The sequence below is a fragment of the Diadema antillarum genome, unplaced genomic scaffold, assembly GCF_040938485.1.
Source record: "Diadema antillarum isolate AM-2024a unplaced genomic scaffold, OU_Dant_1.0 seq00000973_RagTag, whole genome shotgun sequence".
Taxonomy (NCBI): Eukaryota; Metazoa; Echinodermata; class Echinoidea; order Diadematoida; family Diadematidae; genus Diadema; species Diadema antillarum.
The window spans coordinates 710685-835000 of NW_027271815.1; the positions used below are offsets into that span (position 1 = coordinate 710685).

Consider the following 124316-nt stretch of genomic DNA (forward strand, 5'->3'; position numbering starts at 1 on the left):
TGTTCGTAACCGCTTTCCAGTAGAATTGTATGTTATGTATTTTTTTCATCATTATTGTTTCATTCATTTTCATGTACATGTGTGTGTAATGAATTTTGTACTTCTTAACTCACTTTTCCTACTGCGCCTTGAGCACATTAGTCATGTGGAATTGGTGCATTATAAGTACCCTGTATTATTTTTTCTTTTATCATTGTTATGAAATAAAAATCCTAGCGATGATTTTTTTTTAAAGATCAAAACAAAAGCAGTACAAAATAGTTTGTGAACATGTGCATAAAGTGTGATGTGTAATGTGTAAATTAATTGTATGTCAACTTTATTTTAATATCTATTTGGGAAAGTATATAAAATGGAAAAAATATGATGACATATCTCAATATTTTGCTATGAATTACATTATGGATGCAAATACCAAGGTAATCAATACATGCTATGTTTTACTTACTCTGACACTGTTTATTTAAAAAAAATGCATAGCTTCCTCATTTCGTATTTTGCATTGTATCTTGATATACTTGTTCGGTTTGTAGTGTTGACTAACCAAACATTAATGTACTTGTTCATTCTTGATTTGTAGACTTAAGTTAAGCTACCCCAAATCAAATGTCATAACAAATTTTATGAAGATAGTGCAATGCATCATTAAGAAAAGTGATTTTTTTTTGTAATACCAAGATGATGTTTGTTCTCATTTTCATGTCTCACTTTCTGACAAATTTACATAATTATGGAAAATATAAAGTACAGTAGTACAATCATGAAATAATAATTAAGAAGCAGATAACAGGTGCAGAAAATAATAACACCACAAATCATTTGATAAAACAGAATTACCATTGTACTTTTATGGTGTACATATCATGCAAGCTTCACTTTAAGACTCTGAGCTGTAAAAAGCTGTGGTGATTCATTATGACAAGAAGAATGCTTGATTTACAGATTGAGTTATTCATTCACACTGTAGGATGACCAAAGAACAAAGAACAACTACAACTCTGCCAAACTCAAGGATTCAAAAGTGATTCTCCTGCTTCTAGTGTGAACTATATCACCAACTACATCGCCAAAGAAGAAACAATAACTTTAAAGCACCTTTTAGCTGCTGCACTGTGATGATGAATGGATGATGATGATGATAATGAAGACATGGATTTTGATGATTTAAAGAGGAAATCCAGTCCAAAAATAAGTTAGTCTGATAAAAAAGAGTAAAATCTTACCGAGTTCAACAGTAAAATTAGACTGTATTGGATGAAAAATAAGGCAGTTATGAAATTTTGCTAATTTCTGCAAAACAGTTCTTGTACAGTGGATCTGAATATGCAAATGTGTGAGCTGACCATGTCATAACCTCAAAATTTTCCATTGATCGTGTTCAAAAAATGATGAAAATTCAATGTGTCTGTCATTGAAGTCTGAAACATGATGTTTATATTCCTTGTTGAATAACTTCGGAATAGTAATCAGTTAGGGATATCAGGATTTGAGCCTCGGGCATAATTGCGTTTGAATGAAAAATGGGAAATTTCAAAATTTTATGTAGAAACCCTATGGCAAGTTGTGAGGGGATGACATGCTCACTTTGCCATTTGCATATTCATGTTGACCATTCAAGAACTGTTTCCTGAAAAATTAGCAAAAATTCAAAATGTCATAACTTCCTTATTTTTCACCAGATTTTGATCAAAATCTTTCCATTGATATATTTGTAATATTGTAATATTTTACTCTTTCTCATCAGACTAACTTATGTTTGGACTGGATTTCCCCTTTAAGGACTGTGTGATGGTTTTTGATGATTAATGATTAAGACCCTACTGCAGGGTGAATGTTATGAGTGGACAGCAGAAAGAGATTATTTTCAGACCAACAGAGAATACAATAGAATATCAAGTAACGAAGCAGTATAGAGATTGATAGTTAATCAATTTATTAATTATAGCTTCTGGATATTTGATATTAATTTTGCCCTCTTCTGGTGAATTTCCGTCCATCTTATGATAATTGTTGAGAGTGTTGATATGAATGGTACAATAGTAATATTATGATAATTATTTTGTGCAAAGGGCAGAAGGTAATGACCATTTCCAAGAACATCGATGCTACTGATCTGGATCTGGATCAGTACGCTGCCGGACCGGGTAGTAGTGCGGCGGCGTCGTCGTCGTCGTCGTCGTCGTCGTCGTCATTGTTGTTGGTGGTGGTGTTGTTGTTGAGGGGGGTTTTTTGGCGCTTTTCAGTCAAACTTCACTATTTACGCCACTCTGTACGGTTTTTTGTTGTGCTTGTACAGTGGCCTGATCGGCACCGCCTGGTCTTTCGTTGTTAATTAGTTTTTGCACTGACTGGGCTGAGTGTTGGCTTGTCGAGTCTGGTACCATGGTTCGTGTGTGTCACGTCGTCACTGTGCTGGTTGATGTCGTTTGATGGCGCTCTTTAGTCGGTGTCCTCGCGCAGCAGCTCCCGGCGAATATTTTTCTACATAAATAACTTTAGTTTTTGTGGTTGGTTAAAACAATTTGGTGTCAACCTATAACAAATTTTGCTTTTGAAGAATACACACCGGGCACTACTCTAATCTACATTACACTGTTATCTTACTTATAACTCTCATTTAATTTACATGAAATTCAAAATAAGAAAACCTGCAAACAACAAAAGATATATAAATGAAGAGTTTGTTCGCCTTTTATCATTAATAGTCAATAAACAACTAATACTAAGCTATCAATACAAACTATGATATCCAATATTTACCAGTGCATCTAACAAAACAAATAATATACTTTTGTTGAGGATGATTCAATATATTACTTATACTATATAAGATTAGTTACTCCAAGATGATTTTGTAACTGATTTCTGTATTCTTTATAACCCGGACATAATAATAAGAGGAAATGCTGCACCGTTTCTGATATACCACACTGAGAACATTTTACAATCAATATGTTTGCCTATTAAGCAACGTTTCATTCAGTAAACAACTTCCTACTCTTAATCTGTGAAGTATTCTCATCACAGATTGCTTTTACATGTATGCTTTATATTTGGTTGTATACTGTGAAATAAAAATCGACTTCTTTCAGAGTTTTCCCATTGTAGTTGCCACTGTTTCATATAATGGTTAAATATAGATTTAGATTTAACACCCGTGGTGTTAAATCTAACACCGATGTTTTTACAGTGTAATATTACAGCTAATTGTTCAGCTCGGAATATTGAAATTGATGAAATTTTATGAGCGATTTTCACTTCATGCTTTGGTACGTATCCTGCTGCGCTGGTGTTCAGATATTGGTCTTTTGATCCATCTGTATAGATGTGGGTGTATTTGTTCCATTTTTCGTGAATAATGTTAAGCGCTAGATTCGTTATGGCTGCGATTGGGGTGTGTTTCTTTTCTATTTCGTCGTGGAGTTCGGTGGGTACTAATGGGGGAGGCATGAGCCAAGGTGGTACATTTGCATGGGTTGACATGCGGCTTTCAGTTTCCCGAGTGAGATGAAGGACTCTTTTGTTAAAAGGAGATTCGTCTTTATAATCTAAAAGTTCGTATTGCCAGCAAGGTGATATGGGTTCCTTGATTGGGTAATTTACTCGTGGGTAACTTTGCTAGATAATTTGAACTCAACATTTTCCTTCTTAAATCCAATGGCATCTCACCACACTCTGTTTGGAGTGCTGGAAGAGAGGTGAAAAACGTTGTTCCACTACAAACTTTTAATGCTATATATTGTACAGTGTCTAATGTCTTGGTTGCAGTGGGTTTCGCCGAGTCATATACTTCACAACCGTAATCTAAAACGGGCCTTATAAGGGCGCGATAAAGTAGAAGCATAGAAGCGGTATCGGAGCCCAGTCTGTGCAAATTAGACACTTGAGAACATTTACTCTTTTCATACATCTTATTTTGATATTGTCTATGTGTGGCTTCCATGAGAGGCGCGAGTCAAAAATCATTCCCCAAAACGTGAAATCTGATACTACTTCAATATCCGAATTTTCGATTTTTATTGAGGGGCGCTGAACCGTCGATGCGAGAAAACCATACATTTTTTTTGTGTTGTTTGAAGGTTTGCATGGTGAAGTAAATGAGGAAGAAAGATTTGCGGTGACACCATGTGTATGTAGTCCTTAATCGGATCGCTGTTTGGCAGAAGAGCCTAGAAAGAGGAGAAACGAAGAGGGAAGCGACATATGGGGGTTGTGAGGAGGGCAGAAAGTGAAGAGTGGGAGACAGTAATGGGCTAGAGGTTGAAGTTGCACTAGTGGAGACGGTAGAGAAAGGAACACAGAGAGTGGTAAGGAAGAATAGTGTGAGAATCAAGTAGGATGTTCGGACATCGTTAGAAGGGGAAAGATGAAATAGAAGGGAAGAGGAAGAGGAAGGAGTTGAATGTTGGAGAATCATGGAGATAGGAGAGAGCAGTAAAGATTCATGAAACCAAGAGAAGAAAAACGAAGTCGGCGAACAGTGTGGCTATGGAATGCGGAATCAATGGAGAAAGGACGAATAATCCCTCGAAGGAAGGGTAAGTAGAGGAGAGATGAGAATATGTTGATAGAAGGGAGATAGAGAGAGAGAGAGAGAGAGAGGCGGGGGGGGGGGGACAAAGAAAAGAAGTAGAAAAGAACAAATTGAAATTCAATACGTAAATCAGAGGGAGCTAGTATGGATCCTAGAATGAAATGCTGCTGAGAGGGAGAAAAAAAAAATTGGAAAGGAAAATTGATGACAGTTAAGTCCTGAAAAGGTTCCTGTGGGAGAAAAGCAAAAAATAAGAAATCAAAATGAGGTTAAAGTGTAGACCTGAGGAGAGAAGACAAGAGAAATAACCTGTGGAGAAATGTGTAAATTAAGTAGTGGTCCTGAAAAGGACCGTTGGGTTGTATGGAAGGAAGAAATAAAACAAAAAGAAGAAATAAGAGAAGAGAACAGAAAAGAAAAGAAAATATAAGTAGTGTAGAAACAGACAAAAGTGTAAGAGAGAGAGAGAGAGAGGAAAGAGAAATGAAACACTGAGTAAAGGTGCTAGTGAAAGTAGCGCAAGAAATCTAGTTATAAGAATAACTAGGAGAACCGAGGAACTTGACGTTTCGGGCAGGTTGACTGTCCTTCGTCAGAAGTGAAGCGTGATCTGAGTTTTCTGAGAAGAGGCGGGCTATATATGGATTTGGTGATTTTTGAAGTTGTTTGGTGACAAAATTTTAGCCTGGTAACCAAATCAAAATTTGGTGATTTTTGATAACTTTTTGGTGATTTTTAGACCCATAAAAAATGATCACACTAATTGAAAACGAAAATGCATTTTGCCCAAAGTTTTCCCCTTATTTCCTGCAGAAACATAACATGTGCCCCCCCCCTTTTTTTTTTTTTTTTTTTGGTCACAGCGACACACACAAACACTCATAGTCATATATCCATACACATCGTACACATTTTGCACTTAGTGTGTGTGACTACGGTGCGCCGAAAATTGCACCGAGACTCGCGCAGTGTTTGATAAAGGTTTATTGATATAATTTTGTCTTGAAATTGAAGCTTTACCTACGCTTTTCCAAATTTGGTGATATTTGATGGCGTTTGGTGATTTTTTTACAAGCCTTTTGGTGATTTTGCTCTGTTGGGACCTGGCAACGCTGTCTCAGATCACGCTTCACTTCTGACGAAGGACAGTCAACCTGCCCGAAACGTCAAGTTCCTCGGTTCTCCTAGTTATTCTTATAACTAGATTTCTTGCGCTACTTTCACTAGCACCTTTACTCAGTGTTTCATTTCTCTTTCCTCTCTCTCTCTCTCTCTTACACTTTTGTCTGTTTCTACACTACTTATATTTTCTTTTCTTTTCTGTTCTCTTCTCTTATTTCTTCTTTTTGTTTTATTTCTTCCTTCCATACAACCCAACGGTCCTTTTCAGGACCACTACTTAATTTACACATTTCTCCACAGGTTATTTCTCTTGTCTTCTCTCCTCAGGTCTACACTTTAACCTCATTTTGATTTCTTATTTTTTTGCTTTTCTCCCACAGGAACCTTTTCAGGACTTAACTGTCATCAATTTCCTTTCCAATTTTTTTTTCTCCCTCTCAGCAGCATTTCATTCTAGGATCCATACTAGCTCCCTCTGATTTACGTATTGAATTTCAATTTGTTCTTTTCTACTTCTTTTCTTTGTCCCCCCCCCCCGCCTCTCTCTCTCTCTCTCTCTCTATCTCCCTTCTATCAACATATTCTCATCTCTCCTCTACTTACCCTTCCTTCGAGGGATTATTCGTCCTTTCTCCATTGATTCCGCATTCCATAGCCACACTGTTCGCCGACTTCGTTTTTCTTCTCTTGGTTTCATGAATCTTTACTGCTCTCTCCTATCTCCATGATTCTCCAACATTCAACTCCTTCCTCTTCCTCTTCCCTTCTATTTCATCTTTCCCCTTCTAACGATGTCCGAACATCCTACTTGATTCTCACACTATTCTTCCTTACCACTCTCTGTGTTCCTTTCTCTACCGTCTCCACTAGTGCAACTTCAACCTCTAGCCCATTACTGTCTCCCACTCTTCACTTTCTGCCCTCCTCACAACCCCCATATGTCGCTTCCCTCTTCGTTTCTCCTCTTTCTAGGCTCTTCTGCCAAACAGCGATCCGATTAAGGACTACATACACATGGTGTCACCGCAAATCTTTCTTCCTCACCATACATTTTGTTTTACTAGGGGGCAGTTTTGCTCCCCATGTCTTACACCAGACATTTATGTTACTGAGGTCTGACTGTATTTGCTGACTTACGAAAGCTATATTTTCTACTTGTATAGTGCAGCGGGGAGAGATCGGTGGTATCATCTCCACATAATGCACTCTTTACATAAATATCTTATCTCTGCACAGCATAAAACAACATGCACAACAGAGACAACGGTAGGAAAAAAAAAAATTATAATGCACTTAACGTAGGTGGGGCTCTTCGTCGTATGACGACTACGCTACTCTCATTTGTTTCGTATGCGATTTGTGTGCTCGCGATTTATGCATGGAAAATAATACAAGCAAGGCAAACAAACAAAAAATACCGGTAGGCCCAGTTAGGCGCTAGGCCTACATAAATCTTCGCGTGCTATTTTTGATAGACAAGGACGGCGCGATAACGAGCGGTATATGGATCACGATGATCATCGACCGGTGAGTTGCTGCTACCATGGACCAGTCGTCGTCAAGAGCTAAGAGTGTGAATCATTGACTTCGTGTGCAGGAGAGGGATATCGTCTCTATTTTACTGAGTAAAGACTCGGTGGCCGAGCTATAGCTACACAAACGAGTTCGAACCCTTTTTGCGTGGCGCTACAGCGCAACGTTGTTGGACACCGTAGTCCGTACCGTGCCGACCGTGAGCGTAGGGTTCAACGTTTACGAGTGGCGTGGCAGCAGGCGTAACATTTACAGACTTCAGCCAGCCAGCACGCAACATACAGAATTAGTTGTGTAAAATTCTGAGATTTTCCGCTCATGTTACCGTGGCAGAGTTGACACTCAGTCAGAGGAGATGGTGCAGACGTATCAATCACCCGTCAGGGTGTACCAGTTTCCCTTCGAATTGGTCATGAAGGTGAGTGATTTCATTAATCAGTGCCGTGTAAAATTTTCTTCTGCTCCGGCCTACTTGGGATGACACACTGTCACTGCATTCGATCGATGTGTTTACACACCCATTCCCATCTCTACCGGCATTTTGATATGGAGTACTAACCATTGGCATTGCTACCAAATAGACCCCTCTGCGTGTAATTTAGACCCTAGGGTGCCTACCCGGTATGTATCAAAGACCCAAAAAAGGCAGAGACCAGAGTAGGTTATCTACAGTGGTAAAGGTAGTATTAGTAACGTTATTATTTTTTTAGGGTCTCGTCTACTGACTGAGCTGAGGAGCACTATTGTGTGCTAGTCTCATATGAGTATCTAGTCCTAGATCTGTTAGAAACTCTACTCCAGCGAGCGCCGAGGTCTGACGTCTGTAGACCCTACCCTTGCATGATGAATTGTAAAGTAAAGACCTTGGCGCTAGTGCAGTTTCGCACCAGGTCAGGGTGTCTGAATACCAGTTTAAGGCATATGAAAAATTCAGTCTGTAGCTTACAAGCTACAAATTAACAATACTGTACAGCAATAATATGCAAAAGCTTTTTCCGTCTCTCTCTCTCTCTCTGGGCTTGTCGTCACTTAAAATCCTCAAAATGATGAATTTTCACGTAAAAAGTCAATGGTACACGTTCTGACGGCAGCACGCAATACAGTCTATTGTTGGACCGGAATGTAGCGACCCCATAGTGATCACAGCGAGTTTCTCTACAGCCCAGTTATCTTTAAAAAGACATAGGATCTACTTGTTTTCCCATTTAATTTTTTTGCAAGACTTTGTGGTATTGGTTGTTTACAAAGTGGTTGATCGAGGTTTGTTGTTCTGTGTTGCATGTGTGTGTGTGTGTGTGTGTGTTTGAATGAAATGAGAATGAAAGATGTGAGTTCGCTTCGATCTCGGAAAATAGTGCATTTTGGAATTTGGTAGATTGGAAATTAAGGAGAGAAAACGAGGGGAGACATGAGAGAGAATTAAGAGATGAAAAAGAGGAGAGAACGGTCTGGGGAAATGGATGCAGAGAAAAGACAGGAAAAGGGAGAAGAGATAATACATGAATACAAAAATATGGCATGGAAAATACAAAAAAGAAAGGAAAAATAACCACATTTGCAGGAGAGAAATAGCCTTAAGATGAAAAGGAAACATAAATTGGAAGGGAAGAAAGAAGAAACAGATGGATTTAAAAAGAAAGGAAGAAAGGAAAAATAAAGATAGATTGAAAGGGAAAGGAAGAGAGAAAGAGAGAGAGATTAAAAACTAAAGACAGGAAAGTCCAAAGATGAATAGAAAAGGAAAAATTGTACTGTACCGGTACTAAAAAGACAGAAAAGAGATACTTATGGATAGAAGGACTAGAGAAGAAAAAATATTGGAGAGGAAAGACACTAAGAGTAAATGTAGATGAAGGGAAAGGTCTACGGAAGTTAGGAAACAGTGTTTAGATAAAAAGAAAATAACAATGAAAAGGAAATAAAAGTTGGGAGGAAAGAGAGAGAAAGATACTGTACATTATTTGAAAAATGAAAGAAGGAAGATAGAGTTAGAAAGGAAGATACGAGAATGCACACGCACACACACACACACACATATGCACACACACTTTTTTGTGATGTTCTGTATTTGAATTTCATTTGATATCAGCACACATGTATGCACAAACATCACATTCAACAACAAACCTCAGGGCACAAGTGCTCTGGAGGCCTATAATCTATTCTTTGTTCCTTAGCTTTATAATTTCATTCAATATGGGTAATTCCATTAAAAAGGGTCCCACTAGTTAAATGCCCCTTCTATTTGCTTCATATTGTCATTGCTTAAAAATTACATACCCTAAATCAATTTTACTTCTGAATACTCTTATTCAGCTACATGTAAGTATCTTCCTTTTCAAAGTAAAATATAGAAATTGCTTCTTCAAAGTTCCACATGAATTTTGACAAAAAGTGCAAAATCACAACATTTTTGGGCAAAATTGTGTGACATTTTACTGTAACACCAGTTAGATTTACAGCTTGTTTGTGGATTAAACTCTATTTTAAGGGGTAAAAAATGATAAAAGACGAGCAAATTTTGAACACTATAAATATAATTCATGCATCAATTGATACACATTTGCGCACGTAAATCCCAAGAAAGACGTTTCACATACTAAGTTTTGGTGTCCCCATAATTGCTTACATGAGAAACCTTAATTTATTAGTGTGGAATCCATATTAAGGACCAGTGTTGAACTGTTTGTTGTTATTTTGGTAGCAATCATATAGTTTAAAAGATTTCAAGAGAAAATTGGGGTAAAATAAATAAATTTGAAAAAAAAAGACCAAATTATGATTTTCACACACATGGCTTTGGTGTCCCCCTAAATATTACGTCTGGGCACAGTGATAGCTAATTTTTTGTGTCTTATCACAACAATAATTGCTCCTCATTGGCATATTTTACAATGTAGCTGTGGTTTCTTTGTTACAGGTATCAAAAAATGACCACTCTATTAATTTGAAGAAAAAAAATGCAAAAATAGTATTTGGTGTCCCCCTTACACGAGAAACACTGAAGAATCTTTTCCCTGGCCAAAAATAGGGGTTGTGTCATTTTTTCAATAGTATAGTTAATTTCTTACTTCAAAATAATCACTTCTATTGAAACAAACATAGAACTAGTTTGAAATATGTGGTAAGATGCCAAAATGGATGGTTCACCATGTAAGGGGGACACCATTGGTGAACCAGTTTTTTGCCATACACTGCAATTTGGTATGCTCACTTCCTTCAATTTCAGTTTAGAATGTTAATTTTCAGTCAGTTTTCAAGGGACTTACTCAATATGAATGTTTTTTAAAGTTATGTTGAACAAAAATCTGATTTTCTGATTTTATCGGCAAAATAGGCATGTCACAAAGTGGGTCCCTATTTTATGGAATTACCCATTATGCTTTTGAGTTGAGAAGTTGGTGCCTGAACTGTAAGTTTTCCACATATGTATGTATCCTATGATATGAATTACACACTACCATACTGTAACTTCCTTCATGTGAATACATCCTACGGATGCAAGTTGTGTATTGCTCTATGTTGCAAAAGGAATATCAATATTTTGACACGTATTCACTTTCTAATCGCAGTTCTGCTGATCTTCACTCATTCTGAATGAGATTCTAAAACACACACACAAACATAAACTGAAAGACCCAGCAAGTCTGATAATGTTACTCAGATTTTCACAGAGCTGTATACACCCATATCCTGTTTCCTTCATGACTGTCCTTGTAGGCAACTTTCTCTTGGAATTGGTGTTTCCATGCATCAGGGAAAAAATATCCAAAAACAAACTGTTTCCTGGTGAATCTTTATTCAGAAGGTGACTATCAGCTTCACAACATTGTTGTATAATGTGTATGGGTTATTGTACTGTTGTACAGTAGTATTAAATGTGCAAAGTGTGTACAAAATCCAGAATTGTATCCTCCAGCCATTATAATTACCACTCCAAAGTACGTTGTACATTTGGTACATCATGTAGCAACATCTAGAAGTGACGATGGTGTTGGGCTGACAAAAGCACTTTATAATTTTCAAACCTATACATACACTAAATTTGTACTTGTACACTGTACACTGTTCAATGTATGTCACAATCAGTAGAGTTACGATTTTCACATTTAAGATTTGAAAGTTAATATCAATAACTATTGGACACAAGATGTCGGAGATAAAGATATCAGTGCCATGCTGGATGGAAGCAGTATTGTACACATAGTATGGTACATTGTACACCATGTACCATGTGCATGTCAACTTGATAATAATTATGAAGCTTTACGGGATGTAGCTCGAGATAATTGGCCTTAATAGGAAACCTGTGCAGAGATGATTCAAGTACAAATGTTGAAAGTGTTTACATTGTCATGATCATTCATTGATTCTCTGTGATCTCCCCCACTACTCTCTCATCTCCCAATATTTATGCTTACCTCATGATGACTATGTTTTGCTATTTTGCAGTTTGCTTGACGTTGATATGGCAATGAAAGATTTGAACTGACTTCATGGACAGGTGTGGGGCTGGGTTTTGGAAGGGACATGAGTGGGATATGAGCTCATTTGGCTGCATTTTTTCTTAGTTGCCGTGGAAACAGCGTGGGATGTTAATTGTCACTTTCTCACATTATATGCCCTAAAAATAGGCCGTCAGGGAGGGAGGAAGTGGGCAAGTTTGTTGGCGAGTAACACCTGTACGTCATCATCATGGGTTGGGGTGGGGGAGTGGGGGTGGGGGTCTGGAGAGGGTGACAGAAACAGCTTGTCAGATGAAATCAACTTCAGAGTACACAAATCTAGGAAATGTTAATTAGTGTGTGTGTGTGTGTGTGTGTGTGTGTTCGTCTGACATAAAAACGCATGGCAATGAAATGATGGCGTGTATATGTATGTAAGAGGTGCCAATAAGTACAGTTTTATAGTATGATGATCCTCTCACAATATTCATAACTTAGACAGACAGAACAAATTCAAGCAAGAAAATACATTTGTAGCCTGTATTGTATACTTGGATAAAACTTTTGTTCCTCATCCCCTTTGGTTGGAGAACACAGTTTGAAATTATAGCTGTATGCGTGCTCAGCAAACTGTGTACAATGTACAGCATGCATATGGATTGAGATTCTCTCTTCCATAGGGAGCTTTCATACAATTGTACGGGTTATGTAACCCCTGCAGATCCAAAGTCCAGATTATCATGTTTTATAGGATTGGAAATATTATGATCTGAGTATTAATAACTGAAGAAGAAATTGTGGTACCTCAGTGAGGTTTTACATGTATGTACTCACTACTGGTATAGAATAAAGCCTAATGAGATGTTTCTCCTACAGCGTAGTTGGCAGAATGAGTACTGAATATTTGGCTGAGAGCCTCACATATATTTTTGATGGGCAGTTACCTATTCATTTTCAAAAATATTGACTCACCAGTGTATTGTAGACAGTCTATACATGTACCTCTGCCAATAAATAATGTGACAACATTGAGTGCAATTGCAGTAACTGTGCAGGCTCAAACTCTGTCTGATTCAGTCCCAGTGTTACTGCATGTGCATGTAAAATAAGCAATGTAGATGCAATGCATAGAGTGTATCAATTACTGTACCATTCTTACAAGTGCACTGTACTGAAGTACAAATCTAGCACAATCCACTGTTGTGGTGTACCGGTACTCATCTTTAAAGCCCTGCTGATGTGTTATGCCATGCTGCATTTTCCACATAAAGAGTCCTACAGATGATGAGTACAACCGTACCATGTCTGTATCTAGAGAAGATGTAGAGAGCGGGAAAAAAAGGGGGAAAAATGTACTGACCACTTTGTTCCTGCATGCCTCCCCCCAAAAAAGTAAAGAAAGAAACCTTACAATGTACAAAATGATTATGATAAAAGGTATTGTACAGAGAGCCAATACAAATAGACAAATTGAATTGTTAAAAAAAAAAACTAACAAAGAAAAAAACAAACAGCACCCTGAAAACGGACAGAGACTAGTTCAGATGGAGACATCCTCAGGCCATTTGGCTCTTCCAGTATGTATTGATTACTGCAGCCGTTATCTGGACTCCCCTCGTGTACCTGCCTTGCTCCGTCACTGTGATGCTTCTGTCTGCACCGCGTCCTGACACAGGACAACAATAGGGAGGCGTTGCCAGACCCTATGTGCTTGGTTTGAATCAGCAGCATGCAGGCTGGGGCGTGTTACAGTATTGATCGTTGGCTATTTTTCCAAAGAAGGGAGAGTCGTTGAACGATGCAAGCACTCATGTTTACAGTACTTAGACTCTATTTACCTATTTAAACGACACCTCAAATCATTGTGCATTATAGCGGAAAATGTTTCTACAGTCAGGAATTTTTCATTGAAAGTCATGCTTTTTACATACTACTCAAGAGCCTGGCTATTTTCTTATTCATGATAACTATTAAAGAACATTGCAGATTTAAGAATTTCCAACTAGAGTACTATTATATGATCAAACTTTCATAGAATTTGACCTGACGAGTTTGTATAACTTTACGGTATAAAGTGTTCAGTGACTTCTAAAATGCTGAAGGTGCAATGTACGATGTAGTTCTTCATATGATGCAACAATGTACAGTATAGTACTTTGATAGTAGAATACTCTCAGATGTCTAGAATACAATGAACACACATTCATTGTACATGTACACTGTATGCACAGCAGTTACATACACATGAACCTGTGTTGTACATCATAACCCTAGATGGCAGCGGTAGTTTATGGCTTGGAGACTCCTTTTGTAAAGGTCACAGTGATGAGAAATTCTGTTTAGAGAGGACTCTCTTTGAATTACATGTCAAAGGAGGTCATTGACCTTGGTGAGGAAGCAGCCGTGGATTATACCAGGGAGGTGGAATGAGGTTTCCACCTCCCTGATTATACACTCTGTACATTATTCGAAAAGCGTCATCATCGTGTCTTGAGGAGGTTCTCAAAAAGAAAGTAAACTAAAAGGCTCTAGTTGGTCATTGTGGTTGCAGAGAATGGTTTGATTATTAACATAACTGGATGAGATTTCATACAATAGTAGTGCAGATTGCTATTGCAACAAAACAAATCCACAAAAAGCCTCACTGCAACGAGGAGTGTGGTTGCAAACATGAGAGAAATGTTTTGTGGTTTGTGCCATACATGTGGCACATACATGTATGCGATGAATTTAGAATCTTTCCTTTTTTTTCCTTATCTTTTAAACAAATTCTTTAGGGTAAAGTGGCATGAACTTTTTCTTTTTCTGGAAAGTTTTCAACAGTACATATGATAGAATAGTGAATTAGATTCCTATAGTACATTTGATTACGTTACACATTGTAGTCACTTTCAATCATCACTTTCAGTCATGTACATTGTGCGGTACCGGAAGAATTACAAGAGTGAACTGTCAAAGCACAGGCTGATCATTCACACTGAAATAGAGAAGTCTGTCTGTAGTCTTAGCCAAAGGATATACACCATGTATGGACAATGTAGGTATTAAAACATCAAGTACAACAGTCACTGTATGCTTCAGCTGCCAAACGGAGAAGAAGGGGCTGCTTGTACGTATTACATGTATTGTACAGGAATGAGTACAATTATGTGATGGTTTTAAAAGTAAACAGTGCTCCATTTGTGTGTGCTATTAAAGTTGAAATTAATGCACAGTTGATTCGATTTACACTGTAATTATTACCTCGCTAGGCTCCTCCAAGAGATATTTAGCAGGTATTTCATGGATTTATTTTTCAAATTTCACAGTCTACAAACAGTCCAGTAGAACAGAAGCAGTCAAATGTGCAACTTTTCTATTTTTCAGAAGGATCCGTGGTTATGGCACTCAGTAATTTGTATGATCATTAAAAGTGAGATATCATGGAAATTTAAATACATTCAAATTCAGCATGAAATGTGTATGAAAGTTCTCCAATTGTACAGTCATGAAAAAAAAAATATTTAATGTTGAATGGTATCTTCCCATTTGTTCCGAAGATGAAGCACAACTTACTGGTTTCTTTCATACAATGTGTCTCATGAACTCATGCAGGCCTATGACCGGAGGTTCCCCACCTGCAAGATGATCCCAATCTTTGTGGGGAGCGAGATCATGTCTGAGTACAAGAGCGACGATGGCGCCATCCATGTCGTCGAGAGGCGCTGCAAGCTCAACCCAGACGCCCCGTATCTGCTCAAGAAGGTTTGTATGATTTCTGAGTTTCTTTTTCTTTCTTTCTTTCTTTCTTTCTTTTTTATTAGTAGGGGTTGCATGTTTTGTACTTGTAAAGAGTATGTGCCATCTGAACAGTACTGTCTTGTGGGTCCAGTGCAACATTACAAGGAATGATCTTTAGGTACTGAAAGTGATGCTCTGTGGAGCCGTCAAACATTTGTCAAGTGGTATATGAACGATTAATGAGTAGGCCTACAGTTTCGCATCAAGAGAAGCTGGATAAATGAATGATAGTGAAAGATACTCTGTTTTTGTTTTATTCCATATTCTTTTTATCCATTGAATTTGTCTGTTTGTTTTGTGTGATTCTTTGAAGTTTGGAATATCTCGTAAATTTTGCAAAAACAAACACACAACTATTAATGAGACTTGGTGGCATGGGAAGACATGAGTGATGCAGTTGAATTGATCTCCATTTGCTGCCCACAGGGGGATATTCGAAAAGTATGATTAGCGCCCACCACCAAATACAGTACAGTACATGTGCTTCAAAGCGTACAATACTCATTGGAAATGGTAGATTCCTCTCGATATTCTTCCGCTGTGTCTGTACTTTCATAGAGATGACTGATAAATTTGTACAAGATTCACTACGGGGATTTTCGAATATATCTGAGCTGGGCAAGCCTTCCTACTCCATGGTATCCCCACTCTCCCAGGTCAGCGCAAAGCATTCAAAGCCCGGCCTCCTCCCAAGAGGAATTTACTCCTTAAAACTATAAAAAAAAAAGAAAGGAAAGAAAAGCAGAGACAAATGGAAGGTAATGCCTCATCTGTCGAATCATTTAAAATTCTTCTTAAAACTCACCTGTTTAATCAGTTGTAATTTTGTTTTTCTCCTGGAGGCGCACACAGTTATCAATTATTGTACCATTGTATCACATGTATTTTTCTTTTCTTTTCTTTTCTTTCTTCTTCTTTTGGACTGTTAATGCTGATTTTGTTAATGTTATTGTGTTTTCTAATCTATTTGTATGAGTAGCAAAGTGTGCTTAGAAACGTCAGTATGAAGCGCCATATAAATGCAATTATTATTATTATTATAAAGAAATAATCTATGAAGGGGAAGATTAAATCTGAATAATCACATACTGTAGGTCCACAAATAAACGCACAGTAAAGATTCACTGTAATAAAGGTAAAAAAAAAAAAAAACACCTTCCCCCCCCCCCCCCCCCCATGAGAAAGACTGCAAGGAGTCAATGTCTGAAGTCTTTCTGCACACACTGTGTTAGTCTTCAAAGGCTTTCACACTGATTTAACTTTAGCTCCTGACCATCGTTTGTAACTTAGATTTATAAGAATGATATCTCAAGCAAGGTGCATCAGCAGAAGGGCCTTTGAGACTATGTATGTGATGATTATTCATGATATAAATGGGAGAAAGCCTGAACCAGTACTCCACATCACTACTCTTGAATTTTTAATTCAATCCCTGTATGATACAGTGTATATAGTCGCTTTGACCTGTGAAATCGCTAGATTTGCCCGTAGGCTATCAGTGCAAAACATGCAAAAAACATGAGCTTCTTTTAAACACAGCTCTGCTGACTGGTACAGTGTATATTGCATTTTGCTGTCAAATGCTAGAAGCAAATTCCATATTAAACTCAAAGGTGTAAAGTTAAAAGAACTTTTGTTGGATCTCCAAAATTCTTCTCATTGCTGTTAGTCACTTTTGATCTGTGAAATTGCTAGATTTCCTCAATTAAAGGCCATTTATGTGCAGACATAAAATTTTCATGAGCATCTTTTAAACACAGTTCTGCTCATCAGTTTTGATCTTTGCTGCCAAGTGCTTGTATTAAGTTGTAATAAACTCCGGTAACTCAAAAAGCGTATGAATTAAAAAAAAATTACCTCTTTTGGCACTGTTGCAGAGAGTCTTCAACAAAGGCTAACACTGTGTAAACGTTGGGCAGTGAATATCAAATGGTCACATGTTTAAAATAATGCATAGTTTGGGGATGCAGCACAAATATGATTGTCAAGTGATTCGATGTCGATGATTTAGTATCCCCTCATAAAAGCATAAAATAAATATTTCACAACTTTCAGATGGTAGTGATGGATGGATTCTACTAGGCCCTGCATATATACATATACTGTATCCAACAACATCGTAGAATGGTTATGATCGCTGGGCATTTTGGCACTACATCATGTATATTCACCTCCTCCCTCACTTCATTTTGATGTTGTCAAGTACGTTGTTCCCTTCATACTGTACGCTGCATGGCAACAGTGATCATGTAAAACACACACAAATAATGGGAGGGCACTAGATTGAATTTGCGGTCCAAATATGGATTCTTTTGAAGGCTGTGCAGAGGTTCTTGAAATGCTGTCTTCCTTTTTCTTTGATGCATGGTTAGAACCCTCCTGGGGGTGTTACAAACACAACCTATAAATTGGCATGTAGATGTTCATCATCGCTGCAAGAATTCATTGAAGAAGAGAGAGATGGAGGGGGAAGTGAGTTAGAGTTCTCTCCTTTTTTAGACACGCTTTTCAACCTTTTCGTGCTCAGGTGAGTGCTTACCGAGGTGAGTGCTTACCGAGCCGAGCGTTACAAATGCAAGAGTCCAGAAAGTGAGAGGAATCGGTGAAATTGTTTGATGCCCTCCAATGAAAGTCATCTTTGATTGGTAGAGTGTGAGACCATAGGTGTGAAGGATGACTGCTTTCCTTTGTAACAATGAAACACAATGTGGTTTACACCCTTGGGAGAAAGCCATCAAGTACATCAGTTTTCAGTGAAGAAGTAAATCAGATTTGCAGTATTCTACGCTAATGCAGGTTCCCACTTTTCCATTTTCGCTCTGCCACACATCAAATATCGCCCACTGGGAAGGGTTTCCTTCTTTTTGCTACATAGCAATGTTCTTTCAATCTTAGAAATTTATTATTATTATTTTTTTTTTTAGTGGTAATGTCAAGAAAAGTCACAGAGCAATATAAAATATGAAGTGTGTGCTTGTGTGTGTGTGTGTGTGTGTGTGTGTGTGTGTGTGTGTGTGTGTGTGTATGTGTGTGTGTTTAAAGCTCTTTCAGACTATAGGAAAATCTCTGTAATCATCTTGATGAATTGTGATTGGAATCTTGATTTGGGTTTATATGAAACTGCCACACACTTGAATGTGTTCAAAAAGGAAAGCTCTTTCAGATGATATTATAATTGCATGAATTCATGAGAAAGGGATTGTATTCTTGATTTGAGTTTTGGAGGTACACTGTACACGCTTCCTGATAGATCTGCCAATCAAATTCACAAAACGTGTGCCAGCTAGTGCAGTGCAGGCAGATTGCATTACATTTCGCAAGGTTCGTGGGTGGAAGTAAGTGTAGGGTCAAACCCAGCTCCCCCTCCTCAATCATGTTTTGAGGTCAAGTCTTTCGGATAAAAAGTGCGCACCACAAATCAAGCAAATCAAGATTTGAACACAACTCTGGACCTCTATCTGCAAATCAATCATTTGCCTTCAGATGATAAAAATATATATATTGAGATTAAATACAGTTTGCAATCATGATTACAACTATACAAGAGAGTTTTTTTACTGCCTGAAAGGTGGGGGAGGGGGAATTCAATAGAGAGATCAATGTGAGAAGATGTTATAGAATTTTAGTACCGCTCCTGTTTTTACTGTATCTTGTACAAATTGTGCAAACTCCATGTCAAAATAATGCCATGCGGCTCGTTAAATTTGGGTTGTGACTTTATCATTGATTTGCTAGTTTCTTGTGATATCACATTCACCAAGGTACCCGTTCACATTTTCACAGAGGTAAACACATCTTGTAATCTTGTCAAAGTTGCTGCACAAGAGATTGATCAATGCTAAAATAGCCTGTGTGATACTGTGTCTTGTGTCATATGATATTGTAGAGGTGTGAAAGCAGTAGGCTATCAATCAGAGTGGGCTGGTATTATATTTAAGCATTCACATTCTTGTCAAAACAGGAAGTAGCCATAAACTCAATGCAAGATCTGACTATTGTACATGGGAGAGTCATGTGTGACGGACTGGCAAAGATATTAAAAGCTTTTGCGTCACCGCCTTTCGTGATCAGCTGTTTAATACTCACAATGCATGTTACGTACATTGTAGGTACAGTGGTGTGCAGTGCAATGATTTCGGCTCAATTCTACTCTCTGTCAAACTTTGGTTTAATATTGAATGCTTCACAGGGTGGACTGGTGTAGGCTGCTACAGTGTACAAGTTTGAGCTGCAATGTACAACACACTGTAGCGCAGGTTTTCCATGATGTCACTTTCCTAGTGTGGTTGGAATTTATTATCGTTATTTCTTTTATTTCTTTATTTCTTTCTCTTTTCTTTTCTTTTTAGGGGGGAGGATGGGATGGTTACATACAACTTGTAAAGGGGCCTGCACGATGTGTACAGAAATCCCAACCCATTTGCTCAGAGGGGCTACTGGTATCATCAATATTGGTATAGCTTCCTTGAGGAAGTTGTAGCATATATTTATGAATTTCAATGTAATACTCTTCATTGATAATTTTTTCTTGATTGAATACAAGGCTCAACTTCCTTAATCAAGCAACGTTAGTTGATATGACATGTGTAACATATAGTACAGGTGTACATAGTTTAAGATCGAAAACCAGTAGCAAGGTTCAAAATGTTCAGTATGTTTGATTTTGTTTTGATGATGCATTGTATGCCATAAACTGTTTCTTGCGATGTTTACACACAACTTGCTGTGCCAGATTGTGCTTGCCTTTTGTGCAAACAGATATCAGGAGTTCCTGATCTACTGTACACATCCCTGCTTTCATTTTATTATTTTTACTGCAATTATATTCAACTAATGAGTCAGCTGTTCTGGGTACATGATATTATTTTGTCATCTTATCAGGGTAAATGTGTCATCGTCCATCAGTGTACCTAAATGTACAATGTACACATACAGTGTATGTATTCTGTAACTGTCATGTACAGTTGTAGCAGGGGCGGATCCAGGAATTCCGTAAAGGGAAGGTGCCTTTACAAAATTAAAGGGGGCGCACACACCCCCTTTTTTCTTTTTACTTCGTTTGTTTTAACAAAAATAAAAGAGGTGGCGCGTGCCCAGTGCACCCCCCTCTGGATCCGCCCCTGTGTAGACTCGTGCATGTACAGTTGTACAGTAAATGCACACATGCATTCATACATAATTTACAACACCTAAAAAAAAATGTTCAACTTGCATTACTTAGCTTGGTCTCATTGAATAGAGCACACTATCTTTCACCTCATGCAAAATCGTGCACCGCTGCACTCGTGAATATTCACTATTTGTATACCAATACCATGCAAGCTGTACAATCAGGGAGGTGGAAGAGAGACGACCTCCTTGGTATAATATACAATGTATCTGCACAATATCACGAAACTTGTTCAATGAAAATGGTATGAAAAGAATCCAGAATTAAGATGGAAGAATCAGAAGAAATCAGAAGAAGTGATGATAGAGAATCAGGAGAAATGTCAGTTTATTGTCTCAAGATTGTGTATCGTGATAACTGTTTGGATCATATACAATGTTCTCATGTAGCGACCCTATTATTCTATATTTAATACAGGTATAATAAAATCAGACTTTTAGTTTTCCTTCATACATTGTATAACATTATAATGTGCAGACTACTCACTAGTATCTTAATTCAAACAGATGGATTAAACCACTCCCCACCCCCCCCCCCCATCATGGAGATTTTCAGTATAGTGGTGTTTATGAAAATACAACAATACAATATATCATCAATAAACAAAGTTAAGTGCTATGTATAGAGTTTTCTAGGATCACTGACATCTCTGGAATGCTCTTAACACACCAATAATCAAGACATTGTCAAAGTCTAATTTGATAAATCGATATATCTTTTGTTCCCATAGGTACAAGGTTTGTGTATGGTGGAGATGATAAGACGCCAATGTAATTGTGAAGAAACATGGAGTTTGACCCTCTCCTTTTTTTTTTTCTTTGTCCATTTTTTCCCCCTTTTTGATAAAAGTTGTCCAGGGTTCAAGCAACTCTGCCCAAAGTTTGTCTGGGTATATGTAAAATTAATTGTTCTGATGACAGCTGACTCACTTGTCCTTAAAGCATGGTACAGCATGTGAGTCACATGCCAAGTCATCAAAATTTCAAACAAAGTACATCCGTGGATAATGTTACAGATATTGAAAGAAAAGTATTAAATGTACATTTAACCATGCTCTTGTATTTTACAATATTTTTAATCTAATGGTGCACATTTTGCTGTAGATCATCTCTCCTTCACTACAGTCAGGTGTCTACATTGTAACTGTACATTAGCATGCAAGAAATACACCAATAAAAGGTGCTGAGAATCCTTTTGTTTATGATCTGTATTTCACTCTCTCATCTGTGTTTCAAGGTCTACACAATACATGTGTACGTCACAATGCAAATCCTCATTTTGATTTATAAAGTGTGTGAACGTTTTTTTTTTTTTCAAGCCAAGTTTCAATCAAGCAGTTGTATTTAAAAAACCAAAGCACAAAATGTAATCTGGTGTGCCATTTGGACCAAATGCAATGAATCAAGATTTTTTTTTGCAGTTTTGTTTTGTTTTGTTTGTTTGTTTGTTTGTCTTTAATAGTGTGTACATGTACATGTATGCACTAGCGATGCTCCAGGGTGTTACAAACCCCCATTTCCTTTTACCATAATGGGCAACTAATACTCACTGTTGGGCAAGTGTAGAAATCAAATCACTTCCGTAGTTAAAGTGCAGGGCTCTACACGAATACAAATTAGCCATTTCAGGCAAGTAGGAAGTAAGTAGAATGCGGCCCTAAGCACTGCACACATTTTACATTGTGTGTATTAAGAAACGATATACATTCAAGCTTGAGGTCAATGTATCAATTGAGGGCATCAAGCTCTACAATTTGTATGGTCTTTTTGTTGTCCTCAGTTGTTATCAGTTGTTTTTGTACACCATTAAAGCTTTGAGTGGAACCCTGAGACTACCCTGACTGTGGTTTAGTAAGTGGGTTGCGTGCAGATTGATAGGGGCAGTACAAACGTATGTACATGACATGTATGTCATGCATGTGTGCACATAAAATAAAGATAATGTCCTTCCTTGTCACATGTATGCCATGTGTTGTCTTTGATTTAACAGATTGCAGTTATCTGGGACTCTGTCTTTAATTTCTTGGTAGCTCAATTTCAGAAATTTCAGAACTTTGCTGAGTGAGCTGTGTGATGACAATTGTTCAAATGCATTTTAAAAGTCATTATCGTACAAAAGTTTTGAACAGAATGCTATATCTACTTGTATCAAGAGATGAATAATTGCCACCATGCTAATAAACCTTTTATTCCATTAAAAAGACTAACCTGTCTGTGAGAAATACTGAGTACATGGTTAATGTGGTTGTACCGTATTCACTGATTTTTCATTTTGACGAATTAAGCATATTTTCAAGAGTACACATATGTACAGTGATGTTTCCATAGCCTCATGTTTACACAACATCAGAGACTCTGATAGTATGGGACTTTGAAGCTCAAATTTTTTCAAATTGGAATTTAATATAAATGTTGTGAATGAATGCCAATGAAGAATAAGATTGATTTTTTTTTTTTTTTGCCCTGTTTCTGTTTTTGCTGCACATCCAGATTGCAGGAGTGGAGTATGTGTATTTCCTCCAGAAGAATGACCTGAACATGAAGGAGAGGACGCTCAAGATCGAGGCCAGGAACGAGAGTTTCTCGTCTCGCATCGGCATCCTGGAGGGCTGCACCTACACGGTGAGTATTTCAGGACCACAAGCCATAACTTTCTCTTCATTGCCTCCGCCAAGGGAGGAGGTTACGTTTTCATCACCATTGGTTAGTTTGTCCGTGTGCAAAATAACTCAAAAAGTTGTGCACAGATTTGGATGAAACTTGCAGGAAAGGTTGAATATTACACAAGGAATAGATGATTAAATTTTGGTTGTGATCTGGAAATCTTTATGGATTTTATGAAGGATTTGTGATATTTTGGCAGGTAGGGTCAATGAACTCAATGAGTTCGAAGACTGCGCATTTTAAAGATTTTCATACGCGCACTAAAGTGCGTGCTCTAGTTTCTGCTAGAGCCCGGGCACGCCGCGCAGCTGAGGGTTCATTATGTAACAAAAGCTTTTTTTAAGATTATTGGGAAACGGGCAATTTTTCAGCATGAATACGTGGGGGTGGAAATCACTGATCTCTGTGCAAGAGCAATAATTATAAGATCATTGGTGGAAAGTAGCTGCTTGGCAGAGGTCTGGGCTCTAATACCCCTTTCAGTAACTCCCCTGGCTAGCGCCAGACCCGAGCTAAGTCGTAAAATTTTGAGTTTATGAATGGGTCGGGCCAAAGTGGCCCGTGCCAGGAGCGGACTATTTTGGCGCTGCTGAAGCTAGCACCAGGCACGGGCCAGGCTCGGCCCTGGTGCCAATCGAATGAAAGCAGCACCAGGCTCGGGCCAAAATTTCTTGCACGGTCAAAGGTCACAATTACCTGGCCATGCCCTCCGCTGGAGCGCGCATTCAGTTGCCATGGTAGTTATCCCTTACGTGGCCGAGTTCGTGAATGGGTCATCGTAAAAGTAGAGCGGCTCTGCTGTAGTTACTGATCGCAATTTTTACTGCTTGGCACGGGCCAAATTAGCTTGGGCCAGGAGCTGGCCAGAAATGCATGAGTTACTGAAAGGGGTATCAGAGAGCTTTTCTAGTTTCTTCTTAGAACTTTCTATCTGCCTCATGAAGACATACAATCAGAGGGCACGCTGTCCCCCAAGAACTCGGCATCGCAATCACTCGTCCTTCATTTCTGTGGGCATCCACCTGTCAGCAGTGGTCAGGGACCAGAGTGAAGGTTATTACCCACAATTCCGCTGTCTTCCTGTGACATTTGATTCAGCAGTTGGTGCGGACAGCAGGCAGCGAGGAAGTGTAATTTTTACCTCAAGGAATTGTGGGTCCCAATTGCGGGGATCATTTGAAATGTCATTTCCATCTCATTTCCATCTTATTAGGAGACGACAACCCCGTAAAAGGTCAAGAGGGCCGGAGTGTCAAACAAATCTTCATCATGAAGAAGTCTATGGGCTATTTAATAAGGGAAAAGAAAAAACTGTAAAAAAAAGAATGTTTATTCAAGGCAAACTTGAAACAACCTCAGTAATGGATGATAATCCCAGATTACTTGAAGAATAATTTGTTCTCTACAGTGATTCTAAACTTAGCAGCTTTGATGTATTAAAATTGTGCTCATGTGATGTCTTTTTATTCAATGACAAGTGTTGAAAATCATGCAGCTCAGTTTAAATCATAAAGGGAGGGAGTTGTAAAGACAATATTTGATTTTTGTATTACCTCATACCAATTTGTGCTGCATGATGTCATGGGAAGATATGCGTATTACAAAATAAGTGACACAAAATGTTGCATAGTCTTAAATACATCCAGCTTGTTTTTCACCTACAATGTACGTACCACATTACACCGTGTATCTATGATATGAAACAACATTGCTGTGTTGTAAAAATAGCATGATATCTTTACATACACACACATAGACACTGACTTTAGAGAAACAAATGCAGAGTCAATTTACAAAAAAAAATGTAGGCAGAAAGACTTGTGAGAGACTACCTCGCCATCTCAATCATTCTGGTGAAAGGTGCGTGTGGATAATGTCTGGAACTGAGACTACACACACAAGATGGTTAACGTGAAAATAAACCTCCAGTTGCACGATTATGTACTGAAGCAAGTGTGTGTATGTGTGAGCAAAGTTCAAAAGCAACACACAAGGATGCAATATTTTGTATGATCTCGCAATGATTCTGATGGGTAAAACCCTCGTTCACCCAAACAATCACAGCTGAAGGGCTCTAGATCAATATTTGGAAAACAGACACAGAGCTGGTAAGGTGTTTACAGTGTATGCTTGTCCAGAATTGTGAGGCCCTTATAGGATGTTTTATCAGAAAATGAAAGATGTCAAATCTTATTCTGTGTGTTAAATCATCAAGGAGAAAAACCACCTCTTTGGTATTAAGAAAAAATATGATCTTCAAAGAAAATTAGGGACTTCTGTACATTATACTTTGCAACCAGTAGACTGTACTAAACAATATGATAATCTGTAATCATACAAATTAAGTATTTACAAGTTCATATGTTATACATGAAATTTAGCATTAAAACAAATTTTATATTACAGTGTTAAACATGCAAAAGTACACAAATGGAATCAGAAGTATGTAATAAAAGATAGAGATATGTCATTGCAATGTACACTTCCAAGGGAAGTCAACATTCTAAATATCATTGGAGAAAAACAAAAGGCAAAAACAAAAACAAACATTGTTGCCTTTGCCTCTGTTCTGATATTATACCTGCTTTGTCAGTCACCTGTAGGTTTGTACATACCATGAAGGCTTCCAAGCATAGGCACTGACTTCCTTGGAAATGGCAGATTGATGACAGTCAATTTGTAGTACTATACAACTTGCAAACAAAAGCACTATTGTGTCTTCTATGCATTGCACCACTTGCTGCTATGGCAGATGAATTCGATAGCATTCTATAAACATAAAATCCCATTTGGAAAAGTGGTGCATTTCAACTTTCTTTTCTCAAGATGAAAATATTCTTTTGCCACAAAATTTTAAGAGTGTGCTGTACATACTTGCTCTAGACTGTTTCAGGATTTTGAAAGCCTCTCTATCATATGACATGTAATGAATCAATCATTCACTTGCTTTTTTTGTGTGTGTGCCAACTTCCATTGCCATTTCAATCTGTTTCATTAAGCAATTGTTCTAAAACCAACCAACCAACCATGTGCATCCAAGACATCCTTGGCATAAAAGCCTTGGGATTGTCATGGATGACCCTTGTGATCTATAATCTAAAAAAGTCTGCATAAAATTTCCTCAACCATGAGGTGGTCTACAATACAGTTGTGCATCACTGTAAAACTACGTTGTATAAACTGCTGGTTGTTGAATACAAGATTTGCAGGCACCTGCAAGACCCAATGAAGATAGCAACGGACAATATAAAATTCGAGAATGAATGATTGTGGCTTCTCATTGGCCCAGGCAATGAATGATCAATCCTGAATCAATTACCCCCAAAAAATGCACACCGTAGGCATAGTGTGATGGCAGCACAAATTGTATTTATAACCAGAGGACTATAAACATACACTTGTACATTTTGTACATGTATACTGTGGAGAGTGGGTACGGAGCTTTCAAAGAACTCTCTATGAGATACCTTTGATATGAAATAGAATCAATCGTGCAACTTCACTGCACCAGTAAATACACAGCAGAAAGGCCGAGAATCTCTGTTTAGCTGTAGAGAAGGAGATATAACTATAAAAGAAGGAAAATAAAGAAAGAAAAATGAATTAGATTCTTTGTAGGGGGTAGCCAAAATCGAATGTACGAATGATGTCTTTGTCACTTCCAAGCATTCTGCCCTAGGTTTGGTGGGGGGCATTCCTTTAAAGAGTTGCACCCGGAACTCCTGGGGACAAAGAGTTTCAGTGATCCCTTGGAGCAGGGAGGTGACACCTCCCTGCTTGGAGGGTGCAATAGAATGGGTTCATACAATGATATCCTTACACATTTTGTATAAAGTAGCCCCCTGTGAGAAGTCAGGTTTTACAAATATATCAAATGAATTGGCATTCAAGCATTTTCACCTGCTTCACATGATTTGATAAGTAGCTCAGCTTTGCACAAATAATTCTAGCACTTGCTGTAATAAGGTTGTGTGTAATTGCTGCAATATGGTTTAATATGGCATATCCAGCCTTGGGGACCAGCAGTGAAGTTCCCATAGAATGCTAAGGCCAAAAAAAAAAAAAAAATTGTTGCATTGGCGTAACATGAGATTTTCAAATAGGGTCGGTCGGGCGTTTTTTTTTTTTTTTTTTTTTTTTTTTGCTACCTGCATTTTACGTGTAAAACTCGTGCTCAGCTCAGTAAACAGTTACAACTGCTGCACCGAATGTGCTGTGTTCATCTATTCTACAAATCATTTATGAGGCCGATATTACTGGAATTATACCCCTTCACAGAATTTAAAGATGTTGAAATCCCTATCCTGAATGTTTTCACTTCATATTTTACTCTTTTGACTTAGATAAGATAGATGCAAATTGACCCATATGTACGAGCTTTTCATCGCACACGGCGATCTCTATTACAGTCCCACATATACAGATTCGTGTAAGTTCTCCACACAAGAACCTACCTGTATGGCAAAACTGTGCACAATACAAGTACATCGCAGTCTGAATGCTACGTATACACTGAATAAATCTTGTTAGAGTACGTGTCCGTGTTGGACACAGATGACGTACTGATCAAGGAAGGCTTATGCGAGGCGCTAGATCTCTCCCTCGTACATCCGATATCCCCAGAGCCGTTTCCACTTCCGGGTTTGTGCGATCGCGATCGCAATCAACAAGATATTTGATATCGATAGCAAAAAAAAATAATTAAAAAACATGGGGTCGGCGGAATTTTTAGGGTCGGGCGGGTTACGCCAATGCAACAATTTTTTTTTTTTGGCCTAATACTGTGATTGGAGTGCAATTGTGTAATGTGTTTTAATGTGCACCAATACTGGGCCCCGTTTTATCAAAAGATATAATCGATTGTAAATTCCCTTACCTTACAGGTTGCCATAGACTTATGACAAAAATCAACTACATAATCAATTATAATTCTTCATGAAACAGGGCCCTGGTGTTGATTACAAACACATTTCCATCACAATGCTTCTGAAAACTCAGAAGAAAACATTGAAGTACAATGTGTTTTCAAATGAACTGTACGTATAATGAATGCATATATCATTGCAGCATTGAAAACACTGGAAATGTGTTGTCAATGTTGCCACAGTACAGTGCGATTGCTGGTGATAGCATAAACCAACACGGATTGGCCATAACTTTCATCGATGTACAGTGATATGATAGCAGTTGATTTTAGTGTTACACTACAGCTACTAGCATTTGATATTGAGCACTAGCGCCTGTCAGAATAAATGTCAAGAACCAATCACACTGTCCATGCAACAGACAGCTTTTCATGTTAGGATTATTCTGCGAGTACCTGAACATTGTATAAACTTTTTTTTTTTGGTCAGACCAGTGCAACTGATGTTGAAACTGATGCCAGTAGTTCATGAAATGAATGAACAACAACAGAGGATGAAAAAAAAAAAAGGTGGGAGGGGGAGCCTTTTAGCTTGGCAGCAAGACTCACTTTATAAATTCAAGTGTGCATGTTTTATCGATACGAGCAATATTATTGATGCTTGAATATAGTACACATTGGCAGATGCGCAGTGCTGTCAAACTTGCTGGTCAGCATGTAGACCAGCAAAAGATGGTGTACAAGTACCTGCTGACAGTTTTCTATACTCAGTAACAGTGTCGACTATCCAAGAGTTTGATATTAATGGCCTGTGGTCTACAGATTGAGTTCAAGTATCATTGGCTGAGAGCCAGAAGGGCATTATTGCAATTTGAGGGAGTATTGAATTATAGGTATCATGCTGAAGAGCTTTATCTCCTCTTTATTATGGTGTCAATTTTTAATTATTTCCATTTTCAGTAAAATGTTCTCAATCAAAACCACAAGGGTGCTATTTTTTTTTCTGATAATTAGAACAATGTAGTTATACAATGTACATTGTAAATCTATCAACTTTTGATTATAATTTTATAAAGTAAGCTTTTTATTTCATGAAAATTTATTGTTTTGTTTTTACTTACGCTCAGATCTTAAAAGGTAATAGCGCCCTTCTTGTTCTCAGCTGATGATATTATAAGTACCATCATGTGATGCCTCAGGATCTACCTGAAGAGAAACAGACCATTAGAAATTATTTAAAGAAAAAACAAAAACAAGTACATATATAGGCGGGTGCAGAAGTACATGAAACAAAATTGATTCTTCTACCCACAGGCTACAACGTACATTGTACATTGTGTGATGTAGCTCATGCAACTCATCGTGGATGCACTATCTTCCCAGATGCATCACCAGTGTTCATAAAAGAAATATTGTTTGTCCAAGGCTGTAGAGGTTGTCCAAGGAATTCATCCTTGCAATAAATTATTCTCTGTTACAGTGTAGTTTGTATGCAATGTACAGTACATGCGTATTCGTAATGCTGTACATTGTACTTCCAAACATACACACATAATACACACATGCATGCATTAGTATACATATCATAATATGAAGAGTATGAATGCAAAAACAGAATGCCATTTTCAAAGTACAGTGTATTTAAAGCATTAAAGGTAATCATCAAATAGAGAAAAATACTATTAAAGTCTTTCCAGTGATGCTGCATGCGTTACATTTGCAAGAAATATTTTGAAGAATATTGAAAGTATCACACATATAAATTTCCATTATTTTGTTTGTTTTTTAGCAGCTTCAACTTTGAATATTTAAAGTTGATAAAATTGATGTTATACTTTAATAGCTGTACACACAGTACATATAAAACTGTAGTGCTGAATGTTTTTAGACTCGGTTTATGTTGTAGGGCTGGTATCAAATGTAGTACAACAACACATAAATTTCAATGAGAATTTCCCCTACAAGTTTGACTTATTCACAGAGCTGCTTCAAACTACCCATGGGGTAGCAGTAACATTGTATGTATTATGAGATAGATTTCCTGTTATTTCTGGTGGACTGGTCATATGCTCTGTACATCAATATTTTCTTCACTTCTGCAAATATTGCACGTGTTTATCTTTGAAGAACCTGCTTCTACAGTGTATTTGTCAATTCATTTGAAATTTTAACTCTCAATTATACAGTAAGTGTCGGTAAGCAATTTTCACCTCGTATTTACAGTTTGAGTTTGTAGCAGGGATTCATTGCTGTGTAGGTAGCACAATTGCACAAGACCAGCACATACATTGTACATGTAGTACAAGTGTAGCTGGTAAAAACCCTGATTCCCACAGATGATGTTGTCATATATCTCTGTGATGGACATGTCCACCGCAGTACAGATGAATATTGCATTTGCGGCACCCTGCTCACTAGCTATAAAAGTAAATTGTGATGACACTTTGATATGAACATCTTCACTACATCACAGATTGCTTTTCATCTTTTTTTTTTTTTTTCTCTCTCTCTCTTTTTTTTGTACGTGAAATAATTTCGGTCATTTGTTGAAGGCTATTTTGGTTGTTTGCTGATCGGCTGCCGGAGATTGCCAACGGCTCTCAGGGTCAGTCTTTTAATAAAAATCCTTTGTGTGCGTTGAGTGCCTATACTGTCACAGAAAACCCTATAGCATTGCACACACTGTCTTTAAAAGTCCCTGGCACGGAAAGGGTTAATTTCAGCTTGCGCTGTCAATCTCTGGCTGTACTGTGTGGTGGTCGACGACGGCAACAGCCAAAAGAAAGAGGGGAAAGAGAGAAAGAAACAAACAAACCTCAAATGCACAAGTGTAAAAATCTTGAAGGTGTACACAGCAACAGGATTTGATTGCGCTCACGAGATCCAAAGAAAACATTCAATGCAGAAGGACACGAGCAAGTAGAGATATAAAGTGTGCAACTAGGTCATTGGAGCATCTTCGTGGAATGTCGGGGAAAATCACCAAGTAGGCTTGGCGATGGAGAATGCATCGCCGACTGAGTGGAAATAATTGGGAGGTGGGGAAATTCCATGAGAAGTCAATATACATCGTTCCTCTATAGATTGTGCCTCAGAGGAAGGATCCTTCCATGATTAAAGTTGCTGGAGATAATAAGAAACTCATTATTTGCAGGGGGGGGGGGTATCACTCTGTTTCTTTAGCTGCAGTAGAAGTAAATATTGTAAAACAACATATATTAAAAATACATTTTAATTTTCACTTCCCTTTCTCCACCACAATTCTCAACAGAGAAAAGGAGAAAGTGTGAAAGAGAAAAGGAAGATCACTACACACATTTTATAGATAAAGAAATGTGCAATAAATCATTAGCATGATTTTCAACAAAAATTGAGATGTTTGACCCTTTTGTTCCATTTTTTTTCATTCCAAATTTGTGAAAACACTAGAAAAATGAAGGCATTTCTTGCAGCATGACATCGGTCTTTTTTGTTATCAAAGATCCAAGAGACATTATGCAAAGCACACCATGAGAATTAGGAATTCCCCGATGTTGTTGGGCATTTATAGAACTATGGTAGATACAATGTACGTCTAGTGCAGATATGAACATCCTGCACAGATTCCATCATATATAGTGAAAAGTAAAGAGGCGAATTTTTTACCCCCTCAAAAATAAATTTTTGTATGCCCTCCGCCCTCCACCTTCATATGATTCGAAATCATGGAATATTATCCAGTTTGAAGATTTTTAAGTATTGAGCCTACTATCGTGTGTGGCACGTATGCTCGCAAGCATACTGTTCGTGCATACAGCTCCTCTCTGCTATCGTCACGTGTATTTCCTTGTGGAAGCGCGGTGACCCGAAAAAAATTTACGATGAGCATTGTCGGATGCATTAGCTGCAATTAGGGACTATATACCGCGAGATCGATGCCTGATTGTCTTCTATCTCATAATCGCGATGCAGGAGCAATAAAAGTGTGTGGAATGATTACTCCAAAGAATGAGATATTAATCACCATCTGCTTTGATCGTCGCCGCTCAGGGAGATTACCTTAAAAAAATCAATTAACCCCATTTCTCTCAGTAAACCCTGATGTCGATGCTTTTGTGGAACATTGTGACCGAATCATGTACAGCATGATGATTTTGCTGACTTGAGTAGACATCTAGACATGTCATATTTTGTTTTAAGTGCATGGGGTCTGGCAATGGTGTATTAACTAAAAAAAGATCATCTCAAGTGGCTGATTGAAGTCTACAGCATGGATCAGTAATGATGCCGTTGGCCATGTTTTCAGAAACATCAAGTATACTAAAGCTACCTACTCAACCCCACTCAAGTCCGTATGTAAATGCATCAATTTGAGATGAGACTACATGGGGATATGTGTAGTATCTTAAAATTAATGCAGGGATTCTATCTGACACTCAGTTGTGCGGCTGCAGCTGCATCTACTGCCAGTCAAACTAACTGTTTACCTTTATACATGAGGGCCATTCTCATTGCAAAAAATCGCAATATGAAAATTCACGATGTTTTACCTTTGTGTCCACATTGGCAGGTAAACATCGCGAAGTTAGCTCCGGTGCCAAAAATCGTGATCTTTCATGACGTACTGAGCATGCCCAGTTTACTCGCTCGATCATTCCCAGCATGCTCTTTGGTTCGCGCGAAACTGAAATGTCGCATACAGTACACATAGAGCTGTATGTAAATGCAGCTCTATGGGGGTAAAGCAGATATGGAAGTCACGTGAGTAATATCGCAATATTTCGCTGCGTGCGATCTCATTGCAAAACTCCTTGTGAAGTTTCGCTCGAAGGTAGAAAAATCGCACTCCGTCTTGCGATTTTTGGGGAGATAGTTTTGCGAGAGTTGCTAGGCAACTTTCACCGTAACTTCGCGATTTTTCTAATATCGCGAGTTTTCACCTGCAATGAGGAATGGTAAACCAAAGACACAGAAACGAAGCAAATAGGATTCAATTAAAAAAATGAAATTGAATTGATATTTCAGGGCTGCACACTAACCCATTTTTTCTACTAGCTGGTCCGACCTTTCTGTCAGACCAGTGAGGTACCCAATTTTTCCATATTTTATTGGTCCATTCCTGAAAAAGTTACTGGTGCGACAATGATTTTACTGGTCAGGGACCGTCGGACCATTGCCAGTGTGCAGCGTTGGAAATAATGAATACAGTAAGTCACACAAATGAAAGAAATACTGTTATGATACCAAGAGGATTGTCGAGTACAGCGTGGACCTGTGGTGAAATATGATTTCTTGATTGGAGTTTCTTGTTTTAAATCTCTTTTAATAGGTACACCCAGACAACCCCAACTGGACATGTTTTGAGCAGACAGCCAGCCTCGAGGTCAAGTCCTTCTTCGGCTTCGAGAATACGGTGGAGAAAATTGCCGCCAAACAGTACGCTGCTAACATCAAGAAGGTAACTACTGTAAAACTAGAAATTTTTGCATGCATGAAACTTTAGCAAATTTTGCGAGGAGCCACTATTCACAGAATTAAGATGTATGCAAAAGTTTTATTTTTTTCTACACAATACATAAAATGCCAGTGGCAATTCACAGAAATTTCATGCTGTGTATAAAATGGCTGTCGGCTCCAATTTGTGAAAGTTTCGTGCCGCGAATGTTTCTGGTTTATATTCTGGCTTTGTCGAAAGAAGAGACATCATCACTCGTATTACTTTCAAGATCCTACTTCTGACGTACAAAATCACACGTAATCTTGCACCCATATATCTTCAAAACCTAGTCTCTCTCCGCTCCTCCTCTTCTGCCAGACCCCTCCGTTCATCTTCCTCTCTCCAATTACTTCATGGCCCACGTACAAAAACCCGTTATGGTGACCGAGCCTTCTCTTCCATTGCTCCCACTCTTTGGAATAAACTCCCTCTTTATGTTCAGAATGCCTCATCTGTCGAATCATTTAAAATTCTTCTTAAAACTCACCTGTTTAATCAGCTGTAATTTTTTTTTTTCTGGAGGCGCACACAGTTATCAATTATTGGACCATTGTATCACATGTATTTTTCTTTTCTTTTCTTTTCTTTCTTCTTCTTTTGTTACTGTTAACGTTAATTTTGTTAATGTTATTGTGTTTTCTAGTCTATTTGTATTTGTATGAGTAGCAAAGTGCGCTTAGAAACGTCAGTATAAAGCGCCATATAAATGCAATTATTATTATTATTATTATCACTCACATAAATGGCTAAACACATCTAACAAACAAGTGTTTGCAATAATTTGTTTTTTGAATAAATGTTGGTAAGGATGTGTGAAGTACAGGGAAAATCTGTAAATCAGTGAAACTTTTGAACAAAACAGACAAAATTGAAAGTGCAAATTCCCTTGTAATGTGATCTTTTCCCTGCAACGAAAATTGCCTATTGCTCTCTTGGAAGTTCTCATCATGGCCAGACTGACTTTTTTCAGGATTATCACTGCTTTCACTTCGTAAACTAGAGCCTTTATAGCGTCAAAGCATTTACATAGGCTTCCTGTTTGACTTGTAACCAGCAACAATACCTCCTGTGCTGCTGGTAGCAGCATCCTTTTTTCAAAGAAAAACGACATACTTTGTACAGATTTACTTGTTGCAATGCAGAAGTGTCCTTGCTTTTCTGATACAACTTTCCTTGCGGTTGACACGTAAGAAACATGTGCAGGTAGTTTATTGTAGGGTATTATGTAATTCTTTCAAAAGGGTAAATGCTGGAGAAACCCAGCCCACCAGTAATTCTCATGTATGGGACTGTGTTCTGATTTTTATTGGGGATTCGCAAGAGATGACATTTGATTGTGGGTGGGGAAATATGACGGGATTTGTAGGTGATTTCTACACGACATGTAACACATCAAGACATTTTTTTTTTTGGGCTGGCATTCTTCAGTGAGGTGTCTGCCATATAAATACAATGTAAATGCTGCATAGAATATCCCTACACTTAATCTGTTAAAGATGTAGGTCCCAGAAACTGCATTTTTGTAATAGTTTATGGTGTATTTTTACCATAATTTTTTTACTTTACATGGTTAGTGTGTCTTTGTAGCAAAGTTGAGAATTGTTTTACATATAATCGATTGCTGGCATAGCAGCATTTCAAAACTCTGTTTATGCTGCTCAATTTGTAGCTCAATCTACAAGATGTAATACTGGCAACACACATTAATAGAAGAACACAGTGAATGCATACTGCATGCCGTGAATTGATGTACTTATTCATATCTGCTTCTTTATTTTCTTTTTTTTTTTCTTATTTTGTGCGGCTTTTATGAGTTTAGTCAGTTCTAATTAGAACTTAATGTTCTTAGTTGTCCAAAATACAAAATTTGCTTCAGTGGGGTTATATTAATGCGCGATCCAAACCTTTAAAGTGCACGCTTCAGCATCCCACCCCCTTGCCAATTTTCTATGTTTGTATTACATACGATCAGAAACTAAAATCATGTATAAAGATGGAGAGATGTACTGTAAACAGATTCTGGATGCATAGTACAGTGCACTAAAGGTGACACATGATCAATATGATGTTGCTGGATGGAGAAAATTCTCCGGTACGATGAAGATTTCATTAAATCTCAAAATGATATGGCCTTCTGAGGCCTAGTTCAGCAAACAAAAAGCTTTTAGCGATTTTTCAAGGGAATACCCCCCCCCCCCCTCCCCATTTGTTTTGTTTGTTTTTTGTGTGTATGTGTGTGTGTGTGTGTGTGTTATCCAAAGTAGCATATTAGATAGCACGCTGTCAGTAATTCTGCTTCAGGTATATGTATTATGCGATATTTTCATATCCAGCTGGGGTTACTGAAAGGTCAGTCCTCATGTAATCATAGATCTTCAGAAATCAGGGTATAAGCCAGACCATGGTTCGGAGGCATACAGTATACCTACACTGTAGATACCCCTTCAGCACATGATGAATCAAGTTAACCCATTGAGGACGGACAGATTTTGCTACAACAAGCATTTCCCATGTTATAGACACCTGCCCGAGTATTCTCGGGACTCGTCTTCAACAGGCTAATTAATCATGAAAATTTATATGTAGGTCTACATTTGAGTATGTCTGCTTGCAAAGCAGAACACTGAGACACATGGTTTGATTCTCAAAATAGAGATCAGTTGTACATGTACACTGTTGTAGATGACACTGCCACAGTGAAAATTAATATCATTTAATGCTAAACCTTTCCCTTTATTTGGACTTTTCTCTACCCAACTTTTACAAAACCTTAAAAAAAAAAAAATATATATATATATATATATTTAACGTATATATATATATGGTCAGTTTTACAGTAAAGGGTGTAACCCTTATACAAATCTGTAAAGCATGCCTCGCAAGCTTGCCGCAAGCTTGCGGATTAGCTTGCCACAAGCTTGCGGGCCAGATCTTGGCAAGCTTGCGGCAAGCTTGCGGCAAGCTTGCGGCAAGCTTGCAGCAAGCTTGCAGGGTTCCAAATATTTAAATGAGCTGCCGAAAATTTGCATACTAGCTTGCTGCAACCTTGCAGGGCTAGCTCACATACCTGCAAGCTTGCACAAAGTTTTTAGCTTGCCGCAAGCTTGCTGGCCAGCTCACTGCAAGCTTGCGGGCCAGCCTGTGGCAAGCTTGCAGCAAGCTTGCAGCAAGCTTGCAGGGTTCCAAATATTTAAATGAGCTGCTGCAAATTTGCATACTAGCTTGCTGCAACCTTGCAGGGCTAGCTCACATACCTGCAAGCTTGCACAAAGTTTTTAGCTTGCCGCAAGCTTGCTGGCTAGCTCGCTGCAAGCTTGCGGGCCAGTCTGTGGCAAGCTTGCGGCAAGCTTGCAGGGTTCCAAATATTCAAATGAGCAGCCGCAACCTAACATGCTAGCTTGCTGTAACCTTCCAGGGCTAGCTGACCTGCAAGCTGGCACAAAGTTTGAAACCTTGCATATTAGCTTGCCGCAACCTTGCAGGGCTACTGGTAGCTGACCTGCAAATTTGCAGCCTTGTGTATTGACTTCTGGCAACCTTGCAGGGCTAGCTGACCTGCAAGCTTGCAGGGAGTTTGCAACCTTGTGTGATATGCCACCAGTTCGCGGAATGCTTGCTGCTAAGCTTGTCGCAAGCCTTTGCAAGCTTAGTTTTTTAAAGAAATTAAGAAATTTGATTACTATAGAGCACTCGCACAGGAGACCCGTTCGAGCACTTGAAGAGTTTGTTCGCAAAAACCGATAAGTCCATTTTTGAAGATTTTGAAGTACGGTTTCTGTTATAAAGTACAAATTATACCCTTAAAATGATATATTGGTCCTTACATATAAAGGTACATTTTTGAAGTTACGGTCAAAAGAAGCAAAAATTTCCTTATTATTCTCTTTATTTTTCTTGACCTTTAATCGCAAATATCTCCATTTGGTAAATATGGACTTATCGGTTTTTGCGAACAACTCTTCACATACATTGTATCCCCTGAACCAATCTCCCATTCCCCATCTGGATTACTTTAGGCCAGAATGTTGTATAATATGGCAACTGTCGCAGGATACAATAAAATCTGACGAGAAATGAGGCTGGTATATAGCACATACAAGGAATATAACATGTCATCCTATAAAAGTTTGAACAATGAGAGCACTGGCAATGAACATTTTTGTTACCTAGAATAACTCCCCATAAACCTCAATAGCAAGTTTGAACAAAATTCAACAAGAAATGTGGCTGATAGAGCATGCACAAGAAATGTGACTGGCATCTAAGTTGGAGCACTGAGGGCACCACCACCACAAGCTGTTGTGTCCTACATGTACATGTACAATGATCATTCGTTTACCGATCCTTAGCAAGTCTGAATAATTAAATCCCATAAGAATTGAGGTTACATGTAGTACCATACAGCACATACAAGAAATATATTATGACATATCCTTAAAAGTTGGAACAATGAGGACGCTGTCAATGAAAACTTTTGTTACCGGTACCTAGAATAACCCCCCACAAAACCTCCATAGCAAGCCTGAATAAAATCTGACAAGAAATGTCGCTTCTAAATAGCTTACGAATAGAGCATATACAAGATATGTGACATGGCCTCCAAGTCGGAACACTGAAGGCGCTGTTACCACAAACTGTTATGTGTCCTTCATGTACAATGTAGATTGACCACCCGCACCTCCTTTAAAATAGCAAGTCTGAGTAAAATCCAGTGAGTAACGATCAAGTCATTGCATGAATATTTAAGCATTTTTGCAAATTTTGACATGGTCAGGGTGACCTTTGAACCTGTAAAAGCTAGAACAGTGAGGGCAGCATTATCAATACACTGTAGGTATAGGTGTATAGATTTGACTATGATACCTTTACATACCAAATTTGAAAAAAATCGGTCGAGAAACAAGGCCAGCATCACACACACAAGCAGACCCTGTTGAATTTACCTTTTCATGTATAAAGACGGAACAAGCGAGGGCACCACCACCAAAAACAATAGGCACCTTGATTTCACTATGATGCACCTTTTTGCCAAATTTGAAGAAAATCTGATAAGAAATGTGGCTGATAGAGCACACACAAGAAATGTGACATGGCATCCAAGTCGGAACACTGAGGGCGCCATCACCACAAACTGTTGTGTCCTTCATGTAGAATGACCACCCATACACCTCCTTAGCAAGTCTGAATAAAATCCGTTGAGTAACAATCAAGTTATTGCATATATAAGCACATTTGCAAATTTTGACATGATCAGGGTGACCTTTGACCCTGTAAAAGGTGGAACAGTGAGGGCAGCATTATCAATAGGTATACACGTAGGTGTATAGATTTGACTATGATACATTAATACATAGGCCTACCAAATTTGAAAAAAAAAATCGGTCAAGAAACAAGGCCAGCGTACGTTGCACACACAAGCAGACCCTGTTAAATTGACCTTATTTTCATGTATAAAGACAGAACAAGCGAGGGCGCCATCACCAGAAACAACAGACATCTTCGTTGTACCATAATACACCTTCATGCCAAATTTGAAGATGATCTACAAAGAACTGCAGCCAGTAGAGCGCTCTCACAAGAAAATCTCTGTGGCGGACGCGGATGCAGCGGACGCAGCGGTGCAACGAGGCCAAATCCATAGTATCCTCCGAACTCTGTTCGGGGGATACAATTAGGAAATTTAATTGAAATTTGCACAAAAGTGAAACATAAAAAAAAAAGGATGAAGTATAAATAATACACTCAAATCTGTTATACATTCATTTATTTTACTATTAAAAAAAAAAGAGGTATGCAGAATGTACCGGTATTGAGTTATATGTAACAATAAAAATACCTGTTAATACACACACAAATTACAATGGGTGGGACTGTATTGCACATTTAGGGGAAGTTACTATGATTACTTTGTTAAAATGTGTAGATTATTGAGGTTTATGGGGAATGAAAATATGGTGAAGTTATTCAGCATGTTAATGCATGCAGTTAGTTATAATAGTATTAATCAATTTCATACCTTTAACAGAATTATTGTCCTTAAATCTAAGCTGCACACAGAAACAGTCAAACCGCCATTTTGAATTTCAGAGTGAACAAAGTAACTTTCTTTTTTGTAACTGAGAGGGCACCAGGCAATTTTCTCTATCAATTAACCTATAAGCTTGCGACAAGCTTGCAAAGATTTTGATTGTGGCCATACAGTTGCAGTAAGCTTGCGGTAAGGTTGCAGAATTTGCTCTAACAATTTACCCACAAGCTTTAGCTTGGGACAAGCTCACGAAGATTTTGACTGCATTTTGCATGCTTGCGAAGTTCTAACCCGCAAGCTTGCAGCAAGCATGCAAAGATTTTGATCACAGTTCACAAGCTTAAGTAAGCTTGAGGAGTTTTCTTTAACAACCTGCAAGCTTGCGACAAGCTCACAGAAATTCTGATAATGGCCTGCAAGCTTGTGGTAAGCTTGCGGAGATTTCTGCATTACTTGCAAGCTTACGGCCAGCTTGCAGAGCTGTTAGTTGTCTCACCGCAAGCTTGTCATAAGCTTGCACAGCTTTCATATGGTCTTGCAAACTTATCTGCAAGCTTGCGACACAATCTACAAGCTTGCGATTATTTTTGCAATCATATCTGCGACCTTGCAATCGTCCACAAGCTAATGGTAAGTTGCTGCAAGCTTACCGCAAGCTTGCCGCAAGCTTACCGCAAGCTTGCAGCAAGCTTACCAGGGGATGCCAAGTTTGTATCATGCTTGCAGTAAGATGGCAATAAGCATGCGCAAGCTTGCACTCTTTAATACAAGCTAATTAAGGTTGCCGCAAGCTTACCGCAAGCTTGCTGCAAGCTTGCCGCAACCTAAGATTTTTATAAGGGAACTTTGATGTGGCAAGGGTCAAAAATTAAAGTTGTGTTTCCATTTTTATCTTTGCCTTTCTTTTATATAGGAATGTCTATATTTTCAATATTTTGTCATTCCAGAGCTTAATTCTTAGGCTAAATATGAAAAATGAAGTGACTATTATGGAATTTTAGATAAATTTAGGTAAAAACAACAAGAATGTTTTGATCACCCACAGCAACCAAATGAAGATAAATGGTGGAGGTAATACAACTTTTCATTTGCTGTGAACATATATTTGAAATATCAAAACACTTTTCCCCCAACAGATATTCGCTCTTGCAATTATTTGGATGTGAACTTCAAATTCCAAGGTAAAAATGGTACCTGACAAATTATCTTTAAGTTAAAAGAATGTTCTAGAAGCAAGAGCCACTCTAAACATAGCCCTAAATTATCTCTTGGTAACAAACATTTATCAACCCAAATCCCAAAGAAATTTGATTATTTTTGACAAAGTTGAAATTTTCAGACTTGTGAGTTTCGGAGGCTTCAGTTAACAAACTAGTGTGTTTCGGAGGCTTCAAAACTGCTAACACAAAGTTCTAGTCCTGTATTCACTCAGAATAAGAAAACTACAGTAAGCAACTATCACTACATGCTAGAATAACAACAAGGCATCAATAAAATGTGAATAACAGTATACAGATGTACATTTTATGGCAGTGCATAATGTTTACCCTTCATACAAAATGTACTTATTATTAGAAGGAAATTGGCTTTCACAAAAGTGAATAACAAACCGTGTACACTTTGAGCAATGCTCAGTTTGAATTTATGACATTACATGAGGCAATATGATTCTAAAGGAAACTGCAACAGTAGCAATAAAAGTACACTGATTAGGAACATCTTTTTTTCTTTTTTTTATTTGCGGCTTAAAGTTAGCAGCAACGCATGTTTCGGAGGCTTCATCATGACTGTTAACATGCAAAAATGGTCCATTTTAAGGTGATATGAAGTACATTAATGCAGTTGATTGTTTCCAAATAACTAACAATGCTGTAACATGTAAAATAGTATTTATTTGTATGCAGAAAAAAGACTTTCCAACATATATGTTAAGAGACAAAGAAAAATATTTTAAATCTTTATGCTCAGTTGTACACTGTATTTGCATATCCATGACTTTGGCAGTGCAGAACATGATCAGGCTACACACATGTACAGCTGTATGCATTTGTCAAACTTTTCATCATAATGCAGTAAGAATTACTTTCAATGAGTTAGAACTGTAGCTATAGACTTAATGCAAAGATTATGTTTGCTTGCTTTATAAGTGCAGTTTGTGTGATGTATATTGACATAAACCACCCATCATAATTGTTTTATATACATGTGAAATCAATTTCAACTGTTGATGAGAAAGGGATAGAAAATAGACTATGTGATGGCATGACAGTTAGATTACAACAATATACAAAATGTGTGGCATTGTAAAATATAGAAAGGGGAAAAAATGTGTATAAACATTCTTTTGCATATGACCATGCCTGATATCCCCTACTATAGCTATCAAATGCAGTGATCATGGTCATAGAACAGCAATCTTAAACACTGATCAGCCATTCCATGTAAGGGTCATCATCAAACTGTCATCATCAAAATGGAGTTGGAATAATCAATATATTGGTGATATTATCATGGAGCTCAATAGAAATTGAAATGGTCAAGATCCCAGTCATCTTTTTGAATCGCCTGTTGAAAAGATAAATGTACATACCCTACCCATGACTGTGTACGAATTTGAATAAAAAAAAAAAAATGTTGACCAAATGTATAGTTCCGTATAATATATGATAGTTAGAATTTTACTTTCTTTTTCGGTGGTATACAAGTCACCCCTGTTTCATATCATTTTCTTTTTCTTTTTTTTTTAATTCTTCAAAGGCTTCTTTTTTTATAGTTATTTTATAAAATTCCAGTTTGTGTGACTCCTGTGACAGCTAGGAGGCCTGTTTTTGAAGGTACGCATTGAGAAATTGCTAACAGAACTTTTACTGTTTCTAAAAATGACAACCTTTTTAGCAAAAAATTAAAAAGCAGCAAATGTGTTTAAATATCTAAGTTTTTTAGAAACCCACAAGTTTGTTTTAAATAGTATATAAACCCACAGACTACAGTTTTAACCTTTTGAATTTCAAAATAGTTAGGGGCTTGTAACTTTTTCCAGAAAAGCCAGGACTAAACAGATTATAAAGATTTCAATCATTTCAATATTGTTCTTCGTGAACATAACTTCTCCAGTCACCCACCCATGGAAACTACATGTACCCCATGGCAACAGGCTATTTATAAGTAGAGGTCTATATGTCATTTATAAACAATCCTATCTCAACCATTACTGTCCATTTACTGCACTGAGAACTACATCCGCAAACATGTCGCAGAGTCTCACACATGTATGCGAAGAGATGTTTCGTAACACAAGTTACATTTTGTTTAATCAAAAATAGTCAAGTGGCAGCATGTGGCAGCACTGCCAGCATGATAAAGTATGGAAAATAGGGTATAGTATCAAGATTGTGTTGCACCTTGCATGCCTCAGATCTGACATACAGATTGATATGAAAACCTGTCTGAATGAAGTAATCAAATGTCATAATTCCAAAACAGTACCCTGTGATCCAAGTCACACCACAGAAATGATAATCTGCAAGATGTTAGCTATTTTCAAATCCAATCACAAATTTATTGATTAATTATTTTCCTCCAAATAAGTATTGGAAATGAAAGCCAAAGAACTTGTTAAGAAATGGAAAGCTGAAAAAGTAAAGATTTTAGTATGGCAAAAACAAATGCCATGTGAGTAACAATGGAATGGATTTGTCAATGGGTTATAAATGGACATGTAAAAGATTGTGTTTCGAAACTATTACACTCAGATGATAGTGAGTCAAAAGTGTAAAAATCCAAAAAGTATTTTCCACCATTTGCTCTGGATCATGCATAAAAGATACAACCTTAAATTCAAAAGTAATATATTTCTTAGTTAAGTGTATGCTTCCCTCTTGAATAACCATATATTAAAGTCCTTGAATCTTCAGGACAGGAATAGTGTTCAGTTCTTTAAAAGAAAAAGTGTATTTAACACTAAATAATCAAGTAATTGTTTGGTCTTCATTATCAAAGTCTAACCAGTCAAAAGAGTGATACAAATATGGTCACAACACTGCAACTTCTCTCAAGAGTAAAAATGAGTTATCCAACTTAAGAACATTGATGTATCCACAACTACTTGCTTTGTTGCACTACTGTTGCATGATGTGGGCATGCACGCAAGCTGGAAGTCACTTTCATTACTCACAATATCTAGCCTGTTCCATTGTTTCAAAAGGAAACCTACAAAATAAATGCTTTTCATACATTTAAACAACTATCTACACCTTGCTTGAGGAATCATTAAGTCTCATTCAGTCCAAACAGTTATTTGATAGACTTAGAATTACAAAATTGTAATCAAAACATTCCATTTACATGCTGTTAACATAAAATGAAGCCTCCGAAACATCTGGAAAATTAATCTGGTATGCCTTATGTTTTTATGAAAATCATGTATGTTATGTAGAAAGTGATGGGTAAATTGTGTCTTTTTTGGTTGATATACACTGTTTAAACATATTTGTGGGGCAACATCCTCATCTGCTAATATTTTATTGCTGAATGAAAAGGTGAGTTATGTGTGACACGTCTGCACTGTTTAAGAGAAATAGGTAAATCGTATAGTAAATCTATATTAGTGAGTAAACAAAGCAGCCAGAAAACTGAATGTGATTAAATATCGTTAGATATGTCATAAGCGATCATTGGGTGGGTGAACAATAAATCTAATTTGATTTTGTCCAGAGAAAATCACAAAAATGCAGTGTTAACATCCTTTTGAAGCCTCCGAAACCACTTTTTCTCTATAAAATGTATTAGCTCAAAAAATTATTGCAGTATCATAATGTTTTTATTATTTTTGTTGTCTGTCCATGTCTGTTGATGATTTCATGGCATAATTTGGGGCAGACACTCAAAGAATTTATCAGAAATGTCAAATTAGATGTTTTTGCTGTTTCGGAGGCTTCATGCGTCTCGGAGGCTTCATGTGTTAACGGAAAATTTGTATTGTCTCCTATTTTCAGAGAGTTTGGCGGATCTTAACTATTTTTGGTCTATTAGGTTAGGGCCCCATATCCTACATTTTGACATATAGATTAGGTCGCTTCTCTTATCTATATTCATATTATTTGACTAAACACTTTGTCTCGGAGGCTTCAAAACTGCTAACGGAAATTTCACTTGATGGAATAAAATTATCACAAAATTTCAAATATTCCTAGAATCAAGTAAACTTTGATGTAAGTCTAAAGTTTAGCTGTACCTTACTATTTTCAGCATAAAAGAAAGTAACCAAAACACATCCACTGATCATTACTGTCCATCAAAGTTTGTAAACAATTGTTAACGGAAAATGAAGCCTCCGAAACCCCAAATTTGAAGTCATAGTATTCTAAAATAAAGGGCCAGATACAAACCAAACTAATTTGGTCATTTCAATTGACCATACAACTATGCTTTTAACGTAAAAAATTAGATCTCTGCAGTTGCTGTAGAAAATTATTAACATTTCAAAAATGTTATATAGATTTCAATGCAACAAAATAGTCATTTTTAGGGTACATATGTGACTGTCAAAACAAAACGCATCAATACCTGGACCTGATTATGCTACCCAAGGTGGCTACTCATAAGGTGACTCACATGGGAAAAAATCTTTGAGATCTGTAAATCTATGTGTTCAGGGTGGGCCAAAAGGCTAAAAATTGAAAGTTACACCCTTTACCGTAAAACTGACCATATATGTCCCCATGCCATCACACAGTATTATTTGTATCTAAAAGCTTTCTCAGTCCTTACCAAAAACAAGCTTTACACGGGAGAAAAAGTAGGCTTCTATTAGGTGTCTAAAGAAGATTTGTGTTTGTCTCCTAGCTTTGGGATTAGAGGTCCATTAGGGATAAATGCACGATGCAGACATTATACAGTCGAAGAGGAGCTTACAAAGAATTAAGCTACCTCAAAAGATTAGAAGAGTCGATCGCAGAATCACCTAAGAAATGTCCTGCAAAGAAGGGTGTCCAGTATCAAAGATTAAAGTTGTATTTGCAGCACTTAGTATTATTTGTATCTCACTCTATGGTTGCAACATTTTGATACAGAGCATATCATATGTACAGCAAGTTGTATGATTACGATACATGTTTGGGGCAAGGTGTACCATGGTACACATTTGGAAGAAAAGTTTCCTTCAATTGGGAAAATACGGATTCCTGTCCAAAGTGTGCATATTGTCTACGGTATCATATTTTTAAAGGGCGTGTTCAAAAGAGCTCTGAGTTTCTATTTATTCTACATTGTATGTGAAACTCTCAATGGGTGATATGGATTGTGTTCATATAATGCCATATTACATAAGATATTTTTAGATGGTACAGATCATACAAACTTGACATGACTATGGCTCTGATGTGTTTTGTTTTTTTGGAATGACTCATTTTATCAATGGTCCTAGCTTCCGGCTTTAATAGTACGTGACATGTACACCACAGTTATCTTTCCAAAGATATGTAGCAAGTGAGACTGCCTTGTCATGAGCCGATGCATGATCGGCCATTCACTACATACAGTGTATGCATCGTTGAGTGCTTAATGGCAAAGGTGTATCATTTGGTTTCTGGAGTCTCTCTTACACCTGGTACTCTATGCACTTTTTTGCTAATGTACACTGTATATAATATGTACATTATGTATTTGCTGCTGTCACTTGGTGGGGACCAGCTAAATGAATTCATGATACAGTGTACAATTTTCCAACATCTACAAGTGTACATGTAGTAGACCTTACAGTATACTGTATACGCCGTTATTTTCGCGTACAGATATTTTCGCGAATGACGAGGTCATAGACATTTTCGCGAGGTGTTGTTTTCGCAAATCGACGCCGACACTTACGTTAATGCTCTATCAACAAAGCGCATGGAGACAATTTCGCGTGTTGTTAAATTCGCGATCCAACTGCAATTCGCGAAATTCTCGAAAATTAAACCCTCGCGAAAATAACGGCGTATACAGTAACAGCATAGATACAGACATATACATTTACAGTAGGACTGCAACAACTCCTTGTAGAAGTACCAGGCAACTGCAGTTTGTCACATTTACATACATTTTGTACCACACCACAATTTTGTCGGTTGAAATCATGGGCTATAGATTGGAAAGGTCCTTTTTTCCCCCTTTTTGTGCTAGTTGTTTGTTCATGTGCACTTGTATGATGATTGTCTTTGTGAAAGTGTATGTAACTGAACACTTGAAGGAAAGTGGAAGCTTTGTATAGCATTCTTCTACGTATGTAGTATGTCCAAACTGTATGTAATGTCTAATTGTACATCTTTGTAGTTACTGTTCTGGACACAAAGAAAAGAAAAGTAAGTGAGAGCACTGCCAAACGAGGGCAGTGTGGCCTTTAAGTGGCTGGGATGATATTGAAATCCAGGCGGTTCCAAACATCCAGGGTTGCAGTGTGTGGTGCCTGCGGTGGTGCACTGTAAGACAGCATCTGCTATGCACGATGGTCTCGGCTGTCGTTGCCTTCAGCAAGGCACTTCATACAGTACGCGGCATAATTTCCCGATGCAAAAACATGTATACGACTGCCTCTCTGTCGGGTTTTTTCAGTTTCCTGCTGTATGTATGCATTTTGCCTCCAGGCAGGATGCAACAAACACTGCCATGATGAAAGATAAATAAATAAATAAAAACAAAACAAACATACGAACAGACAAAACCGAACAAAACAACTGACAGAGATCTCGCTGGTCCCCTGGAAGTGAAACATGGCTACGCTGGGAGAGGATTTTTTTTTTTTTTTTAATGAAAAAACAACAACAACAACAACAACAACAATAACCCAAACAAATAGATAAATTGATTAGAATAGAAATTGGAAAATCAAACTTCTTGGGTTGAATCAATGTCTGGGGCATGTGTAGTTTTTTGCTTGTCATGAAGGACAAGGTCACCTTGATATGTGTGTGGATTTTAAAGTGAATGCAGCAATATCAGTAGAACATATCAGTGGATATTTGAAGAAAATTGGACAGTCTGTTCAAAAGTTATGAATTTTAAAAGTTTTTTTGCTGTTACTGCTGGATGAGAAGACTACGCGGTACTACTGATTTATGCATGGAACAATATAAGGGGAAAAAAAGTGAATTTCACAAAATGTCTTTTTTTTTCTTATAGTACACATTCCCTCGACTTGTTACTTAAGTATTAAAAGGATAATATTATTCCCCTTGCCTTCTGATAGAGGCAAATCAAGTGCTCAAGTTTAGTAGTATACCAGGATTATGCAAGAAAAGTGGAAATATGTTGAATTTCTTTACATGTACCTGTATTTTCTTTGTATCACTCTACGTATGTGACATCACAAGGTGTAGAAGTCTTCTGGAACGCAGTGATGACAGCACTGACTCTTCAGAAATTCCTAACTGTTGAAGAGATTTTCTGATTTTCCTCAAACTTTCACTGATGTGTTCTGTTCATAGTATATTGCTGCATTCTCTCAATCCATTTGTATATTATGGTGAACTTGTCCTTTAATTCCTGTATTTTGCATAGCAATGGGCAGTGGATTGAAATTGGATGTTGGATTCTTCTGTACAAAATACCTTTTGTGTAGCAGTCCCATGTTCATGGTATTAAACTGAAGTGTGAACAGTTCATATTCTCTGGGTTTTTTTTTTGGTAGATTTTGCTTTCCATTCAAATTCATGAAGTAAAATTGCTCCCTGCGATAGAAAATCTGTCTACACTTTTGCAATACTAGTTCTACACATAGATGCATAATACTTTAGTGGTGCTTTAAGGTTGTTCACTGAGCACTGAAATATCATATGAATGTTGATTTAATAGTAGTCATCCACCAAAATGTGGAATTTCTTTTCTGATGGCAGTGCAGGTATTACATAGTTTTGAGTGATATGACTCATGTTTTTGTTTGGATTTTGTTGGTACTGTAGTCATCATGTAAACATTAAATCCAGTGGAGGAAGCTGTCAGTTCCGCGTAGTGTAAGTACACTGTAATACTCTAAATACCGGTAGTTTCCCCGGATAGCAAACTATGATTTCCTTGTTTTGAGTTTCAAGATCAGTTTTCAAGTGTGCAGTGTTCTATTCCTAGGACGATGAATGACGTTGTTGGGGAGAAACTTTTAATATATTCCAGAAAGGCTGTATATGACTATAAAAGCACTACAAAGTCGTGTACATGCATGGAATACACAATTTCTATTTTAATGCTGACTATTTAAAGGATATAGTTTTCCCATTTAAAAATAGCATGTCAAATTGATTGAATTTCAAACATGAAATGTTCAGTATGTAGTGAATTTATTCAAACTTCTCTTTTCAAGTTATTACCTTAACTGACCAGATATTTGTTTATCTTATTAGTATTGCAGTGTGACAGTAGAAAACGATTAATTTGCAAAAACCTCAATGTTCTGTTCACTCTCCTAAAGATGACATATGAGCATACTGTAAAGCAAGAAATATTTGTGGCATCAAATTTTTGCAAATAGGAGCCGACGCACTTGTTTGTGGCACGAAATTTTTGTGAATCGCCACTGGCATCCAACACATTATACTGTAGTGTAGACAAGAACTTTCAAGTGCATTTTACTTTTGCGAATCTTGGCTGTCTTAAATTTGTGAGATTAAAATGCATGTGAACATTACGGTTTACACTATATGAAAATTTAAAAAAGAAGAAGATAAAACAAACAAGAGCATACATTCAAAATAAAACCAATAGTAAAAAGAATAAAAAAAAAACCTAAGAAGACAGATTATTAAGTCAGATTCCTAAAAAGTTGCATTCCAAAAAAGGTTAATATTTAGAGGTGGAAAAAGAGACAATAAACTGAAAAAAAAACCCTGGAGACACAATGTATATGAACTCTCAGCTTCAGTAGGCCCTACAGAATTTGAGAATAAAAAAATAGAAATATAAGGAAATGCTCTGTAAACCCCTCTTTCTCTGCAGAAGTCTTCAAACAGTGTTCTGACTGAAGTTTCCAAGCAATGCTTTTCAAGTGTCCTTCAGGTCATCAGTACCTTCCTCGGGGTCCCAGCTCCCCCCCCCCCCCATTCTCCCTTCACATTTGCAGGTGCATGATTCATTATTGAATGAACCTCCTCTTTTTTTATTCTTTTCAGGCAGTGCTCTCCAAAAACGATATAGAACCCATGCAGGGATGAAATGCATCACATTTCACTCCGCATCATTCCTGTCCTGTGGCTTTTATTGTCTTATGCGGTAAAAAAAAACATGTAACAGGGTAACCTTGCTAGGTATAGTCATGAAATATTTAAGAGTTGCCATCTCATCAGTGGACTCTTCTTTTGACAAACATATTGCATTGAGGTCATCAAGAGTGTGTGGGTGTGTATGTGTGCATGCATCTGTCTGTGTGTATGTGTGCATCCATGAATGCACTACGCCGTGGGATCATGGATGACTGAGCGTATAAGATGAGTTGATTTATTCATCTGTATGCATATTTCATGCAGCCAGGGACGACCTGCGTCACGCTGAGAGAGTGACGTCTGTGACCTGACAGCCGTTTCGTCAGCTGCCGTCCCCTCCCCCCCCCCCCCCCCCCCCCCCCCCCGACAATAGGGCAGGATTGGATGGGTGAAAGAAGAAGGGGGAAATTGCGACAAATGAAGAGGAAAATTGCATAATAAATGCCCGCATCTCCTAATTGGGGAGAACGTTCATGGCGGTCCAAAACACGCAGTGGCTCACGAGAGATCTAGGTGACTGATTGGAAGACAGAGGGACAGACAGACAGGCAGATAGACAGACACAGGCTGTGTTTATCATCTTTCCCATGTTTGGAGCACGTTTCAATACCCATTTCTAACCCCATAATCAAAACAGCTTTGTGTTTATCAAATGCACCCACAGACAAACAGCGATAAACACACTCACAGACAGACAGCTACAGTTGTATAGGATATACATGTAGGGGATGGATGTGGGGATGCTTGCTTGACTAAAAGTGGGATAGGCTGGTAGGAAATTGTTATTAAGATAATAGGCCCCTAATAGAAAAAAAACACCCTTATACACTAATACATGACAATCATGCAGGAGCTAGGAAAATTACATGTAGCAATGACCATGCATTTCACTATGATGTAATTCCTACGTGTGGTAATATTTTTTGTTTAAGATAGAACAAAGCAAAGTCTTACCTTGTGAGTCCCACCACCACGACTCATTTAGCAGCCCACAATGCATGTTTTCAAATTGTCAGTGAGGATCATTGATTGACATCTACAAATTAAAGATCCATGACAATTGCATTTCCTCATTTAAGGATACGTTGTTTTAGAACACCTGAGGAATGATGGAAGTTGAAAGGAAGGGAGAGGAGTATTTTCTTTGTACAATGAGTAACTTAACTCAGTAGAGGTAAAGTTAGTTGTACATGTATCTTCACACAACAGAGGCTAGTGCAGATTATGCCAAATACAGTAGCAGGTTTTGTTTTTATCTTTAAGGGGAGCAGTAAACTGCTACCAATTGATGGCTGTACCCTTGAAATGAATGAAGGTCTGTGTTTGTGCATGTGCATATTAAAAGAGCTATGTTTGGCATTGCCTTTCATATCAACCACTTTTAAAGGCATTATTTACCATTTGCAGATGAATCAAAACCCAGCTTTAGTGCTTCAGAATAGTTCTAAAATGTGAGTTAGCACTGGAAACAATCAATGTCACAAGTTTTCATCAGTATAATCAATGTAAAATATTGTTAAATAAGCAAAATGTGAACAATAGTTGTAATAACATTGTTTCTTGAATAAACCATCTACAGTTATGGTTTGTTGAGAAAAGTAGTGATATCTCCTTATATTTTAGGCTTTATTGCAAAACTTTTATGTTTTGTGATACAACTGACCTACACATATGCATCAAATGTGACAACTCGAACATTTTTTAAATCACTGCTCCCAATGGTAAACTACAGTAACTTCAAATTTCAGGTATTAATGCAAACAAGTAAACAAGGGCTTGGCAAGAAGGTGCACAATATCATTTTTCATGACTCAAAATCTTGCTTTTGTCAGACTTTTCTCTCATTCCAAGAGGTCCTTGATTTATATGTTCATAGGCCTCTGTGAAAATAGGGTTAGAGCAGAAATCGTAATCATCTGATCCATTTTAGTAGGTTGGGATGCAAATCAGGTCAGATATTTGTGTACCTCTTTCCCGTGTTTCAATGATAAAACAAACTGTGCAATCAATCTTTTTTGATGACGGGAAGACTGCATTCACAAGTCAAACATGACGCTTTGCTCGTTTTTACATGCTTCTCTGCACCAGTGCAGCCTTCTCTTGTGAGTTTACTCAGTCTTTTTATTTAATACATACATTGCAAATAGAGAGCAGCAATGTGACAGATGGTCCTGTGTATGAGAAGTGGAGGTCAAGGTTTTTATTATGTGTGTACATATTGTATTTTTTATTTAGGACCATTTGTGACGTGATCTCTGTAAATAATTATGCATTCTCACTGCCAGAGTATATCCCTGGGTGGTTTTAATAGAAGCATACAGTGTACCTTGCTTGCTCTTGCGTGCACCATCTGAGGTACTAGTTAATCCCGGAGATCAAATCCAGTGGAATGATTCTTGGAAGGAACCTCGCATTGGCATATTTCTGTTTGCTTTTTTTTTCTTTTAATCCTACAGATTTCTATTTTTTGCATTCCCGAAATCTATCTTGTCTTTCTTTGTTTCATTTCTCTACTGCTTTTTCATCCCAAGCTGAGTCTATGCAGAATTCCCAATGTATGTGGGATTAAACAGCATTTGCTTGCTTGTTTGTTTGGATTTTTATATCTGAGTCGTGAAGAATGATTTTAAAAAAGAAGAAGAAAAGAAGTAAATAAATGGGCTAGCCCTTAACCCGTTGAGGACGAGTCCTGAGCATACTCGGGCAGGTGTCTATGGGAAATGCACGTTGTAGCAAAATCAGTCCATCCTCAGTGGGTTAAGCTGTGTTCTGAATAAACTGGACATATCAGTCAACATCTTGTGTGTGTTTTGTTCTTTATTCTTTCTTTTTTTAGAGGATTCAAATTTGTCAAGTTCTTGCTCCAGTTATTTAAGATGCAGTGTACATTCAATGGAAGAATGTTCACTGTAGGTTTATTGATAGCTGCTTGCCATTTCCTTGGTTAATTAACATGTCACAAGGAAGCTCAGTGAAAGTATTGGCTGGTACTACCACTCTCTGCTCAGCGGGTATGCCATTACGTTAATCACCCCAGTTTGATTGAACTTGAAGTGGAATCCGCTCACCCAGATAGCGATTGGACATGGCTTTATGTCTCTGGGGCTCACAGACAAGTGGTTTCGAAGAAGAACGAATTTTTGTTTTCGGGCTTACTCTCGACCTGTTCTCAGGATGCCAGAGTGTCTCTTTTTCATGTCTTCTTTTATTGCTAGGTGTGTTATTGACAACATTTTATAATAACCAATATTTATTTTGCACCCTTTTGAAATAGACTCAAAGCGCTTCAATGATTACAACAAAATGAACAATGTATTCACTGAACTATTGAAACAACCGCCTTGTTTATGTGCAATGCCCTTAAGGACAACTTTGTTGAATGCCTTCAGTCAACTGCTGCACGGTCATAGCAAGTTGTGTGGTTTCATCAAATCAAAGTACAGTACTGTATCACATCATGCCCTATACTACTTTTTCAGAATGCATTGTGCCATACATGTAGCTTTCCCGAGGGGTGATCATTGCCTCCGTCATCCCTCAGTGAATTAGTTTTGGTGATGACAATGTAGACTAGTTTTGAAGAAACCCATTTTACAATTGTTGAAAGTGAGTGACAGTGTTGTATATTGAAATGCACAAAGTTCAGGAAACATGATTAACTCCAATCCTTTGCTGAAGGTTGTATTAAAGCTGAAATTATGTTGATGTACTATGGTATAAATGTATGTAATCTAGAAGAATGTATCTGAAACTCTGATTTCCAATGACTGATTTAAGAAAAGTCACAGTTTTATATTAAAGCATGCCTTCATATAGTAGAGCAGATAAGCCGAAGAATTGTGCAAAATTTGACTAAAGCATGAAACTTTCACCATTGTTAGTACATGCTATAAGATTAATTTTAAGATCGGGAGGTAAGTCTGAATTGACCTCTGATGACCTCTAGAGGTCAATGACCTCAAAATCTAAGAAAATTGATATTTTGCGTCATTGGTTAATGATAAACACAGTAATGATGTACTAAAACTTAATTTTTGTCACAGTGAAATTGTCTTTATGTTCCACAGAGCCCTGACAGGTTTCTACCTGTGACCTCTGATGACCTCCAGAGGTCAATGACCTCAAAATGTCAGAAAATTTATATTTTGCATCATTGGTTAATGATAAAACACAGTAATGATGTACTAAAACTTAATTTTTGTCACAGTGAAATTGTCTTTATATTCCACAGAGCCCTGACAGGTTTCTATCTTTGACCTCTGATGACCTCCAGAGGTCAATGACCTCAAAATGTCAGAAAATTGATATTTTAACGCATCACTCATAACTGAAACACGATAATTATGTACTAAAAACTAATTTTTGTAAGAGGAATTGCCTCAATGTTCCACTGAGCCTTTCGAGTCAGATTTCTACCTTTGACCTCTGATGACCTCAGATGACCTATGATGAGGCCAATGACCTCAAAATGTCAGAACATTGATATTTGGTGCAATTGGTTGATGACAAACATGATTTAGATGTTATATTCATTTGTATTACAATTGAATTGTTTTCCTATTCCACAGAGCAAGAGAAATTACTCACGTGTCTCTACCTTTGACCTCTGAGGAAGGTGACAGGTCAATGACCTCAAAATATCAGAATATTGATATTCTATCGATAGTCAATGGTCAACTTTGTAATACCCGATGTACAATCATTTATGCTATAATAGAAGAATCTTGTCATTCCATGGAACATTGGTCATTAGCCTGTGCATTATATCCAACTTTGACCTCTCAGGACAATGAGAGGTCACTAAGGTCACATGTGTAGGCTTACCTGTATTGATGTTTGGCTTCATTGGTGTAATCGTAAATGCTTAATAATGTACAAATCACGCATTGACGTTTTGATCAAAGTATGTATGCATATTCCACAGAGCATTGGTTTATAGTAACAGGTCTCTGAAATGTGAGAGGTCAATTACTTCAGAAATAAAGCTTAAGTTTCTTGAGTGATGGCAGTGACCTCAAATATAACTGTTATGTTTGGGTTAGTTATGAAGACTAGCAAATATAGGCAAATATGGCCATTATCTCGACACTCGAGGAAAACAAGGCCCACGAGACTGATATACAGAGTGTTTAATCTATTCAGTGTAAGTCTCATAGATTTTTTCCCCCATTTGTCGGACTCAATATTGGACTGGTTTGCCTAAGTGTCAAGCTCATGGGCAATATTTGCATAGTTTCCAGCTGGTGGGCCTGTATTGGCCAGTGTAAAGCTGGTGGGTTGTTACAGTATGACTGCGATGAATGACTCATGGTCCTGGAGTATACAGTCCACAGCTGCGACATCATGGACCATCTTGAAAACTTCGACATACTGTGAGGCCCAACATGCATTCCACATGAAGCAATCCTGTGTATTGCAACTAGCTATTGCCATCCGAGACCTACCCAGGGAATAGATAAGCCTTCATGGCAAACCATGGAGAAAGCGGATTGTGCAAAATATTTTGGAGTTCCAATAGGAGGCTCAGCTGGAATCAAATCGCCACAGCAGCTTAAAAAGGTTATACTTCAACCAAAGACTCTCTCCAGACGAAGATACGAGTATCATAAAGTTCAGGTGTTTTGCTACTCCATGCCGCTCAGGACTGTCCTGGAATATGCATGCATCATCTGGGATCCATTCACCCAGGTGAAACATCATGAAGTTTGGAATGATCCAGAGAAGATACGCACTCTTTAGCTGCAATGACCATCATATGCAAAACAAGCACTGTTACAGCCACACTTGAAAAACAAAACAAAACAAAACAAAACAAAACTACAATGGCAATCCCTGTAAGAACGTACAGCACAGGCAAATTCAGCGATGATGTTCTGCATCAAGAACCCCACAATATCCACTCCGCAGGAAGTTGTGGCTCTATTGCTGCATTCTTCAAAAAGGGCAAATGACCAAAAATGTCAGGCATCATTTGCAAGAACACAAAGTAGGCCTACTCCGAAAAAAGGTGGCGGCTACTCTCGGCCACTGTCTCTTGTATCTCTTTGAAACACTTCAGGAGATAGATACTCAATATTCAGCTCTGTTATTAAAGATACATATGTCTCTCTGTTTGTTTTTGCATTTGTTTGTTGTTTTTTGCTTCATATAGCTCTTTGGATACCTTCTTTAACCAATTAAGAAAAGGCTGCATGGCAGAATATCACAAGATTACACAGTATAATGAAGAAGAAGAAGAAGAAGAAGAAGGAGAATAGAAAACGAGATCTGCTGTCAATGATGCAGAGCCAATACCAATCAGTTCCATGGCAGATCTTAGTCGGCACTGCAAAGGTTTGGATGTCTCTCTCTGTTGACAAAGGATATTCTAAAGCTCCAAGTAAGTCCATGGGGTGGTTTACATTGTCTGGGCATATAGGGTTGGGTTGGGTATATGAGGATATGATGCTTTGTTATAACAATTAGGTCTGAGATATTTGTTTTTTATGTTTGTTTTGACCATCCCGCATGGATCTCCAATGAAAAGGAATGATAATGTGTTAGACCCAGCCGCCACCGTGTTTTTTCAATAGATTTTGATATTACAGTGTAGTTGAGAAAATAGTAACCGCTCATTGTCCTAGATGGAAGTCAAAATTGAACTGTGTGTGGAATACTCTGCATACAATTTTGGACACACACACACACACACACACACACACACACACACAAAATGCATTTTTTTAAATATAATTATTATTTCATAAGCAGCTGGCCATTACAAACCAATGAGACCAGACATCAATATTCTTACATTTTGATGCATATCTTTCAATATCCTTCAGAGGTCAGAGGATCATCGCTAATGTTCATGTGAAATGAGTACACGCCTTTTGAATTGCTCACTTTTATTGCTGTAGAAATACACAATATGTGCATCATGTCAATCATTAGATATTGTATCAGTTTCATTTTCAGTCTTGGATTATTTTTTCTATGTACAAATAATATCTTGGCAAAGTAAACAACTTTCACATCAAAATATAAACGAGAATACTAAAAAAGAAATAGATGTAATAACGTGCAAGGCAAATACCAGGCCTACATCATCTTAAGGTATACAGGTGAAGGAAATCACCTTATTGATAAACAATTTACTTGACTGGGATAGCGACCACTGAACAATATTGTTTCTTAAAACTCTCTCTTCTTTTCAACAAGTGGAATAAAACACATGCACATACCGGGGCATCAGTTTGGAGGAGGGGTGGGGTGGTGGCAGGGATAGTTGACCCCCACCCCATTAAATTATGAGATAATGATCTATGTTTTGTTGTTGTTAGTTTTTGTTGTTGTTTTTTGCTTTTTGCTTTTTAGACAGAAAACTGCCCAAGTTTTTCACTTTAAGTGTGCATCGGATTGTTAAAATTTAATTCTGAAATGCAAAATCTCCCTTCTGTGAGAGGGGATATCTCCTTTCGATAGACTCCTTCCCCCTGCTTGGTTCCTTCCACAGGTATAACATACTTTGGGGAATGATAATTTCCCTTATTCTATGAAAAATGTTTTTAAGAGATATTTTTATTTGAATTCCAAAGATGAAAAGGCTTCCCTATATATGCACGATTGTTCATTTTGGAGGGCAAGAGGCATTTGCCCCGCCTCCCGAGAAAATATGGGAGGGGGAATGGTGGGGACATAAAACTTTGCCTCCAAGTATTTCCTGAGATGGAGATTTTTTTTCTTCACTTTTTTTGACAGAAAATGAATTGTCACTGAACATTTCAGCTATAGTATGCACCAGATTAAAAGGCAGAATCTCCTTTGCATTTATACCCCCTCCCCCACACTATCTTTCGTTATGTCCCCTTCCATATACGCTCAGTGCTTTTGTCCCATTTTTGTTCTATATCATCACAAAGTATGAACTAGAGCTTTAATTTCAGTTCCGACATATCAAAGAAAATCCCTCTTGTTGGAGGGGGTAGTGTATCTTTCAATTAACAATCCCTCCTCGGTTTCTACCCTTAGATTTGGTACACTCCTTTTACTGATAATTTCCCAAATATTCCATCATAAATGAGTATACTAATTTTTTTTTTTTACATTTCTATTCTTACTGCAAAGGCTCCCTCGCATGGGAAGGATTGGGGGACAGCCCCTTTCATACCCTCCTCTCGCTGTATCAACCTCTCCTCCATGCATTGATTATGGCTACACATTTGGGTATGGACTTTTTTTTTCAAAATGGTAGTTCAACACCAAGAGTGGCACGAGATCATTGAATTGCAAACAAAAGAATGCAAAAGCTCCATAATGTGGGAGGGGGATACCTCCACCCACATCCTTCTGTCGATTGGTCTCCCTCCATAGATGGCTGATTTACTACACCTTTTTGATACAAATTTCGAGGTATTCCTTCAAAAGTGCCTGTGTGCCAGGTCGTTGAATCTCATTTCTCAAAATACAAGAGCTCTCTCGAATGGGAGTGGAATACCCTACCCTCGCCAACACTGCGCTTGCTGGGTTCCCATCCATATAGACTTGGTACACCTTGGTGATCCATAATTTTCTAAATATTCCCCAAAACGTATGCATCAGATTCTTAAAAAAAAAAAAAAAAAAAAAAACTTCGTCTTTGGGAGGAGGGTAGGTGAGATGCGCCCACACCCCATCAACTTCCGTATAAGTGATGACGCACACATTAAACAAGAGCTACACTGAATCACTGATTTCAGGTCTAAACCTGCAAAAATCCAATCCCCCACCCACATCCTCCCCTTCCCCTCCGCTTCATTCCTTTGCACCATGAACTTATGCTTTTACATATTTTCCAAGCCCCCCCCCCCACGTGAAAACAGATCGACACCCCTTGCTCTGTGCACATACCTGACTTAGATAATTACCTGAAAAGTTCTGCGGAATGAGTAGCCACTTTTTTGGTAACAGAAATGCATGGTTTGTAAAGCCCTACATTATAAACAATTATTAACTATTAACTATCGCAATATCAATATTAACATCCTCACATTTCATTCGAGGTATTTGACCTTGTGTGATTTTCATAGGTGAACGGTAATGGCTCGTTAATAAGCAGGGCCTACGAGTGCTCTCTAGAACATCATCATGTTTACCATTGATGATGCCAAACTATTCTCATATTTTGAGGTCATTGACCTCTCGAGATCATCAGAGGTCAAAGGCAGAAACTTGTCTGTGTGCCTTGGAATATGAAGACGATGTCATTGTACACAGATATGCTTGTTTTGTACATCTTTACCATGTTTGACACCAATGATGTCATACTTCAGTATTCTGATATTCTGAGGTCATTGACCTCTCAAGGTCATCAGAGGTCAAAGGTAGAAACCTGTCAATGCTCTGTGGAATCAGAAAATGGTTTCCCTGAAGTATAGATGCATGTTTAGTGAATCATAACCACATATATCATTCACAAATGTCTAAAAACATCGATATTTTGATATTTAAAGTTCATTGACCTCTGGAGGTCATCAGAGGTCAAAGGTAAAAACCTGTCAGTGCTCTGTTGAATCTGGAAATGATTTCTCTGTGGTATAAATGCATGTTTAGTGCAACATAACCACATATATCATTCGCAAATGTCTAAAAACATCGATTTTCTGATATCTAAAGTACATTGACCTCTGGAGGTCATCAGAGGTCAAATCAGACTTACCTCCCGATCTTAAAATAAATCTTATGGTATGTACTAACACTGGTGAAAGTTTCATGCTTTAGTCAAATTTTGCACAATTCACATGATTTTGAGGGCTTATCTGCTCTACTAATATCAATTTTTCAAGGGTACATTTGTGTGTGTGTGGGGGGGGGTGACAATGAATGGGAACAAAAACTAAAAACTTTTGATTTGTGGGAGGGGGTAGATTTCCTAAACTATATTTTATTTCTACAATTTGGGCATTGAAATACAGTATCATGAAAGTCACATGTGTACCTGATTACAAACCCCCCCCCCCCCCACACCAAATAATGCATTGCAAATGTGAGCGCATATGATACAAACTTTGTGTATTGCCAAGTTTAGAGTGTGAGTACAACTGTACCACTGTGCATTCGTGTCAGAAAGTACCCATATATACAGTGAGGGTACACAATTAAAGCATAAAACACCGAGCCACGGCAACTGAGTCCCTTTCCACATGGTGGCTGACTCAGCCATGTGCCACGCCACGCCCCTCCCCCAATCCTACATCGCCATGGCGACAGCTGACTTACAAACTTGCATGGTTCAAATTACAGAATTACATGTACAACTGTACTGCCTCGAGTTCCAGAAGGGGGGAAAATAAAAATTGGTGTAGATAGGCTTACAAAAAAATTACAACAAGATTCTGATGAAGAGTGCAATTCCTGAGGCTACTAGTAATGTCGGTTCTGAAGTTTATCTCGTGCTTCGGTAAATCCATCATGTGCCACTTCCGTATTGATACTAAACCGGGGTTGTGAAGCTTTTCCTTGTTGGGGGGGGGGGGGGCAACTTCATTGAGAGTGGAAGCCATTCATATTGTAGCGTCTACTTTAAATGACAAGCAGGAAGAAAGAGACTTTCACCAGTTTTAGGGTATCATTTGTGCTTGATTGATAGGGGATTCTTTCCTCTCGCAGTTATGTTTAAATACCTACTGTACATTTGTGTCAAAATAGACACTTACAGAGTGTACTCAAGTTACTTTTCAAGTACCGTACCCTGCACTATATGAATATTGTAAAAGTGAAAATTTTTTGCTGTGTGGAAATTTTTGCGGATTTTGCATGACATGGAACTAGTACGAAAGTAGAAACACTCATTTTTTTTTTTTGGCTTGCTGTTTTACATTTATAAGCCGTTATGTGCATGTAATGCTTCCTTATATTTTTATCACATAGAAATAAAAACATGTAAACTTCATCTACCAAGCCGAAAGCAAAACTTTACTCATGCGGAAATTTCCACATTTACAATATTCGTTTTATAATATTACTAAATTTAACCCTGTCTTCACTACTCATTATCACGGCTGCTCTTAAGTGGTCATTTTTTATGCCTCCGCCACGAAGTGGTGCCAGAGGCATTATGTTTTCGGGTTGTCCGTCCGTCCGTCCGTCCGTCAGTAATGAATTTTGTGGACAGGGAAACTATTATAACCTTTTGAGGTATCCTAATGAAACTTGGCATGTATGTGTATCAGGGGGTGAAGTTGTGCCTATCAACTTTTGGGTGCACATGCTCAAGGTCAAAGGTCAAAAGGTCCAGGTCAAATGCGTAAAATATCACTATTTCCTCCATATCTATGCAATACCTGAAGATATTTTCTTGAAATTTAGTGTATACATGTATTACCCAATTAAGATTCTCTGGTGAAAGTTTGGGTCATGAGGTCAAAAGGTCAAAGGTCAAAAGGTCGAGTAAAATGTTACAATTTTACTTCTTTCTCTGTATCTTGGAAATTGTTCAAGGTATCTTTGTGGAACAAAGTATGTATGCATGTACTGACTGGCAGTGGTTATCTAGGGAATTTGGGGTTCATGTGGTCAAAGGTCAGGGGTCAAAGGTCAAGGGCAATACTTCAAAATTTTACTATATTCCTTATATTTATGCAATGCCAGCAGGATTATTTTTTTAAAACTTGATGTATGCATGTATAACCCACTAGAGATTCTCTGTGATTTTTTATTTTTTTTTGCCGAGAAGGTCCAAAGGTCAAAAGGTCAAAGATCAAGTGAAAGTGCTGAACTTCTTTCTCCATATCTCAGAAGTGGCTCAAGTTATCTTTAAACTTAGTACATATTTATGTATGTTCTGCTAGACATTGATTCTCTTATGAATCAAAGGCCAGATGAAAATGATAACTATTTACTGTTCAATACAGAAATTGCACTTTTTCTCCATACCTTGACAATTACTCAAGTGCGTAAACTTATGAAAGGGTCAAAGTCGAAGTTAAAGTTCTTAAATCCCCAAATACATGCTCTCCTATTCATCCAATTAAACATAGGTCAAGGAAGGTGAACATTTGATACATTTGTGACAAACATGTCATTTTGATATTTTGCCAATTTTGTGAAAATGTAATCACACATTGTCCACATGTACTATAGACCTATTAGGAGAATCATGCATTATGGCGGAGGCATACCAGTCGCCATAGCGACATTTCTAGTTTTTCTTTGACTCATATCATCGGTCCAGGTAAAGGTAGAAAAATAAAGTGCATAGAGTAAGCAGTTCTTCAACTTTTTCCTGCGTCAGAACTGCTTTTCTTCTTTAATTTTTCTGTGTTTGAGATCTCTGCTTCTGACTTTTTAGGCTAATTTGTACGATACGCTTGCACTTTCAAGCAAGCTCTTGAGGATTTCTTTTGGGTGTACGTAGCAGTGTAATGTACTGTATGTTTAAATCTAGGAGGAAGTTCCTCTTTGATTGTGTGGAATATTACATAATATGATGCTCAATTGGCAGGGCTGAAGAGCTGCTACATTACACAAGTTTCATATTCGTACGAAATTTTGTTGCTGTACCTAAAAGTAAATCTTAGATGTTGTTCACTTTGAACAACATCTTGTAAAAGATTGCATCGACCATGAGCCTTGTACAGTTTGCACATTGTGCGTGCCCTTGCAGCTTTGCGCTGTGTTGTTTGCATTCGATCATCTTTTCTTTCTTTTTTTTCCCAATGACATGTTTTTTCACAGATATACCTAGTTTCCAGTTTGTGAAATCATGTGAAAACTAGAGTCATCTTCACTGAATGGCATCTGGACATTTTGTCGTGAAAAAAATTGGCTTTTCTATATTGTGGTCCCAGTGCATGGCTCTCGAGATGCAGAAAGGTCACTTACTCTGCCTGGCTGGGCTCCACAGATCTCGATAATAGACAAATTGAAAAGGAAGCAGGGACAGGCAAGGTTGTAAATGCCTGTGAGGTCCAGTCAAAGGGAACATGCAATATATCGCCGAGAGATAATGGTGCCGCCGTAATAGTCAGAATCCACTCTCGTACAGGGTTTTCTGCGAGAGGTCATCTAAACTGGGTCTGCCGAGTAGGGCAGGTGTTTAGTTGCTCGATTGCATGATGACCGATGAGCTTTAGTATTATGAAAACAGGCGTATGACTTCAGTTTGCTCGAATCTCAAAAATAAGAAAGCGACATTGATAGAAATTGAAGTTTGATCATAACATGTATACATGTATTTGTTTCAATCTGTAAATACATTTTACATAGGTAACAAGTTTTATATAATCTCAGTTGTTTTAATCACCTACAATTGTACAAGTATACATGTATGCATCAGATGTCTGTGAAAGTCATGTGAATCCCTTTTTCTTACAATTACAAGTGTATTGTATATTCATTCTACACCTTTTCTTTACAGAACAAGAAAGAATAAGATTAATATGGTGATCTTAATCCAGAAGAATTATTTTGAATTAGTTTATTACAATTATATTCATTCCACGCTTTTTCTTTATAAGAATAAGAAGAATGAGATTAAAATAGTTTGATCAGAGTCCTGGAGAATTGTTTTAAGTTAATTAATCACAATTATAATAATTCCACACTTTTTCTTTGTAAGAATTTAGGAAGAAAGAGTAAGATTAAAATTGTTTTATCACAATCCAGAAGAATATAAGATTTTACACCAGCAGCAGCCAGTGACTGGTAGATGATCATTTACAATGTGTGTGGGAAAAAACTTAGAGTACTGGTATACATGTATGTAGTTTGATCATGAGGGATAAGGTGTACGTGAGGGATAAGGTGTACATGAGGGATAAGATGAAGATGGGATAGATAGTCAAAATTATTAATTTTTCTAATCTCGATGGGATGAGTAACTGTGATGGAAAGCGATGACAACCCGGGGAACGCGATGAAATGCGTTCTTCCGGGACACAAGAGGCGGCATACAACAATGGCGTAATGAAAAGCAGACTCTCGGGAGGTTTGGGTCGAGGTGCATTTGAATACGGTCTGTGTGGGATTGTTTGTTGGTGCGTGAGAGTGTTCAGATGCGAAAGTGGCGGAGATGAGGTGACGGAGAAAACGACTTGTGAAATCGACGCGACCGCGTTTGCCATCCTTGCTCTAATTTCCGCGATCCTTAGCTGCGCCATCCCGGCAACAGGAAATCAGCGTGCAGTCATGTGTGTCGGTGGCCGTGTGAGGCTGGGGACAAGCGCATGCCAGTATTGATTGGTTTCTTCTTTAAACTGTCAATATTTTATTCCCCTCCATCAAGGCTGTTGGATGCAATTTACTCTGCTTTGTGTTTAGTTGTTGTTTTTTCGTTCAGTCACGGATGTCCATCCACTTTATTATCTGTTTAAAAATGTCCAGTCCTTCCAACCTCGGCCAAGTGATTCAAAAGCTCATTATCATACAACACCGTGTATTTCCGTGAAAGTCTTTTGAGTGTGAAAGATGACATCACAAATTTTAAAATTCCATGAGCCACTACACATGAATTTCTAGATGGGAACTGTCACGATAGTAGAGGTTGTACAGAAAATATCAAAGGAATTTCATAAATCTTTCATTTTTATGAAAATTCCACATTCTGTCATTCAGTTGAATGCTGAGCGTTTCACCAATCTCTTTACTGCATAAACTATAAAAGCAACTACAGTGTACATTGTATGTTTGAGAAACTTTGCCTTTAAATAACTGTAAATTTCTCATTGGCAGGGCTGATACAGTACACAGGGTTAGATACTGAGTATACATGTACTACAAGGAGAGGAAAAGTCATCAGATACTGAACAGCATGTATGTTGAAATTCTAATAAATGAATGAAATTAATCAAATTTATCACATTTAGATGTAAAACAATCAGTGTTGTCTTGTTGTGATCAGGCATGCTGTGCCATGGAATTTGAATACACAATTTACACTCAAGGCTGCATTCACCGTTTTTCTACACAGGCCTCGGGCAGAACTACTAATTGGAAAGGTAACTTAATCTCCGAAGGCCCGTCCACGCGCACATCTAAGCCCCAGTACTGCCATAATTTACGTGTCTCGCTCGTGCACACTGCACGCTGCGCTCGTTTGTAAAGGGCCGCGGAGTGAAATTGATTTGTTTGGTTTTTTTTTGCTGTGCAGTCCTCAAATTGGAAATATACACAATGTTGTGCCATTTAGATTATGCAGTGATGCCATGTGTTATTCCCATGTACTACGGTACACTATAATGCCATCATGATCTGAAGTGAAGTTACATTGTACCTAGGGATACAATGTAATAGGTGTTCTTCTGGGATGACTGCTGTAAACGGTAATAAATTTGCCCTGACTTTCCTGGCTCATTCTGCAGATAAAAATTCTTTTTTGAAACATGTAGAACCTTTAAAGAATTTGAGTTTCATGTATTTTTGATTTTTTTTTTATAGATGCAATATGATGAATTTCACACACTTCTTGCTGTTTGATTGCAAGTGTTGCTTTTCATAGTTGTTTGTGTTTTTGTTTGACATTTTAATATCGTCTTATATACTATGCAAACGTGGAAAGAGCTCACGTCCTTCAATTGCACAGTGCTTTACTGTCATGGAAAATACATAATACTGCATGTCATGAACACAGTCCGTAAACATGATGTTTCTGTAAAGTGATCGTAAGTCACCAACGATCTGTGGAAAATTTATTGGCGTTCAGAACTAATGAATTTCATGCTTCAGTAATGACAAGCCGTGTTTTCTATCATACCGTGCATTAAAACATGACAGGCCTCGTTACACCATTTCAGTTTATTCATGACTGTGAATAAATGGGCACGAAATTACATTGTTGTGCCAAAGAAGACTGGCAGCTTGGAATTGTATTTCGGCGGATACAAATGTAAATTTTTTACAATTTCAAAAGGACTCAAATGTGTTTTCACTAGATGAGGCATACAACTTTGTACAGTGTAGCAAATTTGACAAAATGTCACCCTATAGAAGATGAAAAAAAAAAGGAAAAAGACATGGGAAGGGGGACAATTGACTTTTTTCCCCAAACATATGATGGATGTATACTATAAGTACAGTTTTTGCAAGTGAGGGTTGCCATATGAGAGTTTTTGTTCCACTCTCTACCTCCAAAGCAAGAAACATGTTCCCAGCAGTGGAACATCCAATGATCGTACTCTATTGTACAGTTTGTATGCGGCAGGTTGATCGCATTCTGGCAAAGTGTCGAGTTGGTGACTCTCTGAAATCCCTCTTCGGACTCACAACCTCATTACACCAGATGTGCCTGTAGTAAGGGCAAATTTGCCCAGGCGGCCCCGTGTTGACTAGCAGCCTATTTTGGGAGCGCGAGTATTGACGGCTCGCTGGACGAGCCGGGGCTTTGCTCATCCTCTAATGGTTCGGCGCCGTCCACCGACCTTGTTATACCCTCGCTCGCTTCTCGCTTCCTTGGGATTCTCTCACGCTTTCATCATCTCTCATCTGACAATATTTTCTCCTCGTCATATGAGATCCAAACCACTGGCTGTTATCCCAGTCCCCCCCCCCCCCTCACCTCTTCTTTCTCTCAAAAAAAAGAAAGAAAAGCAAAACAAAAACAACTTAATACCACGTTGTATAGTCCATGTCGTGCTTGGATTTTCACCCCCCCCCCCCCCCCCAGGGGAATAGTGAAGAAACAATGTTACATGACGTGGACAGGGTGGTCTCCTTTGCAGCATTTGTCATCATACTTTACTGCCCTCCCTCTGCGAGTTCTCTGGGAAGATGTGGTCATCTGCCTGATGAAGTACTGCACTTAGCCCAAACTTTTTCCTTGCGTAAAGAGGTCCATCATTATTAAAAAGACTTGTTCAGAGTTAATGCTCTTTTGGAGTCAAGAAGCTGATGCTACATGTATGCCCAAACAGACCCAGTCTACCCCAACTTGAAGAAAGTCACCTGGGCAATATACTATTTCAAATGTTATCTACAACCTGTGATTGTACATTACAGTCCCATCCCTCAGGTGATAATGAAATGTCTTTTCGTTCCTTACCCTGTAGTGGTCAAATGGACATGGTATTTTTATTGCAAGTTTTATTTGTCATGGTTTATTTTCACGCTTTTCCCCATCTCCAACTCCATCTTCCTGACTCTTCTTCTTCCACCCTTTCTCCTCCTCCTCCTCCTCCTCCACCTCATCCACCCAGTTTCATACTGCATCCTATTGCCACCCCTTGACGTCATCTCCATCCAGGCCTTTGTTGTCCCACCTGCGTGTAAAGCCGCCCCGTCTCCACCGATTCCCTCTTAAATCCAGCGACTCCATGAAGCTGCTGCTCTCCTGGATCATAGAGCAGGTTGTCACACATCTCCTCCCCCCCCCCCCCCCCCCCCCCCCCGAAACTCTGGATGATTGAGTTTTGGTGGAGGAGTTTTCTCTCTCCCATCCTTGTGTGAAAGTGTCATTATCCATCTCCCTGAACATTTCTTCACACTCTTAACAGACACCTCTTGTTCTATATCTGTGCTGCTTCAGGTAACATGCACAATGTATGAGACTGCACATCCAGTCTCTCATTCTCTTCCCAAGGGTACAGTGCTACGTGATAGCGCTTTGTAGCAGAACTTTGGAAAATGTCATTGAGTGGGTATATCAGTCCATCATACCTGCCATCATGAGTATGAAAACAGTGACCTAGTTTGAGCTTAAATATTGTATCCACAAACTGAGCTGAATTTCCATGACAGGCAGGTGAGGTTTTTAGCATTTCAGCAGAAAGTTTTTGAGACCTTGTACATGTAGATCACCTTTGTTCTGCACACACTAGGGTAGAGTAATAGTTCATATACAAAACTTGTGCTTAAACCAGAGGGTACAGTTGTACAATGTATGCCCTGCATTACAGATCAATGAGTGTATGAATCACCAGATTGCTTCAAACTGGCTGTGTGATGCAACTATCGTCTTCAAGTGTAGAGAACCTGCCAATCGCTGTATCTATTGGCAAAGCGTAGGACAAATGTCCTTTGTAGTTACCTTTTGTTTTTTAAATTCCAGTTTGATAAAATTAAAGTCTTACACACTGTACTATGCAGGGTGCCATAATGTCAGACCATGTCCACATTCATATCTCTGTGTGAAATATAATCCCATGCTTCCCCCATTTTTGGGTACATATGTCACAAAGAAAAGTGGCGCATTTCATGTTCACCCGCAATTTCTCATACCTGCAAACTCTTTACAGTTGTGAAAGACACTCATGATCAAGCCAAATGTGCAGTATATGACAGTATCTTTGACAGATTTCTGCAATTTCAAAAGTAATTGCAAAATGATATCACACGAAACTCCTTCCTTGAAAGGTTTTTCAATTTCAGGAGGAAATGCATTTCAGATTTCATTATGAAAATAGTGATTTCCATCAAGCACAGCAAAGGCATACATAAAAACATTCATATTTATCTACCAGTATCCTCTCCTTTCTTTGTGTACCAATCCAGGGCAAAGAGGTCCTGTTGTACTACATCCATGAAATCATCAAGGAGGGGGTGGAGAGAATACCGACGTGGCAGGAAATTCATGGGGACCAGAAGGCGGAAGAGGTGACGAGCGTGAAGGCCTGTCTGCCGGCCGTGGCAGAAAACGAGACCACCATCACACCGAAGCGGAAGAAGGTGTTGGTGAAGCAGAAATCGGTGAGAGATGATTGTGGTTATTTTGATACCCTCACTTTTACAGGTCAGACTGTCGGTTTATTATCTGATTTCAGAGCATCAAAGATATCTTTACGAGATATGCTAAGAGGACTGTTAGAATGACTTTCTTTATGTATTTATAGGGGGAGATCGTCTTAGAAGCCTTCATTGTTTATCTCTAGTACATCAAAGAGAGTGAAGAAGGTCAGCATAATACATTTATCATTTTCTTTATGGGCCATCACAGCGCGCAGTCTAGCCGACAAGAGATTTGGATTGAAGTAGAATGTAACATTACAGTTAAACATGTATATCAAAGTCCATCTTTGTATGTGATTTGTGTAATAGGAAAGAAGATTTCAGTGTGGTTATGAATATTCGCATCATGGCAGTGGATGTAAGGGAGACACTTAACCCTAAAAAGACTGGGCTATTTTGGTAGCTCGAAAGACTGGGGGGGGGGGGGGGGGGGGGCCTCAAGGGCCCCCCCTAAGATCTCGGCCGTGGATCGCGCGATCGCCGCGGAACTTTGCACAATGGTAGTGTGCAATGTAATCTACAAGATCATGTTTTTAAATTTTCCAAAATAGACTTCTTTTATTTTATTTTGATTAATTATGATAATTATACCCCCGCCAAACGAAGTTTGAAGGGGGTATATAGGAATCAGCGGACGGTCGGTCGGGTGGTCGGTCGGGCGGTCGGTCGGGCGGTCGGTCCGTTGCAAATCTTGCGTCGCGAACTACTTCCTCAGTTTTCAACCGATTCCCATAAAACTTGGCACAGATGTGTGCCTTGGGTTGTAGATGTGCAAGACGTATTTTTTGACAGTACCCAAAAGTACGTTGCCACGGTAACGGCATATTATGGGCAAAAATGGGTACAAATCTTGCGTCGCGAACTACTTCCTCAGTTTTCAACCGATTCCCATAAAACTTGGCACAGATGTGTGCCTTGGGTTGTAGATGTGCAAGACGTATTTTTTGACAGTACCCAAAAGTATGTTGCCATGGTAACGGCATATTATGGGCAAAAATGGGTACAAATCTTGCGTCGCGAACTCCTCCCACAGTTTTTGATCAATTTTTATGAAATTAGGTACAGATGTTCATCTGAATATGTTAATGTGCAAGACACATATTTCCGCAGTGGCAAAAAGTGCGTTGCCATGGTAACGGCATGTTATTGGTAAAATATAGGGCAAAATGCTTCATGGCAAAACTGCTTCGTCAGTGTTCTTCCAATTCTCATGGAATTCATATTGAATGTTTGTCTTAGGATATAGGTCAGCATGACACATTTCTTGACAGTGACAAAAAGTATGTTGCCATGGTAACAGCTCACATATTATGAGCCAAAATGATGGTAAATTTTGTGTTGCAAACTACTTCCTCAGTTTTTGCCCAATTTCCATGAAACTTGGTGCAGACATGTGCCTTTGGTTGTAGATGTGCAAGACGCATTTTTCGACAGTACCCGAAAGTACGTTGCCATGGTAACGGCATATTAATGGCAGAAGATCAAGGAAAGATCTTGCGGATTTAACTACTTCCTCAGTTTTTTGACCAAAGCTTATCAAATGTTGTTTTGACCAAAGCTTATGAAATGTTGTTTGACGGGGGTATAACCAGTCGCTGTAGCGACATTTCTAGTTTATGCAAGAAATCAGAATCTTTCATCTAAATCAGTAAATAAAGCTCCAAGAGTGCTCATTTTTTGTATAATTAATCTTTGTGGCATTCTTAGCAAATGTACTTGAAAAAAAATTCGGTATCAAAATTAATTTCGTATTTATTTTATTGTTTCATGAATTTCTTATGTATTTCTTTGTTTTTTCAACCTTTTGTTTTTGTTGTTTTTTGTAACAAAATTTGTCACAGACACTTTTTGAAGCATAATACTCCTAAAACAAACTAATTTTAGCCATTGAGAGTAAAAATAAGCATATTTATATGAACCATGTGAAAGTGCATGTACAAAAAGTCATGTAACTTCAGAACCGTACCCCCAGGCGTCACAAATTTGGTGTCAAAATGTGCGGGAAACTCAAAAGAAAAAAGTTATGGAGCATCGCGGCAAGAGCATTGCGTGTTGCAGAGTAATCGTGCGAAATGTCGAGGGGGGGGGGGGCCTCCGAGGCCCCCCCCCCCCCCAGTGCAGTTAGGGTTAAATGTTACTCAATTTTTCGTCTGTTCCAACAGGAAGAGAAGCCCGCCCTGCGACCGTTTGCCAACCAGACCACCTGCACAGTGGGCGTGGTGGATGGGGCTGTCATCAGGAACCGCCTCGCCTCCAGCACCATGGCCGAGCAGGGCGGGGCGATGGTGGGAGCTACGGCTTCGGCTGCAGAAGGTCAGTAGTGCTTGCGAGGTTCTTGTCTTTCATGACGTGTGCACACGGCATGGTCAACAGTATAGCCACCATTTGACAGCACGCTGAAAAGTCAGTGGTTTAGCCACCATTTTGACTGCAAACTGAGTGGTCAGTAGTATAGCCACTATTTGACCTCACACTGAATGCTCAATGGTGTAGCCACTATATGACTTCAATTAATGCGCTCCTTGCGTGGGATACACTTTGTAGGACTTCTTTGGCTGTAAAGACCCACGCAACCACGTCGATTGTGACATAAATTCTCTGGCAGAGAGTAATCTGAGGACATATGCTCCACTGAGGAATTACAATTCTCTCCACAATTGATGTCATGTATAGAAAAAGTCAAAAACTCGACATTACTACCGGTAATTGCTCTCTTTAGGTGATGATATAATCAGAGATAATCAGTCCAACACCAATATGCTGCTTTAAAAATTTACTGTCAGAACAAGGGCTTGCTGTGACAAAGTCCCTGGGAATATTTGCTGTCGTCAGTTTCATGATGAAATGGTACCATGACAACAAATTCAACGGTCATACTTGCGTGTGTCATTACTGCAATATGTACATGTAGGTAGTCATAAGTGTACAATTGAAGCGTAATGCTATTAGATTCCCATTTCCACCCCTTTTTGTGTGTGTTACATGTATATCCAGCATCAACTCCAGAGCCTAGTTATTGTAATTTGCGTATTTAGGCATGAGAAATAGATTGCTAGAAATCTCATATGACAATTAACATTTTCAGATGATAAAATATTTGTTATAAATAGTTGCATTAGTCAATAATATGATCAAGCTACATGTATGCATGTATATTCCATCCTCACTGTAAAATACAAATGTGTAATATGTGGTGCATGTAGGTCAATGAGTCCAGCTTTTCTGCACCACATATTTCGTGTTTACATGAATGCTTGACTCAATCTGTAGTAATTGTAATTATAAATCTTATACTATCTGAAATCCTAGTGATTCAAATGTTCCATTACGTGGCATTTCTTATTGATTGTTCATACAGAGGCGTCAAAGATGGACGAGGAGTACATTAAGAAATTCCTCGGTGACCTGACACCCCTCCAAGAGAGTCGACTGATCCAGCTGAGGGAGTGGCTGAGCGAGACGCACAAAGGAAAGGTGAGAGAGAAGCGCATGCCTACCTTGTTTTTGGCGCTTACTTTGATCCGCAACAGTCATCTTCGTGTTCTAGTAAAACCCCGATTGCAATTTGAAGTGCAATATGAGAATCTTTTCAAGATGTGGAACCTCATGAATAGATGATGCTCTTTACCCATACCACAGTGGCTTTGTTTGTCAATTTCTTTTAATGACCCTTCCCCCTCCCGAAATTTCTTTGGATGTTGGTATTTTTGGGGTGAACTGTTCAAGTATCAATTCTTTGTAGACTTAAAGTGACAGCATAGCCGTAGACCCACATTACCTACAAAACATGAAATTACATCAAGTAGAATACTGGTGATGATGGTAGTAATGATGATGATAATAAACAAAATAATAATTACTACAACAGAGACAACCCCCAACAATTCTTACAATAAACCTGCTATATATATTGGGATAAAACAGACCTTATGCTTTTCTAAAATCAAAATGTTTGAGCGGTGGCTGGTTTGGCAGCAGAGTTACCTATGAGTAAAATTAGCAGTAGTTACAATACGTGATGCAAGATTATGTGCACTGAATATTTTATGAATTTGCTTGAATTCCCATTGAATCGGCTGCTTCTATACTCTGGGGTGCAGTGAGCATTGTCGATTTCACCTTTTGAAAACTTCCCCCTTCAAAGGGGCAGCAGGACTAACCAGTGAAATAGAAGTAGAATAAAAGTGCACCGGTCTCCATATAGCCTCATTTAGAAATGCGATCTTCCAACTGACCTGACTTTCCCTCTCGCCGCTGCAGATGCCAAAGGACTCGCACCTGCTGCGCTTCCTGCGGGCGCGAGACTTCAATACGGAGAAGGCGCACGAGATGATCACCGCCTCGCTGGCCTGGCGGAAGCAGCACAAGGTGGACCAGATCCTGAGCACCTGGGAGCCGCCTCCCATCCTCCTAGACTACTTCCCTGGAGGTTGGCACTACTATGACAGAGGTCAGCTCAGTTCTGGGTCACTAGGCTATTCATTTTCACTCTTATTTGTTGTCTCTTCCTCTTCCTCCTCCTCCTCCTCTTCCTTCTCCTTCTCCTTCTCCTCCTCTTCCTCCTACTTCTAATCCTTCTTCTTCTCCTCCTCCTCCTCCTCCTCCTCCTCCTCCTTCTCCTCCTCATCCTTCTTTCCCATTAGGTAATGGTTTTAGAAGCTACTGCTTCTAAATTGTTTCACACATCATTTTGATATTTCTATTCGGTTGGCAGAGATGTCAACTGTTTCCTTTTTGCAGTATTTTAGACTGCTTTTTTTTGTGGAAAATATTGCAAATGTCATTGAAAATTTTGTTTTTCCAAAATTGTGTAACCACTACATGTCTCCTGCAGGAAAGGTTAAAATACTGTTTTTCAACCAGAACTACACCTTTCAAATCCTCTGAATACTGCAGTGCTGTTAAACAAGGTTTGGTATCCCTGTGATGGAGCTATTCTTGCTTCTTGGTGTAAAGTAGAGAAATTTTCCCACCGTAGAGCAGTGAAGATTAGTTCAGACATGAAATTTAGATTTTATGAAGAATTCTTTGAACTTTTAAGAAATGGACTTAGATATGAACTGAACTCCTTCCAATATATTGAGTTGTGGATAGGTTTCTCATCTCTTGGCTAGATTCGAAATGCTCGAGTGAGAATATTAGTGCCGTGACCTTTAACCTCTGTTATTGACCCCACACTCATGTCTTCCTCAGAGGGCCGACCGGTCTTCATCATGAGGCTTGGTCAGCTGGATGTCAAGGGACTCATCAAGGCTGTTGGAGAAGAGGCAATCCTTAGACATGTAAGGCATCATACATATGATGATGATGATAAATGTCCATCGCCTGCCCCGCAGAAGGGCTCTATCATGAAATTTTGACCCAAAATCAAATTTTGGATTGTGACGTTATTCGATATAGTCTTTAAAGCACTTTCATATGTTATAATCATTATTTTTTCTGTGTGTGATATTTTCGAACGTGCAAGCCTTAGGCCCTTCTGCTGGGCAGGCGACGATACATGGATAATTAATTTTGAAATGAGTGAATGAATGAATGAATGAATGAATGCATGAATGAATGAGAACACAGAGGTTTGAGTTGCTCGGTGAGAATGTCGTGTGTGAGTGGAAAGTTCGGAATAGTTCAAATATACAAGGCAACGTGGAGCATGTTCAATATTTTCCATAAGGTAGAATGATGGCATCTGGTTCCAGTGATTGCCAGAGAAGCCTTAGGATTATTTGTTTTATAAAATGGGCACTGATAAGTGTAATACCCAGAGCATTTACCCTTCATTTGTGAATCTTGTTGATAAGAAATTACTAGATGCACAGCTAAATTTACCGAGTGTAACTGTCCAGTCTAACTGTTGAGGCGATAGTGTGTATTCAAGAGGAAAGAGTGTGTCATCAGCCTTATTTTCCTCCAGTTTTCTTTTGAATGAGAAATGACTACTTTCCCTTTGATAGCGACAGGAAGACATTTTATGATCATTTCCATATTCTTATTTCCTTATGGTTGTGTGACTTTGAGAACGGGGGGGGGGGGGGGGGGGGGGGAGGGGGGGGGGGAAGCATTAGCTGCCATAAACCAATTACAAATGACACATTGGTTATACTTGCACATCATAATCGCAATGAACTGTGAAATTGCCAAATTGGCGGCTTTCCTTTGATGGCGACAAGAAAAATTTTAATGACTCTGATATTTCATGTCCCAATTTCTGGTTGTGGGCGGTAGGAGATGACGTTTGAATAGCAACACACATAATTGTTTGCAATTTGCGTCTTGATTTGTGCATGCTTCTGTCCTCATTTCAACCAAGGACAACGCTATTACTGCTGTTCAATGAGGCATGTTAAACATAATGTCAGACTTGATTCCTGAGCGAATGGGAGCTGGGAGGATATACAAGGAAAACTGTGGGCAAATGTATCCTAGAGCGTCTGACTAACATCCCTTTAAAGGTAGAGAACTGCTTTTGAGGGTTGGGTGCATCCAACAATTGAGGAATCATTACCTCAATGTCCTTAAATGTGGCAATGGAATCCCTCTGAGCTCAGCCAGTCTACATAACAGGCTTGAGTGTCTGCTCAAGGCCTCTACCAGATACTTGCAGTTTTTTACTCAGAGAGCATTCAATAAGATGTAATGAAAGTGTCTGTTGTTCGCCTGTCATATTTTGAAGTCTCCAGACTACCAGGATATCATTACCCAGACTCCTGTTTTGAGGGGTGCACTCTTACACCCCCTCCATCCCCCTCTTCTCCTTGCAAATCTTGCCATTAAATGTCATCTTCATGATTCTAGGCAAATGAATCAAGTGAATGCAGTTTAGAAAAGCACACAGAACATCCAACAGTCACTCCATATGATTCAGTTCAATCCTTTATTTGGGTTACAAGGTCAGATTTCAAATTCATGAAATTCTTCCGTCGAGATGTTTTCATTGCAACTAATTGTCAAATTGCCCTACATCGACGTAGATAAGAATTTGAATAATAAAGCAGTACCCGCTGCATGCTATAAGGATTAGAACCAACACTTGCTGTCGGGCGAAAGCTCGGTGGTCTAGTGGAGATGACGCCTGTCCAGTGATCAGGAGGTCGTAGGTTCGAATCCTGCTCGAGTATGTACGCCCATGATTTTTTATCATGGCTACTATTAAAACACTGATCAATTCATTGCTTATTTACGTCGATGTTAGGCAATTTGTCAATCAGTTGCAAAGGTCAGATTTACTTATAAAATGAGACATGACATACATACATATATTATGACACAAGATTAACTGTCAAAATATTTCAGACAGCAATGTAAAAAAAAAAGACAAAAACATAACAAAACAGCACCATAAAAATCAGTAGTAAGGTCTGCTCACCTCATCCAAAGATCAAAACATTTGAAACCCTTAAAACCATTATTGCATTCATTGAAATGACTTATAATCTAATGAATGTGTGGGTAAAGGGATTGGAAGAAGGCTGTGAAAGCACACTGATACAGCAGAGGAAAGGGACGGGGGAAAAACATCAGAGGAGAGAGAGAGGACTGTCTGTAAGTTGTCTTTTAAACAGATTTAAGAGGTGAAAGGTTCACCAAAATCATCCCTAGATTGATATCAAGCCAGCATCAGGCGTTGAGAAGCATTGATATTGATGGAGGCAATGAACGTTTGCATTTTACAGGTGTTGTCTATTAATGAGGAGGGACTGAGGAGAACGGAGCAGGCCACCCAGCAAACTGGCCATCCAATCAGGTGAGTCCGCAGAGGTCAGGGGTCATGACTTAGTGGTTGTAGTGAGAGGAAGTTGTGGGCCTTTTTTTTTTTAATGGCCATAGATTAACTCTCACACATGTCAAGTTGTAGAGTGCAATTTTGCAATTCTATAAATGCCGTTCTGTTCAGTTATAATTCATTTCCATCCACCAAAAGGGTAATTCATGATATAAAGCATACCAAATACATTTTGCATATCCTTTTTTTTTCAACAGTGTAAGAAATATCTATTGTTTCATTTTTCATTTCATTGCCCTGTAAGTTTATTCATTAAAACAAAACAAAACACACTATGATTGAAATATTAGCATGGAGGAAACATACAATCACAATATGAACTATATGTATGATTCGTTAATATGACGGCATTGTCAATTTGGGGAGTGTCACCTGGTTGGGATTCCACTTTCCAAGAGTTAACATATCAATAACAGAATCACATCCCTTATGGCAGGTATAAAGAGGCATTCAAGAGTATCACTGAAGCAGACCACTGTAAAGCATGAAATTATTTTAATGCTGCCAATAATCCAGGTATTGGCAGGCGTTGACTTTATGAGACATAAAAAAAATAATGCTCTCATTTCTGCCATTTTGTCCTCAACTTTGCCTGGCACATGTTCTTTGCTCAGGTAATATACTCCAATATCTCTGTCAAGGATTAGCTATTTGGTTTGTTTGTTTGTTTGTTTGTTTACAGTTTGTTTGTTATGCCATACCATCAATAAGATTTATAATAGAAGCTTACACAAAGGAAGAGACCAAAACTATCATTTCATTGTCATATTTTCTAACTTTACAATATCATTTTTGGGGATGTTCCCTCTTGGCAGCTCCTGGACCTGTATAGTAGACTGCGAGGGCCTCAGCATGAGGCACCTGTGGCGGCCGGGCATCAAGGCCCTCCTCCGCATGATCGAGGTGGTGGAGGCCAACTACCCAGAGGTGATGGGCAAGCTGCTGATCGTGAGGGCGCCCCGCGTCTTTCCCGTCATCTGGACGCTCGTCTCGCCGTTCATCGACGAGAACACGAGGCAGAAGTTCCTCATCTACGGCGGCAAGAACTACATGGACAGCGGGGGCCTAACGGACCACGTGGCGCCAGAGATAGTCCCAGACTTCATCAGCGGCGACTGCTTTGTGAGTTGCCCTTGATCCTCATATTGCTCTGATTCCTATCTGCCGCAGCCCACATACCCTGTAAATGTGGACATTTTTTTGTGCATTTTGCATGACATGAAACTGGCAGGAATATAAAAACGCACAATTTTATTTTTTGCTCACACGTATTGTATATTGCTTCCACTTTTCCAGTGGATATCTGTCTCATATGATTGTCTTCAGCATTCTTATTCTCAGTTGCTGTTTTTTATTGTAAATGTACATTGTATATTGTACCCAAAAAATCTCAGTCAGAATTATATACTTTTGTCTAGCTTGGATGTTTAGTTGGTGCAGCACATGAGAGAAGAGAGATATAGAATGACATATATCTAAAAGGTAACAGACATGGGCATATGTGTATAGTAAAGTAGATTTTTTGCTGCTGTATATGAATGATAGTTTTCAATGTTGTCACAAACATTCCTGCAGTGGATTTTAGTCTTAACCCTAACTAGGCCGGGGGGGGGGCCTCCGAGGTCCCCCCCCTCGACGTTCCGCGCGATGTATCGCAAACGCAAAAAGCTATCGCCGCGACGTTTCATGACTTTTTTCTTTTGAGTCTCCCGCATCTTTTGACACCAAATTTGCGACGCCCGGGCGCGCGGTTCCGAAGTTACGCATAATTATGTACATGCATGTCAGACCAAAAATTGCTCAAAAACGTGAATTCGTGTACAATTTCAATGCAAACTGTGCTTACAGGCAAATTTCATAAAAGCATGATTATTTTGGTGTTTTAATGATTAAAATCAATGAATAACATATTTTCTTGTTCGGAGCGATGTCGCGGACTAATTTCATCGAAAAAACAAGGAAAAACATAAAGTCGAAAAAACAAAGAAATACATAAGAAATTGAAAAAACAATAAAATACTTAAAGGACAAGTTCACCTTCATTAACATAAGGATTGATAGAATGTAGCAATATTAGTAGAACACATCATTGAAAGTTTGAGGAAAATCAGACAATCCGTTCAAAAGTTATGAATTTTTGAAGTTTTTGTGCAGTACCCACTGGATGAGAAGACTACTGCAGTGTATGAATAACTTAGATGTCACATGCGTACAACAATATAAGGAAAATATAAAGAGAATTTCACAAAATTCCATCTTTTGAAAAAAGGACACATTCCCCTGACTCGTTACCGACAAATGTTATGGGTAATATTATTCCCCTTGCCTTTAGAAAGAGGCAAGTCAAGTGCTCTTTTATTATGCGAAAAAAGTGAAAATATGTTGAATTTTCTTTTACATTTTCTTTATACTGATGTACGCATATGACTCACAAGCTGTAGTAGTCTCCTCACCCAGCGGTTCCAACACAAAAATTTAAAAAATTCATAACTTTTGCATCGAATGTCCAATTTTCCTCAAACTTTCACTGATGTGTTCTACTAATATTGTTGCATTTTCTCAATCCTTATGTTTATGAAGGTGAACTTGTCCTTTAAGAATTTTTTTTCTGATATCACAATTTTTTTTAATTACATTTGTTAAGGACACTAAAAAGAATATTTACACAAAAAATGTGCCTGTTTTGAGCTTTATTTTGTGATTTATACCAAATAGTCTGATTTCATGCATCATTATGCATAAATTAGCATAATTTGGTATAAATGATAATTTTTTGAAAAATTAACTTTAAGGTATTTTAGATTACATCATAGGCAATGTATGTGCCAATTTTTGTCGCGATCGCGCGATCGACGGCCGAGATCTGGAGGGGGGGCCCGGGAGGCCCCCCCCCCCCCCCCCCCCCCCCCGGCTCTATCAACTACCTAAATAGCCCGGCCTAGTTAGGGTTAAGGGACTATGGTAATTCAGGAGAACACATTGTTTCTCTCCTATGACCATAGTGGGAGCCATTCTTTGGTTCAACAGCAATTTTTTTCCTCAAAACAAAAAGTATGTCCATGAATAATTGTGTGTCTTCTATTAAAACATACTATATGATGATAATCATATTGAGTGTAGTTCCCTGTAGGCCGAGATGATGGCTGTAGTCTATAGTCTTCATGTCCATGTGATATTAAAGTTGTCTTCTTCATCCATCTCTGTGACTTTGGTAGTGTGACATACCAGAAGGTGGTATCATCCCCAAGGCCTGCTACCGGTCCTCGGAAGACCTCTTCAGCCCGGGAGAACCGACCCTGTGTGCGGACACGGTGTACAAGTCAGCCCTCCTTCAGAAGGGGATCCCCCACGAGGTATGTCCGTGCATCACTGTGACCTCACAATGACACAGGTTTATCTCGTAGTGAGTTTATTTTTTTGCAAATCAAGACTGGCCAACAATTTTGCAAGCAGTGAATTTGCGATCGTAGAGTAAGGTAATGGATGGAGAAATGCACATGTGCCCGTCGCATTCGTGTTGGGATCGGGATTAATATTTTCGCGCGTTTTAAAATTCAGTAGGTTGTTCTATACAGTCACTAAAGTCCATGTGAAGGAAGTGCCTTGTTTCTGCAAGACAGTTTTCAAGTTTTGGCTCCCAAGCATCGCTCTTTTGATATGGCGAGGAGTTCAAACATTCTTGAGGGTCCTTGTTTTCAAAAAACATCTACACAGTCCTACACAGTCCGAGCTGTGTATAGCTCACTCCCATGTAATGTCTTCTGCGTACCAAATACCCTCCAATCCTATCCATGTGCACAAAACTGTATATGTATTGTCCATGTTGTCCTAGGTACTGGTCCACATTAAGGACGCCCAACAGGTCCTGACCTGGGACTTCGACGTCCTTCGAGGCGACGTGGTCTTCTCGGTCCTGGTCTCGCGCCGGCCCTTGACCATCCACAAGGAGGTGACCAATCCCGTCTCGACGCCAGCGGGCGTGGTCACGAACACCATCGTCATCGACAAGTCCATGCAGCCCGGCATAGACTACAAAGTGGTGGAGTCGGCTCTCGTGTGCAAGGCTGGAGAAAGTATACAGGTCAGTTGGTTCTCTTGACAGCAAGGGAAAAGTATTCAGGCAAACCACATACCTCTAGGTTTTATCTGTTTAAATTTGGAATTGGAATTGGAAAATTGGAATATTGGAACGCATAGCAAAGTCTGCAAAGGGCGGTAAATACCACTATTTACAGAATGCAGTCTTAATGGGAGGCAAAGGCATGGATGTTTCAATGCTATAAAGTAAATCTACAAAGATATGCAACACTCCCTTATAGTCAACGAGATAAATAATCTAGGCCCTTTAATTCATCTATTCAGAGAATAGATGAAATACAATGTAGGTAAAAATAGGTGAATAGGTGAAAATTCAGAGAATTCAGAGAAGATTTTGGTCGAGAATCCAAACTTTTATCCTGTACCACAGGAAAGAATTCAATGCGAATCTCACGAATCCTGGAAATTGGCATCAATCAATGACCTATATCTAGTTCTGCCAGATGATGGCTGATTATGCATCATGTTTATGTTTGTTTTTCAGGGGTCGTCGGTGTGTCAGGTGCCAGGGTGGTATGTACTACAGTGGAGACATTACAACATCTCCTCAACCTTGCCCAACTCCACCCAGAAGGCCACACACCACCACCACAAGTCCAAGATCATGTTCTACCACGAAGTACTCGCCTCGGAGGATTTCAGGTACACTGCATGTTTCTGGAGATTTATTTCATCACGGTGCTAATTTGGAGTACATCAACCTTACTGTAAATTCATCTGTCCATCTGTACATAAGCTGGTGTCATACATGTAGATTTGCATGCATAAAGGATATACATATGTATATTGTGTCTGTGTGTGTGTGTGTGTGTGTGTGTGTCTGTGTGTTTTAGTATTTGTATTTTCCTACCTGTCTGTTATCCATTTGTCTCTTTGTGTATCTTCACTGATTGCTTTTTGTTTTGTTACCAGTTGTATCCTTTCATCTGTTTTATAATCATACCTATTCATTACTGAGCAGCATGTGACAAGATGCCCCAAACTATTAAGTGTCATTTCAGTGACGTTTTGAAACAGACATAAGAACTATCCAAATTCTTGTTGGGTTTTCATTTTAACTAGATAAGCATTGAACGATTTGTCATATGCATTTTATGGTAAGATTAAAACTGAAGGAATTTTTTTTTTTTCCCAGAGAGAGTGTTGTTATAGAGGTTTTTTCTTCTTTTTTTTTGCATAGAGGTTTTCAAAAAAAAAGAAGTAGAAGAAACCAAGATTAACACTGTTGTGCTGTGTGTTTTGTGTTTTGAAAAAATGCGAAATGTTTATTTTTCCTCCTGCAGGGGATCGATGACCAGCCTACAGTCCTGCCAAAGTGGCTTCTCCTCGCTCAGCATTAGCACCACGTCCAGCAAGGCCAGTGACCGCTCCCAGGCCAGCTCTCAGACCACCATCTCCAGGTGACTATCTCGACAGGATGCTGCCCTCTAGGGACCGGTCGTCGACGCTCCGCCCATCATCCTCATCATCGCGGTTTCATCGTGTATGTGTGTGTGTGTGTGTTTCCGTCTCTACATCTCGCGTGCTTTCTACGTGTCAGCACTGTTCATCTGGCAAGCCACAATGAGTACTTTTCGCCCAAGACCAGCGCCCCCTTCCAGCCCCCCGTCTGTCTGTTTGTCTGTATTTATTGTGTGACGTGATGTCGGGTATTAAGATGTCTGTATGGTGTCCGTGTGTGTGTGTGTGTGTGTGTGTGTCTGTACAAAGATTAGATAATGCGTGACCGCCAGCCACATGAGCAATTATGTAAATTTCGGCGACACCAGGTAATTAGCCTTAGCATGGACTGGTATAATAACTCCCTTCTTCAAGATTTAAAGGGAATCATGCACCTTTTCTGCTCAAAAATATCCTACAGCTTAGAACAGCTGAAACTTACTTTATCTATCTATCTGTCTATCTGTCTATCCCCCCCCCCCCCCCCCCCCCCCCCCCCCCCCCCCCCCCCCCCCCCGGCATACCAATGCTCTGGTTGACAGTTTCAAGAAAAACTATGATGGTAAAGCCAAGAAGAGCTGAGCAACAAACAATCCCCAGAATTTTTTAATGTTAAAGGAAAGATTGTCACGCAATCACTGTGCCCACTGCTCTAATTCTTGACGAATAATTTGCCGTATTTTGAACTAGAGGAGTTGAGCCTCTTTACATGTGGTGAAAGTAACATAATGGCCTTGAATAACTCTTTAACTTCTTCTCCTTTTTTTTTCATTGGCTGGCAGTCACATGTGTGTGAGTTCCCTAAGAGCAAACACTTAACCGTGCAAGCTACCATCAGTACCAGAAGCTTACTTTGCCACGTAGTGGTTAAAGTATAGATTATTTATGTGATATATATGTGTATATGTATATATACAGTATATAAGTATTATATATATACATGTTATAATATATATATTATGTCATGTAGTTCAATCAAAGCACACCTTGTAGCAAATCATGTCAGAGTTTTGAAAAAAAAGGCCATATCAAATGCCCTCTCCGTGCGCAAGACTAATTTAGATTAGCTCACATGATAACTTAAAGCCATAATGATTGCATGAATATAGATGTTATTGTCTGTGGAGAAATAAAAAGAGCTTATATTCGTGTGGGTTGATTGTCAACATCGTCACTCTATTGTGTTTGTTCTGAAACCAGCAAATTCAAATTCCTGGGATTCGCCCACCCTTTCATCACTTGGGATGTGTGGAGTTTGCCATCGTTTTTATTTCGTCTTGATATGTACTGGTACACATTCAGACAAACAAGTGAGTGATGTGTTGTGTCGAGTGAGTGGTTTTGACATTCCAGATATCATGAATATAGAAAGAACCGCCAACACTCTTTGATGCCATTTGCCGGCTGTGTTCCTGAATAATCGTCTGACCTTGGGCTGTTTACTGTATATGTGACACTGCACCTCGAAACAAACAAAAAGTCGCCAGACATGAATTTCAAGTGAAGACCATATTCTGAAAGAGCAGACTTGAAGCTTTAAAATGATGTATAACTCAAATCAATTGGACTCTCCTAACCTATCTAAATATTAGAAAGAAAGCACAAACTCAGGAAAAGTGTGAACCGAGAAAAGAGGCTCTGAAGTACAGTGTCTATTCAAGCGCTTAATCTTTACCAAACCGTGCTGGCTGTGCAATGAATGGGACAAAAAACAGGAAGTACACCACCAGAGTAACAACAATGAAGGGATTATCAGATTAAACTGAAATTAAGCATGCCTCATTAACACATTCTGTCAATAATTAATGCCAACTTTCAAAGCAGTAGCCCTATCCTTTCAAAAGTTATTAGAGTCGAAGGTGAAGAGTGTGGACAAGGTTTTGCAGAAATGAAAAAGGGATTCTAAAGACACACCTAATCACACTATTCTACAAAAAATGTTCGAGATAAACTGTAAAAAAATACACTTTCCTGCCCGTTTTATTATCCCAAATTTTAGCATAATGTAAAAGAAGACCCGCTCTTTCAGAAAATATGAAAAAGTCAAGTTCGGCTAGGTTTACCCATTTCATTTATTTTCAGTCCTCACGCAAAATCAGTGTGTGCGACTTTATGTTCATTTTGAGGTGCACGGTCACATATGTTCCCCCATGACCTTGTTCAAATACTACTTTGTGCGTTCAGAAATATTACGCAACTTTGTGATTTATAGTCAATCAGAGCCAAACATTGGGATTGGTGTTGGATCAGCTCAAGTTTGTTCCTCTGAACATTTTTCTTTGCAAGTGAGTGCTGATGTCTGACTAATCCTGGCTATCATTGAGCTGCCAGCCTCCTTGTTGCCCCGTGCATGCACATCGCAAAATGTCAGTAATTTCAGTGCCAAATTACGCAGCCATGGAGATTCAGTCCAGCGATTTTGATCACTCTGCAGCTGCATCAATATGAAGCTGTGGGTTAACCTGGAACAAATTCTGTGAAGCTGTGATGTACAATCTTGCTAAACATTGTACAGTATATCGTAGAGAAGACTGTCGCCAAAATTATATGACTTCCAGATGAGTTGATAGTCTAAAAAAAGATAAATTCAATCCTTCCATTGCCACTATCAGCTTCATCAGACATAAAGGAGCAGTTTGATTCAGTGCTATGCGGCACTATGGCACTATAGCACCTTCAGTAATTAGCACATTTATGCTCCACATAATTGGGGGGGGGGGGGGTTAATTTGTAGACTCAATTAAGAAAATTAGTACCATTCTTGTCGTTGCATCGGAATGTGATAACATTGCTTGACCTGTAAAGAGTATATTAAAGTGAAGTATGCATATTCGTGTATTGCTGTTAGAAGTCAGTCATACAGCTGTACTTGTCGAGCATTGTAGGAGTCGCTGTAATGAATTGTCTTGAAATTGATTTTGACGATGAAGCAGGACAAAGAAAAAAAGCAAAGGGTTCATTCCATTTCCTTCTTCTTGTCACTACCTCTGTAAGCCAAAAGCATGAATATATGGTGTATATTTTGTGCTTCTTGTGATGTGGTCATATTACAAATGTGTTGTTGTTGTGAGCAACAAGTGGTTAGATTGTCAATGTACTCATGGCTAATTGGTACAAGACAAAGAATAAGTAAATACAAATAGATTTCATTCCAAAGGTATGCAGGGTACAATTTTCATAAAATGGAAAAATGAAGACAAAAAAATAATAGCCAAATTGATGGGAAGGCTTATTATTGTCTTTTGAACCATTGTGTATGCCATTGGGCTGGTACTTGGTCGACTGTAGTAAGTTATTCTCAGAGAGGAATTAATGCTCTTTTGGTTTGAAGCCTTGGTGTAGATTTGTTTTTGCCTAGTGAAGGTGCATTTGAAAGAATCTTCTGCTGAAGTCGCTCAAATGATTGGTTAAGTGGTGAATGATATTCCCTTCGCTTCAACCCATGAGACTAGTGGAATCTGTACAACTTGTTCGAGATTTTTTTCGGTGAAATTTGTACGGCCCAGGTTAGCAACAGATCGGTCTTTACATAGACGGAACAACAAGAACTGGCCATAGAGGTGTAAGGTTCACGTTGATGGCACAGCATTTTTGCCTGGGATTTTTTTTTTTGTCCTCAAAATTCTCACTCTGATTTATATCTGAGTACAAAAATGGGAGTCATTAAAGCAATTACTCAAGAAGCATCACTGTCATACAGATTTTTCTGCTGTTGCGTGATGTGATAATTAGAATCAATCAATCGATCAATTCCGTGAAACTATTGGTATACGCAGGCTTCAACCCAAAAGAGACCGAGAATGATGGCACACGCACGTACACACATTGATGCACAATATGCAATTGATTTTACGGCTTCTCCAAAAGCAGAAGCACAAAATTGATGCAAAGTTCTTCCACTCAGTGTACGGCAGATCGTCTACAGTAAATGATCAGGAGGTCCGTCAGTCGCAATTGCAATCTTTAATTTGTAGAGGCTGTCTGGTATAAACCAAAACTTGCGACTCCACCAGTATGGGGAAAACTACTCTGGCAAAGATCTTTGTTTTAGAGAAAGAGTTTAATTCTGCTTTTAAAGATTCTCCTCCTTTCAGATGGTGTATATTTTGTAGTTCATGATAATTATGTTCACTGTAGATGCTATGCAAACTCTTTGTAGTGTAAATCCACAGCTATTGTGAGGGCGAAGGTGTCAATTAGTGAAGGTAGAGTACTATTAAACAGATGTCAAGGTGTAGTACCATTGCTGCATACAGTGTGTGTGTTAGAAAATGCAGATTTTGAACCACGCAGCAGCTGGTCTGCTGTAGATGTATATCTCTTGCCAAGCAAGGCTAATAGATTTGAGGCAAGCATGGGAGCTCAAACTCATTTTCCATGCCAGGAGAGCAGCAGGCAGAAGGAATGAATAGGAATCACTACAGGGTTCATTCTTTTACAGAGCTGTCATCACCATTGAGATTGCATTGGAATAATTAATTTCTTCGTTGCCCAGAACTAAATTGCCCGCAGCAAGTTGTCGTGATTTGCATTCTGATATTTTACTTCAAACCAAATGCTCGTCTTTCAGATCCGTGCGATGATTCGGTTGTTACATTGTGCTTTTTTTTTTCTTTTCTTTTCTATGTAATAACATTTTTTTTTTCTAGGCATTGGTATTTTTGTGAATGTGTGAATGCTATGTTGTTGTTGTCTTTTATCTTGTAAAGCTACAATTGCACATGCAATACCAATTGTGATTTAAATGAAAAAGTTCCCAAAGTATGTGAATGTCTGTCAGTCAGGGACAAAGAATATCAAGGAAAGGAGAAAGGGGGAAAAAAACAGATTCCCCTGACTACAGTTTGACCTCGAATGTCCCTTAAATGTCCATGATCTGCAGGGCAAGCTCAAATTGTCAATGCGCCGACCACAGTTGGGCTGGTCATGTGATGTGTTTTGATGTCAAAGTTTAAAAGTCAAAGTTCATGTGTTTGTCCGCGTACAAACATTACTAGGAATGATGGAGCCAGGTACCTCAGAGTCAGCATTCTGTGAAAAAAAAGAGAGTTTATATAAGAGTAATATGATACAAATCATTTTATCATTTTGTATGATTATATATATTTGTAGGTGTAAAATTGTAAGATATGCATCTACATGGTGTACATTGCTTTGAATGCCCACTCACTGAAGGGGATATATAAGTGAGAGTGGCAGTTACTTATGATAGGAATTTGTTAGTACCGGTGTAATATCAAGAATTTAGTCTTACGCTATCCGTCATTTTCAGTGCAAACCCATGACATTAGGTAAGAAGTATAAAATTCATTGACATCCATTTTTGTGGATATATTTGAGTGGTGTATTATTACTCTTTGTGATGTGGTGTTATGGTAATGAAGGGGGAATCTTTCAAAGTCAAAATGACTGAATTATTATGTGGACAGTTTGTGTGTGACACTATGCGGAATGCATTTTTGTATGTTTTGTGTTCAGCAACATATAAGTAAGAATTTCCTTATTGCATATCTTTGGCCGATTAGAAGTTTTTATATTTTCACTTCTTTCTGAACATCTAACTTTCTTCATCTGTATGCGATGTAAGTATAAATTATGTTTTATATCTATCAACTTTTTTTACATTCATAGCAGTGTGCATAATCTTTCCCTTTTTTCAGTTTTTATGCCTCCGCCAACGAAGTGGCCGGAGGCATTATTCATTATGTTCCAGAGTAGGACATTATTGACTGAAATTTTCTTTAATAAGCTTTTTGCTCAGCTAGTGCATAGGACAATCATAGGGTTTAAATAGGCAAAGGATGGTAGCAGCAACAGCATAGTTACAAACATTTATATCACAGCTTTATTCATAGGAATATGGCTGATAATAGATTAGGGCGGTTGAGGAGCATACCAAATTCTCTCATGCACCTGTCGTTGTGTCGGAAAATATCATATCGTGAGAGCTACAATGTACATGTAGAGGCTTGCATAGGTGCAGAGCTAACCCCTCTCTCTGCCGCTAGTAGTGCAATGATATGCTAGATGATAGGAGACATCTATGGTGTTTTATTTCTTGTGATATTAAACCTAATATGGCTGAAAGTATAACAATAACCATAATCTTCTATTTATTCAATTTTTACAACATATCAATTTGTTTACATCAATATTCACATATAATGTGAGCAGAAGAGGGTTTTAGCACTTAACACTATTGGGTATGTACATGTACCATAATGCTGTCATTAGTATCTAACTGGCAGATGGTAATTGTGTGTGCTTAGGTTAAATTAAAGTCTTGTATCTGAGGGGTGTTCAGAAAAGAAGAAAAATGAAACTTTGATCATATTGGCCTTTAATAACAAAAATAAGAAAAAGAATGATAATTGGCCCTCCACATCTTCATGTTTCATAAATGTTAAAGTTCAACATTAGATGCTCGGATTTCTAGGTGTCCGGTAGCACAGAGCCATCCGAAATTGCAAATAAGGATGCTGAGTAAAAAAATCAGCAAAAGAAATGAAGTTACAGTGGGGAAAACTATTTTGTCCTTAGTCTATCTATTTCATTGCTTAATGTTATTCTGCTTCCTTCTAATGATTAGGGGCTTAGAACATGGAGATAATTTTCATGTTACGGAACTTTTAGGTCAGAATGTTCATTATTGTTTTATTTGTTATTTTTTAGTTTTGATATCAACCATGATCCTGATGAAAAACAAAAACAAAAACAAATATGAAATTGCATAGGTTTTTCGCTGTTTAAAAAAAGATCTCTCAAACTTTGAAAATCACCAAACAAGCTAACGATATATAAAGTGTGCAGAGGGATTGAGGATGAAATGGGCTTTGTAATCAAATTCCAAATTTCCAAAGTGAAATGTTGAATGTATTCATACTGGACTTACCTTGGGCTTTCTTCAGCTCAACTCTGGATTGCCAGGTAGTTTGTTTGTATGTCACATGTGAATGATTCTTTCAACAATTCCCAGAGATGCCAGCCTTTACGATTTTGTAGTATTTAGTGCGATAAACAGAGTGAAATACGATGATATGATATCACCTCTTGAAAGTACAACTATTCATCTTTGAAAAAAAGAAAAATGAAGCCATTATAAACTGCAGTTCTGAAAGCTGCAGAAAACCACTCCATCACATAGAAAGATGTACTACTAAAATTCCTGCAACCCCTACAAAAACGTTGAACGATGTGCCTAAAATGGGCAGGAAATACGTGGATGCTTTACAATTTTTCTCAGCATCTCTGCTCCCATGAAGCTTCACTCCATGTGCAACATTTTTATTTTTCTTATATGTGTTGGATTCCATTTTCACTGTAGCATTCATATTCTACCAAATAAAGTGGGTAGAATACAGTAGCTCCAGTTCAACAGGTATAGTTGTGGAGTATGTCAAAGCTAAAACAGAGATATTGGGTGACTTCTTGAAAGTTTTATGTGGACAGTCACAGATGAGTGGACTTCCTGGAAGGTGTGAGATTAGTTTTCTCAAACAGCAACAGAACTATCCAGTTGTTTCTTGCAGCTGTACGTGTGTTAAAGTAGACAATCGAAGATCAAATTAGGTTGGTTATTCAGTGAAATAATGACTTCTCAGTGATTAAACAGATTTACAAGTCATATCTATATATTTATGTCAGATTACATACAACCTTGTAAATCAGACCACTATTAGTTGATGTGGAATCAATATTGCACAATGACGCACAGTACGTTGAATGTCGTGGTTACTCTATTGGTGATTTGAATGGGTGATAACGACATACAACATGGCAGATAACGATGTCGGTGCGTATTTTCACAGTAATGTTGATCTAATTAGTAGTGGATATTCAGTCATAATTTAACAATGAATATGAGGCAAATGCATACCCGCATTTATCAAACTATGAAGTTATTTAGAATTGTATTGTAATCTTAACAGTTATCGCTGCGTTTACATCATTATTAATACATTATGAATATAATACACAATGGGATAGATGGAGTGAATGTGAATAGACCTGAATGCTCTTGCAATACATATAATGCTTGGAGAAGTACTGTCAGGGTGACCATCAATATTTTCTAGCCGAGTGAATGTTGTGCATAGAAGGAACTCATGCATGTGTATAAGAGAGGTTACCTGTACGTTAACAGGACAGGTAGAATCCTGGTACTCTGTGAAAGGGATACACCCCAAAGTTAGGTGAAGCTGTGTCCTTGCATTGTGTGTGGCAGTGGCTACTCAATGAGAGACCCGCTTGTGTGTGTGTTACCAAAGCAGTGCTTGTTATGTCTTATTGCCAAATTTTAAAACACAGGATATAACGTTGGTATTAATTATGATATTTTTACTGAACAGTAGATGTCCAAATAGTAAAAAGGTCTCTCTGATATTCTCTCATTCTCATTCTCATTCTCTCAAAAAGAAATAATAGTGAATCATAATATTAAAATGTGCCAAGTACATTAGATTTTGCTGTGCTACTTCCTCGTACACATGTGGTGTCTAGGCTGTTGTATGTAACAACATACAGCCGTTGGTTAGTTTGGACTACAGGATGTATTGCATGCATATCAAATTTGCGGGTTTGTGTGTTTTGTTTTGATTTTTGCTGTCTGTTCATGCACTGCTAGCTCTACTTCTCTTTTATCATCTGACTGTGGTCACATGATGGTTTTTACAAGAGCTCAGGTTCTGCGAGGTCAGAAATCCACGCTAGGTAGCAGCTGCACAACAAAACTATCAGACTTTCTATTTAATAGTTGTGCTGTGTTCTGGGAGGATACAGACACGAACGAATATAGATACATTAGCATGTATTGTTTTTAAGGAAAAAATCTTCAGTGGGCCATTTTCAAGTTCTGAAGTCATGTTCTTTATTCTTTCATGAAATGGCAGGATGGCTCGTCACATCCATTGGCAAAATTCTATTTACTTTTTAAAAAAAAGACATAGGACACAAAAGTTGGATGCAGTATCAGACCAATTCCCTTTAATTTAGACTGCCATGATATCTTTCACGCCCTACTGGTATTTATTCTGCCAGCGTCTGTACCGGTACGGTTCATAAGACTGCTTACTCTGGGCAGAATATCTTCAGGACACAAAAGCTGTATCGATTCAAACACTTCTGGAATGTAATTTGAAGTAAAACTTGGTGTCCGTAAGAGATTAAATTTGTTCAATTCATGTCAGGCATTAATCACTCCCAGAACTCGATGTCCAGGACTGGTTACCTTGTGAAGAAAATTCCCTTGAAGTACATTGTCAAATAATTAAAAAGAAAATTATTCTGTGGAACCTGTGGAGAGGTTGAGCCTCGTTTTTGTATCCTTTTTTTCCTTTCTCTGGCTTTTACAGAGACCACCAAATTCTACCCTGACGAACTGTCACACAAATTTTCGAGAATTTTACAAAGAGGACTACTACCTCAGTTGTAATGATCATATGCTTGCAAGCTTGGAGCACTTTCTCTCTTTTTTTTTTTTCTCTGCTGCCGCTGCTAGCTAAAGCTTGGGTAGCTGCAGCCCTGTGGGTTGTGTAGACAATTGCAGCTGTCGTTTTTAGCTCAGATGAGCGCCAACAGCAACACATTCTGACAGGTCTCTGCGACTTTTGGATATGTCGTATAGAGTGGATGCGGACCCGATCAAGCACATCGGGGCACATCACATAAAGACGTGTTTGGCCTGCTTGCAGTTTTACAGATGTATTAGTGTATGAGGATTATGTGCAACTTGCTGTTTACAGTTCATTTTTCTCTTCATTTTTTTTTCTTAGTCTAATATCAAGCAACAATTCTTTGACTTGCAGAAAAGCAATAAGAAATTACCATATTTTTTGTATGTGTGAAAAAAATGAAATGTGCATATTATGATAAAATGCAAGTAGTCCATTATTGAATATGTACTTGATGATTATGCTTTTAACAGTGTGGATATGAAAAATATTCAATAGATGATATGAAAATAAAATAATGACTTTGAAAACAAAATACAACCATTCAGTGTCATGTGTTAGTGTGAAGAGTTTGTGATGTACATGTTGGTTTCTTTGGTGTCACAGTGCTTTTGAAGTGGTATTGTGGGTGATGGATAGATTCAATAATCTGCATTATATGTTGTGCACTTTTTTTGTGTTTTTCAGGGTGGGGGTGGGGGAGGGGGAGATAACACCCAACCCCAAAGACTACTGCAATTACTGTAAAAGTGGAAATTTTCGCAGTGTGGAAATATTCGCGCATTTCGCACGACAAGAAATCAGCGTGAAAATATAGACACATGAATATTTTTGCACATGGTATGTTCTACTAATAAATGTCTTGATTCTGCTGAATGAGAGACGCGCGAAATTCATCTCACCCAGCCGAGCGCAAAAATTTACTGGCGCAAAAATTTACTCATGCGAAAATAGCCACTTTTACAGTACATGTATTGAGATTGTTGATTTTACAGACATGTATGTACACCACAACTGACAATACACACCTATTGATGCATTTTATTTGTGTCTTTGTGGCAGCCATACTTTCTGCCTTAGCATTTATTAAGACAGCTTTCAACAGCCAACAAGACTTTAAATACAATGAAGATCACATTTTCATTTTGTTACTAACTTGCTGACACACACTCGCAAGAGAATGAAGCGTAGACATTCCACTTGGAATGACAGGGTCAGAACAGTCATGTTTCGGTCTTCCATGGAAGTTGTTTACATACATGATATTTACATTTCCATTGACACATTGGCTACTTAATGAGGCACAACACAGGCTTGCTTCTACACATTACACACTAGTTGGTTTGGTATGTTGCAAAGAGAATAGGAAAATGTGGCCCAAGATGAATTGTAATTCAACGGATAGCCAAATCATCTAGGTAATCAAATCATACACAATGTGTAGTTTGCAGAGTAGTACGATCACGAAAAGCTAAGAAATATGAAAAATGCGGTGTATAGCAGTGTGTGGGCACGCAATGCGCATGCCATGGAAAAACAAAAGCAAATCTGCCTCGAACTCGGACTTGATGAATGTGCAGTAGCAACAGACAACTAAACCATCCACATGTTGGATCAAGACACTCGGCCAGCTGTAATTTTATGTAAACCACATAACAGTGAAGTGAGCATGTTGTGTTCAAACCGACATAACTGAACAAACAGAATGGGGGAAATTTTATACAAGAAAGTTATGACACTGTAAAGTTTTAAATGTTCTAGTGACGTTGGCTGCAAATTCATATGCAAACTAGATTTGATGATGTTCATGGCATTGCCTGTAATACAACCATCCAATTGTGTTTTGCACAAAAAGAAATTATGAAAATAAAGTTTTGTTTGCTCACATGAATAGCAACTGTTAGCTATTTCTGCATAAAAGTCATCATTGCTAAAGCTGCATTTACACCATGTTCCCGGCGGCCACGGCAGCCCCATTTGCCTGAAACGTAGTGCACCATGGGTAGACAAGACATTCTCCTGTTTTTCCCCCATTCACATTCTAGTCTTCTTCGATTCAGTCCTCGCCCTGGTGCACATATTGCTATCAGACGCTGTTCTCGTGGCGTGTGGTCAGGCTAGACAATCAATATTTTCAGTCGCGTCCCGCTAGGGACAGCCTCCAAGTTTTGTTACGGCCTAATACAGTGTACGTGCTGCCCCGTTTTGTTAAGTTCACCCCGTTTTATCGCTGCATATGAGATTCCTCATTAGCACCGTGACTGCCGTGGCAAATTTTTTGACAGTCTACAAATCTGACACGGCATCCACGGCAATCAGGGCCCGTCGCGTTTGTCTATCCCGTCTCAAGGCGTCGTTTCAAGTCCATCCCATTTTGTCCAAGGTGGCCTGAAACGGGGCTGCCGGGAACATGGTGTAAACACAGCTTAAGTAATTACAACTCTACAACCACTTCATGGGAAGGATGAAATTTATCCTTTATTTTGTAACTGGAAAAAAAAAAATCGAACTTCAACAGGATAATTCATGGAAGAAACGTGTGCAGACCAATTAAAAGTGTGTGAAATAATGATACCCTCCATTCACCTAATTTGCATTTAATAGTGATAGCAACCAATGTCAACATGTTGGGGAAACTATCTCAACTCATGTTTGAGTTTAATGAAACTTCCACCATTTCCTTTGTTGGAGGTCACTCTGTTAATTCAAGGGAATGTGGAGCCGGTATGATAGCTACATTAGATGAACATTAAAATCATATCTCCCTGACTTTCTTTGACGAATTCCAAAACAATTGTATGAACCACACCTCCCCCACTGAAGGGCCAGCCAACTCCCTTCTCCCCAAAACCAAAACAAAACACACAAAAAAGACAAAACATCAGAGGACAAAATCAACAAAAGACGCGACTTATTATCATAGAGCCTCAGGTCAATTTCCTCACATAATAATGTACAATAAACAAGCTTGTATGCACTTCCTATAGCAACAGACAATACAACATGGATATTTCCAATGGCAACACTATATATATATTCAGACAAGCTACAAAAATAATCTACATAAAGAATGGGGAAGAACCAATACGATAGTAGCAGTATAAGGATCAATACTGGAGGGCAATGTACTCATGTACATTATTTATGTATGAATGTAATGTATGTGTGTACATGTTGTAGAGTAACAGCTGTAGCCTTGATTCAAGGAATTACTAACAGCTATTCCAGCAGTACACACACAGCATTCCTGTGATCGAGGAGATTTGGTCAAGTAGGTCTTGGCTTCTTGAAGAGGCAGCCCCATGATGCGCCATACTCGTACATTCCAGGCAGCTATGATCTCATGAATGATTCATGAACTTGCCATATAAGGTAAGCCACTAAACCAAATCAGGCGAAGCTGGCAAAGGTTCCCCCACCCCCTTTCGGCATCAAATAAACCGGTTCTGTAATGTATTCATATTTTATGCATGCTTTGTTCACAAAAGTTGCCCTTAACAACCACAAAGCTTGCCGGAGGTTTGCCCTACTTACCGTAGCAACAACTACGTGAAGTCCTGCCTATGGAAGTTAATGGGAGGTGAATAAAATGCTGCATTACTAGGCTGTAAAGGAAAGAAATATCCATAAATTGCAATACATTACAGAAACGGTCTATTTCCTGAGTGCTGATTAATTTATACACAACCTCAATGTTCCTGCAAGTGATCGTGTCCAAGGGTATTGCAGACCTCCCAACCTTTCCGCTTTTGGCGGAATTTTTCCGCCTTTATTTTTCTTTTTCCGCTTTTCCGCTTTTTTCTATTATATTCCGAAAAAAAATAATAATAGTAATAAATAAATTAGTGAAGAATTACATGTCTTTGACGATAGATGGCAGCATTCATATATTGAATGCGGAAGTGAGATTGCGATATACGTACACACACTGCATGCACTGCATACACATACGACGTGTGTGCACATGTGCATAGCTTGTGTACGTTGATCGCATGGAGTTGCCTCGATATCCGACATCATTTTCCTAACAGAAGGCCATCATTGATCCCGACGATGCTCTAAAAAGGACAAAATCATCACTTGTAAGTAATTTTATGATGTGTATTTTCGATACTGATGTTTGTTCGTTGTGATTTGAGCGATGTGATTACGCCATAACTGATATTATCGAGCGAGTGCAGTTGCAGCTGCCTTCCTTCCAGCGGCGGCTGGAGTGAAACCCCGCTCACCTAGCGGGCCCGTCGCGCAGCGTTATGGTGTTTTGTACAGGTCTACCACCACAAAATGTTGATACTGCTCTTTGATATAATGGATATTTTAACACTGATCATGAATTGATTAATCTAACTATGTTATTAAAAACAAAGCGTTTTTCTTGCTTGTTTCCTTGTTGTTGTTTTTTTAATGCAAGTAGCAATAAAAGGATATTAACTAAATCATATTAATGCTAATTTAAAAGAAAAATAAAATTTTAATTTGTTTAGTTAGCCCAGCCTGGCCTATTTGCAGGACCTCATTTCTTTCTCATTTCATTTAATTTTCTTTTTCCACATGCAGTTCTTGAAGAGAAGATAACTGTTGGACATCATGCCAAAATCAAAACCACCATCCAAGGAAAAGAAGCAATATCAGCGCCAACGCTATATATCAAAATATCACGAAGAATGGCCATGCCTTGGCCCATCTACAGTTGGTGAGAGCTATGCTCGTTGTAGTTCATGTGGATCAGATTTTTTGATCAGCCATGGAGGACGTAGAGATTGTGCTAAGCATGTATTGTCACAGAAGCATGTGAGGTTGGTCAACGCTGCTCGTTCCACTCCTAAACTGACAACATTCAGCGCTTTCAACGCTTTCAACGCTATACATGACAGAGTTTTTAATTGAGCATAACTTCCCTCTAGCTGTCTCCGATCATGTGGGGCCACTCTTGAGAAAGATGTTTCCAAGTAACAATGTGGCCAAGCAGTATCGCTGCGGTCAAACTAAGACACGATCGCTTGTTCGGACTTTAGCGAGAAATGAAGAGAGTGGGATCATAGATGTGATAAAGAGTAATCCATACAGCCTTGCTACAGATGGCAGCACTGACATTGAAGACTTCAAACTGTACCCTCTGGTCGTGAAGTATTTTGATGAATCCCTTGGACGTGTCTGTACCACATTGATGTCTACGGTTGAGATTAAAGAGTCTACTGCAGCCAAGATTTTTGAAGGACTGGATCAGGAACTATCCAAAAGAGGTGTCAGCTGGAACAACTGTTTGTCATTTGGTGCTGACAATGTGAATGTCATGCAAGGTACAAAGTCTGGCTTAGCATATCATCTGAAACAAGCACATGAAGACATCTACATGGTTGGTTGTGCATGCCATTTGATGCACATAGCAGCTGAAAAGGCGGCTAAATCTCTGCCAGTGAACATTGAGGAGCTGCTCGTGGATGTTTACTTCTACCTTGAGAAAAGCAGTAAGAGGAAGTCAACATTGAAAGAATTTCAATGTCTTCACAATGTAGAGGTACGGAAAATCATAAAGCATGTGAGCACACGATGGCTTTCCTTAGGTGTGTGCATCAATCGACTTCTTCAGCAGTGGCCTGCATTGTTAGCTTTCTTCAAGAAGGAAGTGTCTGGAACTGCACAGACAGGAAGCTCAAGGAAGAGAAGTGTTGGTCCATGTTCTTCATCATCAGCACCTGCCAAAAAAACTAAATCAACTCAACCTATCAAATGGAGAAAAAAGACCAATGCGGGAGTTATGTCAGATGCATCGACTAGTACATCAACCACAGTTGCATCCTCTAGCACATCCAACCAGGAAGACCTAAAGAAAGGAGCTGCTACTTCTAAGCAGGTTAGCACTGGTGTTACCAAGGGAACTGCTACTTCTAAGCAGGTTAGCACTGGTGTTACCAAGGGAACTGCTACTTCTAAGCAGGTTAGCACTGGTGTTACCAAGGGAACTGCTACTTCTAAGCAGGTTAGCACTGGTGTTACCAAGGGAACTGCTACTTCTAAGCAGGTTAGCACTGGTGTTATCAAGGGAACTGCTACTTCTAAGCAGGTTAGCACTGGTGTTATCAAGGGAACTGCTACTTCTAAGCAGGTTAGCACTGGTGTTGCCAAGGGAACTGCTACTTCTAAGCAGGTTAGCACTGGTGTTGCCAAGGGAACTGCTACTTCTAAGCAGGTTAGCACTGGTGTTACCAAGGGAACTGCTGTTGTGAAAAGTAAACCAGCTCAACCTCCCATATCATTTTTTGCAAAGAATCCATTGGTAGTAGCTTCAACTGCTGCATCCACAAATAAATCTAAAGTGGAATCACAGGGAAAGACATTCAGAGTTGATTCCAGCAAGGTAGCATCTTCAACTAAATCTGTGCAAGGTGCAAAGAGGAAGCAGACAGATGCAACAGGAAAAGAGGAGGCTAGAGAAACTGAAGGGGAAAAAATTGACTCTAAGCCATTGACAAGACCTCAACGAGTTGTGAGAGCACTCAGTGCAGAGAGTACAAAGCTTTACTGTCTGTTTTTATCTGCATCCATACCAGTTTTTAAGAAGGCAAATGTAACATTACAAAAAGATGCTCCATGCATACATGTGATGAGGAGTGTGCTTCTAGATCAACTGAAAGCTCTGTTCCTTCGGTTTATCACACCTGCTGCAATGAATGCATACAAAGACAACTTGTATGAGCTTCCATTTGATGAGAGAGTGCATCAGAAAGATGATGAAGACTTGTTTGTTGGGGCAGCAGCAAGAGAGTATTTGCAAGCAAGTGAGATGATTGACACATCAGCCTTCTTCAAGTCTGTGTGAAGTTACTACACTTCAGCTGCACAATATATGGTGAAGAAGTTCCCATATAACGACCCTGTCATCTGCCATGCAGAGGTTGCAGATGTGAGGAAAAGAGAGGATGTAAACTTTGGGAGTGTCAGATACTTTGCTGAGAGATTCAGTTGCCTTGGTGTGAACTCCAATCAGCAGATGGACCAGCTGGAGGAAGAGTTCTTAGCTTATCAAGTGGATGATTTGCCCAAAGAAGTAGTTGACTGTCCCCATGCTGATCAACAGTGGCATTTGATTGGACAGCTCAAAGATCTGAACATGAAGATTAAGTACCCTTCTCTCTCAAAACTTGTGAAAGTAGTCTTAGCACTTTTCCACAGCAATGCTGATTGTGAGAGAGTGTTTAGCTTTGTGACCAAGGCAAAGACAAAATTCAAAGCCAGTATGACCACTGAAACACTAGGAGACATTCTTATACAGAAGTACTACATGCTCTCCAGAGGTACAGTGTGCTATGAGCAGACACATCCTACTGCATTGCTCCAGCAGTGTAAGAAGGCAACCTACAGAGATCTTCAGGAATAAAAAAAATCAGAGGAAGTTGCTGGTACCTCTGGTTCAAGATAAAATTGGTATGGATTTCAAAATATTGTATCCTTTTGTTCAGATAACAATTTATCTTTTCAAGTTCTGTTTTACCTTAGACTACATGGAAACCACTAAATGCTGTTGTGTTTTTTGTTGCATTTCTAACCCTTTTCATTGTTTTTTCCCCCTCTCTTTAGGTTCTCTTGGATTTTTAAAAATCCAGTTTGAAACTTCTTGAAACAATCCCTTAATTACATGTAAATGTGCCCAACATCAAGATGTGTGTTGGGTAGCTGCATGATGCATATTACTGTATCTCAATAAGCCAGGCATTTCGCGACGTGACACAAAGTTTGATGAGTCGCGCAAATCATTAGGAATTTTGAAATTCAAATGTTGGAAGGTCTGGTATTGGGAGCAGTGTACCATTAGACACAATGAATTTCAAATGGTTATCTACGAGGGTGGCTGTACTTAGCTGAGCACATGGCCAAATGGGTATGCATCATGAAAGTGAGATACATGTATGTGGGTGAGGGTGTCATGACTGTTGTGCGGGTTGTTGCTGAAGTTGCTGAAGTGGCTACCGCTTGGTGCTCTTCCTCTTGCTGCCCAGAGCTGGCTCTTGGAATGGTGTGGATGGCTGGGAGGCTTGTAACACGTGTGGCTGTTGCTGCTGCTGTGGCGGCAGTGGTGCCTGTGGTTGTGGATGTGGCTGTGGTGGCTGTTGTGGCGGCTGTGGTGGCTGTGGCAGCAGTGTTGCCGGCGGATGTTCTTGCATGGGCAGTTGCTGGAGTTGTTGGCTTTGTGGCAGCTGTGGTGGCAGGCTGGTGGGGACGGGGATGGGGACGGGGATGGGTAGGGGGGCCGGAGGAAGGCCGGCGGGGTACCGGTATGGGGACTGGAATGGGGTTGGCAGGGGGCACTGGGGGAGGGATGCCGCCCCCCGAAGAACAACTTGGACACAACCAAAGACCTGGGGAGAGAGAAGGATTGCAAATTTTAGTTTGGTGCAGTCTAATATCATCAACATTTACATGCCTGAGTGTGCTCTATCTTGTTTAATAAAATACAATATATCTACACTGACAAGACTAAGTGCAGGAGACGAAAATCTCACAAAACAAAACACAAACATTACAGTATGCTTTGACAGTCATACCAGCACATCATACTCTGACAATATCACTCCACAGGATATTGAAACCACTTGAATGCCACCTGAATGCTGCCTGTGATGCCATAGTAATAGGTGTAGCCTCAAGGCAGTCATTCATACCAATCTTGACCACCAAAAAGTGATGAAGTAACACTCAGTACCAGGTATAACAGGAATTCCCTGTAGTTCCTTTGTTTTGTTTTGTTTTGTTTTGTTTGTGTTCTTGCACTTAAAGCACAATACATATTACATTTAGAGCACAGCGTCCACTGATCATCTCAGAGGTATAGGGATGTCTTGACTATCATGCAATAGATCGATATGTTGGGTAGTTGGACAGATCAGTGAATGTAGATTGATGCCTCCTACCTGTGGGTATGTCTGTGAGTCCCACGCAGAACGTGTGGTAGCCCGGTCGCACTTATCACAGAACATCATCTTGTCCTAAACAGGGGAAGATAAGTACATGTGTAAGTTGAATATTCAGTGTTCATGCTTACTTGCGGCGGAGGAGTGTTGAGGCTATGCTCAGAGCTAAACTCAGCATCAATTAATCATTGCAATGGAGTGAGGTTTTGCTACTGAAGACTTGTTGTGTTGTCATGCTGGTATATCTGACATGTTTGGCCTATCTATTCTGTTGATACTGTCTCTCGTTTCTATCACTTTCTGCCTCTCAATCGATCGATCAATCGGTTGATCAATCAATCAATCAGTTCATCTATCTATCTATCTAATTACGTATCTATCTATCTATCTATCTACAATTGTATCCATCCATCTATCTATCTATCTATCTATCTATCAATCTATCAATCTATTTATCTAATAATCTACATACCTAATATCTATCTATCTATCTATCTATCTATCTATCTATCTATCTATTAATCAATCAATTTTTTCTGCCATCTATCTCTTTTCTGTTTCCCCTCTTTCTTTTTGTTATGATGGGATAGCTGCAGTTAGCCTGTTAAACTCGCAATCAAAAGAGCCATTTGCCTTGCTATACCATATTCTCCATGCTTTTCCCTGATACGACTTTCCAAATTGTATATCAAAGTCAGAACCATAGAACACAAATTTGAAAATAGGCATCATGCATGTGCCAAAATAATGCACAGTTGCACAGGTAATACAAGCGGTAACTCAATATTAACATGTGCTTTCTGTGGCATTGAAAAGAAATACCTGGATAAAACCTATCAACAGCTGATCAAGATACCCAAACCTTGTCATACTTCAACATTTGAGCTTGAAGAGGTGTGTAGAAAAACTTAATCAACAGTTGGCAGGCATTGCCCAGGTATCACAAGTCGGGGACCTAGCTACCTCGTGTGTTGGGTCACCACACTGGGAGCACGTTTTGCATTCCATACACTGCCAGGGGTAGGTCTTGATGGTCTTCACCAGCTCATCATTCATCTCCAGGCATGAGGGGTGACCTGGGTGGATAGAATACAAAGGGCATTTGTATGTTCTGTAAGAACACATCAGCATGGCATTTGCAAAGATTTGTCTGGTGGAGACAAAGTAGTCATCACCTTGGCCAGACAGATGATATACTTAGCTAACGTCCTCTTCCTCCTTTTTGTCACCTAAGTGTTTGGCAACAACCGGCCAAGCTAGTATACATTCGCATTATTATCATCATCATATTTGCATTAGGCTAATTCACTTTAATTAATTTGATATCCATTGTCCGTTCACAGACATTTTCTATGTCCACTCGGCTTATAGACTCACATCACAGTCAAATTACAGGCTATATTATGACAAAAGTAATAAATGATAATTATACAGATAATGCATAAAACAAACAACATACAATTCCTCTTTATGAGTAAACTACATAGATCTCCCTAACAAAGAAATCACAGTAAAGGTTAGTTTGTGTTTCCTCAGCTGACAAACATCCTCAGTTTATTGAATGAAAAATCCTCTTGCCTTTCAGGGGACACCAAAGGAATCTTTTGCAATCTTTGTAATCTGTCACTCACGTCATCTTCCCTTCTTCTACGCAAACCATGGCAACACCATTATCATCACCACACCCAGTGAAGAAATTAGCATCGGTGTTGTGTTTCTTTAAAGTCATTCATTACATACTTTTGCTCTTATTTGCTTTCTATGTGGTTGTTATGCTTAATTCCATGGCCACATCCTACAAGCGAGATTTTTTTTTTAGTTTTGTTTTGTAGTGGTAAATATTTATTCATAAATTTAAAAACAGTATATCGTCGCTGGGGTGACAAAACCTTGTATCTCAAAAATGTCAAATGTTCAGGAGAGCGAAAAAACATGGCGGCCAAAGCACTGTAGTGAATGAGAAAGCCTTCTCTTTGACATGTCATGGTGGCTTCATTTTTGGAGTAAGACAGTTGGGCTTTGGCCAGGACATCACTTGACCCATTATTTGACCATTAAGCTAAAAAATTTTTTTTTGACATTTTTGAGATACGAGGTCTTGTCACCCCAGCGACGATATGTCAATTAGGTAGACACACATTGATAATTACACTGCATTGTATCCTTTTGCAGCTCAAGGCTGAACTGCAGGTACTGCTGTACACTGATCAATATTATAACAATCACAATCATTTAAGAAATTGGCACTGGTGTTGTTTTTCCTTACAGTCATTTACTACATAATTATATATTTGCTCTTATTAGTTTTGTACGTGGTTGTTATTCTTAATTCCATGGACATATCCTCCATGAGAGATTTGTTTTGTTTTTCCTTTGTAATGGTATATATTCATCCATAAATTTAAAAACATATGTCACTAAGGTAGACACGCATTAATAATTACACTGCATTCCATCTTTTTGCAGCTCAAGGCTGAATTGCAGGTGTTGCTGTACACTTATCAATAATACATACCAATCACTTGGAGATTGTATAATACCCAGAAAAAAACAATGACAAAACATGACAAAGAGCATATAGAAAATTGCTAGTAGGGTCCTACCTAATAAGATACGTAATGCAAATTGTAAGCATATCATAAATATATAACTGAACCAAAAATAATAAAGAGCCTTAATGTTACTATGTATAGTGTGGAGTACAGAAACCACTCTCTTCCTTTAACCTACCACTGTTGTCACACTGGGAGCAATGAACCAGCTCCTCTGGTACGCCCTTTGTGTTGGCATGGCGATCCTTCAGACACAGGCCACAGATGGCATCTGGAAGGTCTTTGGGCTACAAGCAAGAATTGATCAATGCACAGGGAGGGAAGACACAGTAAAATAAACATGTTTATATGCATGCTGTATATAGTATAAAGGAATTTAAACATGAAATTAAAGACAAAATGTTCTAGCGTGCATAGAATTTACTTACCATGTTTCACTCCCATGCAATACTGTTTCACTCACTGACAGAGCCACCCTTTGTGGAGTCATTTACAATTAAAACATTAGAAGGCCTAACAAATTATCCAATAGCAATGGGTTGTAAAGGGAAGAAGGATAATGGAGAAGATAATGATCAATATCATCATTATGATATGTTGGTTACAATATGTACAGACACCCTGATAGACACATGATGCCCGCAGACTCCAAACTTTGTACAACACACTCGATGGGATAAACATGTAGGATTGGGCTCTATGTGGATTACATAAAGCGCAACAATTGATAGTTTTGCTTCCATCTGTGAATGTCATATTGTTGAATTTCTAAGCTTGTCTGATGGAAATCACAGTCAGACTGACTTTACATCATCAAGGCGGTAGTATTTTCATACTCTCATTTCCTTTATGTCTTGCACTCAAAAGTACCGAGGAACTAATAATCAACAAAAGACAGTTGAGCTTATGCATGGAAATCTTGTCATGAGGCTGAAGTGATGATTTGCACTCACCTGATACGGCTGTGTGATGGGCACCACAGCCTCCATGCTCAGCTGCAGGGCCTCCGGTCCGGGCACCCTCACCACGTCACTCTCATCCCCACTGGATGCGGGCCCCGGCGGGACCACCACCGGCCCGGACGGCCCCGCACCAGGTGCCCGCATGGGCTGCTGGGCGTTGGGCTGGGCACCACCATTCGGGGTCTGCTGCAGTTGCTGCTGGACCTGCTGGGAAGGGGGCTGACCCTGTTGCTGCAGCTGCAGCTGCTGCTGGTCTTTCTGCTGTGGTGGCGGCGGTGGTGGCAGTGGCTGGGGGTTCTGGTTCAGTGTCTGCATCTGTTCCTGGCCTTCCTGAGGTTGCTGCGATCCGCTATCCCCTGGTGCATCACTGGGAGCTTTGTCCCTTCCTGCTATCAGATCATCCAGCTGGGTGATGTCCTGCCAGGTGGGGGGAATAAAAAAGATAACGAGAAAAAAATGCATGATTACTGCATCGCAACTAGTTGGGGTCTAATTGCAACTGATTGACAAAGTGCCTTTGATCATCACAAATAAGCCCCAATTATTCATTGTTTAGAGTAATGGTCATAATAAAAATCATGGGCATATGTACTCGGGTTTAAAGATGGATAGATATGTATGCCCATGATTTATATAATGGTTATTATTTTATACACTGATTAATCAGTGCTTATCTAAATCGATGAAGGGCAATATGCCAATACGTTGCAATAAAAACAACTCAACACAAGAATCATCGATTCGAAAGTGGTCTTCTTTTCAAAATCCAAACCTTACTTTCAGGTCGACATACAATGGTTGCACAATGATAAATGGCAGAAAAGAATTGCAACATTAGCAGCACCACCACACTAAACAAATAATAGCTGATATTTTCAAAATGACGCAATCTGCAGTGCAGTAATAGTATGAACTCCTCCAATTATTTCTCCCCCTTAGCTATTGTATATCTTAAAGAGAGCGTATAGTTTTGGTTGAGACCTAATTCAGGTTTCTGACATTTTTGGTGAGATAATGAGAAATCTCTAATTAGATATGAAAGAACATGTAATTCCAAGAGGGATTAAATGTTTATTTGATGAAATCTGGTTTTGAAATGGCTGAGATTTCCCAAACAGAGCGATTGTAATAAAAGGTGGGACCCAACTTTCATTACGATCACTTTGCTTTTCTTTGTTTTTAGATGTCTCATCCATCCCACAACCAATTTTCATTATAAAAAAAAAATAACTTTGAATTCCTCTTAGATGGGTATGGTCTGTTCTGGTTTTGTGGTATCTCACAAAAAGCTAGAAGCCCAACGCTCATCTCCACCAATACAATACTATCCCTTTAACCCTTCACATCTGCCTTTTCACAACACCACCAGCTGGACATACAATCCACGTGGTTCTCTAGCTATCATCAAGATGGAACCAACTATTAATTGGAAGATCTCCTCACCGAGATGTGCTCCTGGTCCTCTCCATCCCCCTCCTCAACCTCCGGTCCGTAGTCCGTCTCCCTCCGGATGGACATCGGACCGTAGATGGCGGTGTTCAGGGGCAAGTAGCGCAGCTCGTCTGACGAATAGCTGGAAGCAAATGGGAAAATCAGGATGGAAATTCATCAGTACTTTAACTTTGACACAACATGAAGAGAAAAACTCCAGTCTATCAGCCACTGCATAAGCAGTGTATTTTTTTAGAAATGTTCTTGCAAATGAGAATATGGATGCAAAGTGAGTCACGGAAGCAGTAAAGTCAAACACAGCTTCTTTCTATTTCTTTTGTTTTAAGGAATATTTTCATAGGATGAATGATTTTCAATACACTAGAAACACTAAACTCTCTGATGATCTTTCTACCATAATGTTCTTGAAAGACTTTTACACGTAAGTAACTGACAGATATTGACGATCGGTTGAGATAAAATGTCAATATCTCTGTTCTAAACAAATCTTAACCTGATCATACTTTGTAATTTTGGGTGATTGATATCTTCATACTACTCGTCACCATTATGCGGAATATTGAGGGAAATTCAGCAGATTTCCATATGACTTCTCCAACCCTTTTCCCCTACCTTGCTGGCAATGCCAGACTACAGTCTTGGTACACACTGTTTCTAAGAGGCAACAGTGTGCAAAGCAATGAAGGATTTAAAGAAAAAGAAGACTAACTATCTACAGTAGTCCTGGTACTGTCCTGGGATGACCGCTACAGGGTAGGTGCCAATCTTGGTCAGTTCCTTGGTTAGTTTCTTCATCCTGGACTGGGGCATGTGGATTTGCTGTGGACATATAAGATGGAAATTGGCGCATTAGAAATGAACCAAGGAAAGCACAAACGTTGTTGTACACTGTCTATTAGATTTTTAATAATAAAAACATCAACAGCAACAACAATGATAACATTGATAAAATGATGGAATGAAAAGAATTGGTCAATCTATACAAAATTTATGATATGCTACCACTATCATTATGGCCCATTATCAAATATCATCTACTTAATTAGAATATGCTGTTACAATCAGCTTTCTCAATAAATCATTACATTTCACAGCCTACCACAAACAGTCTCAAGGATGCTTTGTTGCCTTACTCATTAGCCTCTGAACCAGAGAGAAACATAAATGTTGTTGCTCTCACGTGCGCATGTGGGTGAGAGAGTGTGTGTGGAGAAGGATGGGTGAAAACGTCTGTGTGTTCTTTTGAAGGATTGATACCATCCTTGTTCAGTTCATTAAGTTTGATTTATATCACCTTATTCGTTCACCTTACTAGTTCAGTTTGATTTATATCATCCTACTCGTTCACCTTCGTAGTTTAGTTTGATTTGTACCACCCTACACATTCACCTTACTTCTTCAGTTTGATTTGTATCATCCTACTTTCAATATTCATCTATACTAGTACAGTTTGATTTAGATCACCATACCGGGGTACTTATTCACCCTACTTGTTCAGGTTGATTTGTATATCCCTAATCATTCACCTTATCCGTTCAATTTGATTTGTATCATCCCACCCTGAAATTTACTCTCAAAAAAAAAAAAAATGTTCAATTAGTTCTAACCGACACAAAACTGTACAAAATCACTGCTTCTTTCAGCAAGTACCGACTGACATCGTGGAAGAAACATTTTGGCTAGTTAAGGGTTAACGAGGGGTTCATGTGGCTAGTGATAGATAGGATGTATTTAAGTTTCTAACCATCGTTTGGAGATCAAAGTAGTACTGCCTGTCCTCCCGCTTCTCCCTCATGAGGGCGGCATTGAAGTCTGCAGCCTGTCTCGCAGCTTTCTTGATGTACTCCTTGATCTTACTGGCATCCACTGCGGGCTGATGGAGATAGTGATGGGGTTGAGAGAGAGAGAGAAAAAAGGATGTGATGTTCATACAGATCTGAAGTTGGTTTATTAGTCTATGATTATCAAAATCAATGTCAAACATTCTGATCTATCACGATAATCTGATTAAAGGATAGAGAAATGTTCCTGTCCTCTGCTGGTCTCACACAACAAATAGAGACAACAGTTTCATGGTCTATATGAGGCATTCTCGTGCTCCACCTGGCAACCCTCAATACCAGTGCCCTGATAAAGTAGCAATGAATACATCATAGATTAACCCCTTCCATGCTAGGGTCTTTGGACAGCGTTTATAACGCTATGGGGTTAACTGTGCCAACTGCACTCAAAGCATGAAAAGGGTTACGGCACACATGCAGGGTTGGCATTGATGGCATGGTGAGTAGAGCCAAGACACGCCCACTTACCACTCCATATCCTTTGTGTCTGTTGCTGATGTTTTGTCTCTGCTTCTCCTGGATGACCCTGGCATACTCTGAGTACCTGTTTGGGTAGTCCTTCATCATCAAGTCATACACCTCCTCCCCTCTTAAGGCAGTCAGACCTGCCAAGTAGGAAAATACACTTTGACATTATCATTTGAAAATATACCACATTCAAAAATGCATTCATTCTAAAACTGGTACAGATGTGTGACTCAAATAAGAAATAAGAATTGATGAAGTTTTCTATAGACCATCCTACAATTAAAATGAATGGGAATCATTTCTCCATTGGCTCCGTATAATATCAAGTAAACAGAGAATATCAAGTGAACTTATGATCTATCATTGCTCTTACTCATCCCTGTTATTTGAGTTAAGAAATGAAGTAAAGCTGGACAAAGCTTATTATGCTGCCTATACATAGTGTGGTGAATTAAAAAAATGTGTGTTGTTAATGCAAGAAAATTAGCTCCAAAGCCATACATGTGAAAGTACTTTGTCATACAAATCCGCATTTTGATGACACCACCAGTGGCGTATCTAGGGAAAACGGCGCCCGGGGCAAGCGCGAAAATTGCACCCCTAATTTCTGAAAAAGACTATTGTTCAACCCCAACCCCATCCCGGTAGGGACTTTAAGCAAAGTCCACATGATATGCTTTTCAAGCCCTTGAAAGGGGTCTTTTGACGGTGATTTAAATGTAATGAATTTTGATAAATTTTGGTGAGCGAGCGCAGCGAGCGAGCAGAAAATTTGTGTATTTCAGCTGACAAAACATGGAATTCTTGTCATTTTTTGCTTATCAAATCTTACAATTCTAATCAAGATAGTGACGGCCTTATAGATAACGATTTATCTATACCAACAAACTGAGTACTTTAAAAAATATTCTAAATCAGAGGGGCATTTCATGAAGCATTTTGTCCGACAACTTGTCGGACAAAATTTGCTTTCAGCCAATCAGAAGCAAGAATTTCAGTAGCTTTTAACAGTTTGTCAGACGAAATATCTGACAAATTGCTTCATGAAATGCCCCCCCCCCCCCATGTACGCGCGAGTGAGCCGAAATTTGTATATTTCCGCGTCATCACCACGTTTTGTTCTTATCTCCTTTTTAATTTTGATAAATTTTGGCGAGCGAGCGCAGCGAGCGAGCCGAAAATTTTTGTATTTCAGCTTACAAAACATGGAACTCTTGTCATTTTTTGCTTATCAAATCTTACAATTCTAATCAAGATACAATGTATAGTGACGGTCTTATAGATAACGATTTTTACTAACAAACTGAAGACTTGCAAAAAATACTCTGAATTAGTACGAGCGAGTGAGCCGAAATTTGTATATTTCCGCGTCATCATCACGTTTTGTTCTTATCTCCTTTTTGTTTTGATAAATTTTGGCGAGCGAGCCGAAAATTTTTGTATTTCAGCTTACAAAACATGGAACTCTTGTCATTTTTTACTTATCAAATCTTACAATTCTAATCAAGATATAGTGACGGCCTTATAGATAACGATTTTTACCAACAAACTGAGGGCTTGAAGAAATACTCTAAATTAGTACGAGCGAGTGAGCCGAAATTTGTATATTTCCGCGTCATCATCATCACGTTTTGTTCTTATCTCCTTTTTGTTTTGATAAATTTTGGCGAGCGAGCCGAAAATTTTTGTATTACAGCTTACAAAACATGGAACTCTTGTCATTTTTTGCTTATCGAATCTTACAATTCTAATCAAGATATAGTGACGGCCTTATAGATAACGATTTTTACCAACAAACTAAGGAATTGAAGAAATACTCTAAATTAGTACGAGCGAGTGAGCCGAAATTTGTATATTTCCGCGTCATCATCATCACGTTTTGTTCTTATCTCCTTTTTGTTTTGATAAATTTTTGCGAGCGAGCGCAGCGAGCGTCAAATCTTACAATTCTAATCAAGATATAGTGACGGCCTTATAGATAACGATTTTTACCAACAAACTGAGGGCTTGAAGAAATACTCTAGATTAGTACGAGCGAGTGAGCCGAAATTTGTATATTTCCACGTCATCATTACGTTTTGTTCTTATCTTGTTTTTTTTTTTTGGCGCCCCCCCCCCCCTGTATGTTCGAAACCGTTGGCGCCTTCTTTTGATCCAATTGGCGATCGCTTCAGAACGAAAGAAATTGCAGCCGCTGCTCAGTGAAACATTTTGCCTACTGAATATAAAATGACATGTGTGAACACAATAGACATTGTCATTTTGTCCGCTTCATCATCACATTTTGTTCTTACCTTCTTCTTCTATATAAAATTTGGAGAGCGAGCGTAGCGAGCGAGCCGAAAATTGTATTTCAGCTTACATAACATGGAATTCTTGTGTGAACACAATAAACATTGTCATTTTGTCCGAGTCATCGTTATGTTTTGTTTTTATCTTTTTTTTATTTGGTTTTCTGCCCCCCCCCCCCCCCCTTCCGGTGAGTTTCTTCTTCTTCTTCTTCTTTTCTTTTTTTTTCTTCGTTTTTTTTTTTTTCTTCTTCTTCGTTTTTTTTTTTTTGCGCCCCCAAGGAGTGGCGCCCGGGGCACGTGCCCCCCTTGCCCCCCCCTAGATACGCCACTGGACACCACTATACACTAGAAATATATATCCTTGTCGGATGTAGGGACCTTACCAAGGATATGTTTTAATGACAGAACTACATGTATAACATTGTGTATACTACTAGATATATACACCATGTATACTTGTTAAAAGTAGCAACCTTACCTAGTGTGACTTGCTCTTCTGTAACCACGCCCCTTTCCATCAGGAATTCCTTCTCCTTGATTTCCATGGTTCGTCTCTCCAGATCTGTCAGAGTGAACATGATTCATAGTCATCAATGAATACTGTGCTTCTTGTGCAAAATGAAAGGTATTCAATTGTCAACTCAGGATAGCATCTTGCCATGTTTGATTTGAAAGGGGTCAAGGTTAAATTGAGCTTCCTAACATTAACATAAATCACATACATATACTCCTAAACACATACATGTACATATTCTTTTAATCAAGAAAAATATCCAAAACAAAAACTGGAGCAAGGAGGCTTGCCCAGTGAAAGCTCACCTGGGTATTTTCTCTTGAAGGACTTGACTCCAAGAAACTCGCTGATCTGCTCCTGGACAAAGTAGTAGTCACCAGAGCCATCCTGGGGCCACTGGTATTCAAACACATTCTCTGCTGGAAATTGGCCCAAGCTGCAATGTAAATACACAACCACATGCAGCAATTACTCTCTTCAAAGGCAGCCCTAATATGATGAGACAAGTGTAGATGCAATGATGCATCTGTAGTTTGATAGGTCAAGCAGTTAGTAAACTGCAAAGCGAACAATACCAAACTCACTTGAACTTTCTTGAACTATTCATTCTCAAAACAAGAGGTACACAATATCCTGTAGGTGCTTGAAATTTACTCAAGCATTTTGAATATCATTAATTCTCACTGCTGACCAGGCTACTGACATGGTTGTCACAAATTATCTCAAGCAATATAAGAGCAATGTACCTACAAAAAAAGGTTTATTACAAAACTATTTCAGTATAGCTATGGATGGAACATAGAGAAAAGATTTTTTTTTGTTTCAAAGGACACTTTTGTATTTGGATTACTTTATAGATAAACGGCTCTAAGGACCACATCAACATACTTTAAAAGAACAGCAGAAAAAATACATTGTATGCAGTGATTGTCTTTGTGCTGATTTGAAAAAAAACATGAAGAGAAATTTAGCTACCCCAACTACCACTTTGAGCTATGTTTTAAGGTGCATTGCAACAAATATGAAGAAAAATAAATATATCGAGTCTGGAAACATGTAGTACTCACTCATCATCACTCTGAATCCCAGCATCAGTGTCCCGCGATGCTGGGGAGCTGGCTCTCGAACGCTTGGAAGGGACGGGGCTTGCCCTGGGACTTTCATCAATCAGCTCCCGGACCCGCTTGACCGGCAGGGGACTCCCCTGGAGGCTGTCCATGTAGTCGAACTCGCTGCTCTTGGCGGAGACGAAGCTCTCCATGCTGCACTCGTCGTGGAGCCTCATGGAGGGCAGGCCACCTAGGGCCTTCACCTCCTTCATCGTCTGCTCCCGGCTGCAGGGTCCTCTCTCGATCCCGCCGCTCGGATCTGCAAACGAGTCCTGCGTGTTCCCGTCGTCGCTCTCCAGGATTTGGGTGTCCATCAGCTCCAGAGTCTCTTCCGCGGCAGCATCATCATCTTTGGATGTATCATCGGTTGTCATGGCAACATCACCGCCATTATCTAGAGTTTTTTCTTTCTGAACATCTGTGGTACTGTCGGCCGTCTCCTCGCCCCTATCTTCCCCTCCAGTCTCAGCTACTGGTCCCTCGCTGAGTGAGTCATCGACTATATTGGCTGTTCCTTCACTCACATGGACAGTTTGGTCTGTACTTACATCCTCTTCACATATTGTAGGTTTAGACTCATCAGCTCCCTCTTCAGAACTTGGAATAGGTTTCTCATCATCTCTGCTCTCTGTGACATTTGCAGGATCAGTTTCTTCTGCATTTGTGCTGTGTATATCAACATCATGCAAGTTTTGCTTTTCTTCAGAGCTCTGTACGATTTCGCTAGGCTCATCTGATACAAGCTCCTCTCGAGGGGCATCAATTGCTATTGGTCCTGTCTGCTGCAGAGTCTTCTCAGCATTAGTTTCTGGGTCCTCGATGGCTTGGGTGAACTGCTTGGCATCTCACTCTTCTCACTGTCTAAACACAACTCTGATGCATCACCTGCGCTCACTTTGTCCTCAGATTGATGGGGAGCGACTGCAACAGGTCCTATGCACTCACTGCTCTGGAGCTTTTCACTTTCACCGACACTGTCCACTTCTGTTCTCAATTCATCTGCAAGTTGGTTGTTTTCAGCCGATTCCAGCTCATTATCATTCTGTGAATGTTCAGCCTCCTCGGTAGTGGTGACTTCTCCAGATTGATGCACACCTTCAGACTCAGCCTGGATATTACTTTCAGACTCCTCTGGTGGTGAAACCTCATCTTGGCAAGCACTCTCTGTCAAATCGGCCTCTGCCTTCTCTGTCAAATCCATCTCTACCTTCTCTGTCGAATCGACCTCTGCCTTCTCTGTCGAATCGGCCTCTGCCTCAAGTGGTGTATCAGCCCTTTCTACGTGTACGTCCGCTGGTGGTAGCGGTGAGGTCTCCACTTGCGGAAACTCGCTTTCTTTGCAGACATCATCGGCTGACTCCGGTTGTTCACTCTCACCTGACACTTGCTGTAACTGCTCTGCCGTTGTTGGACCCTGTGCTGGGGCCACTGTTGGTGTATCATCCACTGTGGGTAAGGGTGGGTCAATGGGGCATACTGTCTGGGTAGTGTCCTCCTCGGCCTCTGGACTTAACTCTCCAGGTGAAGTGGCAACATGGGGGAACTCGGGTGTACTGTCCATCATGAGCCTGTATTGAAAAAAGCAGAAAGAAACTTCTACAGGTGCTTGGTGACTACACAGAATTATGAAGTACAGCCAACTGAACCTCAAACATACTTCGATATCAGATTGGCCAAATGTCACTAATCACGATGGCAAAATACAAAGTCCCAATTTTTCGTCATGTAAATCCACTCCTAAAAATATGTATAAGTTGAAGTAACTTACTCAAAGTTCAATTACCTCAATGTGAAATTCCTGGCCCATCTATATTAAACTTACCGGTATTACCCCCCCCCCCCCCATATCACTCAAAGCAAAATTCCCATATTGCTCAGCTATTCACATACACACACACACACACACACACACACACACACACACATACACACACACACACACAAATGTTAAGATTAAGCACACAAAGGAAGTAAAGAAAGCATGAAAACTCAAAAATCTTTTCACACTTGATTGTAAATTATACTTCAAGGAATGATTTTTGCATCCAACACTACGAACTGTGTGTAACGAAAATACCCTCACACCTACAATGCAGTGGGGGATCCAGGGAGGACCGCACTGGGCACACGCCTCCCCCCCCCCTTTTATTTTTTGTTGAAACAAAAGAAATAAAAAGAAAAAAATGGGGGAGGGGTGCATGCGCCCCCCCCCCCCTTTAATTTTGTAAATGTGCCCCCTCTTTACGGAATTCCTGGATCCACCCCTGCAATGTACATATGTGACTCTGCACCACAAAACAAACACAAAGTCGCCAGACATGGATTTTTAGTTAAGAGTAGATTCTGAAAGAGCAGACTCTAAGCTTTAAAATGATGTATAACTCAATTAAAATGGACTGTCCTAACCTATCTAAATATTGGAAAGAAAGGACACACTCTGGAAAGAGTGAACTGAGAAAACAGGCTCTGAAGTACAGGGTGTATTCAAGCGCTTAATCTTTACCAAGCAATGCTAGCTGTGGGACGAATTGAACAAAAACAGGATGTTGACCACCGGAGCTACAACAATGAAGGGATTATCAGATTAAGATGAAATTGAATATGTTTCATTAGCACATTCTGTACATGATTAATACCAACTTTTAATGCAGTAGCACCATTCTCTTCAAAGTTACTGGAGTTGAATGTGAAGTGTATGGACAGGGTTTTTGAGAAATTCGAAAGAGGGTTCTATGAGACACAACTAATCACACTATTCCACCAAAAAGTGTTCGAGAAAAACTGCTGAAAACACAAGTTCCTGTTTGTTTTATGTCTAATGATCCAAACTTTAAAACACTATAGAAAAAGACTTGCTCTTTCAGAAAATATGAAGAACTCAAGACAAGATTGGTTAGGTTGACCCATTTCACCTATTTTCAGTCCTCACACAAAATCACTGTGTGCGACTTTTTGTTTGTTTTGTGGTGCACGGTCACATATATGTACACAAAATGCTGCAGCACTCTTGCCCATGAAGCGCTTATAGCAGCATGATGCTTTGCGAAGTATTGGGAAAGCAAGTGCTCACTCTGTATTCCCCACATGACATGAACATGTGAGCAAACACATACTGCATTCTATCTAGTACTGGCGGTATAGTGTTTACAGACATGCCACACTTACACACATATCCTGAAACTCTTGCACCCATTTCTTCCGTTTTTCTTTTTTTTTTAATGTTTGTTACAGAATGTACACTGAACAATGCTGAAAGATCGAATGAGAGCCCATTTCCATTCATTTTTTTTGTCACATTCTAATGAAATTATAATTGTGACAAACATGCAAACAATCAGCATTTAATACAGACATCATTCGAACATTAACAAATTACACTGTAGTCACGGTAAATTCTACACATGGGTACTGTGACGATTGCAGGATTCTTTAGTCCCGATTGATTGGAGGTAAGCGAGGTCGACTGTCTGTCATGACTGTGAAAAACTTGTGAATTTCTACATACTAAACTTTAGTCTATATAGATCTAGAATCTATCGTGTCTATCTAAAAAGCAGTGGAGAGTCTGAATGTCTAGTCTGAATGTCTGAAAAGATTTTTTTTTCTCGACTAAAGTGGTGTTTCACTTACCTATTAGACTAGATCTAGTATTATATGACTATCTAAAGTGAGAGGACTAGAACTAAGTTATGATTTATAATTTCGTGAAGATCTAGACTAGACTTCTGTCTAGGTCTAGGTCTATTTGGCGTAGGTTCTAAACTAAGCATAAAAAAAAAATACATGTGATTTGTGATGTCAAACTTCAGTAACTCAAACATAAACTTTAACTCTACGAAGAAAGGATTCGTCTTGTTTCTACTGACGTGACAGTGACACAGTGCACAGATTGTTCACCTTGCAGCAATGCAGGAGTATCTGAAGAATGTTTAGAGAGTGCTTTAGCTAAATCTACGACCCACCACCTTACAAAATGCGACAAAAAATGGGCAATTGTGCACTGTGGACAATTGCCAAAGAAAGCAGACATGTTACTTACATCGAATGACACGTATGGGACTAAAAGAACAGAGAGCGCGATGTATCAACACAACTTCCAGCAACTATATTCAAAAGAAATGGAAATCAAAACTATGTTCAACACTCAAGACGTAAAAAAGTCCTTATCTATGTTCGGAGAGATTTTAATAGGTAATAAATGTGATACCTGGTGGTGTTGTTAGCAGAGATGGTTCCAGTCTTTGTTCTTTGAACTGTCCTCTTTCTCCGCTCAACATGTGTATGGTATCTCTAAATGTACGATAAACATTTTAACTCATGATGACGTGAAATAGAGCAAACCGCTATCAGTTAGTCTCCGAATCCGAGTACATACACATGCAGATGCATGTACTAGTTTATGTAGTGCAAAATTTGTCATGTTTTGAGACTTGCTGATCCCATCACTGGTGTTTATTCAAAGGCAATTGAGTCTGGGGAAAAATAAAATCCTCAGCAAAATAAGACCAAAATAAGGGAAACGGTTCTTTTGTCAATGCTATCTGGGTGTCAATGACGATGCACGATTACGCAATCGTCATTGTCCAAACATGTAAATGTAGGCCTACTCATTTCATTTCATTTCATTAGGCGTTTTCACATCAGCCCGATGTTTCGAAATAGCGCGCTATTTTCTGACTTGGGAAGTTAAAAAATATCTCGAGCTTGGATTTTTATCGGGCTGATGTGAAAACGCCTAATATGAACTTCTTATCAAGATTTTACACATCCAGCTAATCAGGTAGCGGTGGTGATGAAGGGATCAAAGAAAGACCTCCTTTCATGTTTAGTAGGTCCATGGCGAAATATCTGACTGTACGGGTCACATATATGATAGTGGTAAACGTAATAAGTGTTTGTACGCAGGGTAATTACAAGAGTTAACTATCATGTCAACCAACCTCAAATATTTCCACTTCAGGTGCATGTACAATGAGAGTCAACAATTAGACCTGTATCTTCATACACTACGATCATTTTTATTTCCTTCTTCCTGCGGAGAAGAAGACGAGGTAGAGAGACACGGAGAAAAAAGTAAAGCCAAGGAAAACAAGAAAGAAATAGCACAAAAAAGAAGAAGAAAAAGATAAGATAAGGGTGAAGAATAAGAGAAGGATAAAAGAACTGGGGGAACTGTATATCTGCAATAACTCATTCCCAACAACATATCTACGACAGGTGGAGTAGGTGCCTGTGATTATCTATCCTGTAACTCGTTCAATAATCGATGAAATTTCTCTTTTGATACCTGTTGCAGTATGCATAAGTTCAAAACATATGATATCCACCTTGGCCGAGTTGTAATAAAACAAACTAAAAAATCAAGAATTGATGATAACAATATCATAATTAGGAATAAAAGATCACACAACGTGCACGATTATGTCTTGAGATTTTTCATCTACTTTGTGTAATTTTTATTAAGGATGCTCCGATGCCGATCCACATGAGTCGAGTTTATGAATTGAGTTCATTTATTTAAACACGGTTAAAAAAATATAATATATATATTGCCATCAGCTATACGGTAAGCTTTACTTTTTCAGCAGGGCCGTGGAATGATAACATTATATAACACATATAGAAATCATGCAATGAAGAGAATGCAACTTAAAACATAATATAAATAAAAAATCAATACAAACGAAAAAAAAGAAAAAAACTCGGAAAAAAGTATAGTTGTAGGTGAAAAACAACAAATAACATAAGACAAGTTATCCGTATACGTTTCTTTTCCTAGAGCTCACGATAAAACTGTCCAGTTGCAGCTAAGATATGGGGCATACTTCACGCTTCTGTCTTAAATAGCTCCTGAAAATTCATTGGTCTGAATAGATGATTTAGGAATGTTGACCCCATCTTCCGGAAAAAAAAATATCTAGGAGTCCTAATTCTGTTTTATATTACTCATGTATTTGTGATTAACGTAAGCGCAACTGTTTGTCTGGCATACTTAACGCACTAAGTACACTAAAGTCTGAAAGTAAATTGTCTCTATTATAATGACAATAAGCGTATTGCTGCTACCATGGTAATAATATGAAGAAGAGAAGGAGAAGAAGAATCATGAGAATGATAGCAATCATAATTATTATCATATCATATCATATCATATCAGAAGATAGGAGGCCCCATCCATTTCGAGCTTAATCGCTCACGAATCACGATGGTGGTCTCTTGCATTCAATTACTCTGTTATTTACTGAAAAATGCTATAAATCTTATTGTATGTTTCTGTACTGTATACTGCACAATCATATTGATTACAGATACGGGTTACAGATACACAGATTGAGTAATAAGTGGATATCTTGACTCATTTTGTATTCTTTGCGATTTTTTTATATATAGAATAGAATTTGCGCTGAAAAAGAGGTGGAGATTTTCGCAATGTATTTTTCTTAGAGTGCTGGGAATCGGGTAGAGCGACTCTTTGTTATTCCTCTCATATTATGAATTGATTGATGACTGCACGGAGGGTATTATAAAATATTTTGATTGGGTCAGATTCTATTGTTGATGTTGTTATCGCAGTGTTTTTATTTCTCAAACTGTAACGAAAGGTGAGCTTTGCTTTGAGGTATTGCGAGGCCATCTGGATTTGGCGTTAAAAAGCAACTCCGCATAGAAGGTTGAATGTCCCACTGAATCACAAAGAAGCATAAAAAATTGAAGAAAATTCAAAATGCCAGACCCAACATATTCATTTATCCATTCATTTCTTTTTTCCATTTCCAGCAGAAACATACTGACCAAATCTACTAAGTACAATAGGCCTAATTATAAATTCGAAGAATATCGCTGCAGGTGGACAGCAGGAAGATTTTGGTTCGGAGTTTCCCTAGTTTCCGTTGGTAAGCTAGTTAGTTAGTTAGTAAGTAAGTTATTTAGTTTATCAATATTTTTATTTGATTGTTTGCTTGTGTATTTGTGCGTTTGTTTGTTGTTTGTTTGTATGTTTGTTTGTTTGTTTGTTTGTTTGCTAGCCTGTTTCATTTAGTCTGAACATTGAGACTCCATGCAGCTTCCTATGCGAGCATTTGCCTCCTACAACGTTTCGGGTTCAGGTGGAACGTGGACCAAAGAAAGTGTAAACATGTGCAATGGATCAATGTATGAGGAAAGCTAAGATCACAGCTTGCAATAATCATGGTATACAGTGTACGTATTGGGACCGGGCCGGCCCCGAACACACACTTGGCACAGTACTTGAAAGGGGAGGCCCTTTTGTCCTTTGTCTTTTTACAGATCCTAAATCAAGACAGCTGTCAAGAGATAATACAGAGATAAGAGAACACGAGTGAGCGGGACAACTTCACATTACAATGTAGTTAGGGTCAAGACCATCATAATACCTTACAAGTGTTTAAGTATTTGTTTAGTGTATCTATGTCTATAGTAATCTATCTATTATTCCTTTATTTGTCCGCTAATTTACACACACCCACACACACACCCACACACACACACACACACACATTATATATATATATATATATATATATATATATATATATATATATATATATATATATATATATATATATCTATACATTGATTTGACTGTGAACAAGAATTCACAAACTACTAAGCAAGCAAACAGAACAACGAAACAACACAACGCATTATCCAAAAAGCAAAACAGACAAACAAACAGTACAATTTCAACGATCATTCATTGCTGAATACCGAGGCAAGCATTCTCTCGGAGACTTACTTCAAAATGATTATATGGTTTTAAAAAAAATGAACAAAGCGTGACGTCATCATCAACGTCTTTGTTACCATAGATATTCTCTAAAATTTCGTTGTAAGCAAGCTGGAGATTTTTAAAGAGCCTCAGCTGAAATGCCAGATGCTGGAGAGAGTATAGTTCAGATCTAGGGAAGACAAAAATGGAACCTCGATTACGTAACTGGCATCGTGATTATCAAGGCTTTCCCAGCGAGAGATCACCTACACCCTCGGGTGGTAGAATTATCAGCAGAGAGAAAACACAGAGAGTACAAAAGAATGGATATATGACATGACAGAAAGGAAGAAACAAAGAAAATGGAGAGACGAGCAGATATAACAATAACCACTGAAAAAAGGTATTAAGTGTAAGAAAAGAGAAAGTCAAATGGATGAACCACGAGGTGAGAGGACATAAAATACAGAAGAAAAAGAATATCAGGAAAAATACAAAGAGAATGAGAAATACCACTACTAAGTAGATATCATACTTGTCCCTTATTTCATACCGAGTAGAAGAATCTATAATCAAATAGGCCTAATTAAAGGGATGTTATATGGTTTAGGTTGAGATGGGAATTAAACAGAATAAAAAAAAATAAAATGTAGGACCCAGCTTTTATAAGAACTACTTTGTTTTGTTGGTTTCTTTCTTTTTTTGATATCTGACCCATGTAAAAAACCGATTTTCATCAAATAAACTTTTAATTCCTCCTAGAATTGTATGCCCTTTAATATCAAACGTAAGTGGTTTCTAATAATCATTATTATGTCACAAAAAAGTTAGAATCTGAATCCCCATCTCAACCAAAACTATACCATCATTTTAACATTTTGAACAAAATGATTCACTGAGTATAGAGGGAGAAGAGAAAAAAAGACGGGGAAGAAAATTACTGTAACATGCTCACTCACAATATAGCAAAGAACTTTGGTCTGTGATACCATTGTGAGATGATGCAAGAAGGTCGCTTTGGTAAAGCACTGTGATGCCAGCTACTATATGACTTGTCGACGAGTCAACTCACAACCAACGTTCATTACGCAGCCTAATTTACATTGCTTAGTGCAAGCTGGAGTGAAATATATCCAGTTTAATCCTATAATTGTTTTGAATATAAAGGCAGTGGAGGCTTGGAATGGGGGAGGGGGTCGAGAAGAGGAGCTATTAAAGGATCAGGACAGAGGAAGATGAATTGAAGATGAAGAGGACGGTAAAGCTGCCATCATCTGACCCCTTATAAGAAGCCAGACTCTGTGCTATTGGCATTCATTATAGGACACGAAAACTAAAATCATATTACAAATAATTTGATAAATCCTTTGTATCTTGATGGCCAAATTCGGCAGAACAATTAAATCTATGATGGGGTTGTTGTTTTATCATCACTAATATCATTAATAAGATCATAGGCGGTTACTTCATCATCAGTGTCAGAAAACCATATTATTATTTATGAAGTATCCTTTGATAGTAAGATAAGTTTTAAAGGAGACTCTCAGACTTTATCCATAGCACCCACATGATTATGACATGCTCAATGTGACACATTTCTCGAAGAGTAGGAACAGGGTTTCCAGAACTGCTGTCTTCGGGGAAAGGGTAATTTGGATCGGAACCTGTATAGGTCGGGATTCACAAAGACAACTGAAATCTAAGCATGAATTATGCAGATTTTGATAACGCAAAGTACGCGTGGCATATTAGAGTTTACCAACAGACATTCAATAACGAATCCAACCCGACAGGCGCGCATGAGCCAGATACACTTTTTTAACGCCTGATTTGATTTGATTAGATTTAATCCATCATTTTCAGCAGTTTCAGCAGCCATTAAAATGTTGATATGCATCTACATACTCTCTAAAAAAAAATCGAGTGAAAATATTCACTCTTAAAAGAGTGAATACAAAAAAGAGTGAATTTCGAGTGAAATTGGAGTGAATTTTGAGTGAAAATGTTCATTTTCACTCATTTTGGAGTGACGTCAGGGATCACTCGAAGATTTTGGAGTGATCCCTGACGTCACTCCAAAATGAGTGAAAATGAACATTTTCACTCAAAATTCACTCCAATTTCACTCGAAATTCACTCGTTTTTGTATTCACTCTTTTTAGAGTGAAAATTTTCACTCGATTTTTTTTAGAGAGTACTGTATTGTTATTTTGCACGACTTCAACAATTTTCCGTCGTTGGGGCGACAAGACCTTGTATCTGAAATTTTGGTAAAAATTAATTTTTTGGATGAATGGTCAGATAATCATTAAGTGATGTTCTGTCCAAATCCTAGCTGTCTTACCCCAAAAATGAAACAACCACGGCATGTCAAAGGAAAGGCTCTCCTATATGATACAGTGCTTTGGCTACCATGGTTTTTTTTTTTCTCTCTCTCTCTCCTGAACATTTGACATTTTGTACATACGAGATCTTGTCGCCCTAGCGACGTTTCATTACACGCACGCCTATACATTCTGTAACATAATGCCACACGTTTTACATATCGATTTCCATACAGAACGGTTTTCAAGAACGAGTGAAATGTTGTACCGTTTTTGGTAACCGATAACACATAATGTCAATAAAAGAAAACAAGGGAGTCCAACATGATGCTCATGAAAGAGAGAAATAAGGAAAGACACAGAGAGTGAGGGATGGGGGGGGGGGGAGAGATTGAAAAAAAAGGGGGGTTGGTAGAAACCTCTCGATACAGTCTTGACAGATCAACTCGCCATTATATGGCTTCGTCATGCCTTGCTCTTCAAGCACACAAATCTCAAGGCGGAGTAAGTTATATTTAACCAAGTTAGCATGGAAACAAAGACGAAGATATTTACAAGTGTATTTATAAATCTAAAAGGAAAATAAGAACTAGATATCGGCAAAACGGAGGCGCAATAAAAAATGTTCAGCGTGACAATGTTTCAACCATCATGGAGCTACAAGCAGCTCCTTGATTCAACTAGTCATACTTGCAATAAGTGCATCTCCAAAAGTAATATCGTTGGTGTGATGATTTCAATGAACCTCTGATTGAATGATGTGCATTATTCGTTTTATGATAATGGAGATCCTTGCTTGTTTAATCAGGCTATTCCCTAACATCAAATTGACGTATTTCTCTATAAAATATACCAAGTTGTATTTATCGAGACGTCGCCATAAGATCTGATCAAAGCTCGCATCGAGTGTGTCTGCTCTTTAAATGTAGCTTCTGTGACCGAGTAGAAGACCATCAGTATAAGATCTTTACAGGTCATTTTGGTACTTCTACATTGTATGTAACATAAATGCCCGGTCACTTTTATACTCTCAATTACTAATGAAAGGAAATAAAAAATTGCATATACGTTGCATGGTTTTCGTAACTAACCATGAAGGTATAAGTATGTTACCATCATCATTTTTGGTACTTTTTTTTTAACTATACAAATTTCGAGTCAATAATTATGATGCCAAACGTTGTTACGTAACTTATAATGCTCCGGATAGAGAGATGGGGAGAGATGAAGAGAGGGGAAAAAAGATATATTTCTCTCTGTATACTAAATTTCTCCCACCACTCAGCCACCACTAGGCAACCTCCTCTTCCTCCTCTTCTTTCTACCGCATCCCACCTCCACTGACTACCCCCCCCCCCCCCGCTCTCTCCCTTCCTCTCTCTTTATACTAGGCGTTCTCACACACAGAGTAGAATACATGTTGCAGAGGACAATGGGGTAAAATGGCAAGCGTAATCCTTGTCGGTACTAATGACGGCGTATTTCGGACAGACGTCCAACTGTATCTTCCCTCTCATCTTCCCGTAACCAATGGCAACGTTCATATGGCGCAAGGCAGGCCGCCAATCAGAGCTTTTGTGGAATGTGGAATGTGAACCGATATCAAAATGAAGACGTACTCGGGTCGAGAGAGAACGGGGGAGGGCAACAAAAAGCGTTGTATTCATTTCCGCCAGGCCTTAGCCATGCGTGTCGACATTCTATATGATAAGATTTGATTTCCATCGTAGAGTTTTCCCGCCGGCGCTGTTTTTAAGGCACCTACTGAGCGCACGGTCACAAAAGCGCTAGCTTTTCACCGCCGCTCTCGTCATAGAATTTGACAAAAGAAAACACGGGAGGCTGGGAAAGGTTATTTTCTTGTTTTGAAATCTGTCGGCGGACCGTGCTCTTTTCAGCAAATTGAGAGTTCTAACTAGAGGACGGGGGGGGGGGGGGGGGGGGGGGGGGGGGGGGAGAAGGGTTTATGTCATGTTTGCAACCTCCGAATATCGTGAATAGAATTTGCAGTGAGTGAGCATGCTTTTCCTCACAATCACCGAGGCGAGTAGATTATAACGTAAGAAGCACTGTTTTTTATTTTATTATAAGGAAAAAAAGATCTACCAGAGAAACTAATGAGGCTTTATGTCTCTGGTCTTCATGTCTCAATACGTGGCGAATAAATAAGTTATTGATGATAACTGAAGTATACCTGGCTCCCTCCCTTTCGTTTTCTCTTTTCTTTTTTTCACCTGTGATGTATAGTGTGGCACATGCTGTACCAATCAGGCGTAGAGTTTGCGTGAATAGCGCGTGTTGGTCGTTTTCGGCATATGTCATATAGTTGTGTTTCTAAATTGCTTGTAGAATATAGACGCGTATTGATAAAACGGACGCCCTCACAGTTATCCCTTCATAGAAGTTGTTGTCTCTCGGGCAGAAAGGTTAGTCATGCGCGAGAGAGATATGAGGGAGAGATAGCTGGGGGAACGGCGTGCGACCTGCTGAGAGTTGGGGAGATTTGAAATGGCACAAGATGTGCAGCTGAGAGACAATGCATGGTGGCAAATGAACGGCACGCGCGAGCAACTTCGTAATTAGACAGGCTTCAGCCTTTAGTAATCAACTTGTGATTGGGCGGCCGCGTTGCATTGAAACAAGCATTTTGGGTTGATTGGTCTCCTGCATACTTCACAGAGTACAAGCAATCCAGGGCCACAAACAGTATACGCTTGACGTACACCAGCCCGGCAGCGGGAGTCCGGCCCGAGGGAACTCCGGGAGGCTAGGGGAGGAAAAGCTGTAGTCGTCTGCTCAATTCCCCTCCCGCACTCGTCTGTGTATCAACTGAACTTGAGGTGAGTTGAAACGCAAAAACATGTTTTCTTTTCTCTTTGCAA

General features: G+C 38.9%; 3 protein-coding genes across 3 annotated transcripts; 1 reads left to right on the plus strand and 2 right to left on the minus strand.

Moving 5' to 3' along the window:
- Window positions 1-7219: 7219 nt before the first annotated feature.
- LOC139742023 (SEC14-like protein 1) lies at window positions 7220-81832 on the plus strand. The gene is made up of 15 exons (XM_071652585.1): window positions 7220-7607; window positions 15229-15378; window positions 23074-23205; window positions 33420-33548; window positions 68283-68477; window positions 70679-70829; window positions 71875-71990; window positions 72777-72966; window positions 73710-73798; window positions 76187-76257; window positions 77112-77418; window positions 79512-79649; window positions 80129-80377; window positions 80879-81036; window positions 81678-81832. Exons 1-15 carry the CDS (start codon window positions 7545-7547, stop codon window positions 81796-81798), a joined length of 2259 nt encoding a protein of 752 aa, XP_071508686.1. The 5' UTR covers window positions 7220-7544; the 3' UTR covers window positions 81799-81832.
- A 17284-nt stretch (window positions 81833-99116) lies between these two features.
- LOC139741998 (PHD finger protein 10-like) lies at window positions 99117-112129 on the minus strand. The gene is given in 13 exon segments (XM_071652561.1): window positions 99117-99640; window positions 100193-100237; window positions 100240-100267; window positions 101156-101268; window positions 102923-103031; window positions 103698-104123; window positions 105150-105279; window positions 105868-105977; window positions 106903-107031; window positions 107468-107604; window positions 110237-110320; window positions 110578-110708; window positions 111340-112129. Coding segments are annotated over 13 exon segments (2382 nt in total). The 5' UTR covers window positions 111756-112129.
- An 18-nt stretch (window positions 112130-112147) lies between these two features.
- LOC139741999 (uncharacterized) lies at window positions 112148-115655 on the minus strand. The gene is made up of 2 exons (XM_071652563.1): window positions 115589-115655; window positions 112148-112949 (listed from the first exon to the last, which is right to left on the minus strand). The coding sequence occupies exon 2, from the start codon at window positions 112943-112945 to the stop codon at window positions 112148-112150; it is 798 nt and encodes a 265-aa protein (XP_071508664.1). The 5' UTR covers window positions 112946-112949; window positions 115589-115655.
- Window positions 115656-124316: the final 8661 nt, after the last annotated feature.

Bases quoted from the DNA above. Each gene is read 5' to 3' on its own strand.
- LOC139742023 (XM_071652585.1), top strand. From the start codon at position 7,545: ATGGTGCAGACGTATCAATCACCCGTCAGGGTGTACCAGTTTCCCTTC. The intron at 7,608-15,228 runs GTGAGTGATTTC...GAACTCATGCAG, and splicing joins CCTTCGAATTGGTCATGAAG to GCCTATGACCGGAGGTTCCC. The intron at 77,419-79,511 runs GTGAGTTGCCCT...TGACTTTGGTAG, and splicing joins TCATCAGCGGCGACTGCTTT to TGTGACATACCAGAAGGTGG.
- LOC139741999 (XM_071652563.1), bottom strand. From the start codon at position 112,945: ATGATGGACAGTACACCCGAGTTCCCCCATGTTGCCACTTCACCTGGA.